The 129,644-nt window shown below is 44.9% G+C and overlaps 1 protein-coding gene and 1 pseudogene across 1 annotated transcript; one reads left to right on the top strand and one right to left on the bottom strand.

Annotated features, from left to right (window-relative positions):
- Positions 1 to 33,520: 33,520 nt before the first annotated feature.
- Positions 33,521 to 129,428, top strand: PIK3AP1 (phosphoinositide-3-kinase adaptor protein 1). Its single transcript, XM_008144120.3, has 17 exons — positions 33,521 to 33,644; positions 39,474 to 39,890; positions 83,854 to 83,990; positions 86,302 to 86,446; positions 88,641 to 88,783; positions 88,911 to 89,043; positions 91,271 to 91,467; positions 94,288 to 94,477; positions 104,073 to 104,168; positions 106,075 to 106,269; positions 108,897 to 108,962; positions 111,111 to 111,316; positions 112,682 to 112,754; positions 118,257 to 118,412; positions 121,366 to 121,436; positions 122,805 to 122,923; positions 127,904 to 129,428. Exons 1-17 carry the CDS (start codon positions 33,632 to 33,634, stop codon positions 127,959 to 127,961), a joined length of 2,415 nt encoding a protein of 804 aa, XP_008142342.2. The 5' UTR covers positions 33,521 to 33,631; the 3' UTR covers positions 127,962 to 129,428.
- On the bottom strand, positions 54,582 to 76,939 carry LOC103288624 (60S acidic ribosomal protein P1-like; annotated as a pseudogene).
- Positions 129,429 to 129,644: the final 216 nt, after the last annotated feature.

Here is a 129,644-nt window from a genome sequence, read left to right as displayed (position 1 = left end):
CTGACAGGGAGAAAGCTAGGCTCCGGAGAGCAGTGGCATCACCTGGTCTGCTTTTTCATGTTGTCCACCATCTAGTCACCTTCAAAATTAAGGATGGACATTTGGTCCAGATCAACATCTAGCTCCATAAGTCCTTGGTGACCACATGTGGCTGGAGGTCCAGGATGCCCTGAGTTGAGGCTAGGCTTCAGCTGTTAGAGGAGAGGGCAGCAGAACCTTCCAGTGGCTTTACATTCTCTACATTAGACAGATTGGACAACAGGCTGCTGAAGGACATACCAGCGCATTCAGTGACTTCAGAGACCTGGGAGTATGTGCCAAGTGATAGGATGCTCTCTGCGGCATCACAGTCTAGCTCACCTTTTTCCTCTAGGTCCTCCATCTACGTTTCCTGCTCCTGCCCAAAGAACCTCCTCTCCAAGAGTTGATTCTCTTGATGAAAAGACAACGTCCTCAGGGTGGTTTCAAGGTCTTGGGACCCAGGTATGCCTGGGATTCTGTGCTTCTTATTTTGGTCTTCATTGATCAAATGGGAAGACCTGTCTTCAGGATGCTACTGTTGTCAATGGCAGACAACATTGTCAATACCACTCCCATGCTGTTCTTAGTTACCTCATGCTGTTGGAGAGTTCATCTGGTGGAAGAATAAATTACATATGGACGGCATAAAACAATGGAAGGTGATGATACGGATCTACTGGACGTGATGCGATTCTCAGCTGAGGGCCATTGGAGCCTGGAAGGTTCTGGATGAAGGGGACAGGGCCTGCCACTTGATGACTTAGTTGATGTTTCTTACAAGCTCAAAGACGTGTCTGTGGTGGGTTATGTCTGGATTCTACTTCTTCCAAGTGCAGCTCCTTATTCTGCCGCTAAGTTGCTCATGAGCAACAGGTTCAGCAAGGGCTGAGGTGTTTGGGAGGTTTTCATTTTTTCTGGGGTCACTTGAAGAATCTCCATGTACTCTACACTGCACACGCTTGTCTCCCAGCTGCATAGTTCATAGCTCACCTGCCACTGGGCACCTTGAGAAGCCCTTAGAGGCTGGACAAACTTTACAGTAATAACTTAGGAAGGGACTAATTCCAGAAAATATTTAAAGTGGAGAACCCTCCCAATCCACAACCCCAAATTCTTCCCTTTATGATAAAGATGAGATGGCTCTCAAAACTGGCTGAGTTTCTGGATTTTGGAGAATTATGATTTTGCAGGCCTGTAAAGGATCTGTCCATAGAAACGAAAGCCCTTCAGCTGGGCAATTGTACTAGGAGAACTAGTCCAGCAGTGCACAGTGCCACCTAGTGGTTAGCCTGCATCAGAAAGGTCTTCCTTCTGAGAGGCCTGTGATAGCAGAGAGGGGGGCTGGACCACAAGCAGATAAAAACCCTTGCAGAATGATCTATAACAGTGATTTTCAACCTTTTCATCTCATGGCACATATAAACCAATTATTAGAATTCTGTAGCACACCAAAAATATATATTTTTGGCCAATCCAACAAAAAAAATAGGTATAATTTTGATTGGTTTACAAAATAATAATAACAATAATAACAGTAATTACCCTTTTTGCTCCAAAGTGACTTTTTAAAAAATCATGTGCCTGTATTTGTAGATAAGGATTTCTGGTACCAAGAGTTAACCAACCAGACACAACCTTATTAAGCGACGTGACCAATAAGAAGCAACTCTGTTATATGACCTACATATGGTTTAAGACAGAGCACTCACACCAGACACTACTGTATTAACTGCTGTCTTTGTTTTATTTGACAGCCTAAGGGAAAAGAGGTCAGTGCCCCTGACTAAATAGTCAGTGTTGCATATTTTAAAAATTCTTGAGGCACACCAGTGTGCCATGGCACACTGGTTGGAAATTGCTGATCTATATATACAAAAGCCAAGCGACCAGAATGCCAGAATGGCTGATTGCTATGACATGCACTGCGGCAGCCAACCAGCCCAATTGGGTCCCCTATCGGTACCCCCACAACCTCCCGTGGCCCCTCGCCCAGGCCATCCCCGCCCCCAATTGCCCCCCACCACCCCGATTGGGGGTGGGGCTGGCCAACCTACCAAGTCCCCTCCCTCCCGCCGGCCTGGCCTCATTGGCTCTCATTGGGGCAGGCCGGCTGGACCCCACCCGTGCATGAATTTGTGCACTGGGCCTCTAGTCCGATAAAATAAAAGGGTAATATGCAAATTGACTGAACGGTGGAATGACCAGTTGCTATGATGCGCACTGACCACCAGGGGCAGATGCTCAATGCAGGAGCTGCTCCCTGGTGGTCAGTGCACCCCCACAGGGGGAGAGCTGCTCAGCCAGAAGCCAGGCTCACAGGCTCATGGCTCACGGCTGGCAAGTGCAGCAGCAGTAGCAGGAGCCTCTCCCGCCTCCATCTCTGCAGCAGCGCTAAGGATGTCCAACTGACGGCTTAGGCGGGGAGTGGGCCTAAGCTCTCAGTTGGACATTCCCCAAGGGCTCCCAGACTGCGAGAGGGCGCAGGCCAGGCTGAGGGATCCTCCTCCCCTGAGTGCACAATTCTCGTGCACCGGGCCTCTAGTTTATAATAAAGGCCAGTGGCAACTGCTACACATTTACATCTTTTCTGTTTCTTGAGATCTTGCCTCTCCTAGCTTACAGTTTCCTCTTCTGAACAATAAGAGCAACCAGGTGAACCAGAGGTTCCCTTTCTGGAGTGTGTTTCTTTATGTGGATCAAAACCCCCTCCTACAGCTTCTGATACTTCCTCATTCTCTACCTGCAAGTAAAGAAGAAAATAAAACAAAAGGCTTTATTTGGAAATGAGAATTTTGTTCTTAGTTACCTCATGCTGTTGGAGAGTTCATTTGGTGGAAGAGTAAGTTACATATGGACTGCATAAAACAAGCAGTATGCTTAGGAAACAATAGAACATTAATTTTTTTCCTGCTAATATTCCTCCCGGAATTGTGAAAACCACATCACAGAATATTGGGAAAGTGGAAGGCAGAGCATCACTTCCGTCACCCAGCACGGTGAGCAGACTCCCACAGGCTACAGTTTCTGATTTGTGTCGTTTCACGCCTCATTCAGGTGTTATCCTCAGCAGCTGGTGATAAAATGTCACTTGCTTGGAAATACAGTCAATCAAGCAAAAGAAATAAGGTATGAAATAAATTTATTAACTTACTACTTTGTTAGAGTGACCAAGAATGCACGTTACTCAACAGCATTCGATTGTAGCAACATTTTACATTTTTGCCCATATCATGGGTAGTAATGATAACTAGTTGTTTAAGTGTGCATCTCTTTTTTTAAAATATATTTTTAAAATTTATTTCAGAGAGGAAAGGAGCAGGAGAGAGAGTGATAGAAACATCAATGATGAGAGAGAATCATTGATTGGCTGCCTCCTGCATGCCCACATTGGGGATCAAGCCTACAACCCAGGCATGTGCCCTGATGGGGAATCGAACTGTGACCTCCTGGTTCATGGGTCAACACTCAACCACTGAGCCACACTGGCTGAGCAAAACCTCTCTCTCTTTAATTGAGTTTCCCCCAGGGACAATATAATCTATACTCTTTTGATTAGAACAGTGTTATAGAAATTTTTTAGTATCTAGTATGTCTTCTTTCTACCCCAAAATTTTTTCATGAATTTCTTAACCATCCTCTCCCTCACTTCTCAGACTTGGATTCTTCCTTACAGATAGAAAAAGGGTAATGGATGCTGAGCTGGTTTCCTTGTTTGTTCCCCAGGTCTGTTCTCGGCCACCTGCCTGCTCCTGTGCCCTGGGAGCTTAGCCCGTGGATTGCACCACCTAGGATTCTTGCTAGTGGGCTTGCCCATCGACTTTGGCAAAAGGGAAGAACCAACAGGAAACTGGAGGGCTGACGGAAAGAAAGGTTGAGATGTTTCCATCTCAACAGCTCCCACAGGACAGTTTTTCTCCAGGGTTTAGTACTCACCAGGGACCACTAGGTCCCTATCTTGTCCCTTCAGCCCCGGGAGGCAGAAACAGCTTCCTGCTGTTTTGTCTCTGGCTGCCTCACCAGCTTCCCATATTCTATTTACTCCCTCAGTCCTGCCCCAGCTCTGGAAGTGGTGCCTTTATTACAGTCCCTTTATTTGAACCATCTGGGATGAATTCTGTTTCCTGCTGGGATCCTTATGGATACAGATATGAACCAGCAATACAAGAAGAGGAAAGCCAAATCTTCAAAAAAGATACCAATAACCTCAACCTCGCTTATACCCAGAGAAATCCAAATTTAAGTAACAATGAGGTAGAATTTCTCACCCATTCACGTGGGCAAAAAATAAGAGCATTAATGAACATATGAGAAAATGCTGGTGAATGTATAACATTATTATAGCCTTTTGGAAGAGTAATTTGGCAATATATATAAAAATTAAAAATGCATATATTCTTTGACTCATTTGGGCAATTCATCTAACAGAAACCAAAGCTCTAGGAAGCAAGAATCTATGAACAAGCATGTTTATTGAAGAAACTTTATGGGTATAGAAAGATGGACTTAACCAGAATATTTACCAATATAAGAATAGTTGAATGAATTATAACTGCACAGTGAGATATTAGACACATATTAAACCATATTGGATCTATATTTATTGACTCAGAGGAACATTATAAATAAGCAAATGACAAAGCACTGTGTATAGTCTGTGTGGCAGAGACTGCTAAATGTCCCCCAAGATTCATTCTCCCACTCCCCACCCCCCCCACCCAAGAACCTCCACATTTTAACCAGGCACATGACTGGCTAGCTAGAGACTATTTCCAAGCCTCCTTTGAAATTAGTTGTGTGTATGGTTCTAAATTATGACCAAGGGGGAAATGATTAGAAGTGATCTATGTACCTTTGAGATCCCCTTCTTAAAGCAAAGGAAGGCCTCCATGCCCTCATCCTTTCCCCTTCCTGTTGACTGGAGTATAGACATGGTGTGAACCACTGTGGAAAATGTGGTTGAGGCAACCCCAAGGATGGTGGAGCTCCAAGGTGACCTCAGAGAATAGATCCACCTTGCCTTGGATCACCTGCCTTAGGACTATTCTGCAATAGAGAAGTAAATTTCCAGCTTGTTTAAGCCTATTACAGGAGTAGAATCTTAATCCTAACTTAGAACAATTTAAGTTTTGCAAAAGAAATAGTAAAACCATTGCATATATGTGTATGTGGAGCTTAGACAAAGATATGGAAAGATAAAGACCAATCTGATAACCGTGGTTACCCAGTGGGCGGGTTGGAATGTAGTTGGGACTAATGAACTTTGTGTCCATTGGAGGGCATAATATTCTTTCAACTGTGTTCTAGGCAGGCCTTTTACCTGGTACATTGCAAGGAGACTCACTCAAGTAAAATCAAGGGGAATTGAGAAAAAGAGTACAGGGCGGTCACAGAGAATCTAAAATCAGGAACCCAAACACAGCTGGGTTCGAGGGAACTGGAAAGCAGTCAGGAATCACGTCAGGTTTCTCCTTCCCTCTGTGGTCTTCTCCATCCTTCTCTCTTCTGCACATATGCTGTTTGCCCAGAATCCAGAAATAGTTATACCTTGACAATGTCCTGATTGGTGATTCTCCAAGTGTGGTCCCTGAGCCAGTAGCATCAAAATGGTCCGGTTTGGCTCAGTGAATAGAGCATTGGCCTGTGTATTAAAGGGTCCTGGTTTGATTCCGGTCAAGGGCACATGCCTGGGTTGCAGGCTCAATCCCCAGTAGGGGGCAGCCGATCAATGATTCTCTCTCATCATTGATGTTTCTCTCTCTGTCTCTCTCTCTCTCTCCCTCTCCCTTCTTCTCTGAAATCAATAAAAATATTTAAAAAAATAAAACATGGTTCTTTAAAAAAAAAAAAAAAAAAGGTCTGGGAACTTGTTAGAAATGCAAATTCTTGGGTCCCATCCCAGACCTACCGAATCAGAAACTCTGGTGGGGCCCAGGAATATATATGATTTTAGAGAGAGAGGAAGGGAGAGGGAGAGGGAGAAGGGGAGAGAGAGAGAGAGAGAGAGAGAGAGAGAGAGAGAGAGAGAGAGAGAAAGAAACATCTATGTGAGAGCAGAACATTGATGGGCTGGCTGCCTCCTGCATACCCCCTACTGGGGAACAAGCCACAACCTAGACATGTGCCCTGACCCAGAATCAACCCAGCGACCTTTCAATGCATGGGATGATGCTCAACTAACTGAGTCACACCAGCCAGGGCACAATCTATATTTTAACAATCTGTATTTTAGGTGATTCGCATGCATATTAAAGTTAAAGAACTACTGGTTTAGTTGCTAGATGGTATTCCAGCTCTAATAGCTACACTCAATTGCCAATAGGTATTGCTTTGTTTAAGAGAGATTCTTAAGAGGCTCAGTTTATCTTTATTATTATTATTATTATTATTATTTTTAGCCAGGTCACACAAATGATATAGGTCCCTGGGAGGCTGATGGATTGGGTGAGGTGTCCATCCTTATTCTAGCCCAGTGGTTCTCAACCTTTCTAATGCCGCGACCCTTTAATACAGTAGTTCCTCATGTTGTGGCGACCCCCAACCATAAAATTATTTTCGTTGCTACTTCATAACTGTAATTTTGCTACTGTTAATGAATCGTAATGTAAATATCTGTGTTTTCTGATGGTCTTAGGTAACCCTGCTAGCGGTTCTCAAGCTAAACAATGACTGAGGGAATCCATGAGACACTGGTAGCTCCTAGATTAAAAAGTCCATTCAAGTATGCTTTATAGATCTATAACTTGTTTACTTAACAAAAGAAGAAGAAGACTTGGAGGCAGTGTGTTTTGATACATGTTTGCTAACATTTTCCCCCCAGAAAAGATATGGGGCATGAAGGTAGGGGGAAAGGAGAATAAGTGGAAGATAATTTTAACCTTGTGTAGCTCATGAGCATATTGATTTGAGCACTAATTTAGCTCCGCACAAGAGGGAGAAGGGGAAATAAGGTCTATTTGCTGAAGCAAGTTAAGGTCCAGAATCCAAGGCAACCATGTGATTAACATAGTAGTGCCGGCATTCAGAATGCAGTTGCTTTAATTTGCATAACTTTGATTACTAGCAATTATGAGATTTTATATGTCTGTTTATTATTCATTCCCCAGTGCAAATTGTCTGGTCATTTTCTTTACCTATTCACCAACTAGATTCTTCTTTTCTTTTCTTTTCATAGCTAGAATGAGATCTTCGTATTAATCCTTTGTCTTTTTAAAATAAATATTTTAATCTGATGGCATTTTATTTTAATTTTGTTTAATTGTCAAGGTGTACAAATGAAAAAAAAAGATTTTTGACTGTCTGGTTTGAGTGATACTTTTCTATTGTATTTAGAATGGAGAAAGTTACCAGTCCTCTGCAGATCTGATACTCTATTCTCATTTCCTTTTTATTATATTTAATGTGATTTTTATATTGAACACTTCAATCAATCTGAAGTATCTTTTTGCAATGTGTTGTAAGATATGGATCTGATTTAATTTCCTCCCCAAATTACTGTCTAATTATTCCAACACCATTCATCAAAGAAAGTGTCCTCACCCCAGAGTTTTAAAAAGCTTACAATATCATATAATGAGTTTATATTTAGCTGATTCTATTTCTGGATTCTCCATTTTGTTCACTGCTCACTATACATTGCTTTTCTTTCTTTCTTTCTTTTTTTTGTATTCCTTCCTGTTTTTGTTAGATCACTTACCCATGTATAGTAATTATCCAAGGGACCCAAGGCAAAGCCTTATTACAATAATTTTGGAATTTCAGTGGCAAATCGCTAATATATAATATGTATGGTAATGTATACATCTAACATACAAAATCACTAACTTTTATTAGCATAAAAGTAATACATGCTCTCTGTAAAGTTTATATTAACAATTTATTGAGATACAATTCACACAGTGTACAGTTGACCCATTTAAAACATACAGTTCGCTGGCTTTTACTGGCCTTTATCACCACCATCAATTCTCATTACTCCAAACAAACCTTGTATCCTTAGCTTTCACCCCCCTCACTCGCCTTATTCTCCCAACTCTGGGTAGCCACTAATCTACTTCCTGTCATAAATTTGTCTCTTCTGGACTTTTCATATAAATGGAATCATATAATATATGACTGGCTTCTTTCACTTAGCATAACATCTTCAAAGGTCATCTATGTTGTAGCACACGCCAGTATCTCATTTCCTTTTATTGCCAAAAAAATCCACCATATGGGTATACCACATTTTATTTATTCAGTTATCAGTTAATATAATAACTATTCTTAGTTACCTCATGCTAACTAAGGTAACTGGGTTATTTCTACTTTTGGGCTGTTATGAATAGTGCTGCTATGAACATTTGTGTACAGTTTTTGTGCGGACACATGATTTATTTCTCTTGGGTATATATCTAAGAGTAGAGTTGCTGGATCATATTGTAAAGTTTTTAAAATATAGAATCATGTAAAGGAAAAGTCACTTATAATGCCCCCAACCTTCTCCACATCCCAAGTGAGCCAAGTACCTTAATATTTGGTAGCATGTCCTTTTTTCTCTTTTTCTGAGCATGCCTATATGTAATTTTCTTCTTTGTTTACTATTATTCTTTCTTTAAAATTGTTTGGTTTTTTTTCTTCCTCTGTGTCTTTAACAAAATGGGAAAAATCTCAGAACAGTCATGGCCCAGGGGCAAAGCCTTCCCTGCTGACCATAATTATTGTGGTCTAGTCTCCTTTGCTGAGAGCTTTGACCTGGGGAACAGATGAGAGGGAGTAAGAGAGAGAATGTAAATCTTGTTCTCCTCTACTCACCAGCCCTTCTCTGTACCTGTGTAAGAAATGACCACCACAAGGAGTGAAATTATTACATAGAGCCAAAGAGACATTCATGGCAATGCTTGGTCCTCATCACCACCCTGCATCCCATCCCTGCTAGTGGGGTTAGGTTGGGGAGTGAGGCTTACAAAACAAAGTGGATATTTATCAAGAAAAATAAAACCATTGCATGCTTCATAACCATCAGTCAGACCTTTTACAGTTATCCTATAAATGCTACCATAGTAATCTGTTACCAATTCTAATGCATTTTAGTTGACTTTCTTGAGTTCTAAGAATAGAATTATACCTCTAACAATCAGCTTCTATTTTTTCTTTCCTCTATTTTCTTTCAATTACTTTGTTTGTTGCACTAGAGCAATGGTTCTCAATTCCATCTGATTTATTAGTATAACAAAAATTATGTAACAGCACCTTTAATAATCTGAAATGAAATTCATAGGTAAGATAAACTACTTAATATCATGATTTCTAACCATTAGTATGATGCCATAATGTAATGTAGGAAGAACTAAAGGAAAAGTATCTACACTAATAAAAGAGAAAGATGCAAATTGACCATACCTTCGCAACACCCACCAGCCAATCAGAAGTGAGTATGCAAATTAACCCAACAAAGATGGCAGGTTAGTTTGCATACTCAGGCACTGAGCGGCCGGGGGCGGGATGTTTGCCTCATCGGCATTCTGCATCCCCCTAACAGCTCCGGGCCTCTGGGCAGCGTGGGAAGGCAGAAAGTTGGCTCTAGGCTGGAGCGAAAGCGGTGCCAGCAGCCAGGAGAAGGAAGGCCCATTCTTGCACGAATCTTCATGCATCAGGCCTTTAGTTTTACTATAAGATAGCATTATTTCAATATGTAAATGTTTGGGACATAAATATACTAACAGCCATAATGAAGTTGTCAGACACTTCTATTTATGACCATTATCACGGGGAATGTGACAACTACAAATGTAGACTAATACAGGTGTGTTGTACAGGCTATTCAAGTATCTGCAGTGTTGCTACAGGTAAGATTTTTCTAAATAGTCAACAACTCCTGGTAAAGTTTGGGGGGAAAAACAAGTACATACAAATATTTCTTCAAATTATTTCATTGTTTAATTTCTGAAAAATTTTCCGCATGTATTACATTTTTGCAAAGAAAAATGCTTTGTGTTTACATATAAAATGGAGTAGGACATTAGAAAGTTGTGTGGGAAGTGGGGTCTTGGATTGCAAATATCTAGTATCTTTGGACCCTAATCAATGTTTGCTATAATTATACTCCTGATCATTATGATAACCAAATACACTCCCATATCCTTCCAGCACATTTTCTAGGATGTATGTATATATGTATCTCCTAGGATGCATGTATTTCCTTTGTTGAGTCCCAGTGATGACTCTAGAATGGGCCGCCAGAACAATGGCACTTGTAATTGAAACACTTGTTTCACCATTACATATTATGTTCACTATTGGTTTCCTTCTTTATTTCTTTATTTAATTTTTATTATTGAATTCAGAGAGGAAGAGAGAGGGACAGAGAGATAGAAACATCAATGATGAAAGAGAATCATTGATCAGCTGCCTTCTGCACTCCCCCTACTGGGGATCAAGTCTGCAACCCCGGCATGTACCCTGACCAGGAATTGAACCCTGACCCCCTGGTTCATAGGTCAACACTCAACCACTGAGTCATGCTGGCTGGGCTGTCGCATAGTTTTAATGTAAATTATAATAAGTTAAAATAGGTGAAAAGTTTAAACTTTGGTTTCACTTCCTTTTCACATTTTTCTTGAATATTCTTGCCTACATGTTTTATTTTTTATTCAACTTTTTTGGGGAAATATATTGCATATAATGAAATCCATTTATTTAAAGTATGTATTTCAATGAATTTTGATTAATTTATATACCCATGAAATCGCCACCATAATTTAGACACATAATATTTCCATCAGTCCTCTTATGCCCTTTATAGTCAATTCCCTCCTATCTTTTAGTCCAGGGAACTGTGGATCTGCTTTCTGTCACTATCGGCTAAAATGAATTTTCTAGAGCTTTATATAAATGGAATCAGACAGTATGCACTTTCAGTTTTATATAAATGGAATCATACAGTATGTACTTTCATTCAGCATATTTTTGAGATTCATATTTCATGTGTATCAATAGTTCATTCCTTCTTACTTCTCATTAGTGTTCCATGATAAGAACATATCACACTTTTTAATTGATGAACACTTGGGTTGTCTCCAGCTGCTATTATGAATAAGCTGCTATGAACAAGCATGTAGAAGTCATTGCATGAATAGGGGGTTTTTCATTTATCTAGTTAATGGAATGGCTGGCTCACATGGTATTTATTTAACTTTATAGGAGATTGACAAACTGTTTTTCAAAATGGTTTGAAATGGTACATTCTCACTGATAATATTAATTAAAACCCAATTCTTGTTTTTAAGTAGCTCTCCATCCCCAGGCTGGGGCCTGGCCTACCTCTTCCCAATCTACTACCTCTTGCCTTCCTTTGGATGTGTGGATGCCTAAGTTTGAGGGAGAAGGAAGAAAGGGAGGGCAAGGAAGGTGTGAGGCTACCATGTGAGTATGCCAAGTTACATAGTAGCCCCCTGTGGGGACATCTTCTGCACAGGCAGTGGCACCTGTCTTTTTAGACTATGGGGCAATGCTCCCAAATTCTCACCTTGGGGTTTGATTCAGCAAGTGCTGAACATAGAAAAATACTAAAAGACCATGGGAAGGGGAAGTGATAGAAAGGGCCCGTTGCCACGGTGTGAATGACCTTTGTGCTTATGTTTCATAGGAAGGGAATCCTCAGCCACTTTCTGTTTTCACTATTTGTCAGAGAAATGTGCTTTGGGGCTTATTGTGTCCTCTCCCTCAGCCCTTCACCATACAGCCCTGCCAAAGAGGAACCAGAAGTTCTGCAGTCAAAAGGGGAAGACAAGGTTATGGTGACTGTCCTCAGACAGCAAAAATTAATGTGAAACTAATTTAAAGTTAACACAGTCCCACACAGCCAGACTCACTCGGGCTAAAGGATTTGGGTCTTCCTTCTATTAGACAAGCAGGCCACGGCAGTTGGATACCGTTATTTCATTGGAGTTCTCATGTGGCATCTGTGGGCAGCTCTAGGCTCTGTCTTGCTGTCATCCCAATGTCACTGAGGTGGACCCCAGCATGTTCAGCTGCAGGGAGTGGTGTCTGGGAGTGCAGACAGTCTTCAGCTGTCATCTCCGTCAGCGATGGCCTCAGCAGCAGACAGCTTCCTTGTCCAGGGGCAGGCCCTTCCCCAGCTGGCCACTTAGAGCAGTGAGGGTGTAAAGGTCCAGGCCTTTGGGACCAACACGGTGCAAGGCAATTGGGAGGGTCCACGAAACTGGAGTTCTGATGGCGTTGGCCACGGCTATGCAAGCATCTTGACTTCTCCCTTGGCCCACTCCTGCTCCTGCCCTCTATTCCACAGAAGTTGCCCCCAAGAGCACTTCCTAGTAAGCATTCTGCATACGAAAGTCCATCTCCGAGCCTGCTTTTGGGGTAACACAGCTAGGACAATGATTTAGTGAGAAAAGCAGGCTGTGAGCTCGTATGAGACTGTTTGTGGAATGAATGAATATGTACTTCCAAATGCATAGAACATTTTGTGGAACCGTACAGAAGATACTGTTAACCATAGCTACCTCCAGGGACCAGGGCTGGGACTTTTGGAGAGCCAGGAGGTGTTACTTTATACTCTTTATCATAGTGTGAATTACTATTTCTTTTATAATTAAAAACAATCTATAATTTTAAGGAGAGATCAGATCACAATATAAATGGTTGTCATAGTTACCATTTGTGGACCAAGTCACACCAGTGCTTTAGCGTGCATTCTCTGGGCCTTCTGAACTGTGAAAAAAATGAATTTCTGTTGTTTTAAGCCACCACATTTGTGACCATTTGTCACAGCAGCCACAGGAAACTAATACAAGTGTCATGAAACAATTTTAGTGGCAACATTGAGAAAAGAATGAAAATAAATAACATCAAAAAAAGGCCCATTTGATAAAATATTTGGCATCAGGCACTAGAAATACAGATCTCATGTAGATGCGTGCTAACCTTCTGAAACAAAGTCACACAAAAGGGGAAGCAGGTTAGTAGAACCGATAGGAGTTACGGGTAGGAAACAAAAGAAGACGTGTTGCATGAAGTGAGAGACGATTGCCATTTCAGATCCTGCACCAATAATGGCAAAATGGATTTCTCCAATGCCGGAAAATTGGAACATGGAGAGGATGAGCATGTTTCTGTTAGAGTAACAACAAAATAAAAAATATAAAGGAGATGGTCAAGAGGTAGAAAGTAAATTCCTTTTTTAAATTGAATTTACTGGGTGACACTGGTTAACCAAAGTACACAGGGTTTAGATGCACAATTTACAACATTTAATCTGTACACTCTATTGTGTATTCACCACCCCAAGTCAAGTCTTGTCCATCACCATTTATGCCCCCTACACCTTCCTCCACCTCCCACCTCCCCATCTTCCTACTCCCTCTCCCCCTGGCAATCACACATTGTTGTCTGTGTCCATGAGTTTTTTTCTTTATTTTTTTTACTCTATCCATCCATGTGTTTCCCCTCCCACCCCCCGAAAGGACTTCCTTTCAAGGAGCCAAAGAATATTGATAATGTGCCATCCTCCCAGAGTCAAAGGCATGAGAGGGACAACTGACAGACCTCCACTGAATACCATGGAGGGATGAAACGCATCCAAAGGAGACGGTGTGAAAACAACCCAAAGGTCCAACACCCGAAGCCTGTCTGAGTGACAGCACAGTCACATAATAGGATGTAAGGCAGGTCCTAACGCTGTAGGTTAATATTCACTGAAATAGTCACTTGAAAGATACTCAAGACACATTAGCAGGTCCAGAAGCAAGCGATAAGACAGTGGGTACAATATAATCCCTTTCCTCATGTCTAAAACGGAGGTGAAGAGAAAAGTACCTACCTTGTGGGGTGTTAGGGGAATTAATTAATATATGCGAGGTGCTTAGCGATACCTATAGCATGGAGCTGCCACACAGCATCATCATTACTATCATCTTCACGCCTTTTAAGTTATTCAGGCCCACAGTTTTGACCCCTGGAGGTCGGACATGCTTTGGCATTCAGAACTTTTCAGACTTCACAAAGGTGTATAATTATGGAAATCCCTTAGGGTCTGAGGCAGCAATTCACAATCAAACCCATTAAAATGTATGCAGTGAAACATGACCAGAGACTTTATCGGTTTGGCTCAGGTTGTGCAGCTAAAGAAATTTGCTGCAAACTTAGAAAAACAAAAGCAAAAACACAACAACTTTGTGCTTCCGGGGCGTTTACTTTCTGGACTTGTGGATAGGGGCCTGTGGCCCTGCGTCCGCACAGGCCCGGGGGGAAGCCGAGAGCCTTGCACTGCGGCCGCGTGAGCGTGTTCTGTGGGGGCAGGCGATGAGACTGCAGCTCGTCTTTACTTCTGCCTTTTGAACTGATTATGTTTTAATTTTTCTGCAATGAGTATTCATTAATTTTTGTATCTAGGATTTCCTGAATTTTAATCAATTGGGATAAATTTAACATAGGGGGAATATTGCATTGCTCCATGGACCTCAAACGGGTCTTCTTACCATGGTCACACTTCTTATTTTTGCCCTAAAAAATACCTTTTTGGGGGGAAGATGGGAACCATTAAAACCTTTACTTTGTTTTTCTTAAGCCAGTTCCAGCCAACAGTCAATATCCAGGGAGACCAAGCGAGGGCTTACCCTACCTGCTCTTTCCTGATAAGTGTAAGTTTTATATTAAAAAGTAAAGCAACAATAACAACAACAAACTGGAAAAAAATAGTGAGAATGTAGGGGAAAGTGAGGGAAGCCTGTGTGGATGGCATCAATGGGATAAAGGAGAAAGGAACAGGTGAGGCAGAGTTTGCTTGACCCCGAGTGCCTGTCTGGTGAGGAAGGGAGAGGGAGGGGGCTCAGGGGCGAACAGGAGCAGCTAGAGGGACAGCAAGCCGAGAAGCAGAGCTGAGAAGCAGAGGAGAGCCAGGAAGGAGCCGTCCTTGAGCAAAGCTGTGGTCAAGGGAAGCTGTGAGAGGGGGCTGCTGAGCGTGACTTTGCAGGTCAGATCTGGGCTCCAGGGCCCCAAAGGGGAAGTGTCCATGTCGAAAGGTCTGCCGGCGCCTGCTGAGTTCTACAGGCAGTGAAACCAAGGGCCCTTTTCTGCTCAGCTCCTTGGGTGCTACAGGAAGAAATTTCAACATATGTATGTGTAATTTTCTAGGTGCTGAGAATTTCTTAAAATGAAAAACTAGTCATATTAAAAAGGATATATAGTATATAACACTAGAGGCCTGGTGCACAAAATTCATGCATGGTGGAGGGAGGTCCCCTCAGCCCAGCCTGTACTCTCTCCAATCTGGGACCCCTCAGGGGATGTCCAACTGCTGGTTTAGGCCCGATCCCTGGGATGCAGGGCATAAACCAGCAGTCGGACATCCCTCTCACAATCCTGGACCACTGGCTCCTAATCACTCACCTGCCTGCCTGCATGGTTGCCCCTAACTGGCCCCCCCTGCCAGCCTGATTGCCCCTTGCTGCCTCTGCGTGCCGGCCTGATCGCCCCTAACTGTTCCCCCTCCCCGCTGCTGGCCTGGTTGCCTCTTACTGCCCCCCTGTTGGCCTGGTCGCCCCCTAACTGCTCCCCCCTGCTGGCTTGATTGCCCCCTAACTGCTTGCCCCTACCGGCCTGATCGCCCCTAACTGCCTCTGCCTCGGCCCCTGCCACTGTGTCTTTGTCCAGAAGGATGTCCAGTCTAATTAGCATATTACCCTTTTATTAGTATAGATTATAATATTGGATTGGGTGGTTGTTAATGAAATTCTGCCAGAAGGTTGGCCAGACTTGGAAAAGACAGTGGGCCTACTACACCAATAGACATCACAGAAGAGGGGTGGCAAGGACCTGCAGAAAATCTAAGTAGAAATGAAGTTTTTAGTTGGCAAATTGTGGTGTGGCCTTGAAGGAAATTTAAAGGTAGAGTACCAGATGAGGAGGACATTGTGTACCCACAAAACTAATGACCCCAAGCTAGTTGACCTAAGCCAATGATGGGCAACCTTTTGAGCTTGGTGTGTCAAACTTCACAAAAAAACTGAGCATAACTCGGGTAGTGTGTCACTTTAAGGAAAAAACATTATTTCGCGATATTTATAGTTTAAATAACATAAATGTATAATTGTTATATATAATTGTATTTAATAAACCTCAGCGGTCGCGTGTCATCAGAAATGGCTACGCGTGTCAGTGCTGACACGCGTGTCATAGGTTCGCCATCACTGACCTAAAGCCCTGGTCTCAGGAGCCCCTATTCACCTGCTAGTAGGGGGAGGCGAAGAGGCGAGGGTCCCAGAGGAGGAACCCCCTCCCTCCAGAGAAAGCTCCAGGAGGCAACAGCCCCTTCATAGCTCAGAGGACACCCATCTTCCACCGCCCGAGCAGTCTGCAGACTGCCCAGGAGAGGAAGCTCAGATTTCTTACCCAGTTAGTGAGAACAGCATGGCTCACAGATGGCCAGCCCCTGGAGGCCTAGCACTGCTGGGGGGCAAGCCTGAGTAGAGAAGACCAGAGCAGCCCCAGTGAAAGGGCTGCTGAGCATGTTTGTGAGATGCAAGACAGGGCAGTGGTTCTTAAACTAGGCCGTGAGGAACCCTGGGGCTAGGTGGTCTACAGCTAAAAAAGAAGTCTTTTTTTTGCATTTGCAGATAGAATGAGCTGTCTTTTAAATAATGTTATTGCTCATGATAAAATTCATACTTTTTTGTTGTTAATATGGGAAAATATTTTTCTCTCCCATTGACTTTTAGAGAGAGTGGAAGGGAGGGGGAGAGACAGAGAACAGCATCAATGTGAGAGGGACACATCGATCAGATGCCTCCCACATGCACCCTGACTGGGGCCAGGGATAGATCCTATAACTGAGGTATGTGCCCTTGACCAGAATCAAACCTGTGACCCTTCAGTTTGCAGGCTGATGCTCTAACCACTGAGCAACCGGCTAGGGCCAATTCACACATTTTTTTTATCAGAAAAATTAAAAGAAGGAAAGTCATCTATAACCTCACTTCAACTCCATATATTTAGATATATTTCCTTCCAGACTCTTTTTCAGTGAATAGATTGATTGATAATGTATTTATAAATATAAATAGAAAAACAAATATAATTAAAAACATTTCTGAATAATAATATTCAATTATTAATAATAATTTAATAATATTATATTAAGAATAATAGTTAACTATAGGTTTACTTACTATGTCTGTATATTTATTTAGTATATCAATATTTCAGAGTGTTAAAAACACACACACCCTTTTACCCTGAAGCTTCCCCATGACTAAAAGCAAACAAACACTCACTTTCTCAAATTCTGTCTCTTCTGTCCCCCTCTGTTCCTGACCTTCAGGCATCTATTCATTTATTTGGCCAACATTTCCTGAGCATCTATGATGTACCAGGTAGTGGGGGTCCAATGGTGTACAAGGCACAGTCTGGGCCCTAGAGCTCTCTGTCTCCTGGGGGAGACAGGCAATAGAATCCACTAGAGTCATGCAAGCTGGAGTGGCAAGGAGTGGGGGAGGGGAAATGAGAGGGAGAGAAGATAAGCTGGGAAAGCTAACCAGAGGGAGGCTGTCTGACCTGAGGCCTGAGGAAGGGAGAGAGGGGGGACAGTCCCAACATAGAGGTATGAGGTGTGAAAGTGAAACAGCAAGGCACATTAACGGGAACTATAAATAAGTTTCAAGCAGAGCATGGTTGTTGAGGGGGAGGGAGGAGCAGAGGGAGAAGATGGTGAGGAAGAATAGGAAACAGCACAGGTTCTGTAGTTAGGGATTAAAACCTAGTTTGAAGATTCATTGAGAGGGTTTAAATAGGCAAAGGACATGCTGATTTGTGCTTTGGAAAGATTATTCTTGCGGAAAATAGATGGGAGGAACAAAGACTCTAGGCAGGAAGACCAGTGAGGGGGTTGATCCAGGGATCCAGAGAAGAAATGATGGAGCTTGAATTAGGACATGGGGCAGTGGGAGTGGAGAGAAGAGAATGCAATCAAAGCAGCAAAAAAAAAAAAAAAAAAAAAAATATATATATATATAAAAACATATATATATATATTGGACTTGGGAACTGGACCTGGGTGGTGAGGGAGAGGGAGAAAGAGAGGATGGCCCCGGCCTTTGGCTGAGGTAGGTGGGTGGTGGTGCGCTACAAGACGGAGACAATCAGCACTGGTTTATAGATTCTAGTTTTGGAAATGCTGAGGTTTAAAGGTCTAGTTACTAGTTAGAGATACATCTCTGGAACTTATGAGAGAAAAATTGAACTGTATGGCACATACAACTATATATAATGCATAATACTTGATAATGATGACACACTACTATGTTACTGGTTTATGCATTTACTATACTTTTTGTTATTCTTCTACTCATAGAAGACGAAAAATGTTTTCTATAAAACAGTATGCCGCATCTCTTGATTGCATTGTTTAATCTTATGCCTTAACCTCATGTTGTTTGGTACAGTAACATGCTGTACAGATTTGTAGCCTAGGAGTGATAGGCTATACCATATAGCCTAGGTATGTAGTGGGCTATACCATCTCGGTCTGTGTAAGCGCACTCTATAAAATTGCTTACCTAAGAACATAGTATACTTGCCGTTAAGCAGTGAATGACTCTAACATAAAAAGAACCTAATAAAGAGTCCAGAAGCAAATTTAAATGAGGACTTAATAGAAATAAAAATAACATTTCATTTAGAGGGGAAAGATAAATTACTTCATATATAATGCTGGCAGAACTGACTATCCATCTGGAAGAAAACATGTTTACACTTCTATCCCACATTGTATGCAAAAATAAATGCCAGATGGATTAAAAATCTAAATATGAGATATAAAAATATTAGATACAAGTGTATCTACTATTTTATAAAATTGTAAAGTAAAGAAGACCTTCTGAAGCAAAAGATTAAACCTAGATACCCTAATGGTCACCACCAAAACATAATAGTCATATGTCACCTCTTAAAAATGAACATATTTTTGTACAGCCAAAGATACTATAAGCAAAGTCAAAAGACAAATGATAGACTAACTACTTAAAATGTAGATGACAAAGGACAAATGTTGCTAATGTACCATAGCTCCTACAAACCAATTTTATAAAAGACTATCCAATTTGAATTTGGCCAAGCACATCAATAGACACTTCCAGAAAAAAAGTGTAAATCATCAACAATACGAAAAGATTCTCAACATCAATGGTATTCAAGAAAATACAAATTAAAACAATAAAGAGTATAGCATTTTGATCTATTAGATTGGCAAAAATAACAAAGGCTGGTGAGACTATCAAAATGGGTGTGGAATATGAATTTATACAGCCTCTCTGGGAAATATTCTAACATTATGTATTAAAACATGCATATATCCTTCAATCCAGCAATATTGCTTTTTGTATTCCAACTACAGAAAGAATAACAACAGTACATAAATAAATACATTTAAGGAAATGTATTGTACCATAGCTTTGCAGGGGCAAAAAGATACATCTCACCTGAAGAAAAATAATAACTTTTAATGTAAACTTCCATCAGTAGAGGAGACTTCATATATTATAGTACTGTGTAGTATTACACAACTTTTTAAAAGAATGAGTTAGATATATATGTGTTGACCTATAGGCATGTCTGGATCAATGGACTTTTTAGTTCTTTTTTTTTTTTTTTTTAATATATTTTATTGATTTTTTACAGAGAGGAAGGGAGAGGGATAGAGAGTTAGAAACATCGATGAGAGAGAAACATCGGTCAGCTGCCTCCTGCACACCCCCCACTGGGGATGTGCCCGCAACCAAGGTACATGCCCTTGACCGGAATCGAACCCGGGACCTTTCAGTCCACAGACCGACGCTCTATCCACTGAGCCAAACCGGTTTCGGCGACTTTTTAGTTCTTAAATGTCCACTTGAGAGATGGGTTTACTTAGGGAACAGAGGAAACAATTTGCATTTCATCTATTATATAAGGAGTAATCCATGGAAGCTTGAGTTAATTGGTGCCATATTTCTTTTCTTTTATCTTTATTTTTTATTGATATGAGAGAGAGAGGGGGAGAAACATCAATGTGAGAGAGAAACATCAACCCGTTGCCTCCTGTTATGTGCCCTGACTGGGGATTGAACCTACAACTTGGGTATGTGCCCTGACCAGGAATTGAACCCACCCCCTTTAGGTGTACAGGATGACAATCCAGCCAACTGAACCACACTGGCCAAGGCAATTGGCGCCATTTTTCTGATTTATTCCTGTGATGTATTAGCATTCCTTACAGAGTGGCACCTCAGGCAACTGTCCAGCTGATCTATCTCTTCATTGAGCTTGAGATGCTAGTGATTTTAGATTCCAACAATAGAGGAGTAGCTATTATAGGACCAACCCTTTCACAGGTAGCACCACAAACTCTGGACAAAACACACGGAAACAGCAAGTACCTAAAGCACTAGAGGGTAACGAAAGGCAGGCAGGCACCGGAGGGGAGTGAACAGCACTGGGTTTCTCAGTTTTATAGCTTTGTGCCAGGCAGCAGGCCCCAGCTCACGCCCTCGGAGGCAGCTAAAAGTCAGGTAGGTCAAACATTGTCCAACTGTCTTGAAGGATCAGAGGATACAGTGCCTGGAAAGTGAGGAGGGTCACCTCAGAAAGGAGAGAGCAAGAGAGTAAACTCTGCTCAAACATCTGCTGACTCTTTTTTTTAATGTAGCCAGTGGTCTTAATTGCTATGTAAGGACACCTCTGATTCCATGTTATAGCTGCTAAAATGATATTAGTTGGCTTAAGAGATGATTTTAGACAGTACATGGATATGTACCAGAAGTGGAATAGATATGAAAACGCAAATGATTATTTTCCCTTTTATTTCACTGAAAATAACATGTATTAAGACAACATTTGATGTAAAAATGATAACATTGTCTTGTGAATGTTAATATCATGAACATATAAGTACTAGAAGCCCGGTGCATGAAAATTTATGCACTCGGGGGGTCCCTCAGCCCAGCCTGTGCCCTCTAGCAGTCCGGGATGTCCACCTTCTAGCTTAGGCCCACTCCCTAGGAGATTGGGCCTAAGCTGGCAGTCAGACACCCCTCTGGCATCCCGGGAGCCCTCGGGGGATGTTTGACTGATGGGGAGCAGGCCTAAGCTGTCAGTCGGACATCCTTAGCGCTGCTGAGGAGGCGAGAGAGGCTCCCGCCACTGCCGCTGCGCTCGCAGCCACCGTCAGCCTGGCTTGTGGCTGAGCGGAGCACCCCCTGTGGGAGCGCACTGACCACCAGGGTGCAGCTCCTGCGTTGAGCGTCTGCCCCCTGGTGGTCAGTGCGCATCATAGCAACAGGTCGTTCCCAGTTGTTCTACCCTTAGGGTCAATTTGCATAGTAACCTTTTATTATATAGGATTATATGTACAACTGTAACACAAAGTAAGGGGTTGGGGAACTTGAACACCCTGCTGACTTCACTGGGTAGATCTTCCAGACAAAAAATTAACAAGGAAACAGTGACTCTAAAAGACACGTTGGACCAGATGGATTTAATTGATATTTATAGAACATTTCACCCCAAAGCTGCAAAATATACATTCTACTCAAGTGCACGTTGGTCATTCACAAAGATAGACCACATGTGAGGACACAAAACAATTCTCTACAAGTTCAAGAAGATTGAAATCATATCAAGCATCTTCTCAGATCACAGTGGAATGAATTAGAGATCAACAACAGTAAAAACACCCAAAAGCATTCAAACACATGGAGGCTGCCCTAGCCGGTTTAGCTCACTGAATAGAGCATTGGCTTTCGGACCAAAGGGTTCCAGGTTTGATTCCGGTCAAGGGCATGTACCTCGGTTGCAGGTCAGAGCTCGTGCAGGAGGCAACCAATTGACGTGTTTCTCTCACATAGATATTTCTCTCTGTCTTTCCCTCTCTCTTCCACTCTCTCTAAAAATCAATGGAAAAATGTCCGTGGGTGAGGATTAAAAAAACACAAAACAAACACATAGATGCTAAATAGCATATTATTAAAAAACGAATAGGTTACCAATGAGATCAAGAAAGAAATAAAAACTTCCTGGAAACAAATGAAAATAAACACACAACAACTCAAAATCTCTGGTACATCACAAAAGCAGTCCTGAGAGGGAAGGTCATAGCACGACAGGCCTACCTCAAAAACACAAGAAAAATCAGCAATAAACTACTTATCTCTACAACATAAAGAAATAGAAAGAGAATAAGAAAAGCCCAGAGTAAGCAGAAGGGAGGAAATAATAAAGATTAGAGCAGAAATAAAGAGCATAGAGACTAAAAAAACAATACAAAAAAAATCAATAAAACCAAGGGTTGATTCTTTGAAAAGATAAACAAGATCGATGAACCGTTAGTCACACTCATCACGAAACAAAGAGAAAAGACTCAAATAAATAAGATCAGAAACGAAAGTGGTGAAGTAACCACTGACACCACCGAAATACAAAGAATTGCCAAGAAAATACTATGAACAACTATATGCCAACAAGCTGGATGATGTGGATGAAATGGACAAATTCCTAGAAAAATACAATCTCCAAAAACTGAATCAGAAAACCTGAATAGGTCAATAACAACTGATAAAATAGAAGCAGCAATAAAAATATTCCCACCACTTGCCCTGGCCAGTTTGGCTCAGCGGATAGAGCGTCGGCCTGAGGGCTCAAGGGTCCCAGGTTCGATTCTGGTCAAGGGCATGTACCTTGGTTGCGGGCACATCCCCAGTAGGAGGTGTGCAGGAGGCAGCTGATCGATGATTCTCTCTCATCGATGTTTCTAACTCTCCCTCTCCCCTCCTCTCTGTAAAAAATCAATAAAATATATTGAAAACAAAACAAAACAAAAATATTCCCACCAAACAAAAGCCCGACTCCAGATGGCTTCACAGGGGAGTTTTACCAAACATTCAAAGAAGAACACCTATATCCTCAAACTACTCCAAAAAATCCAAGAGGAAGGAACACTTCCAAGCTCTCTCTATGAGGCCGGCATTATCCTAATTCCAAAACCCGATAAAGACACTACAAAGAAAGAGGATTACAATCCAATATCCCTAATGAACATAGATGTTAAAAGCCTCAATAAAATATTAGCAAATTGGATCTAGAAATATATGAAAAAGATCATACACCATGACCAAGTGGGATTTATTCTAGGGTTGCAAGACTGCTACAATATTTGCAAATCAATAAATGTGATACATCACATAAACAAATTGAGAGACAAAATCACACGATCATATCAATAGACACAGAAAAGGCATTTGACAAAATCCAATACCAGCTGAAACTGGTTTGGCTCAGTGGATAGAGCGTCGGCCTGCGGACTGAAGGGTCCCAGGTTCGATTCCGGTCAAGGGCATGTACCTTAGTTGTGGGCACATCCCCAGTAGGGGGTGTGCGAGAGGCAGCTGACCGATATTTCTAACTCTCTATCCCTCTCTCTTCCTCTCTGTAAAAAATCAATAAAATATATTTTAAAAAATCCAACACCATTTTTGATAAAAAAAAAACTCAGCAAAGTGGGAATAGAGGGAGCATATCTCAACATGATAAAGGCCATATATGACAAACCTACAGCCAACATCATACTCAATGGGCAAAAAAAAACTAAAATCATTTCCCCTAAGAACAGGAACAAGACAGGGATGTCCACTTTCACCACCTTATTCAACATAGTACTGCAAGTCCTAGCCAGAGCGATCAGACAAGAAGAAATAAAAGGCATCCAAATTGGAAAGGAGGAAATAAAACTCTCATTCTTCGCAGATTACATGATATTGTACTTGAAAACCCTGAAGACTCCACCATGAAATTACTAGATTTAATAAATAAATTTGACAATGTAGCAAGATACAAAATCAACACCCAGAAATCAATGGCTTTTTTATACACCAATAATGAATTCTCAGAAAGAGAAACTAAACAAGTGATTCCATTTACCATTGCAACAAAAAATTAAGATACGTAGGAATAAACTTAACAAAGGAGGCAAAAGACTTATACTTGGAAAACTACAGGATGTTGAAAAAAGAGACAGAGGAAGATATAAACAAGTGAAAGAATCTACCGTGTTCATGGACTGATAGAATTAACATCATTAAAATGTCCATACTACCCAAGGCAATCTACAGATCAATGCAATCCCTATTAAAATACCAACAGCATATTTCACAGATCTAGAACAAAAACTCCAAAAATTTATATGGAACCAAAAAAGACCCCAAATAGCTGCAGCAATCTTGAGAAAGAAGAACAAAGTTGGAGGAATCACAATACCAGATTGCAAGTTTTACTACAAAGCCACTGTAATCAAAACAGCCTGGTACTGGCACAAGAACAGGCATATACTAGTAGATCAATGGAACAGAACAGAGACCCCAGAAAATGATCATTATGCTCAATTAATATTTGACAAAGGAGGCAAGAACATACAATGGAGTCAAGAGAGTCTCTTCAATAAATGGTGTTGGGAAAATTGGACAGATACAAGCCAAAAAATGAAACTAGACCACCAACTTACACCATGCACAAGAATAAACTAAAAATGAATAAAAGACTTAAATGTAAGCCGGAAACCATAAAAATCCTGGAAGAAACCATAGACAGCAAAATCTCAGACATCTCTGGTAGCAATATGTTTATGGATACATCTCCTAGGGCAAAGGAAACTAAGGAGAAAGTAAACAAATGGGACTACATCAAAATGAAAAGCTTCTGCACAGCAAAAGAAACCATCAACAAAACAAAAAGGGAGCCCACTGTATGGGAGAACATATTTGGCAATGACACATCTGATAAAGGGATAATATCCAAAATATATAAGGAACTCATACAACTTAACAAAAGGATGACAAACAATCCAATAAAAAAATGGGCAAAGGACCTAAGTAGACACTTCTCCAAAGTGGACATATAGATGGCTAAGAGATATGAAAAAATGCTCAAAGTCACTGGTCATCAGAGAGATGCAAATTAAAATGTCAGTGAGGTATCACCTCACATCTGCCAGAATGGCTACTATCAACAAATAAGCAAATGACAAGTGCTGGCAATGATGTGGAGAAAAGGGAACCCTAGTGCACTGCTAGTGGGAATGCAGACTGGTGCAGCCATTATGGAAAACAGTATGGAGTTTCCTCAAAAAATTAAATATGGAACTGCCATTTGACCCAGTTATCCCACTTCTAGGAATATATCCTTAACCCCCCGAAATACCAATCAGAAAGAATGTATGCAGCCCAGCCAGCATGGCTCAGTGGTTGAGCATCGATCTATGAACCAGAAGTTCACAGTTTGATTCCTAGTCTGGGCATGTGCCCTGGTTGTGGGCTCAATCCCAGTGTGGGGCATGCAGGAGGCAGCTGATCAATGATTCTCTCTCATCATTGATGTTTCTCTCTCTCTCTCCCTCTCCCTTCCTCTCTCTGAAATCAATTAACAATATATTACAAAAAAAGAGAAAGTATGTATGCACCCCATGTTCATAGCAGCACAATTTACAATAGCTAAGATCTGGAAACAGCCCAAGTGCCCATCATTAGATGAGTGGATAAAAAAGCTGTGGCACATTTATACCATGTAATACTAGTATGTAGCAGTAAAAAAGAAGAATCTCTTACCCTTTGAGACAGCATGAAGGGACCTGGAGAGTACTAGGCTAAGCGAAATAAGCCAGTCAGAGAAAGACAAGTATCACATGATCTCACTCATATGTGGAATCTAATTAACAAAAAAAATGATGAACGGACTGGATCCAGAGACATGGAAGCATGGAACAGAATGCGGAATCTCCGAGGGAAAGCAGGGGGGGGGAGGGTAGGTGGGTGGGAGGTAATCAACCAAAGACCTTGTTATGCACATATGCATAACCCAAGGACACAGACAATAGGGAGGTGAAGGCCTGGGGCGGGAGGTGGGGGGTTGGGGCGAGCTGGATGGGGACCAGGGTGGGGGGAAGGGGACATATGTAATCCTTCAACAATAAAAAAACAAAGTAAACAGAAGGAAGGCAATAATAAAGAGCCCAAACCAACAAAGTAGAAAACAAACAATAGAGAAAAATTAACAAAACCAAAAGCAGTTTCTTTGGAGAGTTCAGTAAAATTGGCAAACATTTAGAGAGAAAGAAACAGACAGAGAGAGAAACTACCACTAACAGAAATAAAAGAGGGGCTATCATTACAGATCCTACACACTACAAGCATAATAAGAAATAGTATGAATGACTTCATATTAATAGAATTTTAAAACGGATGAAATGGACAGATTCTGCGAAGAATACAATTTGCCAATACTGGCACAAGATGAAATGCAAAATCTGAACAGCCTGAATATTGAGAAAATTAAAATTGTTTAATTTTAATAACAAAATTTTTATGCAAAGAAAAGTTTAGGTCTAGATCAGTTTCATGGCTAGTTCAATCAATCTTTTAAGACAGGCATGACTCCAATGAATCATGATTCCTATTACATGGTTCTGTAATAGGATATGGAGAAGGAAATACTTTCAAGCTTTTTAAAGGCCAGATTAAATCTCATACCAAAAACTAATAAACGACTTTTTTTGAATTTTTATAAGGTTTTATTTGAACCAAACTGAACTCATCAGAGACATTTAAAAAAAAAGAAAATTACAGACCAATATTCCCCATGAACACAGATAAAAAGATTCTTAACAAACTATTAGTAATTGACAGTATGTAAAAGAATGATAAATCATGCTAAATTGGGCTTATCCTACACATTTTTAAAGTTTGGTTTAAACTTCTGGGAAGATAAGTTGGTCTGTACTATTCTTTTTTGTAATGTGGCAGATCTATGGGAAAGAATTACAAAGTAAAGCATCAGATCAAGGCAAGAATTTTCTACATTTGCTGTTTTTTACTGGTAGGGAAAACAGTAGGTGGCCAAATATAGCTAAAAAAAACCACCAGAGTACATGAACACGCGTGAGAAGTCACGTGAGGAGGGAGGAGGGGCCACGTGAAGATTGAAGGGATGCGGCCAGGAGCCCCCAGAAGCTGACAGGCAGGAAGGACCCTGCGCTGGAGCCCTTGGAGGCAGCACAGCCCTAGACGCCCTGATTTCAGATTCTGGCACCCAGAATGAGGAGAGCACTTGTTCCTGTGGGTTTAGGCCAGTCTGTAGCCATCGGAGCAGCAGCCTCAGGAAATAGTCCCCTCCTTTTGGGGCTTTGTCCCTGTTCTGGGACAGCTGAGCCCTGTGCTCCGAGGCAGGAGAGACCCCCCCCCCCCCCCCCCGCCCCCTAGACCGCTCACTGCGGGGCTCACAGGGAGATCCGTCCTTGGGTCTGTGCCTGGGCCCTGTCCCCTGCTCCCTGGGGCTCCTCCGCAGTGACAGTGCAGTGGGCACAGCAGGCAGGCTGCTGGGTGGCAGGCTGCTGGGTGGGAAGTGCAGGCCACAGGGCTCAGGGACTCCCCACCGCCTTGCCGAGCCCCCAGCTGCAGGATGAGGCAGGGCACTCCCCAGGCCTCCCCTTACCTCCCGCCTCGGCCTGGGTTTCCTGGAGCACCTGGCTTGACCAGAGCCCACAACTGGGTTGCCGTGCCCATATTCTAGATGCCAAGACTGAGGCCCAGAGAGGGGGAGCAGAGGTCCCTACCCCTCAACTCAGCCCAGCTCATAGGTGGCTTCCTCAGCTGCCTCCTGGTTGCCATGGTGTCAGAGGAGGAAGAGGGGGAGGGGAAGGGGGAGGAGGCGGGGAAGGAGCAGGGGCAGATTTCTGAGAAGCAATCCCAAAACACGCACTAGCTGGCCCCTGATTCCTCAGTCCTTCTCTCCAATGTCAAAGCATCCATTTGTGCAGCTGGGCCGGGGCCTCTCCCTAGGCGGGAGCAAAGGAGGCCAAGGGAGGGTCCAGGGAGTGGGTTCCGGGACCCCCAAGCTCACCCAGCAGATTTCCTGGGCCTGGGCTCCATCGCCCTCCCACAGTTCCCAGACCAGGCGGGCTCTTTCCTGCCTCCCTGCCTTCGCACATGCAGTTCCCTCCATCTGGAATGCCCTTCCTCATCCTTCAAATCCCAGATCGGCTTTCACTCCTCTGGAGAATCTTCCCCGAGTCCCTCGGGGCTCCCCCTGCATCCTGCACCCACCCCAGTCACAGCTGTTTTCTGGATGATGCTCTCACGGGGCGGTGAGGTCTTGGGGATGCTGGCTTTGCCTTTGTACCCCAGCGCCTGGCTCAGTACAGACAGGGGCTCAGTAAATCCGAAAGGAAGGGAAGGAAGGAGGGAGGAAGGGAGTGGAGGGAGCAAAGAAACACCTCTCGTAAGATTGGAGACGATCTGGACCGTGAGCACCTGGCACAGGCCTGGGCACGGAGCAAAGCCCGCTCCCTTCCTGCCGCCTCCACCTGAGCCTGGGCTCCAGCACCTGCTGCCTCATCCCATTTGGAGCCGGCTCAGGGGTCCTCTCAGGCCTGTGTCTGTTGTCCCTTTGGAGGCAAGGTAATCGCCCCGGATGCAGGCAGGGCCCTTGACTTCATAAGGAGCTGGGTAGGTTTGGGAGCATTGGGAGAAAGGCCTCCATCCTCCCAAATCCAGGACCAGGCCTGCTTGCGAGAGCCTGAGGGCTGACCTTGAGCTGGGGACTTCAAAGGAGTCCTTTCTACAAACAATGCCTTACCTGATTTTACTTGAATTTCACAAAAGAAAGAGAAGTTGATGGAATTGCTGAATTCAAATAAATATTTCCTCTAGACAAGAGATATTTCCCCTAACATATCCCTTCAAGATAAAAAAAAAAAATGGCCATGACATAAAACAGATGGAAACTAAGCTGCTTGGGGCAAAGTGGTGCCGTGTTGAGGGCGCCTGGGAGAGGGCACCAGAGGCCCCTTTCCCCTGTGGCTCCGGGTCCCAGGGAGATGGGAGATGGCACAGCCAAGCCCACTCCCTTCCTGCCGCCTCCACTGGAGCCTGGGCTCCAGCACCAGCTGCCTCATCCCATTTGGAGCCGGCTCAGAGGCAGTCTCCATACCCGCGGGCCTGTGTCTTTGCCCATTTGGAGGCAAGGTGATTCTACCTTGCATCCAATCACACCAGGATGAAGACTTGCACTTGACTTCATAAGGAGCTAGTATTTTGGGGAGAAAGGCCTCCATTCTCGGAAATCCAGGACTGTGCAAACCTGCCAGGGCCTGAGGGCTGACCTTGAGCAGGGGTTTTCAATCAGTTTCCACACTGAATACTTTTTGCAAACAAAGCCTTACCTGAGGCCATTATGTAAAACAGATGGACGCTAAGCTGCTTGGGGCTGAAGTGGTGCATGCTGAAGGCACCTGGGCGACTGGACCAGAGTCCCCTTTCCCCTGTAGCTCTGGGTCCTGGGGAGATGGGGGTTGGGGTTGGGGTTGGCCCTGGCAGTGGGATGGGGCAGCCAGGAGAGAGGGAGAGCCCTGGGGAGAGTCCAGTGGCTGGTATCTACTAACTGGTACAGAAGGGCTTCAATCTTTTCAGAACTGCATGTTCATGCCAGTATGGCTGGGCCAACGAACTCATCTTTCACAGCAAGAAGTCAGTCTATACAAACAAAAATGAAAATATGTCCTTGGAAAAAATCATAATGACTTCAACCTTTAATGTTCTCACAGTTTCGTTTCTTTCTTTTTTTAATCCTGGTTGGATATTTTAGGGGAAGTATCTCTTGTCTAGAGGAAATATTTATTTTAATTCAGCAATTCCATCAACTTCTCTTTTTCTTTTGGAAATTCAAGTAAAATTAAATTTAAAATTGTGTCTGAAATATGATTAAGGTTTTATAAAAGTATCTCTATTCCCCCAAACAAGCAAGCAAGCAAGCAAGCAAGCAAACAAACAAACAGAAGACCAGAGTAGGAATCAGGATCAGGATTCTAATTCTGGTTCTGCCCCCAACTCGCCCTGCAGGGAGGGTTTGCTATAGCGCCCTCTTGTGGACTTTCTGAGAACAGCATCATAATAAGGGATTAGTTGCAATGGTGCCCTCTTGCGCCAGCCAGATGCAAGTGAGGTCTCGATAACCAGGCAAAAGGCTCTGGTCCCCAGGCATGAGAGATGATGCTATAACATTTGGAAGACATAAGAAGCAGGTATTTCTCCCTCTTCCTCACCCCTATGCTCCTTAGATGACAGGTGTTCATCTCTCTGGCCCTACATGTTTGCCAAGCCAACAAGACTGTTGGGCAGCAGCCAAGTCCAGGTTCTCCATACTGCCTAGAACCCATCTGTGGGCCACTCGGTACTGAAGGGACTGAGTGCAGAGCCTGCCCCAAGAGCCAGTGCACAGGGGCAGAGCAGGGCCCTTCGGGGGACAGCCTCACTCCCCTCCATGTTCTACAGGAACCATCAAATGGAGATGCAGAAACCGACACCACTTCCCCACACCGAACCCCAATTGCCCTACAAAGAAACCGGGTGGAATTGCCAGTGTCAGGGATTACTTATGTCATCTCCCCAAGGAGATGTTGGCCCCTGAGTCCCTTTCGTGGCCAAATTCCAGAGGTCAGTGCTGTGCAGCAGGGGGAGTGTTCAGAGTTTGGACAGGTGATTTAGCACTCACGACCTCATCCACAGCTATCACACACCCTCCAACAGTTGTAACAAGTATGTGCACACAACACGTGGAAGTATGCCTTTGTTTCAAAGATTCTCTTGGTTAGGAAGCAGAAAAGGGCCCTCACTCCCTAACATCTGGAGCTGAAAGGAAGACCATGCATTTGGATAGGGGGGTGGGGTATGTGTGATCAGAGGAGATGACCTCAAATAGATGACTATACCTTCAGTAGGAAAGACTCTGACAAGGCATGTAGACCAGCCAGGTCCTCGGGCTTGAGAAGAGAGTGAGGGAGGGTGCAGGAGAGGATAGAATCTAGAAGACCAGTGTTCAAGCAAGGTTCTCCAAATAGGGTATTGTACAGGGTAGAGCCCTATTATTCCTGAACTGGAATGACCTCTGTACACATGAGGAAACAGAGGATTTTGGGAGTTTACAGCTTGCCCAACATCCCAAAGTGGGCTTGGAGGGAATTTAAGGACTGAGGTAAGAATTTGGGACCCCTATCTTTCTGTTCAGATCTCTGATCCCGTCCCAGCTGCCTTCCTCATCGCCTACTCGCTCTCTTCATCGTTCAGCAGTCCAGGTTCTGCAGTTCCAGTTGTTCTCCCAGATGTTACTGGTGACCACAGCGACCTGTTATTTTTATGTCAAATCTTATTCTTCCCGACCCCTCACACTGATCAACCTTGCTTACAAGCTTCTCCTCAAAACCCTCCTTCCTTGGCTTCCTGGTTTTCCTGACCTGCCTCTTCTCCCACCTCTTCGGTTACTCTGCAATCCTTCGCAAACTTTTCTTTCTGCGGCCCCTCAGCATGGCCCCTCCCCATGGCTCTGCCCTTGAGGCCAGGTTCTTGCTTTCTATTCCTTATCCCCCACTCACTCACACAGTTTTAATTCCAAGGGTGACATCCCATCCAGGTTCTGAGCCCTCGCTCTCTCTTCTACAATGACATAGCCCCCAGGATATCCCAAACTCAACATTTCCAAACTTTAGTTCATCATTTTCCTTACTCTTATATTCCCCTCCTCCAAGCCTAAGGTTTCAAGATTTTCAGTACCTGAAAAGTCCCTTCTATCCTTCTGTACAAATTTAAGGATTTCCTGGTCATATTCATTCATTCATTCAAATACTTTTTGGGCATATTCTCTGTGTCAGGTTTGGCTCCAAGTGCTGGAAGTTCCATAGTGAAAAAGGCAGGCTTGGATCCTGCCTCTGATGGGCTTAGGGCTGAATGGAGGAGACACAAATTTAAATAAGTAATTGCACAAGAATATCTATGTAATTTTTACTAAAGAAGAGTACAGGTCTGTGACAGTGCATGATTGTGTGTGTGTGTGTGTGTGTGTGTGTGTGTGTGTGTGTGTGTCTGACCTGGTCTAGAGGGCGGAGAAGTCCTGAACATATGGAGTAGGTGTAAGATATAGCAGGTAGCAAGCTCATCTCCTCTTTTGGAATTCCAGGCCTGTGGAAGGCAGAGTAATGCCCTCCCCCCAACCTGGAGATGTCTATGTCCTAACCCCTAGACCCTGTGGGTATGTTATGCTACATAGCAAAAGAGAATTAAGGTTATAGAGGGTATTAAAGTTGCTAGTCAGCTGACCTTAGAATAGGGAGATTTTCCTGGACTCTCTGGGTGGGATCAATGTAATCATTAGAATCCTCAAAAGTGGCAGAGGGAGGCGGAGGAGAGAGTCAGAGAGAAATGTGATGTCCGGGGAAGCAGAGTCACAGAGGTGTTCTGCTGCTGGCTTCGAAGTGAAGGAGGCCGTGGAGCCAGAGTCTGTCCAATCTCTAGGAGCTGAAAAGACCAGGAAGTGGGTTCTCTCCTGGAGCCTCCTGCAAGGAATCCAACCTGCCGACCCTGGGTTTTAGCCCAGTGCCTCTCCTGTTGGACTTCCGCGATGCGGAGCAGTATGATAGCAAATGTACCATCTCTTAGGTCACGAGGTTTGCGGTAATTTGTTACGGCAGCAGGAGAAAACGAATGATGGGCCTCCACCTTGGCATCCCCATCCCGAAATCCATTTCGTTTATTTCTCCTTTGGCCTAACCCTACCGTTCCTTCATCTCCGCTCTCTGGACCCAGCCTCTGGACCCTGCATTGTTGAAGATCCAAGAGGACAGATCGATGACGGGGGCAGGCAAAGGGAGGGCCAGGACTTCAGAGAGAGCTCTGCCTCCGGACTCAGGCCCTTAGGGAACTCGGGGGCCCTTTCTCCCTGGCGGAGTCTGAGCAAGATGCAGTGTTTGGCTCATGTCTTCAGCTCTGCCATGAAGACAATGATGGGTGCTACCTCACATGCATTCAAGACAAAAAGATCATTGTATCATCACTCATCATATGACATGATTATTAATACTCATGTGCCGCCGGGAGACCAGGTCCAGGGAGTTACCGCAAGGTCACTGGAGGGTAACCAAGGGCAACGCCAAGCACCCGGGCCAGGTGCCAGGGAAGGTGCCTCTTCCTCCTCCTGCCCCCTCCCCTTTCCTGCCGGGGCAGCGGCTCAGGGGCCAAGCCCCAGGGGATGGGGAGATGTCTTGGCCAGCTGTGCCCATCACCCCCCACCTCCTCCCCACCCCGCTAGAGGTCACAGGGGTCCTGCAGGGAGCTCACCCTTCCTCCTCCCCTCTGCCCTCAGCACCCCTCCATCTCGGGCTGGCCTTTGGTAGAGAGAAGATCGGGCTGATGTCAAGGGGAGGGGGCGCACGTGGTAGGAAGCCCCCGGCCTCTTCCCTACCCGAGGGATGGGGGGGCGCGGAGGCCGTGCAAGGGAGCTGGCTGGCGGCCGGGCCGGGGATTCTCACTTCCCCTCCGCAACGGCCCGCCGGGGTGCAGGTGCCGGGCCGAGCCCCGCAGGCGCCGGCGGGCGGGCCCTGTGGACACGCCCTCGCGGGGAACCGCCGCTGCCCGGAGGGAGGAAGCGTCAGAGCCGCGGCCGGTGCAGCGCGCAGCCGGCAGCCCTCCGGCCCGCGTCCAGGGACGCCCCCGGCCGGCTCCGGGCCCCAGCCCCGCGCCCTCGGCGAGCCGGGCGTTAGAGCTGCGCCAGCGGCATGGCAGCCTCAGGTGCGTAGGCAGGGCGCCGGCCCTCGGTAGCCTCGGCGCCGGGGTGCCCCCCTCTCTCCCTCCTCGCGCTCTCTGGCCCCCCGCAGCCCTGCGAGCACCCCCGGCTCCCCACTCGGCGGGGCCTCTGTGGGGCAGGACCCGTGTTCTTTCTGTTCTTTCCCCCAGTTCCCTGCCGCAAACCGCCCACCCCGACTGTCCCCCGTCCCCCTTCCCAGCCTGCGGCGCGAATCTTTGCAGCCCCTGCCGGACCCTCCTCTGTCCCCATCTTCGAAGTCTGCGTTTCTCCCTCGTCACCAGGTCCCGGACCTTCTGAGGGTCGTTTCCCCTGTTCGTCCAACTCTGCGTGCGAACCCAGAGTCCGAGTTGGAAAGAAGGCAGAGAGCCGACTTGTCGGCGCCGGCGAAACGCTTCTCGGGCCGGCCGATAGGGGGCGCCCAGGCAGTCCCAGCTTGGCCCGGGAGATCTCAGGGGGCCCTGGGGCCACCAGCCCGCTTCCTCTACCCTAGGCTTTGTTTTTTTCGTCTGGAATTTCGATGGGAACCTAGGAACACCATTCCTTTAGCTTTACTTTTCCTATGTCCTTTGCAGGACTTTGAAGAAGGTGGACCAACTGGGTATCTATCCATCAAAAGGTGCCAGGAGGCTGATGAACCGTTGGGTTCCTCTTGGTTCATGGGGTGTGTTCACTTGGCAAGTCACGCACTCACTGCGATTTAGGATGAAGCATGTGATAACGATGAGAGCAGAGACCGCTAATGAGCACTTACAATGCACGTTGAGGGATAATATGCACCTAAATATCTTCTCCGATGGTGCCCAGGACACGCCTGGTCTCTGCTCCTGAGTTCATCGTCTTGTGGAGGAAAGCGTCAACAAACAAAGAATCACTAGATGAGAATATTACAGTTACCATGTTTGCAAGTGGGCTTACTCGTGTTTTCCTTGCTCATCGTATGATGTTCTAGTAGAGATAACCGGTGAACCCGGATGGTAAAAGCCTCTTGACAGATAAAATCTAGCTGGCCAGGAGAAGGCACTGCTCTTGGAGGATGTGGGCAGATGCTAGATCCCCTGAGATCTAGCCTTCCGGTGGCGCTCCGGCAGCAGCAGGGGCAGGAAAGGCCAGTGGTGACGGTTCTCTTAGCTTTGGCGGGACGGGCGTCCTATTTAAGGGCGGTGGGAAGGTAGCGGACCGCCTCCTGCCTCCCTAGCGAGGCTCTGAAGGTCAAGAAGCTGCGTTGTGAATAGGGAACCGCTGCTAACAGAAGGTTCATAGTCCACACACTCAGTTTGGAAGCTGAAGCAGAGTTATCTGGAGGGAATTCATTCATACAACACATACTGACTGCCTGCCTGCTGTTTCTAGGCACTGTTCTAGTTGTCAAGTATACATTCAGTAAACGAAACAGGCAGAAGCGATGTCCCCGTGCAGCTTGCGGAGTAGTGGGGGGAGGCAGACAATACACTTAAGAAGGAAAAGACATGATATGAGAAGTGCATGGGAAAACGATAGACTGGGGTTGGGGTTATCATTTTAAATGAGGCAGCTAGGTTAGTCTTCATAAACATTTGAGCAAAGAGCTGAAGTGTGTGTGTGTGTGTGTGTGTGGCGGGGGGGTGGTCGGGGGCATTGTGGGGAGAGTATTCCAGGTAGAAGAACAGTAAATGGGTGTATGTGGTGTATTGAAGGAGCAGTTTGCCAGAGTAGGAGGGTGACTGGGGAGAAGTAGGAGATGAGGTGAGTGAGGTGCCCATCTCCTTCTATGGCCGGGAACAGGCCCTGGGCTGTTAGGGCAGGCATGGGGGTTGGGCCGAGGAGGCTGCAGACGCCCTCCCTTAGTGTCCTCCCTGTGTGCATCATTCAAGTGAGTGTGGCTGAAGGGGCTAGAGGGCTGGAGGGCGTGCTCCCATTCTGATAGGAACTCAAAGCCAGTGGCCAACCCTGGGGTTTACGGGCCCTGTAGTGGCTTCCGTAGACGTCTATAATGGTCGGAAGCGTCAGCATCCTCTGTGGCCGAGGTGCTGCAAATAGGAGTTGGGTCTCTGGTGTCCTTGGGGCCCCCTGAGGTCTGGAGATACAGTGACCCATGGGGGCAGCTCACAGTGGTGAGAGTATCTCTTGCCAAGATGCTGTCATCCAGGCCACTCTTCCATGTTGTCTTCTTCCTCTCCCCCTTCTCCTCTTCCTCCTCCACCTTCTCCTGCTCCTCCTCTTTCTCCCCCTCCTTCTCCTTTTCCTTCTCATGTTAAACAGCTTTATTGAGATATAATTCACATACAATACAATCCACTCATTTAACGTGTACAATTCAGTGGTTCTTAGTATCTTTACACATATGCACAACCATCACCACAGTCCATTTCAGAACATTTTCATCACCTCAAAAAGAAACTTCGTCTGTTTCAGCTATCACCCACCCCCTGCTTCCCTCCTTCTCCCCATTCCCAAATTCTACTCTCTGTCTCCATAGATTTCCCTACTCCAGACTTTCATATAAATGGGATCATGTAATGTGGTGACTGGCTTCTTTCATGTAGCGTAATAATTTCTAGGTTCATCCAGGTTTAACATGCATCATCAGTACCGCATTCCTTTTCATGGCTGAATCATGTGGTTTCCTTAAATTTCCTTCTACTGACGGGTAATCATTAGTCTTTTGTTTTTGAAAGGCATATTTGCTTGTTGAAGTCAAGGAAAACCTTGGCTCCCTGCCCTTGGCATCTGATGGCATCTCTTGTATTTGCACATGAGAGAGAGGAGGAGGAGGCCATACATAACTTTCCTTAGTGGCCAAGTGTGGTTGATGAAGACTAGAATTGTTTTCTCCATGCGTCCTCTTCAGGCCTTTGAAGAAAGCTCTCCTACCTCTTGCTGCTTATCTTCTCTCCAGATCCTTCTGCCATCCTTGTACTTATAGGAAAACAGGGCTTGAAAGAACCTTTAATTTGTCCATCTGATCCTTGAGGCCCCTCAGTACTCCTAACACGTTTCTAAACTTGAGATCTTCCGAGCCTGAAAACTCCTCACCTGAACAATGTCCAGATCTCTCCCTATCCCGGTGACCTTCCCTCTGTCACCTCCCTTTTCAGTGCAGATTCACACATGGGGCTCCAGGACAGAAGCATCATGTGCCAGCGTCACCTACAGATTAAAGAAATGGGCTGGGCCGGGTAGTTTGAGAAGCACTTCCTCTTTGTTCTCTTCTCAGGTGGATTCTGAATCTTTTAAAGGAACCTCTCAGTCACTGTGTTTCTTACCACCACCCTCACTCCCTATTGCCACCAGCCAGCCTCTGCTCTTCTGCTTGCCTTCCTAGCTCCTTCTATAGCCAAACCTGTTCCTTAAGCTCGACAGAGACCTTTTCCAGTCTAGCGTTTATGACCCCTTGTTGGTTCAAGTATTTCATTTCTTTTAATGACAAAAAAAATGAGAGAATTGATTTAGCATATTTGAAGAAGTGACTTATGGTTAAAGGAAGGGAATTATTCTTGAAGAAAGGGGCGCCCCCTATAGGAGACAGAGTTGCTTACAAGGCATTTAGACCTTGGTCATTGCTCAGCATGTTATGGAGGGACTTTTAACTTTCACTCTGGACTTTTTTTTACAACTTCCCCAGCTTTCAATTTCAGCAGCAGAGCAAAATCCAGGACGGCGATAGAGTCCGTTGTCTTCATTTACATTGAGGCAAAATTTGCTTAGATTTAGTCTATTGGTCTGAAGTCACGCTACAAGTTGGTGGTGACCAAATAGGTTGTGATATTAACTGGTCTGAGGCAGTGACCACTTCCTTCTCAAGCACTTTTGCTCAAAGCGGGGGGGGGGGGGGGGGGGGGGGGGGGGAAGGGGGTCAAATTTAACACCAGAGCCCCTGGAATGAGACATTTTAAATATGTATATTTGTGTGAAGATACTAAAAACCTTGTTTCATTAGAAGAGGCTAATCTCACAAGTGCTTTTTATTTCAACTGTATATTTAAATTTTTAATTTAGATGTTTAGATGTTTTAGATTTTATAGAAAAACTGTGAAGCCAAAACCGGTTTGGCTCAGTGGATGGAACGTCGGCCTGCGGACTGAAAGGTCCCAGGTTCGATTCCGGTCAAGGGCATGTACCTTGGTTGCGGGCACATCCCCAGTAGGGGGTGTGCAGGAGGCAGCTGATCGATGATTCTCTCTCATCGATGTTTCTAACTCTCTATCCCTCTCTCTTCCTCTCTGTAAAATATCAATAAAATATATTAATATATATATATATATATATATATATATATATATATATATATATATAAAAGAAAAACTGTGAAGATAGTACAGAGTTCCTGGATACTCCACACTCAGTTCCTGCTGTTATTAACATTTAAACTTCCCTTGATGACAAGAGGTCTTCAATGAACCACAGGTTGTGTGATGTCTGTTAACAGAGAGGCAGGGAGTGGTGAGGCGGGATCCAGGGTGAACTGAGTACTTATTCCCTCAGTGGCCTAGAACCTGTCAATCTTAAACCTGTTGTTTTGCTTTTGGGTCACTGTCTCCTCGTAAAAGTGGCGTAAATGGCTCAGGGCCACGGGGTCAGGGCACCGTAGTCACTGGTTTCCTGCTCACCAATCAGTGCTCCACGAGCCACACTACCTTCTTTTTTTAAAATTTGAGTTGAGAGAGAAACATGGATCTGTTGTTCCACTTGCTTATGCCTTCATTGGTTGCTTCTTGTATGTGCCCTGATGGAGGACTGAACCTTTAACCTTGGCGTATAGCAATGATGCTCTAAGCCCACCCCTGTCTTCTTAAGGTAACTTATTTTTTAAAAAAATATATATTTTATTGATTTTTTACAGAGAGGAAGAGAGAGGGATAGAGAGTTAGAAACATCGATGAAAGAGAAACATCGATCAGCTGCCTCCTGCACAACCCCCACTGGGGATGTGCCCGCAGCCAAGGTACATGCCTTTGACCGGAATCGAACCTGGGACCCTTGAGTCTGCAGGCCGACGCTCTATCCACTGAGCCAAACCGGTTTCGGCTTAAGGTAACTTCCTATACCCTAGGAAATCTCTTCTTTACTCTTCTTCACTTCCTTGCCATCACTTGTCAACCCACTGGGACATTGCCAACGGCTTCTTCATCACTAATGTATGGGACCACCGCCTTTCTGAGATCTTATTCTCCTAACCCATTTAGTCTTGGCTCTGTGACTAATTACTGAGTGTGAATTTAACGAATTCCCTTCATCTTCACAGCTGAAGTGTTTTTTTTTTAATCTGTAAAAGAGGCATTTGGGCCAAGTGATCCCCAAAAGACACCCCCCCCCCACATGCACACACTACTTAAATCCTCACCTAAGGACATATTTTTTACTGATTTTTAAGTGAGGAAGGAAGAGAGAGAGAGAGAGAGAGAGAGAGAGAGAGAGAGAGAGAGAGAGGAGAGAGAAACATCAATCGGTTGCCTCTCATATGCGCCCCAACTGAGGACTGAACCCACAACCTAGGTATGTGCCCTTTTGGTGCATGGGATGATGCTCCAACCAACTGAGCCACCCTGGCCGGGTCCCCCAAAGCCCTTCTTAACTCAATCCTGTATTGTACCAGCCATGGGGGGAAGAGTATGCCAGCAGAAGCAATAGCTAATGCAAGCATCTGACGTGGCATTGTATGTTTGGGCAAAAACAGATATAGTTGTAACACCAACTGTAAGTAGGGAAGGAAGTCAAACAGGTCCACTGGAGGTAAACGGTGAAAGACTCTGGGTGCTCGGCTCTCCATCTGGATGGTATATCTTGCAGGTCATGGGAAGCAGGCGTGCTAACATAAGTGCCTTGTTCTTGCTCAGGGGTGTTCCGAAGGTGTGACATTCTCCTGGTCTATAGCCCGGATGCCGAGGAATGGTGCCAGTACCTCCAGGACCTTTTCCTGTCCAGTCGGCAGGTCCGTGGCCAGAAGACGCTGACTTACCGGCTGGGCCCCGACGCTTTCTTCTCAGCTGAGGACCTGACCTTCTTCCTCAGCACGCGCTGCATCGTGGTGCTGCTGTCGGCAGAGCTGGTGCAGCACTTCGGCCAGCCGGCCCAGCTGCCGCTGCTGCAGAGAGCCTTCCACCCGCCGCACCGCATGGTCCGGCTGCTCTGCGGGGTGCGGAACAGCAAGGAGTTCCTGGACTTCTTTCCAGAGTGGGCACACTGGCAGGAGCTCACCTGTGACGACGAGCCCGAGACCTATTTGGCAGCTGTGAAGAAGGCCATTTCTGAAGGTAAGGGTCTCTCTCCTCTGAAGTACAGATGAGCAAGCCCTAGAAAAATGACTAACCCTGCCCTGGCCGGGGCGCTCAGTTGGTTGGGGTGTTGTCCAGTACACCAAAAAGGTTGCAGGTTCAGTTCCTGGTCGGGGTGTGTACGGAGACAGTGATTGATGTTTCTCCCTGACACCCATGCTTCTCTCTTTCTCTGTCTCACTCTCTCTCTCTCTCTCTCTCTCTCTCTCTCTCTCTCTTTCTCTGTCTCTCTTCCTCCCTCCCTCCTCTCTCTATCCTTTCCTCTCTCTAAAATCAATAAAACATACCCTTGGGTGAGGATTTAAAAAAACACACGGTAACCCAGGCCCTAGGCATTGCAGGGGAGACACTGTCACGTCGACAGTCGTTTATATTACAAAATGAACCTGGGCCTCACTATGCCAAGAGCCCCAGTTGTACTTACTGGTGTAGAGCAGCCTATTCCTGGGATGGGATAATGGTAGGATAGGTCTTGGACCAAAGGTGAGGAAGGTGAAACTTCTGAGCTAGGACAAAAGCCTGTTAGAATGTCCTACACCTTGGAAGATGCAGGACACAGGTTCCAGCCTAGGAGAGGGCCGTGGGGGCGGGAGGATGAGACCTCGTTTGGTGGGAGTGTGAGGAACAAGACTGCCAACCTTCCTACTTGCAAGCCATTTCCATTTTACCATCACATGACGGTAGGATTTTTGTTGAAAAGGTATCACTTTTGGATAACATATTTATAGGGCAACAACCCTCCGTTTCCTGCCAGCCTAGCTTCTGTTTTTTGCCCTGTTTCTTCTTGTAAAGTGGGAAAATTCCCATCCTTTCTGCCAGGGCTAACGACTTGAGTGGCCCAGGAAGTATGACATACCCTCTGATAGCAGTAACGGAAGATACACTTTTGGATGCATACATGTCACAGCCTTTCTTCCTCATTTTGTTTTCCATTCTTGCCTCACCGAGGGCTATGAGCAGGCTATGTTCTCAGGCTTCTGTTCTCTTAAGATCTGGTGAACCTGATGCCAACAAAGAGGCCTGGAAAATTATGGAGTGATGTAACTATGTCCAATTATCCCTAGTGGGACTTGGGCATTAATTTAATTCATCCTCCCCTATCTCATTTAGTGAACCGAATTAAGAATTCACAAGTTTTTATTGACCGTAAAAAGTTAATACTGTAGCCTGGCTGGCGTGGCTCAGTGGTGGAATGTCGACCTATGAACCAGGAGTTCATGGTTCAATTCCTGGTCAGGGCACAGGCCCAGATTGCAGGCTCGATTCCTAGTGTGGGGCATGCAGGAGGCAGCCAATCAATAATTCTCTCTCATCACTGATTTTTCTATCTTCTCTCCCTCTACCTTCCTCTCTGAAATCAATTAAACTGTATTTAAATTTTAAAAAAGTTAATACTGTATAACTCCCTAGGATGCTTTTATATCAAGAATAGGTTGCTTTAAATCAATAAATACAAGCAGGTCATGGAACACAGTGGGACCCCAGCTCATTTTGTCACATAAATGACTAGTGTTAGCCTAAAGATCTCACCTGAGATGCTTGGGACCCGGATTAGCAATTTTTCCTGGGCTTGCTTATTTTTATTTCAGGAGGAAACGATGATAGAGAAAGCACACGATTCATACTTGCTTGGTCACACTTCATTGATTTGAGAGAGTTGTGATCTGCCTAAATTTACAAAGAACTGAGACACAACTGGTTATTTCTGAGGATTAGCTCATATCACTGCAATGGTTCATTATACTCTTGTGGGCTGGCCACTGGGACCCACCAACCAATCAATCAGAGCTCTCTGGATGAAATATCACTATTCCGGCACCTCACGCTCTATGCTCTAACTGATTTTTCTTTAAAACCTTACAGTGGTGTTATTTTAAAAAATTTGGATTTATAAAATATTGTTTGGATTGCTCACTTGGGCAGCATATATACTAAAATATTGTTTGGATGCATCCAATGTTTAGATGCCCAGATAAATTGATTGCCTGTATTTTACTTTTTATTAACTCTGGCTCAGTATGCTATGAGTGTTTAGTTTCAAGTGTTTCAGAAAGAATGAAGTGCTTCACAGTGGTGTTTCTGTTCTGAGAGCAAAGAAACTTTCATCAGAAAGTCGATTTTAACGGGAGAGGAAAATAAGCTGCTTAGCAGAAAATCTCTGCAGCTCAGAACCAATGGATACATAGGAACAAGTGGAATTCTAGGCAACAGAGGAGGAAGGATGGTTCATGACTTCAGTGTAACTTGTCGGTATTAGATTTGTGAATTTGGGGGTTTGAGGTCTCTGTATGTAGCAGGATGGCTTGGATTTGCTTTTGGGGTCTCCATAGCCATTGCCTTGGGTCAGACCAGTTATGTGCAATAGCTCTGATTTTTATGCTAGACAAGCTTTCTTTTTTTAAAAAAAATGTTTTGTTTTGTTTTTAAATTGATTTCAGAGAGGAAGGGAGAGAGAGAGAGAAACATCAATGAGGAGAGATGAACATTGATTGGCTGCCTCCTGCAGGCCCTCCCACTGGGGATCGAGCCTGAAACCTGGGCCTGTGCCCTGACCAGGGATCGAACCGTGACCTCCGGGTTCATAGGTCAATGCTCAACCACTGAGCCACGCCTGGCCGGGCCAGACAAGCTTTCTTAACAAACTTAAGACTCTGAGTCTGGCAGTGTAGCAAAGACCTTTGAACTGCGATAGAGGCACTCCATTGCCTGGCTCTGCTGCTAACGAGATGGCTAATACTGGGCAAGTCACTCAGCTCCTTTGGGTTTCACTTTCCTTCTCTGTAAGAGGCAGAATGAAACTTGACCTAAGGCATTTTCCAGGGCTAATAGTCCACAACTCTCCCAGGCCCGAGAGTCTCAGACATGTTTGAAGCATCACCTTCTTGCCCTATTTCACACCTGCTTTGATTCCCGGGAAGCTTCAGGCTAAAAGAATGATTAAGGATAGTATTATCCCCAACACTGGAAGTCTGGCATAATTATGTCCTTGGTTACATTCTCTATAAATTGTGATAGTTTATTTTAATACTCCTCTTGCACCTGTGAGGTTTTCCTAAGGTCTCCCAAAATAACAGCAAAAAATAAAAATTTCATATACCCCACTACTATAAGCTGCCCCAGGTCTATGAGAAATAAATACCTGAAACTTGTTTCTTTGACTTTGTGCATTAAAAAAAAAAATTCCCAGTGGGAAATATAATGAAAACTTGATAATGGGGATAAACTAGTGGTAGGGCCAATAATCATGGGGTTACTGATTGTAGGGTTATTGAAAGCTATGGGGAGACAAATTTCAGGAAAGCTTAGTATCAATTAGAGCATGCAAAGATGGTGAAGCTCCCAGAATATTTATATTTACATTGTTTCTTAACTTTGAGATATTTTGTGAAAAAAAACAACAAACAAACATGACTACTTAATAAGATATTCACTGAGAACATTTAAAATGTAGGCTAAATTTTAGACCATTTAAAATTTAAAATAAGGCTTAAAGATCAATAGCGTTAGCCTAACCGGCATGGCTCAGTGGTTGAGCATCAACCTATGAACCATGATATCATGGTTCGATCCCCAGTGTGGGCCTGCAGAAGGCAGCCAATCAATAATTCTCTGATCATTGATGTTTCTATCTCTTTCTCCCTTTCCCTTCCTCTCTGAAATCAATAAAAAAAATGTATTTTTAAAAAGCTTTAGGGAGTAGAGCTGGTAAAGGAGGTAATTATTCCAGAAACTTAGGTTAAATGCAGTTACAGGTCATCAATTATGCTTTTTCTTACTGCTGGGTTATGTAAATAAGTGTTTCTCAGGAGGTCCTGAGGATCTTGAACTATGCATATTTTGACTCTGTAGGTCTGGGTGGGGCCCAAGATCCTGCATTTCTAACAAGCAGCCAGGTGATGCTGATGCCGCTGGTCAGGGGTCCACATCGAGCAAGGTTCTAAGCCACCCTCCCTTTACCAGGTCAGTGGTCATGCACCTCTGTTATGCATGGACCATTTTCTCACTTTTCTGGAAATGGAGGCATCATCACGTCAGGGCGACTCCTGGATGCCCATCAATTTCATTATAAAAGTAGGCTAGTGTTGGTGCTTAGGCCAACAGATTTCAGTGTAGAGCTCCTAAATTCTCTTCCTATGCCCCTACTCACAGAGTCCATGAGCTAGCTCTGGCAGATTTTAATCTCTTAGTTTTCCAGATGTGAGTAAGTAGTCCTGCTATTGGAGTGGAGGTGTACTTTCATCAATATCCTTACGGCTTCTTCATTTAATAGGCCCGTTGTTCATAATTACTATTCCACTAAAAATGTTTTAGAGTTTTGTTTTCCACCCCCTCTTTCCAAATTTATCAGCTACCTCAAAATTGAGCAGATGTTTTAATTAGACACTTCAGTGTGTTGGAACAGCCAATTTATTTCTCAAGATCTTCATCTGCGAAATGATGGGTTGGACCAGATGATTTAGAAGGCTGCTTCCAGCCCCAGTGCCGTAATATATTATTATAAGTTTTCTAAGCAAATTACCTAGAACTTTTCACGGATGCAGTTTAGTTCCAAAATGTCTGCAGGGATACATATCCAGGGCATAAAAGACTGTATTGTTTTTCTGAAACTTTGGACTTGTTGGGTGATTATTTTAAAAGAAGGAAGTGAGAAAAACCCAGTTACAGCACAGAAATTATTTCCTCTTTACTGGAACTCTATTCTTTGCTGCAAATCTCACTGGAATACAAAAATAGATTCGTGAGCCTGTGTGGGAAAGGACTTGGTGGGCGATATTGAGTTTTATTTCAAAAGTTCTCATCATTGTGTGTGTTTGTCTGTGTGGAGGGGGAAGGGAAGCACTATACCTGATTCTCCTAATATGATTCAGAGATCTCATCTGCTTCTTTATATGATTTCGTTTCTCTTTGCCTCCTCCATCCTTCTCATACCCTTTGTGCGTCAGAAGTTCTGATGTTACCCCAAATCATGATTACTTTGCCCCACATCTGGCCTTGCTTTGTTGATATTAATGTTCTAAAATTCTAACTGGAATTTAAAAGAAAAACCATTGAGATATTTAAACATGCTTTCAGCTAATCCATGGATTCCAAAATCTTTCCCTACATTTGAAAAGGAAGATTTTTTTCCCCTGAAATGAAGTGATGTATGTTCATCATAATGTTAAAAAAAATACCTTTAGGTTATTTCCACTTTTTCCCTTTTAAGTAACGTTGCAGTAAAACTTCATGTAACTTTGTGCCTAAATCTTTGTGAATCCTGTTGATTTCCTCCCCACCATATCTTTGTAGTCTCCCAGAGACAGGTTTTCCCACTGCTCTGTGCATCTCCCCACACCCCCCATTTAACCTGAATCCATGGCTCCCCTTAACTACAGTTTTTTTGTTGTTGTTGCAGTTTATTTCGCCTTTTCTTTCCCTTTATGCCTAAGTCAATTATTCAAATTTATAGTGTCTCTTACAAAGATCCTCATAAGGAGAACAGCCCTGCACCCATCCTTCCCTTTGTGGAGAGAGCTCATAATCAGATAAATGCTTCTCTGACAGCCACTATGAGTCATGGACACAGCATATGCATTTATTCCCCCCACAGCCCTGAGTGGGTAGATGGCTTGACCACCATTCCACAGAAGAGGAAACTGAGGTTCAGAGAGGTTAAATGACTTGAGTAAGGACTGGGAACAGTTCACTTTGGAACCTCAGGCCTTCAGACTCTAGAATGCTCTCCACTCGGCCTTGCTTTCCTCTAAGTCTCCTCTTCCCACTCTCCTCTTCCTCATGGAGATAAGAAGGATGAAGAAACCTCATGGATCGAGAAAGGATTAGGAAAAATAATGTTTCTTTAGACCACAGGTTCCCACGTCAGGCTGGGCATTGGCCTTGCCCTGCACTTTGTTTAAAATTCAGGCGCCTCCCTGACCGGTTTGGCTCAGTAGATAGAGCGTCGGCCTGCGGATTGAGAGGTCCCGGGTTCGATTCCGGTCAAGGGCATGTCCCTTGGTTGCAGGCACATCCCCAGTAGGGGGTGTGCAGAAGGCAGCTGATCGATGTTTCTCTCTCATCGATGTTTCTAACTCTATTCCTCTCCTTTCCTCTCTGTAAAACATCAATAAAATATATTAAAAAAAAAAAAATTCAGGCGCCTGGGCCTCACTCTGGACCTACTGAACCAGAATACTGGGGGTTGGTCCCAGGAATATGAATTTCAGAGAGCCTCCACAGTTGGCTCTGCTGGGTAGTCGTATTCTTGGCTCTGCTCCGTGCCTGCTGTCCTGTCCTTGGTGTTCTGGTTGGACGAGTCAGCAGCAGCTCAGGCCCTGTGGGCTGTGGCAATGCAGGTCACGGGGCCCTGGTCCCAAGGTTTCAGAGCTTGGCCATGGCACAACTCCCTTCCACGTCACAGGCAGCAGCCCTTAAAGAGGGTCAGACCCTCACAGCAAAGGGGAAGTCATTGCACCCTCCTTGCTCTCCTAGGTGTGGTGGCCTTGCTGATGGTAAGTCATTGACTGCTGGGGCTTCTGCGGTGCCTTGCAGAGCCTGAGGGAAGAATCTGACCTGGGGCCGCTTGATATGGACTATTTTTGTTCTGCTGGTCTCCCGCCTCGGGGCTGTGGGTTGTTGGGTCTGCTTTTTCTCTGCGGTGGGTTCGTCTGCAGTGGGCTCCTCAAGATCCCCCCTGCTAAAGGATGCTTTCTTCATACAATCTTCCCTTTTGAAATGGTCTTTGATTTGGGGAAGAAGATGCCCGGCAGAGATGGTGAAATCCGTCCTGGTGTCACGAAAATGCTGCAGTCTGCCCAAGTGTCCTTCGGACTCCCCTCACCAGGTACCCTGATCGCCTTGTAAAATAAGATACCTCCCCCCTCCAGCTGTGCCCAAAACCGTCAACAAGGATGAATGCCCAGGATAGATTTTTGTGCCCATGGAACTTCTCCCTTGAGGCCTGAGAGTCCCCCAGGATTATAAACTTCCCACAAGGCCGTGAGCCCCAGGAGTCATAGTGAGATTGGCCGCTCTGCTGCTTGGTCAGCCACCCAGAGACAGCCTTCTCCTCTCCGTTTGTTGGTCTTTCTGTGGTCCCTCAAGGAAAGGATCTGCAAGTCCCTTTGTCAGCTGTGTTGGTGAGATGCAGTGAAAAGGGGTGATGAATGCTGAAGTTTCCACCAGTGTGAGAATCTCAAGTCTGCACCTGTCCTGACCTGAGTTTTCTAACATGTGCCGGAATCGAAATATCAGCGATAGGAATGTAATCGGTTAGTGTCATACCCTGTTGTTTCAGTATTTTCTGCAGCTGGCTTCTCCTGGGACTGTTGCTAGAAGAGAATACTGAAACTTTGGAGGGACCAGATATCTATTTTCCCATTTCAAAGCCCTTTATAGACATTATTTTGTTTGGTCCATGCAATTTTCCTAAAAGGCAAATATCATCTCCAATTTAAAGATGAGAAACCGGTTTGGCTCTGTGGATAGAGCATCGGGTCTGCGGACTGAAAGGTCCCAGGTTCGATTCCTGTCAAGGGCATGTACATTGGTTGCGGGCACATCCCCGGTGGGGGGCGTGCAGGAGGCAGCTGGTCGATGTTTCTCCCTCATTGATGTTTCTAGCTTTCTATCCCTCTCCTTTCCTCTCTGTAAAAAATCAATAAAATATATTTAAAAAAAAAAATAAAGATGAGGAAAACAAGGCCTAGCCATGTTCAATGACTTATCCAAGGTCACAGAACTACTTTTACATTAGAGCTAGGATCTGGGCCAAGGCCTCCTGCCTTGCAGTCTGAGGCCTAGTTATTGCCTTATCTTTCACCTGGTACATGTTTATTGGGCATTTACTATTCTCAGGGCCCTGTCCTAGGTGCTGGGATAGATCAGAGAAAGACAGATATAGTCACTGCTGTAATAGTCCAGACCAGGGCTATAAAAAAATGTATAATGTGAGCCACATATGCAACTTAAAGTTTTCTAGTAGCTGCAGTAAAAAAAGAAAGAAAAAGAAACAGGTGTATTAATTTTAAAAACATAGTTTCTTAACCCAATATATCTAAAATATTCTCATTTTAACATATAATCAATATAAGAATTATTAATGAGATATTTTACACCCTATAAAAAAAACGAAGTCTTTGAAATCTGGTGTGTATTTTACACTGAAAGAACACATTTCAAATATTTAATAGTCACACATGGCCTGTGGCTACCATACTAGACAGTGTAGATCAAGAAGGATGCTGCGTGTTTCTTCACTCTGATTTGGAAATTATTCCCAGAATCCACTAGTGTTAATAAACGGGGTCCCTCCCTTTCTCTAAAAAAAAAAGAAGAAGAAGAAGGATGCTTACTTTTTAGAGAATTGGGGCTATTTCATTTGATATATTAAATGTCATGTGTAAAAATATGCCTATCCCAGTTTCTTCATTCATTCGTTTATTTGGCCGTCAGTCATTCAGAAAGTACTGAATGAGCATCTGTCAGGTGCTGGTCTGTATCTTTATCTTTTTCTCTTTCTCTTTTTCTTTCCTTTTCTCACTAATTTCCTCTTTGCTACTTTCCATCCCTATACTTCCCCTTTCTTTGTCCCTTTGTCCAGAAATACAGTGTCAGTTAAGAGCAAATTAACTTTTATTAACAACAGTGTTTCTGTCCTTGAAGTGACCAGTTTATCATCTGAACTAGTGAGATTGAGCTCCTGGCAAGCAATGCGAAGACAGAATCAAACCAGGATGCTCATAATGCGCGCACACACACACACACACACACACACACACACACACACACGCACGCACACGAGCATATATATACATAACTTTTTAAAATATTGTGTGTGTGTGTGTGTGTGTGCGCGCGCGTGCGCGCGTATGTGTAACTTTCTCCTGAAAGAATACGCAAAAAATTGTTGATAGTGGTTGATTTTGGGTGAATGAAGGATATTTTGAACTTTTTGTTTTAGACATTTCTCCATTGGTTTAATTTTTCTACTGTGTTCATGTTTTACTTTCAGTTAGGGCTTTTAAAAGAGAAAAATGTTGGCGTCGTGGGGATTTTATGGATCTAGAGGAAGAAGTTGGGCTTGCACCCAGCTAATCCGCGTAGGTCAAGCTTCAGGTTAAGTTACGTTGTGTAAACTCCTGGGTCTTCTCGACTTCATTAGGCTGCTCTTCTGTGTAAGGGGAAGCGCCGTGGTGTTGGTGTGTGTTATTGCTGTAATATCTGTACTGTCACTGACTGGGTGTGGGTTAATGACTCAAAGAGGGGACAGCTACATATCTTTGAGACATGTTTACTCTTGTCAAATCAGATTTGAATTGATGTCTTCTTAGGTTACTACACTCTTTATGACAAATAGTAAGAGAATATGGGTGTATATTTCATGGACTCTGACGCTAACTGGTTTGCGACCTTGGGCAAGTCATTTGGCCACCCTGGATCAGTTCTTACCTTTTATACATGCTCGGAAGAGCACACGTTAACATCTCAAACCTTCACAGCCATGAAGCTCCATGATTTTAACTATGTGTGATTTTTACATGTCTTACCTTGTGTTGCTGGGTCTCAGTCTGATAGTTTTCAAAATCCCATGAAGATATAGTATATTATTTCAGCTAACAAGTTATCTTTCACAACAGAATTTTAAACAGGAGCTTAAATGACATAAAAACAGCTTTCTGTTTATGGACTTAGCCCAAGTTCAGTCTTATTATGTGTGTGAGAAGGAAAGAATTCATGTATTTAACGTTTTACACATACCGTTTGTTATGGTCTACGTGTAGATTTATGAATGTGGATTCATAGGAAGGTAATGGGGGCAGGGAAATGGGGGGCAAATATGCATGACAAAGTGGGTCTGTTAATTTCCCTACGATTACAGGAAGTTTTGACAGCTTTCAGTTTGTTTCCAGTGCCCTTCACATGACTGAGAGTATGTCTGAGATGGCCAAGGAAATAGGATGATTTATGCTGTGAATGACTTTTTAGCTGCCTGTTAATAGAAATCACTGAAACCACTGTTGGCTTGTCATATGGCCTTTTGAGCAGAAAACTTCCTAATTTAGCCAGTTTGGTAAAATTGACACACAAACACCCGTCAGTTGGTTTCCCAAGACATAGAAAATGTCTTTTCTGTGGGAAAAGAAAACATTTGGCAACTAGTTCATTTTCACCGTGTTTATGTTTTTCAAGGAAATGCTGGTCTTGCCCTGGACAGGTAGCTCAGTTGGTTAGAGCATCATCCCGATACACCAAGGTTGTGGGTTCGATCCCCAGTCAGGGCACATACAAGAATCAAACAGACAACGCTGGTCTCTACTCGCCTACCTAGTAAACGAGGGATGGGTGGATGACTAGATGGGTGGGTACATCCATGGATGGCTGTCCATCTTCCTTGCACTTGAGCCCATTTTGAATGTCCCAGTTGGAGAAAAAAAAAATTTCCCCATGAGCATCCTCCTTAGGGGCCTGCACTGCTGGTGCCATTTGGAGCGTCAGTTTCCATGTCTTGTGGTCACATAGTCAGGATGTGACTAAACAGAAACTCTCCAAGTTAATTCAGAGTGCGTCTTTTTTACTATCTCCATACTTAAAAATACCAGATAGGACCGTCTGTCCCACAAAAGAATCAGATATGCCGTTACAGAAGCTAGTTAACAATTGGACTTGTTAGCTCCATGGGGCCATGGGAGTCTGTTAGGAGCAGAGGTTAAACTGAGTGTGTCCTTTCTGAAGGAGAATATTGAACTGAAGAAATCCCTGGAGTTAGAGGAGACCTCTGCAATCGGCTTTGTTGGTTCAGGAATTCCTTGGTACCTTTTTTTCCCTCTGGGTTTATGCCTTCTGCTGGTGTGTATCTTCTCTGTGACTCTTACGAGGTTAGATCCATAGTAGGTTCTCATTTGAAAGAATGCTGGTTGAATGTGCATATTTTGTCTGCCAAATTGCCAGTTTCACAATCAGACCGCTGGCTCTCTCTCTATGACATCTGATAACACAGGAAATAGAGGGGAGGCTGATGATGAAATGAAAATGCTCTACTTTTAAATTGGGCTAACATAAGCTTCCTTTTATACATACAGCTAATGTTTGAGGCCGTGGCTAAAGTTAAAGCTTGCAGGTAGAAGAATATTAGCATTAACTGTTGACTCTTATTTATTTATTTATTTATTTATTTATTTATTTTTTACTTACTTATTTTTGAGCATGTGAAATGTGAGGAAACATTTCTGTGGCAGGATGTGGCATTTGGCATTCCAAATGAAGTTAACCTGTTACTCGTTCTGAAACTGAGCCCCCCTTTCATTTTATAAAACTTTCTGAGTATTATTTCTCAAAGCCTCCGACTGTGATTATGGATTTTTGTGTTATGTTTTTCAGGAAAAATGGAATGCCGAGATAACCATACAGTAATTTGGTGGCCTGAATGTTTATTTTGTAGTCACTTAGAATTCAGAGTCCCATAGGTTATAGAAATCCTTCAGCGTCCTGCCTTCCAGGGTGTACATGTGATTAAAACTTGCCTGTACTATGGAAACTATCTAGCTTTCGAGTCTCTGATTGGAAAACAGAGTCGGGAGCCACTAGCCAACAAGGAGGAAGTACAGAAAATAATATGGCTGCCAGAGCTGGAAGCTGCTAATGTGGGTTCAGAGCCCCAAACTTCATTCCATCAAGCAGAGCAGTGAGGGAATGAACATCCTGGCACATCCGTAACCTGATGCGTTTGGTAGACTAGTTGGGAAGCTTTGTCACTGATGATGGAATCCTAGTCAAAACAGTCTCAGCAGGCTGGAATACTCACCCCAATCCAACATACAACATTAAAGAAGGCTAAGTGTTTATTTGCAATTAGGACCCAAGCGTCACCCCTCAGCCCCCACAAACAAAACAAACCCAACCGTACAATTGTAGCATGGCAAAGGGAAAGCTATGGCTCCCATGGTTTACGTGAAAAAGAGCTGGGGGTTTGAGGGGACCACATGCTCAGTATGAATCAGCAAGGAAGCACGACTGCCTAAGATGGAGTCTTGAAATGCCCTTCTGAACAAGGGCCAGACTAAAGGAAGCGACAGCCCTTTTTTGTTTTTATTAATCCTCACTCGAAGATATTCTTTCCATTAATTTTAGATAGAGTAGAAGGAAGGGAGGGAGGGAGAAATGGAGAGAGAGAGAGAAATGGAGAGTTAGAGCATCGGTCCAAGCACCGAAGGGTCACGGATTCGATTCCCAGTCTAGGGCACATACCTGGGTCGCAGGTTCAATCCCCAGCCCCAGTCAGGGTGCCTGTGGGAGACTCATGGATTGGTTGCCTCCCACAGGCACCCTGACTGGGGCTGGGGATTGAACCTGCAACCCAGGTATGTGCCCTAGACTGGGAATCGAATCCGTGACCCTTCGGTGCTTGGACCGATGCTCTAACCATTGAGAACAATGACCAGGGTGCGACAGCCCTTTTTGTATTATACACGGACTCTAGTTTCCCATGTGAAATAGCTGTTGTCAGAAGATTGGGGGACTAGAGAGTTAGCTGAAAGGGTTGGGAAGGGGGACAGATAAACCAGAGCTATCTCCATTTGAGGCCTGCTTAGAAAGGCGAGTGTATTACTCTAGACTTGTTTGTTTGTAAGGAGAGAACCCCAGCTAGGGCAAAAGGGGAATTAACCAAATGATGGGAAGGGCAGGAGTGCAGTTGGTCCTCAGAGATTACCTGGAACCAAGGACTTGAACTTCACAAGATTGCCTCACCACCCCTCTTTTTTGTGTCTCTCTGCATGTAGGTGTCATTCTCTGGCAAGTCAGCTCCAAAAAGGAGAATTACGGCCCTTAGGAGCTGTCACCTCACTCGTTTCAATTCCAGCTCCAGAGAGGAATGAATAATTGTTCTCTCTGGTCTAATTAGTTAAACTTGGGTAAGGTGCCTAACTCTAGGCCAGTTAACTGTGGCCAGGGGATTGGCCCATGTTGGTAGCCTGGGGTGCGAGATGTCTAAAAACTTGGCATCTTCCATTCAAACCACTTGGTGTGAGTGAGAGATCAACAATTTCCCAATGGGGGACTGCTGTTCTGTTCTTGTCAAACAATGCAGAAGACAACCGCCACGATGAGGGGTCTGGAAACATGCCTGTGCCTGAGGATAGAAGAAATAAATAATAGAAGAAATAGTAGAATCATAGAATTTTGGGCCAAAGTGGAACTGAGGCTCAGCATTGTCAAGTGACCTGCCCAAAGATACCCAGCTGGTCATGACAAAAGCCCAGGCCTCTAACTCTGAACTCAGAGTTTCAGCCCTATACTTTACTGTCTTCATCAAGAAGAAAATACATACCAAGGAAAGCCATGGTAATTACCTTCAAACCTTTGAAGGACTCTTATGGAAATAAGAATGGTATGGTTAGATGATGCTCCAAAGGGCAGGTTAGGATTCATTGACAGTGATATCTGACAAGTGGAATTCTACTAGAAAAGAAGAAGTTAACCTCTGTGATGCCTTAACAATGGAAAGGCTGCCTCAGGAGGTAGTGGCCAGAGGCCTCAGTCATTGGAAGCCTTCAGGTTAAAGTTGGATAAACATCTGCCAATAATACTGTAGAGGGGATCCCTAAAGTCTCTTCCAACTGAGAAGCACTGCAAAATAAAAACCTGGACATGGTTGCTTTTCAGTTTTTCTTCCGCCAGTTATAGAATTGGTTTACAGTGCTAAATGTCGTGCTAACCATTTTATAATAATGATCTCATTTAATCTCAACCTATAAGATAAATACTGTTATTATCTCTACTAGAGGCCGGGTGCACGAAATTTGTGTCTAGATAGGGTCCCTAGGCCTGGCCAGCGATTAGGGCCCATTAGGTTCCCTGACTCCCTGACACCCCGCCTCCCTGCCTCCTCCTTTCCTCACTCCCTCAGTGCCCCACCGCTGCCGCTAGTCGCCCGCCATGTTCTGCACTGCCCCCTGGTGGTCAGTGCATGTCATAACAAGTGATCAAACTCTGGTCTCGCGGTTGAACTCCCGAGGGGACACTTTGCATATTATCCTTCCTTTTATATATATAGATTTTGCAGATGAGGCACAGAAACGGTAAGTTACTTTCCCAATGGCTTGTGGAAACTTCAGGTTTGCTCCCAAGCCTCTACTCTTTTTTTTTAAAAATATTTTATTGATTTTTCACAGAGAGGAAGGAAGAGGGATAGAGAGTTAGAAACATCGATGAGAGAGAGAGACATCGACCAGCTGCCTCCTGCACACCCCCCACCGGGGGATGTGCCCGCAACCAATGTACATGCCCTTGACCGGAATCGAACCTGGGACCTTCCAGTCCGCAGACCGACGCTCCATCCACTGAGCCAAACCGGCTTTGGCGCAAGCCTCTACTCTTAACCACTGCATTCAATGGCTTCTCAAAAAATATTTGTTTCTAGTCCCATTTGTACAATGTCTCTACCAGGTGTTCTCAAAATGTGATCCTCACAATACCTTCATCAGAACCATATGTTTTTTGTTTTGATGAAGAACCAAATATTTTGAACCTCATATTTTTGTAAATACTCATGTTTCTCATGAATAATTGAACACCACCTTTTTTTTTTTTTCCCAGTATTCATGCTCCTGGGCTCTCCCAGTTACTTAATGAACCAGACTGTCTGGTAGAACGGACTGGGTATATGTATTTTTGTTTTTTTCAACAGAGGTCAGCTTTTATTGACTGTGCTACAAAAGAGCTAGTTTAGTCAAGAAGACCAAAGCCCATGTCATCATCAGACTCCTCAGATTCTTCTTTCTTTGCTTCCACTTTCTTCTCCTCAACTGGGGCAGCAGCGGTGGAGAGGGCAGGTCCACCAGCCCCTACATTGCAGATGAGACTCCTCATGTTGACACTGACCAGAGCCTTTCCAAACAAGCCTGGCCAGAAAGGTTCACCATTTACACCAGCTGCTTTAACGAGGGCATTGATCTTACCCTCTGTCACCTCACTTCATTGTGGTTAAGGGCCGAGTAGATGCAGGCGAGCTCCGAGACGAGGCCATGGTGAGGGTGAGTGCTGGGTGAGCGCTGCCGGGAGCGGTGCTAGTCGCCGGATGAAGTGAGGGCTTCACCCCAACGCGGCCTTAGCTTCCTCGGAAGAATGAGCACCTTCCTGGCAGCTGGGGAAGGGGGTATATGTATTTCTTAACAAGCACCCTAGGTGATTCTAATGGGCACTAAAGTTTTAGAATTGGTCCATTGCTTTCCTGGGAAGGTTAGAGGGAAGATCAGATACTAAAAAGCCTCTTACTTATCTAAGCTGCTTAGACTGCTCTGAAGGCCATGGGGAGACATTGAAGGGCTGAAAGTCAGGGTTAACATGATCAGAATTGATTTTTTTTTTTTTACAGTAAGTTCAGTCTGGTGGCTAAGTGGGCAGGACTGGAGGCTATTTGTGTCTTCAAGGGTGATGTGGGCCTGACCTCAAACAGAGGCAGTGAGAATGGAGAGGAAGAGATACTTTGCAGAGATAAAAAGCAAGCAGAACCAGCAGGACTTGGTGCTAGATTGTAAGGTGGAGAAAGAGGACACAGCTTAGTGGGTGAGTTCAGTCCATAAGAATGAAAGATGCCTCCTATGGGACTGGCATGCATACAGAAGTCAGAAAAAAGCACTTCCAATGGGATGGTCAGTTGAAAACTTCATGGAGGAGATGGCACCGGAGTAGAGGGTTGGATTTCAGAGGCATTGGTGTGAATGGGAGGGAATGATGTCCCAGGATGAGGGAACACCCTGGGCAAGATAGAGGGGTAGGAAAGCACAGAATGTACTTTAATTGGAGCTAAGAAATGGTTGGGGAGGGAGAGTGGAGGGGAGGATTATAAAGATCAACTTGAGTCAGTGGGATAAGGACCTTCAGCGGAATAAAGAGCTTGTTCCCAATGAATACTAGACTTAGCAGAGTGCTCACTTCGTAAGTTACATAAATGCTTAATCACTATGTTGTACACCTGAAATGAGTATAATATTGTATGTTAATTATAATTGGAAAATTAATTTTTTTTTTAAAGAGCTTTGTCCCTCTTATCTCAGAGGGCTTTTTGTTGGTTGGGGCAACAATATGACCAAAATGGCTTTTGGAGAGACTGCTTCAGCCCAGTGACAGGGCTGACCCTAGTTTATTTTTATTTTTTTTAAATATTTTTTATTGATTTCAGAGAGGAAGGGAGAGAGATAGAAACATCAATGATGAGAGAGAATCATTGATCGGCACACCCCCTACTGGGGATTGAGCCCGCAACTCAGGCATGTGCCCTTGACCGGAATCGAATCTGGGACCCTTCAGTCTGCAGGCTGACGTTCTATCCACTGAGCCAAACCGGCTAGGGCTGATCCTAGTTTTTGAGGCAGCCTTTTCCCCGATGTCAGTTGGACTTAGAGCTGAATGCGTTTAGATCCTACTTATGTGAGAAAAGAGATTTTCTGATCCGATGTTATAGTAAACTAGTAGCCCGTTTGCACGAAGATTCCTGCAATAGACCTTCATTCACCTGGCTGCCTGCACCAGTTTTCTGCCGGCACCGGGGACCCAGGCCTTGGCTGTGGCCACCGCCTTCTGCCTTCTTTCAGGGGCGGGGCTTGGCCCGGCTGCACCCAGCGTCCCTGCTACCGATCGAAGGAGCCGACCCCCAGTGGTCTCCTGCGATCGGCGCAGGCTCCCCGCTGGCGCCCAAGGCCGGGCGGCTTTCCCGGCCTTGGGCTCCACCACACCCCAACGTCCCTGCAACGGTTTCCTGGTGGGCGTGGTTGATGGGCGTGGCTTGGTTGGTGGGTGTGGCTTGGGCGTAGCGAAGGTGTGGTCAATTTGCATATTTGTCTATTATAAGGTAAGATTTCCATAGGCTAGTGTATTTTGTTGAGATAGCATCAAATGCTAAGTTCCTCTGACATATCCTTGCCCTTTGATTCTTATCACAACCCCCCTTTATTATCAGTAGTTATTCACCCTACAGATCTTAGGCAGTGTGTTTGCACAGGCCTCGTCTCATCTGTGGTGTGGGTGGGGAATGATGGTCGGCTGGAATGACAAAGACTGATGCCAGTGTTGCCTGTTGAATAAACAGTGGAAATCCCAAGGGGTATATGTTGTGGGATTGTTTGTTCCTAAATCTGCAATAGCCTGTTGGCACAGAAATGGACGGAGTGGTGGTCAGGACATTGAATAGTTCTGGCCATGCAGCCATGCCATGCTGGGGGCGAATAGCCTGAAATCTATGGGTGCTTTTCTGGATGCTGTGAAATGCCGTTATGGTCTTAAGAAGCTGGGGAGAGCCCTGTCTCTTTTGTGTCTCTAGCCTTGACTCTACTGCCCCAGCCCCTCTTCTTTGGATTCTAGTATCCATGGTTTCTCCTCTCTCTGGAGTCTATGGAACTCATTTTGCTGGATATCCAGAGGAAACAGGCTTTTATCTGATCACTTTATGAATTTCGGGTTGGTTTCCCAGCCAGAGTGTAAATTCCTTAGGAAGAGGCCATGGATTATCCTTCTATAGGGTTCTCCATTTGTGCCTAGGGACAGTGTGGGCACACAGAGATTTTAGTAATGGCTTTTTGCTTGCTTGTCTGTTTGATTGAAGTCTTGGAGCAAAGATATTGTAGTTGCTTTCCTACCGAAGCAGCTTTAAAACAGAGTGATTACTCTCTCAGTAGGATCACAGCCATTATCTGTCACAATTGTGCATTGACTGCCTACATCCTGAGTTGTTGGGGGAAAAAAATGCTTTCAGAATCAAATGCAGTTTCCTATTTGCTTCAGGTGAGCCTGCTTCCCTCCCATTAATATATAGTCATTAAACACCCACTCAGTGAATTTAGTGAGGACTTGGTGCTATATTAGATGCTGCAGAGGCATTACGGATTCTGTAGAAAACATAGGCCCTCCAATCAAGAATCCACATGAGCTAAGCTGGCATGTGGGCACTGGTCGTTAATAGCTGGTTTCAGCATCTGGGACTTACCGCCCATTGGGAAGATGGGAGCATGTTTCAACCTTACCATTTTCTCCAGTGCTCCCTGTGCTGTTAGAACTAGCACCCTAGTTCCCTACTGCTGCATCAGGTCAGCATTTGAGCATGGAAAAGGAAGTTAAAAAGGCCCTGAATATGAAGGAAATCAGCTGGCTAAGGCAGAAAGTCTAAGATTTGGAGTCATGTGGGCCAAGGTTCTAGTCTGGCATTGGTAACCAGTTCTAGATTTGGGGGCAAGGCTCTCCAAGACTCCATTTCATCATCTGTAAAACGAAGTGAAAATGCCCACCTCCTGGGGCTATCTGGAAATGTAACTGACTCCAGGCTCACCCAGGCTGGTCTCTGCTCTTTTGTCAGCATCTGTCTGCCCAGCTTGTTCTCCCCTCTCTCTTTTCATGGCTATGTAAGCCCCGATCATTTCTTGTCACAGAAACAGTCTCTTTTATTTTTTAAGTTTTAGAAGTCTCTTAAAATTATAAAAGTAATACATTCTTGTTATAAAAATTTTTCTAACCATCAGAAGTCTGTAGAGGAAAGAGTAAAAATATTCATTTTACTTCCCCAAATCTTCATTCTATCCCATAAAGGTTAACTACCATAAACAGTTGGGTGTGTATCTTTCCAGACCATTTTAATGAATTTATATAACATTCACAGAGGCACTTTTTCACTATTAATAGAGTCATTGTGTACATATTGTTCTGCAACTTATTTTTTTTCAATGAATTGATCCTTTTCTAACACCTACACATGTGGATCTATATAATTTTTATAGATCTTCGTGTTTATTATGTAGCTTGCTTTTTATCTTAGCTCATCAACAACTGTCTTCTAATTGGCTTCTTGTTTCCATCTCATACCTCTCCAGCCCTTCCTCCACCAGAATGAGTTCTCTAAAATTCAAATGGGGAATCAATGACCATAGGATAGTTCAACGCTCTCTACCATCTGGGCCCTGCTGACTTCTGCAATTTTATAGGAGTACTTCTTAGATTTTTTTTTTCTTTTAGCAGCAGAAGCTTCTTGTCCTCTGAACAAAACCCATGTACACCCCCAATGTATTGAACACGGAGCTCCTGGGGTTCCCGTGTACGTATGTCAGGTCGTCTAGACCTCAGCTGGCTTGGGCACCCTCCCCTGTCACCCAAGCCCCATTCTCCATCCTGTTACATTTTCTGTCTTGGGGCATGTTGGTCCTTCTTGAGATTAGCCTCAAAAAGACCAATACAACAAACCTTCTCAAATTCTCTTTATTCATTATGGTCCTGCAACCCAATACTTAAAAAAAAAAAAAAAAAGCCATTGGAAGCTTTCTGTTAACCTTCTTTCCTGAAGTAAAATGAATTTCAGATTTTTGTTGACATGTCCTGAATGATTCTAAGATGTCCTCTCTCAGACATGGAGATTCGGAGAGCTCATGTTGTCACTTTTCTGTCCTTTTTCATGGTGAACACATGAAGCATTCTCCTGTTGAGCCTTTCTCTTTGTTCTGGAGTTATTATGTTTAGATCCCATGACCCAAAGACAGTGAGGTCCTTGAGAAATGAAGCGAGAAGACCAGTTAGAGGACAGCTGTCCATGAGCTAAAATAGGAAGCAAGCTGCAAAACAGAATATATCCAGCGGGGTCGGCCGTGTATCTAGCTCACTGCCTGGAATGTAGTAAATACTCAACAAACTTTTCATCCCTGGAGTGCATGTCAGGTATGGCAATTCCCTCTGCCATGAGGGTGAGGAGATGCGTTATTTCCATTGCAGGAGCTACGAGGCCCATCATTTGTTGTCAATCTAGTTTTAGAAGTGGCACCAGGGACCAGAGGGAGTTGAGGATGGTCAGCAGCCTTTCTTGCTGAACTCCAGTCTGGCTGCCTCTACTCCAACCTTCATGGACCTGAAGAGAGTTGGGGAGACTTGGAGGTGCTCTCTCTTTGCTAAATTCACACCAGTGACAGGTTTGTACATTGTAAGTTTGATGACCACTGGAATGACCACCCCAAAACCACACTGGGGTCATTGTAGATTCTATATTGCTCATCTAAGAAAAAAAATAGACATAAATAACTTGCAAGCTGAACTTTGTGGCTTTTGTGGATATATTTATTTATATTTTTCAAAAGAAGTTAAGTCTCCTGCCCTCAGATACTAAAAATGACATTCTTTGCTCCCTTTGACCACAAAAGCCACACATCTGCATCATTACCAGGAGGCTGTGTTGGGGAGTGCAATCTTCCTACTGATCTCTAACAAAGCAAAAACACACGAAAAGCCAAGAACTCCAGCGTTGGTTGCCTGTATTTACTGCTGAGACCCTTCATCTCTTATAAAGGACTTGAATCTCATCCTTGGTTTATCTTGTTAATTTGCAACATGATATACTGTCAGAGGGTGTCACCTCAAATGCTCCGATCTATGATTTCTGTGATCATATTTAAGTTTTCTACGTTTTATACTTCTTGGCACATCTCCCCCCTTAATATGGATTGTGTTTAGTTGGCTCTTATCTTTTTCAGACATTGGAAGTTACCCATTCTGCCTTAAATTTTGCCAGTTGTGCCTCAAAAGTTTTTCTTTTTCTTTTTAAAAAAAAAAATATTTTATTGATTTTTTACAGAGAGGAAGGGAGAGGGAGAGTGAGTTAGAAACATCGATGAGAGAGAAACATCAATCAGTTGCCTCCTGCACACCCCCTACTGGGGATGTGCCCGCAACCAAGGTACATGCCCTTGATCGGAATCGAACCTGGGACCCTTGAGTCTGCAGGCCGACGCTCTATCCACTGAGCCAAACTGGTTAGGGCTCAAAAGTTTTTCTCAAGATTGGTGACACATGTTAATTGGTTTTGAATTCATTGGATTTTCTTTTTGACTATTGCTACACACTCTCCCAGGTAACACAGAGCATGCATTTTCCCATTCCCCCTCCAGCACTGCCTGGGCTCCCCCTCCCATGGTCTGGAATAGTGGGACATATGGTAAAGTGCAGCTTGCCTGCTCCCAGGTCAGACTTCGTTGATGAACCAAGACATCTGTTCTCATTGAGTGGGGATTTGGCCTCCGCAGTGGTCTCACTCGGGATTCTAGGTATGCACCCCATTCTACTGATGTTGACACTTGAGAGAAAACCAGCATCCCTTGTCTGGCCTAGCACTTTCCCCACAAATGTTATTTCACTTAGTATGTAATATTTCTCACTTCTAGGCATATCAGATATCTTGGCAACTATTTGGAAATGGCCCTTTGTCCACCACCCTCCCCTCTTCTCCCTGCCCCTTCCTTTCCAGTAGCTGTCAGTGGTCTTGGATGGAAAAGAATGACTGGAAACCTTAAAGAGCTGTCTTTCATTGCTTTTTACAACTCCTGATTGGTAGGAGCGTTTGGGGGAGCCCTCTTTATCATTTGGGGTGAAATTCAGCTGTAAGTCCTAAGTGGCAGAATTGCATTGGGAGCAAGTCAGCTTCCAGGAATCTCAAAGTGAGTGTCCTCTGGTGAGGTGTACCAGTTCTTAGTGATAAAAGTGAACTATTAGCTATCAGTCTAGTTTCTGGTGTTGAGACCGGGATGGGCTTCATTCATTTCCTATATATATAGACACAACCTCGAGTGTTCATTCAGAGAAAATGCATTGAGAGTTTTCTGACATTTTGGTATAGGATAGTGGTCAGCAAACTGCGGCTCGGCTTGCAAGCCGAGGTTTGCCACTCTGTTGACTAATGAGTTTGCCAACCACTGACCTAGACTCTTGATTCCAGTAATTACAGGCTGTTGTTGTTCCTTGTGATTAAGCCCCTATCCCAGTGGTCAGCAAACTCATTAGTCAACAGAGCGGCAAACCGTGGCTCGAGAGCCGCGGTTTGCCGACCACTGGTTTAGGACATCTGCTATACCAAGGAATTAGAGAAGTAAAGATCTTGAGGTGTATAGGAGTAAAGAGATGAGTTCAAATGTCCTTTTGAAATTAGAATGTTCTGCCTTAGCTTGGGGTTGTTATCCTGGGCATCTTGCAAGAGATGGTTGTCGGACTTAGGAGGGAAGCCTTGTCTTTATTTTAACCATTTCCAACACAGGATCCGATCCTTGAGACTTCAGCAACATATGGCCACCAGCGGAGGGAGAAAGTATATGGTGTTGTCTAGAAACCACTTCAAATGTCTATTTTTAGAACATTTTTACATTCGGTTTGAATGTCGTTTTTCAAAATAGATTTTTAATGGTTATCTTCTGAATAGCTTGGATTTTCAACTAAAGAGAAAAACAGCTTTTTTCAAAAAAAGTAGATAATGTCAGAGGGGAAGAAGTATCTAATTCTGTGTGATGGTTGCTATGGTGATGATTGAATGTAAATTTCAGTTTATATAAAACCCTGTGAAGGGTTTGATTAGAGGCCAGAGGCAAGGCTTGGTGTCAGTTGGTAAGTGGCTAAAAAGCATCTATTAATGAGGCCCCCCCCCCAAAAAAAAAAGATGGGATGACACAGCTCTCTCTCCACCCAGGTGTCATGTCATCACAGACTAATTTTATAATGGTGACCAAGGCAATACAAATTAGAGCAGGGAATGAAAAATGATGCTTCTCTTCTCCCTTGACAAGTTTTTCTTTGAGGAAATGGAAGATGAGAGAGCTTCCTCCAGAGGAGGCAGGTCTTGCCAAGGTGAACTCCCATGTGCCAGTATCATTGGCTTTAAGTAGGCATTTGGTAGGGAAAGGAGATTCAAGCATCTGATATAGGAGCTGGGCTGAGTGACCTTTACAGACACTCCAACCACGATTTCCCATCTTTTGAGTGCTTGCTCAAACCAGCAAGAAGAAAAACTGAACAAACAAACAAACAGCCCTAGCCAGTTTGGCTCAGTAGTTAGAGCACTGGCCTGCAGACTGAAGGATCGGGGGTTTGCTTCCGGGTCAAGGGCACATTCCTCTGTTGCAGGCTGGATCCCTGGCTCAGGTCAGCGCGAGTGTAGGAGTCAACCCCTCCTCCCTCCCTTCCACTCTCTCTAAAAATCAATGGGAAAATATCCTTGGGTTAGTATTAAAAACAAACAAAAAAAACAAGCAAACAAACCCTGGCAGAGGGGTTAATAACATCATGTTACCCTAAAGCTTCAGGCATTAGAATTCTAAATGCACCTGGAGAGCAGACTTTTGCAATTTAATCTAAAAAGGAACAGTTAAGGATCAGTGAGTAACTGAGCTAACTAGAACAGGTGTTTGTTTATGTAAATCCTACTCTTCAGTGCCACCTACTTAATTCTTTAGTATTTATGTGTAGTTGCTCTAATAGTACCCCCCCCTATATTTATTTATTATTTATATTTGTGTGTGTATATTTTTAAAAGAGAAGATTGAGAAAGCATACCAATTGCTTTCCATTCATCATGTCTATAGAAATATGGCTCTTCAAGTCCAGGCAAAATGCCAAGTCATCACTGCCCACCTGGCTAATTGCAGACCAAAGCAATGAAGACAGGCTTAGTCAATCTATGCTCTGAACATTCAGGATAATTATCAGTGTCTCAGTTTCAGTTGCCCCTACGCATGTCCTAAGTGAAATTGGGAAGTAATTGAATTTGATCACTTTCTAGCTCTTTTTCCTTCAACCTTTTCCATTATAATTCACTGCTCAGCAGCCTCATGATTCATCGTCTTTATGTCCAAAGTCACCCACTCTGCCTGTGGAAACACCTTGATAGAGCCCTCTTTTTGCTCAACTAGAAATACTCCAGTTCCAGAATGATCTTTCTCTTCAACACTCTCCCAAACTTAGTTAAAAATCCCCTCTCCAGAGAGGCTGACCTGAGCATAACACAAGAAGGTAATTGGGTTAATGGTTATCCCTTAATGATTATCCTTAAAGGATTGTCTAGTGGAGTGCAGAGACTGTGGTCTCAGATTCCCTGCCCAGTTTCTCTCTGCCTTTGAGGCAAATACAAAAGTCAGATTTCAAATTTGTTTGGGCTGAATTATGTCCACCCCACCCCCACCCCCAATTCATATGTTGAAATCCTAATCATTAGTACCTCAGAATATGACTGTATTTGGAGATAAGGTCTTTTAAGAGGTCACTAAGGCGAAGGTGAACTCATTAGGGTAAACCCTAGTCCAATATGACTGATGCCCTTATAAGAAGAGATTAGGACCTAGATGTGTGTGCTCAGAGGAAAGACCATTTGAAGACACAGCAAGAAGGCAGCCAGCCATCTGCAAGCCAAGGAAAGAGGTCTCAGAAGAAACCAAACCTGCCAACATCTTAATCTTGGACTTCTAGCCTCCAGCACTATGATAAAATAAGTTTCTTATATTTAAGCCATCGCATCCGTATTGTTTTGTTATGGCAGCCCTTGCAAACTAATACAGATTTATAAATGGATAACATTTGTAGGTGGCTAGGTAGTTATTACACTGAGTGGCAGAATTCAGAATTATCAGAACAACCTGATTAGAAGAATTATTCAGAATTATCTTGATCTAGTTCAATGTGGATGATCCTAAGTTCTGCTCCTAGGTCCATAAAAGCAGTTCAACTGACACAGCATGGCAGAAATCCCCCGTGGCATTAACTGTGAAAATGAACTGCAGGTTATAGATGACTACTTGATTGATAAGGAACCAACAGTATGATGTTGCCACTGAAAACTATGACTACATTAAGCTACATTAATAAAAATATAGCTCCCCAATCTTGGAATATTGTAATTTCGCTGCATTCTACGATGTATGGTGTTTCATTCTGGGTGCTACCTTTTTACATATGACTTATGTATTTATGGTTTAAGACAGGGCATTCACACCAGACAGCTATTGTGTTGGCTACTGTCATTTTTTTATTCGACAATTTAAGGGAAAAGAGTTCAGTGCCCCTGACTAAATAGTCAGGCATTGCATATTTAAAAATTCTTGCAGCACACCAGTTGAAAATTTCGGTAAATAGAGAAGTGGAAAGAACCTGGGGCCTTGATGATGTCATTGGGCCCTTATATTAGCTAACCCCCAAATCTACCCAACGGCTGTACTTTCTGGTCTGAGAGATAAATGTCCTTATTGTTGAAGGCGTTTTAAGTTGGGATTTCCTTTACTGCAGGAGAACCATTTTAACAGATTCTACAGGGTTGGCCAAACATAAAAATGAGCTTTCACAGATAATTCCAAACGCCCATCAGTGGAGTAGACCCTTTTAAGAAGGGAGCTTTTGTTACAAAAAGTGTTCAAATAGAAGTTGATGATGATTTTTAAAAATCCTTTATTGCGTGGAATTTTGCTCTAACTTATTCTTAAGTATCTTTTAAGCCCTGGTGATCTAATACCCTATATAATAAAAGCCTAATATGCTAAGTGTCCGACCGTTTGACCGGTCGCTATGATGGGCACTGACCACCAGGGGGAAGATGCTCCGATGGGTAGGTTAGCTTGCTGCTGGGGTCCGGCCAATCAGGACTGGGCGACACAGGCTGGACACACCCTGGAGCCCTCCCGAGGTCCCTCCTAAGCCGATAGTGTACCGGTGGAGTCCCTCGGCCTGGCCTGTGCTCTCTTGAAATCCGGGACCCCTAAGGGGATGTCAAGAGCCAGTTTCAGCCTGATCCCCGCAGGCCAGGCCGAGGGACCCCACCGGTGCACAAATCCGAGCACCAGGCCTCTAGTTCAAAAATAATTCCTTCTAAGGTGTGACCATGAAGCTGAATCTTTCCCCAGGGCATTTGCATTATCCCCTGTGTAGTAACTCCACTGAAGCTTTTATTAGTAAAATGTGGAGGTGGGGGAGGTTTCTGTGCAACAGAGCCTTCCAGGTGCTCTCTGCCCACTTCATACCAGCAAGCCACTCTCCTCTCCCCCTACAGGGGCTGTCTGGCACGCCCACCTTTGGAAGGTTGCTGAACCTTGACCAAAGGGGAAATCAACCATATTGTGACTGCTGGATTTGCAAAACACCACATACAAAGGGACTCAAAATCCCGGAGAGGAAGAGTGCCCGTGAACAGGGTCCTGTGGATTATGGGTATTAGTGGGAGGGGCACAGGTGCCGAGGAGAGTGGCAGACAGATAGACAAAAGGTTGCAAGGATGACAGGGGAACAATTTTCAACCTGCCTGAACTCAGGCGCCCTTTTGACAAATGTCCCCTTCCATGGTTCATATTATAAAAATAATAGTTTTAAAAAGTTTAAATACAAAATTACATCAGAATATTGACTAAGCTTTAAGAGCTACACAATTTCTCCACTCTAATTCATTACTCTGGCAGGACATTTACAAACATTCCCACCTCCCCTGTGAGAAGATGGGAATCACTAGAATAGATTTTTCTTGATTCTGATCCCAATGTTGATCAGATTTCTAGCGGTTCCTGTAATCAATGTAAAATAACAGTGAAGACGGTATTTTGCGCTCATGCTCTGGACTCAACCACAAAGTGTGCTCTCATGCTGCGGTCTCATACCATGCCTAACCAAACCAGGCTTGTGGGGGAGAAATGTTTGCAGAAGATCGAAGGACTGCACTTTGTGTTTAGTGGGGTGTCATGCACAGAGTGGCAGGACTGGCCAGGGCCTCCAAAGTCAAATTGTATTGTCCACTCTGTGTAAACACGGAGGAGAACAACTGAGAACAGGGAAGTGACTCATCTGGGGTTAAGCAGTTGATGGATCGTTGAGAAGTAGGAAGGAGTGTGAGAACCTTAGGTTTTACCTCAGGGTATAATTTTCCTAAGAATTTGGATATGCAAGGAAACAGCATCTGATTAATTTTTTAAAAAATTACTAAGAGGACCCTCGCTGGTTTGGCTCAGTGGATAGAGCGTTGGCCTGCAGACAGAAGGGTCCCAGGTTTGATTCCGGTCAAGGGCACATTCCCGGGTTGTGGGCTTGATCCCAGGAGGAGGCGTGCAGGAGGCAGCTGATCAGTGATTCTCTCTCACCATTGGTGTTTTTATCTCTCTCTCTCTCCTTCTCCCTTCCTCTCTAAAATCAATAAAAATATGTTTTTAAAAATTACTGAGAGGGATTAATGTAAAGAAGAGGCAAAGGTGGTGTCAAGAGGCTGATGACTTGTCAATATTTTTTGTGTGTAAATGGGGCGAAAGGTGACCCAACCATGGTTTGTCTCTGGTGATGGGAATTCTCTGTCCCAGACACTGGGCGTGCCTGGTGTCAGGTGGCCCAGTGCTTCTCTAGCTCTGGCTGGGGGGGCCCATGGGGAAAAGCCACGTTCAGAGATGGGCTTAGTTAGTGTTCATGTTGGAGGCTGACTGAGCAAGTGGCCGGCCTGTTTCTGTTTCGTGGCTTTACTTCCACTTCAGAGAGTGACCTTCTGGTCCCTCAGATGGGAAGGCCCAGTTCAGCTTTGTTGGGAGGGTTCAACTAGTTCCTGTATTTTCTGCCTTCTGCTTCCCAGCCTCAGGCTGAAACAAAGCAGTTCCAGGGTTGGACTCCTGTGCCAACACAGAAACTTAAAATTCCCCAGTAAAGTTCCTGTTAAAGTGGAGACTACTATTCTAGAAGTACAGCTTGATCAGCTTTCTTAAGCCGTTAATTATTAAACAAAATCAATACTTTTTAGTTCAAGTTTTACTCTTTTTGATTAGAAAAACTGAAAGTCATTTATTCAAAGACAAAAACCAAACCAACCGCCTCTAACCTCCCTCTCCTCCCCCCCCCCCCCACCCCCCCCAGCTGAAATCCCCAATGTGTGTTTTTGGTGACTCTCTGGGAAGGGAGGGATTGCAGAAATGGCCTCTGAGGTGATGGAGGAAGAGGTAACAGTGTGGTTTCCAGTTTGTCTGGGGGCTCCTTTCCTTTCCTTGTAAGTTCTTAGTTACTGCCACCAAGGCACGAGGGTCAGCAAGGCTGGGAGAGGCCTGAGCCAGCTGACCTGAGGCAATTACAGCTTTCATGGCCTCAGGTCATAGCCAGGCTAAGAAGCTGATAACTCTGTGACTCCAATCAGATATACCAGTCAGAAGCCAGCAGTAGCCAGGCGATGGCCAATACCAGAATGTTGGCCAAGGCTTAAAAAATATTAAGGTCACAGAGACAAAAGCAAGCAGAATTCCAAAACAGGTGCAGCATAGCAAGGAGCCCAGCAATGGCCCTCTTCTTGGGGGAGGGTTGCCTGGCCACGCTTTCCTTGGAGGACTGACAGCTGCCAGGGGACAGCTGAGGACCCTGCAGACAGACAGCGGCTCACGGCAGAAAGGAGAGGGGTTTGTGGCTGTAGATGGATTCTGACACAATACAACCCACCTTGACCTTCCCTCCAGGAAATAGCCCAACTAGGAAAGCCCCTGTGACCTTTAATTTGTAGACAAACTGGTTTGGTTGTTTGAATTGTGATATTGCCAAACCATGGTTCCAGGCTTATGTTCCATGTCCTTGGGGTAGACATAAAACTAAAACACACGTGTGCAACAGTGGGGGCTGCTCTCATGTCCTAATTGCTAATAGAAGTCCTTCATTATTAATAATAATAATGGTCGGGGATATGGCGACTGCCTTTCATGGAGCACTTACTGTGGGTTAGAGTGTTTGACAACAATTCGGAGAGGCTGGAATTATAATTTCCATTTCTCAAATAAGGAAAACGAGGCTTTGAGAGGTTGAGTAACTTGCCTAAGGTAACCAGCAGGTAAGAACTGAGATCAAGTCTACATTGTCTGTGCCCCAAATTCCATGTGTTAAGGATGACCCTGTATGCACCTGGCAGACCCCTAGCTGCTGGGGGTGGAATTGACCAAGGGCCCCAGGGCTGTGCTGTGAAACCATCACAGCATTTGACCAAGGCCGCACTTCCCACAGGCGGCTCCCATCCGATGACTGAGCTCAGCAGGGACACTATAGCAGGTCGGCTCCTGGAAGACACGGGTCTCCAGTGGTCAGCTTCAGCTTGAGGATCCCTGACAGATTTGCAGAACTTTCCTTAGACAGCTCAGTGGTCTAGGACCCTTCCACCCATCCTGCCTCCCCCCTCTTCTTCATTTGGACCCGGATCATCTGATAGGTCTCCCAGCCCTCCTCCCATTTTCTGTCTCAGGCATTTTCCCTAATAAAATCTTTGCATTTTAATCCCACTTTACTGTTTGCTTCTCAGAAAACCTGGACTAACACAGTGCACCATGGCGAATTTTCAGGGCAGCTGAGTTCAGCCTGCTAGCATGAATTGGGAAGTTACTTTCCTGTGCCCTCCAGATTCCACACTAAAAGCCACAAGGTGTGAAGCCTTGCTGGGGTCCTTCCTGTGTTGTCCTTTCTCTCTTGTTAGTCACTTAGGTGGTTGGTCTCATCTCATCCATTGATCCAGCTATTCATGCAAGAAGCATTTATTGACTTCCCACTGTGTCTTAGGCTCTGGGGATCCAAAGATGAATGTCAGGGACTCTGCCCTAAGGGGAATCACAGTCTGGTGGAAGAACAATTTGGCCAACAGATAAACAACAGTAATTGCTAATGACTCTGAGTTTCTTCTCTGCCTGGTGCTCTTTTAAGTGTTTTATAAGAACCAACTTATTCTGTACTTACAACTATTATATGAGGTAGGTGGTGTTTTTATCTCCATTTGCAGCTGAAGAAACTGAGGCACTGGTGGGTGGCAGTTAGAAAGTGGCAGATGTGGGGTTTGAACGCAGGCAGAGCCCTTGAACTGATTGCTGTGCCACGCTGCCCCTTGCCCTGCTGCCTTGTTCTAAGAGAGTGTGACCGTGTCTGGGGAGTGCAAGCTTCTACTACAGCAATAACTCTGAGCCCAAAGCAGCTTGGTTCCCACTTTAAAATCCTCATTGGCTGACACAGTGAGAACGATCTTGCTGGGTTATCCAGTGGAGGCAGAACGCCGATTATGTTGTAGAGAATCACGACTCACTGCTCCTACAAGGAGGTGGCTGCATCTCAGCTGTGTCCTGTCTCCTTGGCTCTCTGGAGCATCCCTAGGCTGCCTGATACTCACTTCCTGGGCCCATTTGATTGTCCAGCTCTGGACTATGGGAAGCAGAGGTGCCCACCTGTCCCTTTCTACATGGAGCATCATTTCGTAGGAACTCTCCATTTGGTAAATGAACAATAACAAAAATAGCAAATACTTAACGTTACCTAATTCTTTTCAGTTTTCAAAGGGCTTCTGTGTGTTTGTCATTTCGTCCCAACAAGCTTGTCGCAGGCCAGACAGGTATAAATATTCTCATTTTAAGGAAGAGAAAACTGAAGCTTAGGAAAGTCCTGATTACCCTGGTAAATGGTAGAGTTGGGACTTTAGTGCAGGCCTTCTGTGGCCTCGCTGACTGCACCGTCCCAGAACCCCTCAGTAGCTGCATATCTGTTGCTAGGAAATATTCTACTAAGTCTTTTGAGCCTTGCCTTTAGTAGCTCAGGTTTTAATTACTGGGTCCAATCAGCAGCCCAGGGTTAAAGAGTTTTCATTTTGGCCCGTAATTGTTTAAGTCAAATTTGGAGGGCCATCTTACTGTTTCGTATCTCTTTAAGCGATCACCCAGGAGGCTCACGTCCCCACCCCAACTTGACCATAATGTGAAGCCAAGTACTCCTTTCATGGTGAGGAGTGAGAGAAAGTTACCCTTCCTAGAAATGGAAAATGAAACTGACCAGTCCGATTTCATAGTCTCAGCTGGTTAGAGTGCTAAGGGTCAGCAAAAGCGGGGGCAAGAAAACACCCTCTCAGCCTTTCCTGGAAGTTTGAAGGTTGAGTGGTAGAGAGACAAAGGAAGGGGATTTTCTTCACAATTTCCTAAGCTCACTTCTATTCTCAAGAGTTGCCTTTGACCTCACAGTTCTTGGTTGAGTGAAAAGGAACCGCATTTTTGTGGCCTTCCACAAATGAAGCCCATTTGTCTGTCCTGACACGAGTAAAGCCAGGCATCAGTGTCTGTTTAGATTGGAATTGATTCCTGAACCAGGAAACTAAAAAGAGGCTGTTTAAAGACTAAGTTATTAATGGCCTCATCACAAGCCTGGGCCAGGCCTTTTGAACAAAATTTACATAGAGAGAGGAAGCACATTTATAAGTGTCGGAAAGAGATGAAGAAAGAGGAAGCCTTCACCGGGGCTGTGGTATCTACAGCTTTATTAGCAACACTGGGGTTTCCTGAGCGACGAAACAGGGGCCTGCAGGCCCCCAGTCCTGAGAGTCCTAGTGGAGCACTTCCTCCCCAGGGGTGGCCTTCGGAATGCAGGTATGAACAGTGCTCCTTAAGGACCTTGGCAGACTTGGCCAATGAAGCTGTGCTTGGCTAGAGCAGTCCCAGAGATGCTGGGTCCAGGAAAGAGGTGGGTTTCTGTGGAACCCATTTCCCATGGCGAGGCAGCAGAGTTTTCCGCAATCCTTCCCAGATTTATCCCAGAGACTAGTTGAGGGAACTTCCATCTGTGGCCAGGAAGCTGCCCACCCAGGAGAATTATTTCTCCATTGGGGTCATGTTTCCTGAGATCAGCTTTTCCTTCAGTCTGGGAACTGGTTAGAAGATGGGAACCTTAAGTTCTAAATGTGGTTCTATCATTAGACCAGCAGCTAATGACGTGGGACTCATCAGTTTCCGTCCTGACCCCCCAGTTTTTCCTGGAAAATGGAGGTTGTCACATCTGTCACATGTGCCTGGGGACCGTGAAAGGAGCAAATGAGAACAAGTTAAAAAGTTCTGAGACACTGGGTGGTGTCAGAATTCCCAGTAACCCTTGGCTTCTTGGATGAGAATGGAGTAAACTGGATCTAGTTATCAGGGAAATTTCCTGAAGGTTGAAGTTGGGAGAAGGTTAGAGGGCCCCAGCCCTCTGGGAGGGTGGGGGGTGTGCAGACAGATTTTTGTCATTGGTGGACAACACAAGTTGGTTGTCATGACAGTCTCAATGTGGGGCTATTTTTATTCAAGCTGAAGAGCAGGGTGGGTGAGTTGGGGAGGGGAAGGAAGAACCGTCATCCTTTGCTTTACAACAAAACAAAACTAACACTTTAACTAGTTCATTTAGAGCAACTAGGTGGGGGCTGGATAAAGGTCTTAGAAGCCTGAGGTCTGCTCTCCTCCTTTCTGCCTTGCTCCCTTATCCTGAACTTTAAGTGTCTTGAGGGACGATCACGGGGATTACCTGGTGAATAAAAAGAGAATAGCTCCTTGTGTACATGCGCTGGAAAAGACTGGGGAAGATTCCTGATCCAGAATCCTCTACCCAGCGCTGCAAACCCACCGATGTGTAGTGCAGCTGGGCAACCTCAGGAATCTGCAGCTGGCACCAAACATCTGGATGGCAAAGCAGGTTGGATATGACAGGTGAGCCAGCCTGTGTTGGGAAAGGAAGTCAGCATGGCCTTGTGGGAGGAGTATATTCAGTTCTTCCTCCCTTCTATTCCTCTCTTCTTGTTTCCAGGGAGACAGAGTGGCACCATGAGTTTATCTAAAGCCTGAATTTGATATGTGTCTACAGGACTCTGCCTTACCTTTCTGGCAAATGATGGTGATGATGATAATGAAGGTGACAAGGACAATTATTCATGTCACTTTAATGAGCTCACTCTAATGCCACTAAATAATCACCTCCTCCGTCCCTGGCTTTAGTGCCTGTAAGAATGTGGAGGGAAGGGTTCCGGTATTCTACTGACCCTCAACTTCATTCTGATTGATAACTGTATGTGCATTTGGGGGTAGCTGGTTACTTGTGGGTTGGGTATACTTGTCACTGTATTGGAACCTTTTTGAATGAAAGGGGTTAGTTGGATGGGAAATTCAATACCCATTAACCAAGGTGGGTAAACAAGGGCGAAGAAAGACCCAGGGTGATGACTAAAATGAAAATGAAAAAGCAGTTTTGATGTTTGCCAGGAAGCTGGGGGGAGAAGGGGGATATTGAAACTCAAGATCTGAGCCCCACCATTGCCAGCCTTTCACCTCCCCCCTCGGTACCACATGCCTTGACAGTGGAGCAAAAGCTCCTTCATTTGGCTCCTTCATTTGCAGTTTGGGGACAAGGCCAGGTCTGAGGTCTCCCTCGTGCTTTCTAAGGACACAATAGACATGGCATTGATTTTCTTAGCTACTAGCTGGTGCAAACAAGATACACAGTAGGAGAAATGCTTGATATACTTAAGAATCATTATTCTAAGCATTTTGTGAACCATGCTTGTGGTACACTTGCGGACATCAGGTTCATTATAGCATCTTATTTGCTCCTGAAAGCGGATAGAGCAAGATGTTGGCTTGGTAACACTTTGTTAGCCACCAGCTTGCTCGGAGTGTGATGTATGATCAGCCACTCCCCTTCTCAGTTCTGACCCAGATTAACAAAAGAGCTGATATATCCTGTTTGTGTGTCTGGAATTATAACAAAAACAAGCAAATAAAATTCTTCAGCCTTTAAAAAAATAAAACTACGTTTTCTATATCTATTTTTTAAAAATACGTTTTTATTGATTTTAGAGAAAGAGGAAGGGAGAAGGAGAGAGCAAGAAAAAATATCGATGAGAGAGAGAAACATTGAGCAGTTGCCTCCCATATACCCCTACCTGGGCTCAAACCCAAAACCTGGGTAGGTGCCCTGATTTGGGATCGAACCATCAACTTTTCAATGCATAGGTTGACTGACACTGAACCACCTGAGCCACACTGGCCAGGGCTAACTATCTATATTTTTAATCTTCATCCGAGGATATGTTTTTATTGATTTTAGAGGAAAAGGAAGGGGGAGAGAGAGAGTAACATCGATATGAGAGAAAAATATCAATTGATTGCCTCTCATACATGCCCTGACCGGGAACCAAACCCACAACCTAGATATGTGCCCTGAATGGGAATTGAACTGCAGCCGTTTGGAGAACGGGATGGTGCTCTAACCAACTGAGCCATCTAGCCAAGGTCAATCTATATTTTATAGAATTTCTTTTTCTCATGAATACTCTTTGCAGGCACATCTTTGACATACAGTCCAACTCCTTGACTGGTATTCGGGGTCCTGTCTGACACTGAGGCTCCCCTTCCTTTCTCATCCCTCACCCCAATCTAGAAGATGCCCCCGCTTTGCTTCCCGTAGCCCAAGCATACCATTTGCTCTCGGGCCTCTGTGTCCTTAATCATACCTTTACCGCTGCGAGCAAAGTCTTTCTGACCCCACTGCAGCCTTCTCTGTGCCTTTCGAGATTCTACTTGCCACTTCTTTGGGGATGTCCTTCCTTCTTTGTTTTTTCTCGTGGCCATAAACTGCGTTTTATAATTCCCTGCTTATTTCCCATAATGTTTTATTTTAAAGTTATTCTTGTTCTTATTTGTTTCTGGAAGTGGGAAATAATCTATTTCTCTCTTCTTTGGTCCCCCAAAATTAGTGAGGACAGAAATGTTTTTTAGGCAAGGCTTTGAATATTTGTTATTCATTGATAGGCAATACATATTTGTTGAAGGAATAAATAAATGGATTATGAGTTATTTTATTATTTTAAATAGAAAATATACCTTTTTCACAGAAGGGTAACCTCAGTACCCAAAAGCTATTTGACCTAATTGAAGTAAGTTAACTTATCTTCTTTATCCTTCAGGAAGTCTTTCTCAATTTCACAAAACTTCTATCTCAGCGCTTTCTAAACACTTAGAAACATAACTCGTTTCATCAATAGTGATATTTATGGTCTCATCACACAGGTTAGTGCTTGCGGGGAGGGCATCACACAGTTCTCAGTTTCTTTACGTGGAGCGTCGTCTTCCCAGTTCAGCTGTAAGCTCCGTAAGGCCCAGGCTATAGAGAACACGCTCTTGGGATCCCCCATGGGACCCATGTCATACACGTTCAGTAGACACTTGCTAGGTGATGAGGAAGCTCAGGTTTCAGCACATTTTATGTTGGGCTTTGAGAGAGTTGTTTTATGACTTCATCCTTGTGGCTTAGTTAGATGGATGAGAATTATAATAGATGAGAAATTTTATTCCGAGTGGAGCAGCCTTCAGAGGTTTCTCAGACTTCAGGCTCTCTATATTCCTGCCCCATCTGTGCAATGTTAAATTTGGGTCCCGGACCCGGGATGCAAATGAAGAGGGAACATGGCCCCTTTCATTTGTGGACCCCTTTACCTAGGTTGCTTGTCAATTCATTTCTTCCTTCTTCCAAGAAATCTTGAATTTTCTCCACTTTCTCTTGTATCAGCCACACTAGAAATTCTGGACATAAATTGGTGATCTCCTACTTAATTTCAGCCCAGAGACACACATTTCCCTGTCTGGCCCCAATGACCATTTCTGTTTTATTCCATTTTTGGCTAGATTGGTGAAAAAGTCTTAATTCCCAGTTGAAATGTAATCTCCTTAATTTTCTTCTCTGTTCACTTTCTTTTTCCTTGGCATCCAAAACTCAGAGAAAATAAATCAGTATGTTTATGCTACAGGCTGTCTTTCCCCTCTTCCCACCTTCACTTTACCTTATTTTAAAAGTCACTAATAAACTTTGCTTATCAAAATGGAGCAGTATAGCATAATTCCGCTTTTCTCAAACTTCAGTCATATGAGAATCATCAACATGGTTTTCAGTTTATTTGTAACAGCTTTATTGAAATATTTATGTGCCATGCAATTCACCCATTTATTTGCTTATTTTGAAATATGCTTTTATTGATTTTTAGAGAGGAAGGGAGAGGGATGGAAGCATTGATGTGAGAGAAACATCATCACCCAGCTGCCTCCTGCAGGCCCTGTACTGGGGATTGAGCCCACAACCTGGGCATATGCCCTGACTGGGAATTGATCCGGTGACTTTTTGCTTCCTGGATCGACGCTCAATCACTGAGCCACACTGCCTGGGCCAATACACCCACTTAAAGTAGTCAATGAATTGGGGGGGGGGTGTATTACATTATCAATTTTTAAAGATTGTGGCAAAATATATATAACATGTTTGCCATTTTAACCAATTTCAAGTCTACAACTCAGTGGCATTAATTACATTCACAATGTTGTACGACCATCAGCACTAACTATTTCTGGAACTTTTCCATTGTACTATTTACAGTATTTTATTTGTCAATTTATTTTAAAAGGAAACGTTGTCACTATAAATGAAAAACCAGTCTCTTGATATAAAAAGGTAACTATAAAAATAAAACAGTGAAAAGTAATGTATTCAATTCTACTAGATAATCATGCCAACAGAAGCCTGTGGGCTTATGGCCTGTTCTGTGATGCAAAGAGGATATGCATGTTAAAGAGGAATTAAAGGCCCCCTCTTGCCCAATGGAACCTTTCTTCTTGATATAAGTGGGATTAAAAGAAGTGAAACAGGACCACCTTCTCACACTGCTTTCTCAGTATCCCCGAATGTTTGCCGTACACTTTATTTATTTATTTAAATTTCTTTATTGATTAAGGTATCACATATTTGTCCTCATCCCCCCATTCCCATCCCAAACCCCTCCCCATGCATGCCCCCACCCCCCTGTTGTCCGTGACCACTGGTTAGGCTGATATGCATGCACACAAGTCCTTTGGTTGATCTCTGCGCCTTATCCCCACCCTCCCCTACCTTCCCTCTGAGGTCCGACAGTCTGATCGATGCTTCCCTGTCTCCGGGTCTGTTCTTGTTCATCAGTCTATGTTGTTCATCATTTCCCCTAGATGAGTGAGATCATGTGCTACTAGAAATACACTTATAAGAACCGAAAATGAGACACTGCTGTACACTTTAGAATCATGTCCTGTACCATCAGGGTGTGTGGCTCACACTGTGGGAAATGCTGTCAGAGTGCGTGAGAGCATGGATTTGGGGGTGAAATTTCCATACAGCATATACTGTATGACTTGGACAACTGACTTAAATTTCTGTGCCATAGATTTCTCATCTGTAAAATGGGCAGAATGACCAGTTCCTTAGTTGTGATAAAATAGGATCCCATATGTCAAGGATTTTGTATGGGATATAGTAAATGCTCAACAAATAGCCACTGTGGTCGTTTTAAAGAACAATCTTTATTTATACTTTTCCCCAAAGTGTAGCATTACCTTAGAAGAGAAGTTAGCTTGTGTACTCGGAAAACACCTCTCCAGAATCAGCACATGCCATTCTCTTGTCCTCCTTACCCTATCCTCCCACAGGCTGCCAGGAACCATGGTTCCAGCTGAGTGCCATCAGCATGCAGGACAGAGGCGGTACACGCTGGCACTGTGGTCTGAAAGTCAATTGGAAAGTAGGAGAGCGCAGCCTTGGGTCAGAGGCCCCTCGAGCACACAGGACTCTAGCTGGACCAGTTGGCTTTTGGTGCCTCTTGACTTAAACCCCATTGGTGAAATGTGCCTGTTGGCCCTGGTGGCGCGCCACGGTATACCTAACTAAGGCGGCCCCACCAGGCATTGGTAAGTGGAAACCCACATCAAGTCTCCTGAGCTGCCGTCACAACCCAGACCAGAAATAGTAAGTGACGCTGCTTCCTGCCCTGGACCACATTAACCAAGGAGGCAGTGCAGACACCTGGGGCAAGTGCCTGCTCTGCCGCTTGCTCGCTCGCTCGCTCGCTGCGTGACTTAGTCAGGTCACTTCAATCCTTCAGGCACAGTGTTTCCATCTATAAAATGGGAATGGGATAGTGATTTCTACCTCACAGGGTCATTGTGAGGATTAAGACTATTAAATAGTCATCACCATATTCAGTAAATGGTAACTTTTATTGTTATCATTATTAGTAATAATATGCTGCTTCATGTGGCTGGTTGTGAATCCAAGTGCATACATATCGTTTTATTTAAAATTCATAGTTGTTGGTTTTTTTTAGATCCAAATAATATATAGACTCCCTTGTGGAGGGGAAGAATTATGAACCTTTAGTTGTTGACAGATTATTATGATGCCATTTAATATGTAAAAACATATTCAACTTCTTATGCTTACTGCTCTTTCCCAACTCCGAAAGCAAAACAAATGAACAAGGTACAAATAGAGGTATAAAGTAAAAGGCAAACTGACCACATTCATGTCATAGACGATGCTGGATTATTGGAGCAGCATCATGAACGGTGCATGAGGCTGTTGTGCTCACAGATTCTGCCGGGTGGGGGGTTGTATTTGGGGACTTGGCTCTCCCCCCACATTTCTCCATGTGTAGTAGTGTGCGGGAAACAAATGCCTCATCTACATATCATCTTGCCCCGCTCTTCTTTCCTCATTAGTCCCTGACATTCAGCGTAGCATGACCTTAGCTGCAAAAGGATTGCAAACACACACATGGGCCCCACAGTCCTGTGGCAGGACCCAGTTATCACGTGGCCATCCAGATAATCTGGAATATCTTTGCATTTGCATCCCACTTTAAAGGCATTATTATTATCGAAGTGAAAAGCCCAAGCACAGATTCTCATAGGGACTGTATCTGAGGACTTCTGGCCAGTTTGAGAAATATTAATTCACATCCTGCCAAATCTCCAAAGTATTTGAAGCACGCTTCAATATTAAACACAATATGAAGAAGAAGGGCCCCGGCCGGTTTGGCTCAGTGGATGGAGCGTCGGCCTGCGCACTGGAGGGTCCCAGGTTCAATTCCGGTCGGGGACATGTACCTTGGTTGCGGGCACATCCCAGTATGTTGCAAGAGGCAGCTGATTGATGTTTCTCTCTCATCGATGTTTCTAACTCTCTGTCCCTCTCCCTTCCTCTCTATAAAAAAATCAATAAAATATATTTAAAAATATGAAGAAGAAGAGAAATAGGCAAGACCAAAGACCTTGGTCTTGAGAACATAGTAGCCGTTAAAGACCAAAATTGTCACTTGGCAGCAAGGGCAAAAGGTGAAACACACCGTCCTGTTAGCTTGTTCTTACTGTCGAAGAGAAAGCAGGCAAGCTCTCTGAAGGGATAAACTTTTCCTGCCACTGGATTCTAAGAGTGTTTGCCACGTGGGTCCTTTATTCAGCCTTTGGGGAGCTGAATGCACAAAGAAAGTCTTTTTCTATAATATCTCCACAGTATCTCTAGATCTCATTAAAGCCAGGGTACGTTGTTAAATTTTAAAGCGTGAGGATACTATTGGTATCTTAATGATATTTGATATTGGGGAGTATCCTTGGGGTTTTCAGAATGTTTTCACTCAAACATGTAAATTTTGAGTTTCAGGACAGCAAAGGTGGTATTGTCTTCAAGGTGGTGAGGGGTTGAGAGGGGTCTACATCCTATATAATAAAAGGCTGATATGCAAATTGTCCCTTCAACTGGGAGTTCGACTGGGAGTTTGACCAGGGGGTGGAGCTGGCTGGCCAACCGCCCATAGCCCCTCCCCCTGGCCGCCCCGCCCCTGATTGCTCCCCCCCGCCATGGGAAAATAATATTTTTTCATCAGTTAGGTTATTTTCTGATTTTCACTGACGGTAAGAATGGTTTAGCAGAGGTCTTGGCTCATTATCTTTCTCTACATTTTGAACACTCATTTTCCTCCGCAAGAGAGATTTTTGGAAGTAGAATTATGTGGCCAAAGGTGTGGACATTTAAAAGACTTTCCCTTTCTTGGTATATGGACACATGGCTTTCCAGAAAGATCATAGCCGTTTATGCTTTTGTTAGCATCAAATGAGAGTATCTGTCCTACCTCACCTTCAAACATTTCCTTATTTGAAAAGGTAAAATAGCAGTATGTTATTTGTATTTATTTGTAACTCCATGGTGATTAGTGGTAATGAATGATGTGTGTGTGTGTGTGTGTGTGTGTGTGTGTGTGTGTGTGTGTAGAGAGAGAGGTAATTTGTATTTCTTTCTTTGTGAATTATCTACTTATTGGGCCTTGGGTGTTTTTAAAAAGATTTCTATGATACTTAATATATATGTAAAGGAGATTTGTTCCTTGGCATATTTATTTCAAAGTTTAACCAGTTTGTGATTTGCCCTGGGATTTTTTGGTAACAGCTTTATTGAGACATAATTTACATAACACAACTTACCCATTTTAAAGTGTACAATTCAATGATTTTTCAAAATGTATATTTATTGTTGAAGGTATTGCAGATGTTTCCCCTTTTCCCCCATTGACCCTCTCCACCTCACTCCCGCAACCCCCAGGCCTTCACTGCACTATTGTCTGTGTCCGTGGGTCATGCATATATGCGTATGTTCTTGGGTTAATCTCTTCCCGCCAATATATATATTTTTTTGTATAGTCACAGGCTTGTGCAACTATTGCCACAACTAACTCTAGAATATTTTCATCACCTCAGAAAGAAACCCCATATCCTTTAGCTATCATTTCCTGAACTCGCCCCACCCAATCCAAGCTCCTCAGTCCTCAGCAGCCACTAATCTACTTTCTGTCTCTATAGGTTTGCCTGTTCTAGACATAGCATATATTGGAATCATATGATATGTGTGGGTTTTTTTGTGGCTGGCTTATTTCACTCAGCATAGAGTTTACAATGTTCATCTATATTGTAGCATGTATTTATATTTTATTCCTTCTCTATGTCTGAATAATACAATTCAACAGTTGATGGACACTTGGTTTTCCCCACCTTTTGGCTATTATGACTAATGCTTTTATAAACATTACTAGAGGCCCAGTGCATGAAATTCGAACACGGGTAGGGTCCCTAGGCCTGGCCAGCAATCAGGGTTGATCTGTGGGGTGACTGGCGGGGCGATTGGGGGGACCTCCACTGGCACCCGCATAAGCCGGCTTAGCGCTGTCCGCTCGCTGGCCTTGCCCCCCGCCGCTGCCACCGGTCACCTCCCTGGTGACCAGCAGGGCAATTGGGGGGTGGCACCCCCCACCGCCACCTGCTCACTGGCTGGCCCTGCCCCCACTGCTGCCACTGGTCGCCTCCCTCTGTGGGGCAACTGGTGGGGCAATGGGGGGGCCCCCTCCCCACTGGCACCTGCCTTGGCTGGGGGCAGCTCCTACATTGAGTGTCTGTCCCCTGGTGGTCAGTGCGCATCATAGCGACCGGTCGTTCTGCCGTTCTGTCAATTTGCATATTAGGCTTTTATTATGTAGGGTGATTGAGTTTTTATGTTTTTACATTTTTGTTTAATGAAGTTTTAAATTCATGTTATCAACTCTATTGCTTGTTTGGATTGTATTTCTTCATGTGTTTAAGATGAACAGATCTTTCCCCAAACCAGTGATAAAGCTTTCAACCACATTTTCATCCTTTTAAGTTTTAAAACTTGTTTTATTTGATTTTTTATTTCAATCTGTAATTCATCTAAATTTAATTTTGGAATTTATGAGAACTAGGAAGACTCTAAATAGTCCCTCTGCCCCTCCACACCCATCCCAAATAACTGAATTTCTCTAGCGCCATCTGCTGAGCCATTTTTCTCACCAACTATTTCCTTTATTCTAAACTGGTTTTTAATGCTTTATCACATATTATGTTTTCATGAGAATGAAGCTTGGTTTGTGGGCTATCTATTATATTTAATCAGTCTTTTTAAATTTTTATGACTTTAATGTAAAATAAGACTACCCTTGATTGTTTTTTTAAACTTTAGTAGGATACATATTGTGTATATATATAATTTTCTTACATAGGAAAATAAATGTTATAAAGGAGAACATCATTGCAACAACAATTTAAAAAACAATGCAAAAAGTGGTGTGTGGCTTTATTTGAAACCAAGGACTTTTTTTCCCCATGATTATTGATTTAGTCAGGTTTTCTACGTGTTTTGAGACAATTTATATTTTTCTATAAAAATTATATTGAAATTTTCAAAATTCTTAGCATAGAGTTATCACATCAATGTGTTTCTAAAAATTCTTCATATCTGCTATTATCTTTTTCTCATTTGGCTTATTTATATTTTATTTATTCTTTTGTTAACTATAATTACCAGAACTTTGACTCTTTGGCTAGACAAATGGGTCAGCAATTTGGAAGAAATAAAGAGGTTTTTCTTTTTTTTTGAAGCAATGGTAGATTGTACAGTTGGTCTATCCCAAGGAGATTATGCCTGTATAGTAAATTAGAATAGGTAATTGGCAAGAGAGTATCTAAACAATTCTGGACTAGTAAGTAGTTCTGGGTAGTGTTTTGCAGTTTTAAGTAACTGATTGAATGTTTTAAGTCAGGAGGGTTATTTTCTCATCCAGGAAGAACCTCAGAAATGAAAAATTGGGATATTCAGTCATCTAATAATAAAAATGGAAGCTTGATATGATAGCATCTAATTATTAAGAAGAGTAATACTCATTATTCCTGATCTTTTGGACTCTCTCATTCATAGGCTCCATGGTCGATGGGAGTTGCTTGGGTGGCGTGTGCAGCTCTGTCCATGGGGATGGGCCCGAGATGTTTTAAAAGCAGCTGATCAAGGAGAGAAGGGTGTGGGAAAGGGCAGATCCAGCAGAGAGAATGGCGGCCTTCAGTTAATTTGGCTCGGAGAGCAGGGAGGTGGAAGATGACCGTAGAGGGATATTAGCACTGAGCGAGCGGTGTCAGTAGGAATGGAAAAGAAAGGAGAGATGTAGGAGTATGATAGCGCTGATGCTTAGTGAAAAACAATATTACCCTCCTTGGAACTCCCAGGGTCCTTTGCCCCAACTCTTAGCACTATATTCTGCCTGGTTTTCTGTTGCACAAATAAGATCAGCAATCTGGACTTACTCAGCCAGGCCTTCTGGAATAATGCATCTTGGGAGAAAACATGGAGAGGGAGGAGCAGTAGGGTTGTGTGCCTCAATGCCCATCACACTCTGGGGGAGTGAGTAGACATCTGTCAACACAGATATCAGGCTCTAGCCCCTCCCCCAGCCTGAGCATGTCTTGTGGGTCCTTGCCTAGGACCTTATCCCTAGCTCTGCTCCCCCACCTCAGCCTTCAAGATTGTGGGAGCACAGCCTCTCTGCTGGCATGAACTGGGGTCTAGCGTGCACGCCTGTGGTTACAGCTTTCTGAGGGGACATGTCCACCAGTCACCTCTGCTTTCTACCAGCACTGATTACCACAAGCTCTGCAGGAAGCCAACTCCTTCCCCGGGAGGCCATCCTCTAAGGATTAGCCAAGCTAACCCTGACCTCTCATCCAGCCACCCTTTTAGATTGTGGGCTCTATGAAGGCAGGATCGATGTCTGGTCCATCCTAATGTCCGCTCAGTGCCTTACATACTTGGCTGGCTCTGTAAGTGGTTTTGGAATGCAGACAGCAAGCCCAAGAAAAAGATGGTGAACCTTCCCTCTCCTCTTAACCATTCTTTACCATTTGTCTCTCTTTGAGGATCTGATTAAATCTTGGAACTGTCTCCAGAAAAGTATGGGCAAACACACACACATGCACATACAGAACCTTGCACACAAGTATCCTATCAATGGATGCACCCTGGCTTACAGCCCCTGCCTTGGAGTTCTGGCAGATTCCATTCACACCATCTCAACGCCGTCTCGTGTGTGCCATCACCCACACATCTGCACACCCCTGCTCACCTGCTCTGAATCTGTGCATGCTCTCGTAGAGGTGTTAGCTGTGGTACTGATCTGAAACGTGGTTACACTGATCTAAGATTTGTTGAAAATGATTGCTTTTCACTGTGGCTCTGGAGAGGGTACACTGGCTAGTCATGAGGATCGAGCCTGCAACCTGGGCACATGCCCTGACCAGGAATCAAACTGTGATCTCCTGGTTCATAGGTTGACACTCATCCACTGAGCCATGCTGGCCGAGCATGGACAGTCCATTCTTGACCCAACTTGAGAAGAAGGAGCCTCCTTTCCTCACAACCACCAAAGGCAGCCCTGCAATAAGTCCCGAGGTAAAGCTTCTGGAAGCCTATTGGCTGAGACTGGACTTGCCAGCCGCAGACAGCGGTCTGCCTCAGACTTTCCTCTCCACCTCAGCCCCTCGCTGTCACCCTACCCTGTGGCCTACGTGGTGGTTGACTTTTCATAATTAGGTTCTCTTTCCTGATTTCCTGAGTCACTCCCTTCAGCTTGCATTTGTTTAACATTCAGAACCATTTCCTATTTGGTAATGTTTGGGGCTTTCATGGTGTGGAACATGCCCATCAGTTCTCCTTCCTTCTGTCCCATTCAACATTGTTCTCTGTTCTGTAGATTCTGGCTGTGACTCAGTCACCGACACTGAAACTGAGGACGAGAAGGTCCTGCCCTACTCGAAGCAGCAGAGCCTGCCGCTGGAGACTTCACCTGGGAACCTGATGGTGGTGCAGCCAGACCGCATTCGCTGTGGGGTAGGCCCTTCTGGGGCGGGTGGACTGATGTCAGAACATGGGCTTTCAGGCTTTTCAGTAGATGCATTTATTGGAGTAAAGGGGGTCGGGTTCACCTGTTGCACCTTAGCGTAATCCCAGCCTTCCTGTGGGGTTCCCGGTATAGTAGCTGTCCCGGGAACCCCAGTACCTGGGCCTTGGGCACAACTCACTCTTTGAAGTGAAAGAGAGACAAGTCCAGGAATGTATCTGCCATCCATCTAAGACTTTTAGTTCATGGACCCAAAGCTTAGAACAGGTGGGAGACGAGCAGACATGAGCATTACAGGACACTTGGGCCACCCGCGGAGTTAGAGGCCCAGATCTGTTCCTGCCGCATCAGTGTAGTGCTGGGAGGAAGGGATGAGAGGCATTTTGAGAGCTGCCTTCTTCACTTACTGGCCACTGGCATGGCCCATGTGAGTGCCATGGAGCTTGATGGCTTACATGTGCTGGCACATATTGCTTGCTAAAGGGATAAGATTGGTGCCTAAGCATAATGTATCATTTTCAGGGGTGGGACATAAGTCAGCAGGTGACTTGTGAAGGCCACTGTCATTTGAAGTCTACTGTAGTATTGAGAGTTTCTCATGATCTTTCCTTTCCTGATGAGCAATGTTATCATATTAGTTCAGAGCAGCAACATGCTTCCCTGTGGATACAAGCCCTTTGCTGAGTTTGCCGCTGTGAGCTCCTTGGGACGAGGGCAGGACAGCTGTGGCAATGGGAAGTACCAGTGTCTTTGGCCGTGCGAGTGGTTTTCCGTGCTGCCTGAGGTCACAAGGCAAGGCCTCTCTCTACATGAGGGTTGCAAACTGCTGCTTGGGCTGGATGGAACCCAGACATGTTTGTTTTGGACGGCTGAGTGTTTTGAAAGTTAGGCGTGAAAAATCTGTGTTTCCAGCTTTCTTGGAATCCGAATCTGGTGACACCAGGCCTGAGATCACAGGCAGGGCCAAGCAGCCATTGAAATGGAGCATGCTTCTCGCAGCTCGCTCTGCACTCCTTCCTGCTACTCATCCTGAGACCGGGCTGGTGGGTGCCAGTCAGGGCCGGGTTTGGAACTAAAGAACGATGCCCTTCGCATGCCTCCCTGATCCTCCCGGCGTTTGTTCCTTCTCCCATCTAGGCTCTCACTAACCCAGGATATGTGCTCCTTGTTGCCTACTCCAGATCTCTGGGTCCTGAGGCAGCTGGGCTGGGGTTGGGTCCTGACTGTCAATAGAACAGACACACTCATTCTGTCTGGCTCCCTGGCTGGGCCTGCGGCAGGAGTCAGGTTCAACCACAGCACATTCACACTCAGCCTCCGCAGCCCCCAGGAGCCGGGACCACGCCCCATCCTCATCTGTAGTGAAATCGCAGCCTTTGTCATGAGGGGACTGTGAGGACTTTATAGCAGAATCTTAGGATAAACATTTGGGGATTCGCTTTGGCCAGAAATATCTCCTTTGCACGTTTATCTTTTGGGGAGGGGGTGAAAGTGAGGGGAGGGGCTATTCTTACCAGTTCACTGTCTTGGAGGACCATTCCCCAGCCCAGTGAAACAAGGTAATTGTCTTTGGCAGGCTCAGCAAGAGATCTTAAAGCAAAGCAAAATAGCTATTCAGTTTGCTCAGTGCCTTTGGAAAATTAATCCCCCAGTAAGTTATTTTTGTCCTTCCACGAACAGCATTCAGTTGCAGAACAAAAGCGCTTCTCTAGGCAGGTGCCTCTCCCACGATAAGGTGCCTGCGTCCCCCGAGGTCTTGGTAAAATGCAGACTCTGGTTCAGTGGGTCCAGGCAGGGCCTGAGCATCTGCATTTCTAACCAGCTTCCCGGGGAAGCCGCTGCTTCTGGTCCCTTGACCCCACTTTGGGTAGCAAGACTCGTCTAGAACAGTGCTTCCCCAGCTGTCTGTGGTGAAGAACTTTTTGAAATTTTGCTTCTGAATTTCCAGTTCTGCCAGGGACCGATGCTTTTACCAAATACAATATAAAAGAAAAGCTATGAAAATGAAATCATAAGGCATATGAAATCTAAGCCTCGGGTTTTTAAATTATTCCTGTTAGGTTCACCATGCAAAGGATTACTCCATCAAACTGCTATCAAGGTTTATAAATGTTTACTCTTGGTTTTGGAACTTGTGTCATTGGGACCTGAAGCAAACAGTGGACTGCAGACCTACCCTGTTCTAGAACAGCCTCTCTAGATGAGGCTGGGGCTCTGGGAGTGGGAGACCCGCTGGCTGGGCACCCTAGTAGGGGACCCGGGAGGGAAAGGGGCTGATGACTGACTGGTGTCCCCTTTCAGGCAGAAACCACCATCTACGTCATTGTGAGATGTAAGCTGGATGAGAGAGTGACGACAGAAGCAGAATTCTCTCCAGAGGATTCTCCCTCCATTAGGGTGGAGGGCAAGCTGGAGAATGAGTACACGGTTTCCGTGAAGGCCCCCGGTAAGTCGCCCCGGTACCTCCGGGGATTGGGCATCGTGCCAGGGAAGAGGCCCCCGCTTGCTTTCTTTTACTTGTCTGTCTTTATTCAGCAGCTGAGCAAAGTGTCAGCCTAGATTTGGATTTGGTTGTCATGTTCTGCTTAAAGGGAAAGGAAGGGCAGAAACATCTATGTGTGATGGGGGGACAATGGTTATATTAAAATTTTTATCATTAGAAAGTTAACATATTAAACTTTTTGGGAATTAGAGAAAAGTCGGGAAAAAAAGTCATCAGACCACCATTCAGTCTTTTGGGCCTTTTTCACAATTTTTAAAAGCATAGTTGTTTCAGTAGTATCTATTACCTGATATTCTGTTCTTTTTATGTAATCTTATATTTATTCTCTCCCCATCCCTCTTCCCTCCCCCAGCTATTACATGGACTTTGTAACTTTCCATTTTATTTTATTTTATTTTATTTTATTTTATTTTATTTTATTTTATTTTATTTTTTATATTTTTATTGATTTCAGAGAGGAAGGGAGAGGGAGAGAGAGATAGAAATATCAGTGATGAGAGAGAATTATTGATCTGCTGCCTCCTGCATGCTCCCAACTGGGAATCAAGCTGGCAACCCAGGCATGTGCCCTTGACTAGAATCAAACCTGAGACCCTTCAGTCTGCGAGCCCATGCTCTATCCACTGAACAAAACCAGCTAGGGCATAACTTTCCATTTTGTAACACATTTATTTTCTGTTACAAAATTAATGTGTGTTCAATACAGAAAACATGAAGAATAAAGTAATCATAAAGGAAAGCATGTAGAAAATTACCCATATGCCCGCCCCAAAGGAAATCACTGGTTTCTGTATTTTTCCACATCTATGTACATGGCTTCATACTGTCTCATAGCCCACTTTCATTATCCACATTAATAAATACTCTTTTACAACATGATGCTTACTGGTTGCAAGGTAAGCCATTGTTTAGATGCACTATAATTTATAAAGCCAGTTCCTAATGTTGGACTTGTATCTTATAACCATACTTTTTAAAAAATATATTTTTATTATTGATTTCAGAGAGGAAGGGAGAGGGAGAGAGAGATAGAAACATCAATGATGAGAGAGAATCATTGATCAGCTGCCTCCTGAACGCCACCCAGTGGGGATCGAGCCCGCAACTCTGGCATGTGCCCTGACTGGGAATTGAACCATGACCTCCGGGTTCATAGGTTGATGCTCAACCACTGAGCCATGCCAACCAGGCGAACCATAATTTTTAAAGCTGCATGATACTCAGTTGAAAATAAGTCTTATCTTTTGATTTTTCATTTCCTCATTGTTGCATATTTATGTAATTTCTGATTTCTTATTGTATTAAATTATGATAAATATTGAGCATCCTTAGCTTGCAGATGTGTTATTTTTTTTTCTTCTCTTTTGTATTTAAGATTATTTCCTCCAGATGGAATCTCTGAAATAATGGGTATTTTTAAGGATCCTGGAAAATAATGCTTTCTGAAATATTGCTACTGTCAAGTTTATTTTGCTATACCATCACAATTATCATTAAATATTTTTGCTAATTTGATATGTTTTTTAAAGTAGCCCATTGTTTTAATTTGCATTTCTTTGATTATTAGTGAGGTTGAATATTTTTCCATGTTCTCTACTTGTCGCATTTCCTCTTTTATGACTTGAATCTTTGTGGTTGGGGTATTTTTAATGTTTTCTTTTCCCCTCAAAACCCCTTCCTGTTGTGCAGAAGAGAGCACGCAGGGAGAGCTCATAGTAATGACAGCAGCGCAGTGAATCAGTTCTACTGGCCAGATGTGGCCAAAGTGTGGAGTTTCTACCAGGATCCCTCCCACCTTCTGGCAACCACTGGCCTTCATATAAATTGCTTTAAATTCAACTCTTCTTCCTGTTTATTGCAGCATTGGACCTATAGTACTGAACAAACATGAAAATCATTCAAAAATTAAATTTCAGACCCAGTGAGAATAGTTCCTCTGACTCTGAGCCCTGTCATATGCTAGTCTGCTCTTCATCTGCTTCTGTCCTTTCCCTCACTTCCCCACCCCCAGCTCACCTCCAAGATCTTTCTTCCAGCCCCCAATTAATTTCTTCACCATTAAGATGAATCCATAAACACTTTTTCCCGGACACTTGTTCTTCCTGGGCACTTTTATAGTATCTTTTCTTCTGTTCAGCCCTTTCTTCTGGGAATGTTTCTCTGAAGATATATTCCGGGGACTTGGTGGTGTGCGAAGCCATTATCAGCTATTACACTGACATGGAAGAAATCGGGAATTTATTGTCCAATGCTGCGAATCCTGTGGAATTCATGTGTCAGGTAAAGATGTTGAAGGGAAACCTGAATCTTCTGGACATGTAATTTCAGCTCATGGTGTATCAGCCTTGGATCTGCTGGGTGGGAATAGCTTGATTTAAAACCTGACTGTCTTCACTTTTGTATTCAGGCCTTTAAAATTGTGCCCTACAACACAGAGACGCTCGATAAGCTGCTCACGGAGTCCCTGAAGAACAACATCCCCGCAAGTGGACTGCACCTCTTTGGGATCAACCAGCTGGAAGAAGAAGATATGATGACAAGTAAGCCAACAATGAAACCTCAAGAAGCCATCCCTGGGTGATTCCAGTTTGCTGGTTCAGCACAGAGTCAACCCATACATCTGACGGCTTCCTGCTCTACAGCCCTTCCTTTGAGAAGCATTCATGCCTCACTGGCTAGTCAGAGATTCTTCCACATTAGACATCTGAATACCACACCCCCTTCCTAAAAACCCTTTGTTCACATGTCCAAATTCCTTAGCTTGCTTGCAAAATTCTTCTTTTCAACCAAGGGCTCCTGCTGCATTTCTGCTCTCATTTCTCTCTTCTACTCTCTCCCTTAGCTTCTGCGCTCTGCTCTACAGAAGGTATGAACTCCTTTCACCTAATGAAAATTCTGCCCTGCCTCTTGCCACCTTGACTCCGGAATACAGTTCTTCCGGTTCTTTTTGGTTGCCTTTTGCCTGGCTAAATTCTCTTCGTCTCCCCGTAGCAGCTTAGGTTGTGCTTTCCCAGGAAGACTTCTGGAACCTTCAGTAGGTTTCATCTACGTGCTGGGGGCTTTCCTAGCATGTTGGGTATCCACTGTCCTAGTGCTCTTCAGCTGTGTCTGTCTTCCTCACTAGCTCAGCGAGGGCTGGGACTGTGCTTGGTGGCTCATTGTAGGCTCAAAACAAATCCTTGTTTGATGAGGAAGGAGCAGTCTTGGGTGCATGTGTGACATGGCTGGAGCTGGGAGAACCACTTGCATGGGGAGGGTGCCTGGCACGCCGGACAGGAGGTCCCTTATGGTGCTTCTGTGGACACCACTCTTCCTTCATGCCGTAGTTGCACTGCACAATGGGACCCGCATCCTGGCTACCCTCTGCCTGTGTTCCATCCTTCCATAGCCTAAGAGAACCACAGGATGAGGTTAGATTGCCTTCAAGTCCTTCTCCTGGGAGCAATCTCCCGTTGCCTCTCCCCGTTGTCCTGCTATGGAGTGTTCTTGCATCACTTCCAGTGCGTGTTAATATTCTCTATTCTTAAACTTGGGGCTCAGGAAGGACTATGCCATAGCCTGACGATGTGGGATCCTGGGGGCATTTTCAGTCCCTTCATCCCAAGGATCATATCCTGGTGAACAGGAAGCTAGGTTTGTCTTATTTAAAAACATATATATCTATTTATATGTACAGAAACATATATGTGTATTTATAGATACATATATCATCTATCTATCTATCTGTCTGTCTAAATATTACTGTTGGGTTTAGAAGTCAACTTTTATGAAAACAAGAACAAAAAAAAGGTTTTTCATGTCTGTTTCGTGGTCGAATTTAACTTGCTGTATTCAGTTATTTCTAGGTAGAGGGAGTCATGGGGATCCAGTGACTCTCAGCAGTACTTTGTTTCTCACCAATCAGAGGTTCACATACACCCTAGGGTTCACATTGCATTAATATGAACATTCAAAACCTGTTTTAAACAAGGACCTTACTGAATACCATCCCATTAATCTTTCTAGTTCCCTTTAAGATTGTCTGGAAATACTTTCTGGTTCAAAACTAAGGCCCAGGGGAAAGACTAAGCAACATACTCAGGATTACTTGACATACTTTATGAAATTGGGAATAAGAGCTATGAAGATGGACTTCATATATACAGATATATATATTTCAGAGAGGAAAGGAGAGGGAGAGAGGGATAGAGACATCAGTGATGAGAGAGAATCATTGATCGACTGCCTCCTGCACTTCCCCTACTGGGGATCGAGCCTGCAACCTGGGCATGTGCCCTGACCAGGAATCAAACCACAACCACCTGGTTCATAGGTCAACCACTCAACCACTGAACCATACCAGCCAGGCTTCTTCTTCTTCTTCTTTTTTAAAAAGCACAAAACAGTTGCTTTAAAGTACCCTGAAATTTGCAGAGGAGGTCAAAACATGGTTCCTGTTGTACTTTGTGGCCGCTATTTAAGCCTTTAGAAAGTCACATTTTGCATTAGTATTATTTCTCAGGATCCTCTGATCCTTTTAGAGAAAGAAGGTAGGATATTATTAGATTTGCTAATTAATTAAAGTATCATTTCTTCTGTCATCTGAGGGCATAATCTTCAGTGATGCCCTGAAGGAAGTTGTCAGATGTTAAGTCAATCAACCAAGAAGTAACGACTGAGTGCCTGCTAGATGCCATGTGAGGCATGCCAGCTTCGAATCCCAGAACAAGGGTGCCCTCTGCCTTCAATGTTATCTGCCCATTAAGTTTCCTTGACATTTTTTTTCAGATCAGAGGGATGAAGAGCTGCCCACCTTGTTGCATTTTGCTGCGAAGTACGGACTGAAGAACCTCACTGCTTTGTTGCTCACCTGCCCGGGAGCCCTACAAGCATACAGTGTGGCCAACAAACACGGCCACTACCCCAACACCATTGCCGAGAAACATGGCTTCAGGGACCTGCGGCAGTTCATCGATGAATATGTGGTAAGGTCAAGGCGGGAGAGGCCCCAGGATTGGAAATGCACTGTGTTGTCCTAGGGCTGCCTTTTCAGCAGAGACATGGTCAGATTTCATCTCTAGCATGTCCTCATGTGGTTCTTCTGGCGGCGCCAGTATGTGTGGCCTTAAGAAATGAGCCCTGGAGCCCTGGCAGGTGTGGCTGGGTGGGTTGGAGTGTCATCCCGTACACTGAGAAGTTGTGGGTTCTATTCCCAGTTGGGGCACATACCTAGGTTTCAGGTTCAACCTCTGGCCCGGTGGGGGCATATGCAGAGGCAACTGATCAATGTTTCTCTCTTACATCAACATTTCTCTCACACACTCTCTCTTCCCACTTCTCTAAAAAAAAAAAAAAAAAATCAATGAATATGTCATTGGATGAGAATTTTTAAAAAAAAGAGCCCTGGAGTCACATGGACCTGAGTCCAAGTTCCCATATTAACACTTGTCAGCCACATGATTTTGGGCAAATCGTCTCTCTCTCTCTCTCTCTCTCTCTCTCTCTCTCTCTCTCTCTCTCTCTCTCTCTTTCTCTCTCTCTCTCTCCATTTCCTAGTATGCAGAAGGAAGATAATCATAGCTCTACCCATATGTTATTTTGAGGAAAAAGGAGACAAGATAGGTAAAGTACCGAGGCCCACCTTTAAAGAATTTAAAGAGATGTTTGTGGAATGAATCCACTGAAGGTTTGATGCTGATTCCTCTTCCCCAATCACCTCCCCACCCACTTCCAAGGCACCTTGGTGGGATGCTCCCAGCTGCCTCGCCCACCATCAGGCTCAGGTGAACTGTGTTAGGACTGGTTCCTTTCTTAGCAGAAAACACTATAAAACTCTGCACCTGAGGTTTCAGGGAGTCCAACGTGAAGTCCCACCTTCTGCTGACAGCTCGTCTCTTTCTGAGCCTCTGCCCGTCTTAAGGTGGATGTGCCCAGTTTATCTGCTCATCTGGTTTTGGACCCTCAGGTCCTACTTCATCACGACTTCTGGTCCTTCTTTGAGGGTAATCTCACCCCGTGGCCAGACTTTATTCCATACCCCAGTCTTGCTCCCATTGTCTTGGAGGCAGCTGCCCTTCCCCCTGACTCTACCCTTTTTTTGTTTCCCTCCATCTTCAGGACTTAGGAATACCTCGGCCTCTGGAATGGGGTTGTGACCTCAAAAGAAACAATAAACACAATCCTGTCCGGCTCTCTAGCTCCAGATAGGAGTGAGCCCGACACCGCCCCAGAAACTGAACTCTGCTCTGTATTTGACAGTCTGCAAGACAATGACTCGCCGTGGCACATAGAGGGGTCTTCCCAAAGTCTGGGGGTGACGAAGTATGTTGAGTGAATAGACTAACCTGAATGCCTGTTTGGGGCATCATTGACATAAATGAGGCTAAAGGTGCTCACAGGCTGGGAGTGTTTACTCAGCTTTACTTTGAAGTCACAAATGTATAAAATGCAGTGTTTCATTTCCGTGCCAGGAGTTTTTATTAAGGACAATACTCTGTTCATAGTAATCACTGCTACCTATTGAATTTATTTGATTGGAAAATGCATGATCTCTTTTAATCCTCACCACAATCCTTTGAAGTTGATAATATTGTCCTCTCCCTCTAATAATCAAGAAAAGGGCTTAGAAAGATGGAGTAACTATGCCTTGTGTCACATACTAGTAAGGGTGGAGATCGGATTTGAACCTGGTTTTCTGCCAAAGCCGGGGCTTGTTGTCCTACTTACTGTATGTCACAGGGAGGTTGGAAGATGCATGTCCAGCTTGCACTGAAGTTAGTCTGGCTCACACTTCTCATATCACCCTTGTTCTCTGGCTGTGATTCCCTTCCACCAATGCACCTGTAGCATTGTACCAAAAGGTTGTCCCTACGTGTTGTTTATGCCCTCTAAGAACTGTCCCATTTCCTCTTTCCACCAAATCAAAACCAAACGCCAGACCTTGAGTCCCCACCACTCACAGCTGCCAGCTGGTCCACTCCTTGGGTCTCATTAGGAAATCAACACGGAGTGTCGCTAGCAGATTAGCTCTCTTGGGGCAGCGATGATGAAAATGAGTATCTCTGTGGGTTGATGCTGAAATAAGGATTGTGAAACACCGAAGTTTCTTACCACGAAAAGTTGTGCAGAGGTTTCAGAGAAGCCAGCTCTCTGGCTTCACAATCACCTAGAGACCAAACGGGAGAGGGCAGCCGGCCCGACCATCTCTCCTCCTGGGCACGGGGTATAAAGCCGAGGAGGCGCTTTGGAGAAGGGCTCCGGAGCAGTCTGCTGGCAGGAACGGGGACTAGTGAGTGAGGTTCCTGAGGGACTCTGACTACACAGAAGTGCAAGCGCACCTTAGCTGCAGCCCATTTATCCCATTTGAATCTCCATGTGTCTAGTCAATAAGGGTTACACCCTGGCATGCCATTTGTTCCCTTTTGAGGAACCACTAGGGAGTAGTGGGAAGGTCAGCAGCCAGGATTGCAGGCCCTATGTAAGGAAAGGCAGTAGACTCTCCTGAGCTTTGGTTTTCTCATCTGTGAACTGGGGAATATCGCATCTCTCTCAAGCCGCAGTAGAAAGAATGACATATAATGTCTAGTCAAATACCTAGCATCGGACCTGGCCCATAACAGGTGCTCATGAGAAGGTTGTACATTTGTGTCGTCCGGTCTTTGGACATGAACGAGCGTCTCCTGGGTGTGTGAGTCTGTGCTTAGTGCTGGGGGCCAAAGCCCTGACCCCTGGGAGCCTTCGCTTTGCCAGTCACAAGCCCTCTCGGGGTGCCTCATTGTGCCTGTGGGTCCCCTGTTCTCTTTCAGGAAACTGTGGACATGCTGAAGAGTCACATCAAAGAGGAACTGATGCAAGGGGAGGAGGCCGACGACGTGTATGAGTCCATGGCCCACCTCTCCACAGACCTGCTCATGAAATGCTCCCTCAACCCGGGCTGTGACGAGGAGCTGTACGAGTCCATGGCTGCCTTCGTCCCCGACGCCACTGAGGACCTCTGTAAGTAGCACAGCCCAGCTCTGCTTCCATGTTTCCGCTGACAAGAGGCTTTCTTCACTCTGGTGGACGGGGGAAGTCCCTGCTGACTGCCACCTCACCCCGGAGAGACGAGGATCCTGTTTTATGCAAAGTTAGAGCTGCCTTCGTGTGTTGAGACCAGCAGAATCCTTCTCCAAACGCCCTCTGCTGTGGCTGTTGCGTGACTGGATGTTGCAGCAAGGTCCTGGAAGCCAGAGCTGAGAAAGGCGTTGTCTCGTGTTCCGAGATGCTAAATCAGCGGCTTTCAACCCTGTCAGTCCCCATGGGCCCTATTTACAGTAAACTTTTTTCCACGAATGCCCCCTTTACTACCCTGATGTGAGTTTCATACATAATGTAACCTAGAAATCAAATATACACCCTAAGTAAAATAGGAACGAGAACTATAAATATAAAATAGAGCTGATATATATATAAAAAAGAGGAAATTCTCAGGCATGCCTGCACAGGAGGACATGATGGGATAGTTGGATACAGATACCTGTGCTCAGACTCACTGCCAATGTCCGGCCGCATGTGCTGACCGACACGTAACTATTGTATCGGAGACTCAGATACTGCCAACAGTGTTGGCATCAGAACATGAATTTTCCTAAATGGTGAAAATTCAGTGCACACTAAAACCATACAAAAATACAAGTTGTATTTATATACAAAGAAGTTTGCTCTTAGGGCTCAGAAAATGATAAGCAGGCTTTTTTTAATGGTAGCCTAATTTTATTGAATTGATATATAATAAACTTATTTTCAAAATATATCTCCAGAACATGCATTTTTTTTTTGTAAATTGCTCAACAGATTTTGCCCATTTTTGGTTACACTAATTGGTGTTTTTTTTTTTTTCCATTGTAAAAGTAATACGTTTTTACAAAAACTTGAAACAAAATAGAAATATGTAACTGAGTTGTTTTTAAAAGTCCATATAACTCTACCCACCAAACCATTATAGCACTGGTAATAGTTTGGTGGGTATATTTACCGATATTTTTCCTTGTGCCTTCTAATAATAAATAAAAATATATGCGCACATACATATACACAGGTATATACAGACACACGCATATGTATAAATGTGTATCATAGGCAGATTTTTAGCCTATCTGCATGTCTGGGGAAATATTTAAAAACCATTAGGGACATGAAACACTTCCCATGCAGGGCTGTCCCACACATTGTGGGTGTCCGGTAGCTTTCCGCCTTGTTCTGCTAAACACCAATAGTGTCCCTCCATCATGGTGACAACCCAGAACACTCACATTGATTTTCCAAACGCCCTCTAGAGGGCAGTGCCGTTCCCCTTGAGAGCCACTGGTCTAAGGAATGTTGGTTCCAGTGCACTCACCAGGGTTGAAGCAGGAGCACCTGCTGCCAGCCCTCTCAGAGCCTTCTTGGTATGTCCCCACCTTTTGCTACCCAATGCTAAGTACTCAAGACACTGCCTAAGACTTAGCGCTCCTTCCCTCTGGTCTAATGAATAGATTTAAGAGAGATGAGACACAATACCCATCAATGTACCAGCTTTATCGGTGGAGGGTTTTCTGGAATGGGCTAGATTGAGCATTGCCAACTTGCAACCTCAGAAGAAGACAGCAGGGCCCTGGCCCCCAGGGAGGTGGGCCTGGTTTTCCCATCCATGAATAGACAAGCAGGCGCCAAGAGGATGCCTGGCAACAGGAGGAGTGGGCGCGTAAGGGAGCCAGAGGCAGACTCTGATGCTAGCAGCACCCTTGACCCTGCAAACCCAGCACCTGGAAGGTGTGGTCCAGTGGTTGATAGGTGCTTGCTGGTGAGATTGGCTGCTCCTCTGAGGGAGGCGGGGGAGGGGGGTGGGGAAGAGGGGAAGAGTGGTAGAAGCTCCCTTTCAGCACCTAACTGGGAGGACTGGAAGGACTGGTGGGTGCTCTTTCCGAAAGAGCGGTGACCGGGCAGGGAGGTGAGGAGAGAGGGTGTCATCCCCACCATCCAGATCCTCTATCTCACCAAATCCTTAAAGCAACTGTCCAAGAATGCGTTTATTAACCTGCATTTTATGCACGAGGAAACTGGTGCACAGAGAGGTTACACAACTTTCCCAAAGTCTAACAATTGTTGGAGCCCAGATTTGAATCCAGGTCTCGCTGCCTCTAGGACCATATTCTTTATTCTGTGCCAGAAATTTCCATCTAACACCATGAAGTTTAGTCCTGGTTTCTTTAGAAAAACCATTTAGTGGCTGTAGCCCTGCTTGCTCTTTCTTTTTTTTTTCTTTTTAAAAAATCTTTGTTGTTGAAAGTATTACATATGTCCCCCTTTTCCCCACATTGACCCCTGCCTCCTGTCCCCCGCCCCAGGCCTTCACCACCACTATTGTCTGTGTCCATGGGTTATGCATATATACATACAATTTTTTGGTTGATCACTTCCCCCCTTCTCTCCCTCTGAGATTCCGCAGTCTGTCCTATGCTTCTATGTCTCTGGATCTATTTTGTTCATTAGATTCCATATATGAGTGAGATCATGTGATACTTGTCTTTCTCTGACTGGCTTATTTCACTTCCTGCTTGCTCTTTCTACGGCCCAGACATGGGCTCCCGTAGCCTCTGGTGCCCCCTTCCCTTGCACATCCACACATCTCCACGTACCCAATAAGCATTTCTGGAGCATCCACTGCGTTTCAGCTACTCGCTTCTCCTGGTGTTGGGAAGACAAGGGGGACCAAGACACAGTCCTTTCCAATCCGGGACAGAGACCCCTTCACAAAAGAACACTTGGAGAACAAGTGTTGCCCAGTTGGGAAGCCAGAGACCATGCATTATCACTTCTGCCCTGCAAATAACGTATGAAGGAAGATAGTGTTCATTCATTCATTCATTCATTCACTTGCTCTCAGGACCAACATAGAGTGCAGGCTTTAGGTCAGCTCCTTACCACTGCTTTGGAGGTCACTTAACTGTGTTGGACAAAGCTGCCTCTTCTGACTTGCGTTTTGGGAAAGGGAGAGAAGTGAGGCCCTCTTCTCCAAAGGGAGTCTAAAACAAACACTAAGTAGGAAGGTTGTCAGGGAAACTCACCATGTTGAGTGGAGGGGGTCTGGGGAGCAAGGTTGGGTTCTGACCCTGTTTTTTATTCTACTCCAATCTCTCCTTCCCCTGAATTTGCGTGGGTGAGCGTGCACACACACACACACACACACACACACACACACACACCCTCACATTCAGGATCTTTAGTTTAGATATGCTGCCACCAGGTGGCAATTACATTTCTATGTTATCAAACCTTCAACTTTGCTTCCAATTCTCTTGAGAATTTTTTGTTCAAGATTCCACAGATTTAAACCATCAACACCCTCACCTTACTATATAAGAAATAAATGTCTTCATGGAGGTCAGGCTTATGCAAACACTAAATGAAAATCAAGACACACCTCCCTTTGGGTGTTTTCACTATCTCCTGATCTTTTGCCCCTGTCCTTGCCTCAGAGAATGATACGGTGGTCCTGGTGGCCCTCTGACTTAGGTGATACACTTTGTTTGGAAAGGTTCCCTGAGGCTCTGGGCACTAAGGCCTCGGGAACCACTTCTGGGAGGCCCTTGTTCAACTGCTTCCAAGGTAATATGCTTGTGGATTTAGCTTTCCTTAAATATCTCAGAGGCTTGTCTTTCTGCAAAAGGGGAAAGGGGCAAAAGGGGAAATGTGTACTATCTCCCTACTAGAAACTAAACTCAACAGCAGTCACTCTAATCCATCCCAGAGGCTGTTCTGCTTCATGTGGCTCCTGTCTTCAACCTTTCTTTTGCACCCCTGCTCCCTCCGCCCCGTTCTGCAGCTCAAGTTTGTGTGTGGCAGAGAGCTGACTTAGCCCTTAGCAACCCCCTTGGTAACTGGCGTCTTTGTAACAGATCATCTCCAGTTTTTCTTTACCGGAGCTCTCTGATTACAGCCCCTCTCTGCAAGCGAGGTCCCCTCCAAGCTGAGGGCACAGTGAAGGGCCTTGCAGCCCAGCCATGTCAGGTCTGAGCTCAGCTGAAGGAGGCGCCTTTGTGAGCAAAATTGTTATTATTGATTTGGAACATGCCGCCTTCCCTGTCTGCACTCTCAGGAGTCTTCTTTCCTGCAGCCGCTGAGGCTCTGCCATCCTCCTGCTTCCCATCTCGGGAAGACGCTGGCTGCTGGAGCCAATAAATGCTTTAGGGGCAGTGGGTCTGGGGGCAAGGCATGAGGTCTTACCAGCAAGGAACTCATTCTGTTCCTGCCCTGTCCAGGGCTGAAACTGACCCAGCAGGGCAAAGGGAGGCTCAGGGCACTTCCGATGTCTGTTGCTTTTTGATCCTCCAAATGTACAGAGAATTGTGTTGGGGACATAGGTACATAGTGAAAGCTACTGGATTGAATGTTTTAAAGTTAATACGATAGCCCTAGCCGGTTTGGCTCAGTGGATAGAGCGTCAGCCTGCAAACTGAAAGGTCCCAGGTTTGATTCTGGTCAAGGGCACATGCCCGGGTTGTGGGCTTGATCCCCAGTGGGGGACTTGCAGGAGGCAGCCGATCCAAGATTCTCTCTCATCATGGATGTTTCTATCTCTCTCTCCCTCTTCCTTCCTCTCTGAAATAAATAAAAATATTTTTAAAAAATAAAGTTAATACGATAAAATCCTCACCACCATCATTTAACTCGCTCCCTCGTGCTTTCCTCAGGCACTGCATGCAGACTACTGTGCGCTGTGCTTCTGTGCATGCTTCTCTGGTTATCTGCTCCTCCCTCAGCTAGGAAGCATGCGTTCGCCACAGTGCTGTACACAGTAGGTGCTCAACTGTTTCTTGACTTCGAGAGTACCAGAAAACAAGAAGCAGTCCTAGACTTTGTGGGGTGGAATAGTTTGTTGGCATTCCAGTGCAGAGACTTCCCTTTCCTGAGAGGCGGTAGTGAGACATCTGCTAGATGTCCTGAGTGTGGGACACCTGAGGGTGGTGCTAACTCCTCAGCCGCCCCAGGTGGACTTGTCGTTCATGTCTCTGTACATTCTCCTGTGCTATTCCTGCTGCCGGAGCTGCCCTTCTCTTTCCTCAGCTTGGGAGATGCCCAGATTCCTTCACAAAGCCCAAGTCCCTCCACGCATTCATTCGTGTGCTCCTCATTAGCGTGTGCATTCACACGCCCACGCATTCAGCAGTGTTTATCGCACCCCTCGTGTGTTACGTCGCTGGGCCAGGTGACGGGAGTCAGTACAAAAGCCACCTGACCCCTGCCTTCCAGAGCTTCCCTTGCAGCAGGAGAGCTGGACACTACACAAAAGGACCACATAATGAAATATGTAACTACAAACCGTGACAGGGCCATGAAGGAAAAGGATACGGTACCCCGAGAGGGCAGCTATGGAGGTGAATGGTGGGGCGACTTCGCAAGTCATGGTGCTCACTGCACCCCACCGTGCACTCCCTCCTGCACGGCAGAGAGTCTGTGCTTTCCAGAGTACTGCATGGAAGCCCTTGTCTGCATCAGAATCCATAGAACTTAACTGGGTTGCCTCTCCTAACCCCTTCATTCTTAGCCCCTACTTTTTCATTGCTAACCATTCCTTAGCCGCTCTGATTTCAGACTGCCCTCCTCTCTCTGTCTCTCTGCCCCTGTTTCTGTCTATCTGTCTATCTCTCTGTCTCTGTTCCTCCCCTACTGCAACTCCCTCCCCTCCCCCACCCCATCTCTCTTTTTGTTTCTTTCTGTATATATGTGACTCTCCCCCTCTCTGTCTTCTGTCTCCTTCCCATTACATCTCCACTGGGGTCTGGGAAGGTTGGACTTTCTCATTGACATGGTCGATCAAAGCATCCATTCCACCTAGAAACCAATCAGGTTTCAGGTTATCTTCAAAGGGGCAGTCACGCCGCTCCTGCCTCTGAGGCTCTTTTTCGGCCATAAAAACACGGGAAAAACATTCAGTTGGCCTGCTTTCAGGGGTTGAGAGCCTTTCCAGAAGAATAGTCTCTCAGTACCTGACATTTTACTGTATTATGTACCCAGATTAGGTTTGATATTAAATTAACAACACGTAATCTGAATGGAGTTTCTACTGCAGCTAAGTAATCTAGATTTATGTCCCATGAGGAGTATCACATGGTCTTCTTTGCATATTCATTCTTGCTCTGGACTGATTCCCGAAGTAAGCGCCTGCCAGGCTTTCTCTCACCTGTTCATGCTTCTTTCTTCCCGGGAAGGGGTTCTTTCTGATTGACTCCCTCAGTCAAGTACAGGCTAACTCTGCAGCTGCCTCTTCCCGGAGGAGACTGTGGCCCCGGAGTCTCCTTGTGTTTTTATTTTTTTCCTCTCCACTGAAATGAAAGAACTTCACCCTTTCTCCTTAGACCAGCAGGTTTCGGCACATTTCAGTTTATTTTTAACTGGCGGGGGATGAAGGTTAAGCACTTGGAATCTGAAGTACCAAACCCCAAGCATCCAGGAATGCAGGGATTTATTGTCCTGCTTTCCTTTACAAAATGTCCTATGTCCCTGCACCTCCAGAATTTTCTGTGTTTCCGTCACTCGTGTGTCGCTCACTGTGTGCCTGGGTTGTGTGTACACTTGGGTTGTCAAATTCAGAGTTTGAGAGAATCTTATCGCTCATGAACTCCTTCAGCGAGGTACTTTTTCTCTTCTTTATTGTTATAAAAGTAGTTTCTACTACTACTAGGATTTACTGCCTATGGTAATAGTGTCTTAAAAATAATTTCAACTGCCAATGTCAGTTAGCTGGTATTGAGTGGCTGGGGAGCTGTGTTGAGAAGGATTCTGAGGCCAGGAACAATGCTATGATGGATCAGTAATGTTTGCCTTAAGTGTAGAATAGGGACATGGAGGCCAATGTATGTATTTGCTGTTCCTGGTCTAATTCAAAGATTTTCAACTCAGTTTAAAAAGAACCATTTTATTTAAAATATAAATGGCAATAAGATCAATTTCAGGTAACTTCATTGGAGGCAGTGCACATCCAGAGACTCAACAGAGACCAGTGCCTGTATCAGGCCAGGGCTGCTGAGTCCTCTGTGGACATGATGGTCTTGCTTGAATTGAGTGTGTGTCCTACTCCCAGGCTGACGGTACTGATAATTTGGTCCCATCTGTGGTAAGCAGAATAATGTCCCTGAATCTGTGAATATGCTAGATTACACGGCAAAGAAGAATTACAGTTGCAGGTGGAATTATCAGCTGGCCTTAAGATAAAGGGAATATACTGGATTATCGGGGTGGGTCCAGTGTAATCACAGAGTCCTTACAAATGGAAGAAGAAATCAGAGATGGCACCATGAGGAGGACTTTGTTCCGCTGAGCTTTCTGCCCAACATTGCTGGCTTTGAAGCTGGAGGAAGCGGGCCTGGTGCCAAGGAAGGAAGGCAGCCTCTGGAAGCTGGAAAGGTCAAGGAGACAGATGCTCCCCTCGAGCTCCTGGGAAGGGATGTAGTCCTGCCCAAACCTCGAGATTATCCTAGGGAGAGCCATTTCAGACTTCTGAACTGCCGAACTGTACGATCGTATGTTATGTTCTTGTTTTACGCCACTAAGCTTGTGGCAATTTGTTACAACAGCAAGAAACCAATACGCTGTCTAGGTTGCCTCAATATAATGATAACGATGGCCACTAATATCTAGTGCCTGGCACTGTTGATAAGCATTTTATAAGCATTGTCTCAATTGGCACCTACAGTCTTCCTATGAGGTGGAGACTGTTATTTATCCCCACTTTACAGATGGAGATAAAGAAGCTCAGTGATAGCAAGTAACTTGCCTAAGGATGCAGAGCTAATAAGTGTCAGAACCAGGGCTTGAACCTAGGTCCCCAGGATACCAAAGACCATGTCTCATTCACAACCCTCAGGCCCTTTCCTGAACCACAGGACTCAAAAGGCATTCACGTTGAAAAATATTCTTTCAAATGCAAATTTTAAAATATGTAACCATGGCATTGTTTATAACAGCAAAAAAAAAAAAAAATGGAATCATGGATAACGAAGAGTAGATCAATTGTGGTTTATTTAAAAACTAGTGGCCCGGTGCATAAAATTCATGCATGGGGGGACATGTCCCTCAGCCCAGCCTGCACCCTCTCCAATCTGGGACCCCTCAGCAGTCAGACACCCCCCTCACAATCTGGGACTGCTGGCTTCTAACCTGCCTGCCTGTTTGCCCCTAACCACTTCTGCCTGCCAACCTGATCGCCCCCTAACCGCTCCCCTGCCAGCCTGATTGATGCCTAACTACTCCCCTGCCGGCCTGATAACCCCCAGCTACCCTCCCCTGCAGGCCTGATTGTCCCCAAGGCTTTTATTAGTATAGATGGAACATTACGCAACAATTGGAAAAAATGTATGTGTTAGAGCCACTTCTATCAACATAGTACCACCTTAAAATCATAATAATACCATCTCAAAAACAAAACAAGAACTTGGTTTTTAGGTCACCCATGTAATTGGTACGTTATAAGGAGGAAACACATTGACCTTTGGCTTTCACGATTAAGCATAAACCCATGGAGACGAAAACTGTGTGAAAACCATTCAGTTACCACAGTAAATCCACTTAAACCCAAGCAACCAAGAGTACAGTACTTTATGACTCTGAAATATGTGCTTTTGAAGTAAAAGTTCAGACTTGTGTTTAAAGTAGAGCTTTGATATTATCAAGAGGTTGTACTCACTATGTCATATTACACAATTACTGAGGAAAATATGTAGTTTGAAGTTGAATAGTATACTTTCAGAAAAAATGGTTTGAATTTCATTATTATACACACATATACTGTTTCCTTACTACTTTGATCTTTGGAGACCAGTTAAAGACAATATGGTGAATTTGTATGAGGAATTCTTTGCAATTCCTTATATCACACTTCCAAAGAATACAAATTCACCAGATTGTACACTCTTTAACTTTAAACTATATTCATACCTTTTGAGCCCTGTGGTCCAGGAAAGGGCCTGAGGATTGTGAATGTTGCTCTTCTTTATACTCCACATGTACTCCGTGTTCTTATTGAGTAATTGGATGGATGGATGGATGGATGGATGGATGAATCCTATATAATAAAAGTGTAATATGTTAAGTGTCTGATCAATAAGTCGACTTGACCGCTCAACCAGTCGCTATGATGTGCACTGACCACCAGGGGACAGATGCTTGGACTGGTAGGTTAGCTTGCTGCTGGGGTCTGGCCGATCAGGACTGGGTGAGAGGGTTGGACATGCCCTGAAGCGCTCCTGCAGTCCCTTCCTGGCCGGCCAACCTTCTGTGGTCTCTACCCAGTCAGCTGGCCCCCACCGCCCCGATTGGGACTGGACAAGATGGCCCCAATTGGTCCCAATCAATGGCCAGGCCGAGGGATCCCACCCATGCATGAATTTGTGCACTGGGCCTCTAGTGGATAGATAAGTATGATAGATAGATGAGTAGATGAATAGATTAATGAATTCTTGAATCTCTTGGTTCAAGATCTCTTGATTTGTTAAAATTTCTATATTCATCTGAAAAACCTCCTTGCTTGTGTGGAAGAACAACTTATTACCTCTTAATCTCCTTTTCCTTCTAGATGTCGAAATGCTTCAGGCCAGTACATCTAGCCCAATCGCTGGAGAAAGTTTCTCCCGGACCACTAAGGACTCTATGATCCGCAAGTTTTTAGAAGGTAAGTTGTAGCTATGAGCAGGGAAGCAAAAGGGAGAAAGAAAAACACATGTAAGACATTGCCTGGTTACATCTGAAAGTTGCTCCACTCAAGGAATGGGTTTCCATGTACATGGCATATGGGTGATTGAAGGCATTCTACCCCACTGGCTCTCCCATCAGCCTGTTACAAGGAGGCCAGAAGTTGCCACCACTGCAGCAACTCATCTGGATTAACAAGTTGCCTTCAGCAAGACGTTTTTTTAAAAATGCACATGTTTCTTTTTATTTAATCAAAATTGATTGAGTACTTACTATGAGCAAATCACTATTGTGGATGTTGGGCTGGGGACACAAAGGAAAATAAGATTTGACTTACTTCCTCTCTGATGCAGGAGAATATAGGAGCATATGCACCACTGTTATTAAGTTGAGGCTGAATTGCAGAGTGGCTAAGAGCACAGCCTCAATTCCTCCTCGGTTAGCAGGGAAAACTTGGGCAAGTTACTCAGCTCCTTTGTATCTCAGTTTCCCCAGTTGTAAAGTCAGATGAATGTTGTGAGAATTAAATGAGTTATTGTACATTAGGCCTCAGAGCAGGGCCAGAAATAGAACAGGTAGTCAAGGTGTATTATTGTTGGTATTCTTTTCTTATCATTATTGAAGGTGTCAAAGGTGGAAGGTGTTAAGTTATATGAGTAATCCCTTAACTCTTTTCAATCATTTATAATTTATAATGGGGTCTATTGATCAAATAGGTGTAGAAGGCAGGGTGCTAAGAACATAGGATGGGGAAAAATAGTTTTGACAGTGAAGCGCAAAGAAAAGTTGTATTAGTAGACAAATCACAGGGAAGTCAAGAGCAGCCTCCCCACTGCTCAGAAAATGCAATGAAAAATCCCTAATAAATACTAGATTAGAAATCCCATAGGAAGGAGACCCAAGCTTCATTCATCCCTGTATCTCAATCAGGCATTTAATACAGATTTGTTGGCTGAGTGGTGCTAGAGAGAAGAAGGAAGGGAGAGGAAAGCCCCTACTATGCGTATACACTGAGCTGGGTGCTTGCCTTTTATTATCTCATTTTTGTCCTCACAGTATTCCCGTGAGTAGGTCTCAGAGGGAAATCAGGCTCAGAGAACATGTTACATAACATGTTCAAGGTCACACAGCTCTCATGTATGAGGTGCGGCTGGCATACAGGTCGGCTGAGATTCCCGAAGACAAGAGGCCCTTGTGTTCGGGTCTGAGCACAGAGCATTTCAGCCCGTTACCAGGAAGGAGGCAGAGAAAATCTGAGGGACAGAGGGTGGGAGGCAAGCTTCAGTCCTAAGTCTTTTGGTCACTGGGGAGCAGAGTGGCGGCAGAGGTTGCAAGAGAGGCAGTAGAGCTTGCTGGTTAGGAGCACAAGCTCTGGAACCAGTGTTCCTGGGCCCCAATCTGACTCTGAGCAAGTTATTTAAATCCCCAAGGCCCCAGCTTCTTTATCTGCAAAATGAGAATAATGGTTATAGTTACTCCACCGTGTTGTTCTACAATCAAAGGAAATAATGTGGGTAATACCCTTGGAGCAGTGCTGGGCACAGAGGAAGTCCTTGGGAGGGGTTTGCTATAGTCATTTTGATGCTGAAGGTGAGGGTGCTGGAGCTGTTGGTGGGGAGGCCTCCGAGCCACCCTCACAGTGCTGCCCAGACCCAGGGGTTGGTTCCAAGTGTCCTTGGGCTTTAGGGCTGTACTCCCCTTTCCTTAGTTCTAATGGGACGAATAACTGAGTCTCGGCAGTAAAATTAAGATGATAGAGCCTAGAGCTCACTTCCTTTTGCTGCATTGATGGGGTCAAATGAAGGTGACATCAGTGTTTTCTCAGTTGCTTTGCATGGGGTTGGTTCTCAACCACTGCTTTCAGTCCCCTTTTACTGTGTTTCTAGGCAATAATGTGGGCATCCCCACTCTGGAGAAGGAGCCGTTCCATCATGATCCGGAAGATGTTTATCACACAGTGGAAGACGATGAGGCCTTTTCCCTGGACCTGGCCAGCAGGCCCCCCGTCCCAGTGCCCAGGCCAGAGGCCAGTGCTTCTGGTGCTCACCAGGTGCCCGACAATGAACCGTACATTTCTAAAGGCAAGTGTGGCAGGGAATGATGCCTAGGGGGGTGTTCAGAGCTTCTCAGCAGGAAGGCCCTAGATCCTCTAGCTTCTGAACCAGCATCACTCCGATGGTCTGAGGGTCTCCAGCCAGCCCCAAGGGGCAGTGTCAGAGCGTGGGGCAGATTCCAGAACTAGACTAGGGGCAATGATCAGATCCAGTTCTGGCCTCCCTGAAAGCATTCGTACACAGTGTGAAGACAGAGGTACACAAGTTTCCTGGGAGTCCACAAAGACAAGAATCCTGCTAAATTTTTATCTCTTGAAACTCTTATTATTATTATTAATTTTTAATAGCTAGCATTTATTGAAACACACCAAGAGTCCTCTATCCAGAGCATGTCATTTAACCTTTACAATAATCTATTAGGTACGGACCATTATCATCCCCATTTTACAGATGAGGAAAATGGAGGCTTACAGAAGTCGGTTGATTACCATATAGCAGAGCCAGGATTTGAACTCAGGGAGGCTATCTTCACAGACTTTCAGCCATTAAGCTAGGCTGTATGCTTACCTACATTAATAAAAAGTGTTGATAATTAGGTTTTGACTTCGTAATGGTCCCTGTGACATCAGATGCTGATAGCATTGTCAGTTTCACTGTCTTTTAGGACTTGATTGCATTAATATGATTACAAGTACAGTAAGAGTAAAAGAATTGCCAGATCTATGCACCTTACCTTCATTCCATTTTTAATAGTATAAGCAGGTTGTGGAAGATGTGGCAAAAGGATATCATCAATTCGGGGAGGTAGCCTTCAACCAGAGTCCCAGGTGGTTGGTGTTTGTAGTGGACACTATTGTGCCCTTCCCACATCCTCTGAGCTCTTTACATTTCTGCCCACTGGCTGGACCCGGCCTGCCAGGACCTGTGTCTCTTAGCCTGATGGCTTTCATTGGCAGCCAGAGCCTCCTCTGAACCCTTGCAAGACAGACTGGAAGAGTTAGGGGGCGGGGAGTAATACTCCTGGACACAGCCCTCAACCAGTGACTGATGGTGGTTGGAGGATGAGTACCCCAACATACTTGCTCCTCTCCTGGGAGAACTCAGAAGTGTGTCCTCAACATTGTTTTCCAGAAATCCCCAGCTTGCCCACCATGCTAACTTACTGGATAACCCAGCAATTACTGCTTTGTCTACTTTTCTGCCTCACCTCCATTACCTCCCACATAGACTACTTGGCTTGGATCCTTGTCTCAGGTCTGCTTGTAAGGGGACCAATGAAGAGGCATGCAAATAGGCCTAAATGGCAGAGGGTGAAAGACGGAAGTATTACAGATGTCCCTCTTTTCCCCCCTTCCACCCGACCGCACCTTCCTCCCCCGGCATGCCGCACTACTGTCTGTGTCCATGGGTGAAGGATAAGGTGTTGATGGCACAGCTCATTTTGGGGAGGCAGTTAGAACAGGGGCATGGGTGATTCCTAAAGAGCACTAACAGACTTGCTAAGAAACGGTGGGTAAGCAAAGGAAAGGAGAGAGGTAGGAGAAGACAAGAAGGGCAGTGGTTTGGAAACCTGAAAACCTGGGTTCATGCCTGAGCCCTTACAGTTACCAGCTGTACAGTATGGGACATTGGGTAAGTCATTGCACTCTCTTTAGCTTCCTCATCTACAAAATGGGTATCATAATAATATATGCATGCACTGATGAATATATCATATTAATTCATAATAATACTCTCTATAGCCTTATTGTAAGAGAAAAATGAAATAATACCTGGGGAACTACTTTATAAACTCTAAAGCGCTGTAGTGACATAAGTTGTGTTAAGTAGCATGCCTAGGTACTACTGTCCTATTGGCATCAATTTCAAGGTTTAGATGTGAATAATGAGAATCAAAGCTACAATTGAGAGCTTACATGTGCCAGGCACTTGTCTAAGTACCTGCCATGTATTAACTCATGTAATCCCCACAGCAACCCAACAAGGAAGATACTATTCTCATTCTCATTCTACAGACAGCAAAACTGAGGCCAGGAGAGATCGAGCCTCTTGCTGAAGATCATGTGGCTCCTAAGTGCAAGCCAGCATTTGAATCCAGGGACTCTTGTGCAGAGCCAGGGAGTCTTAACCACTGCGCAGGCCACTAGGTGGACATTGGTCACTTTAGTTTTCCCTATTAGCCTCTATGGGTCTGCCACTCATGAGTGACTTCATCTAAATTCCTTTGGAGCTGTGACATTGCTCCTGTTCCACCGCTCCGCGTTCTGTCTTATGCCACTCGTGGACATGTTAAGTGGCACTTCCTTTTATTTGCAAGCGTCAAGGTGTTCCACGGCTAGCTTCAGGCATCCGGGGATCCAGTACACGTCGTTTCCATCACCCTTCTCTGTAATGATCTGGCTTTGTCTTTCTGGGTTTGAGACCTTGTCTGCTTGGTTTGTCCTCAGCTCCGAATCCCTGCAACTTCTGCTCATTAGTTGCTCCTCTGAGAGTGTTGATTTACAGAACTGCATACACGGTCCAAGGTGTGAGGTCATTATGAGTATTAATTTTGTACAAGGTCTTGGTAATTTTTGCAAATGTATAAGACATTTTAAAGCCCTTTAGAAAGAGATCTGATTTGGCTTTTACCGAGAATACTGTTTATCTCACAGTTTTTGCAGAAAAAAGTCAGGAGCGGCCTGGGAATTTCTATGTTTCCTCAGAGAGCATCAGGAAAGGTAAGCCAGTTGTCCTCAGCTCCCTTCTGTCCGACCTGAACTTCCAGGGGGGAGAAGTGTTAATGTTTCAGTGTCACGGCAAATCCTTAGTTGGCGTTGATAAGTAGGGAGGCCCTGGAGATACCGTGGGTGGAGCTGCCTGAGAATCCTGTGCTGATGGGAAAGGGAAGGGAGAAGAGATTGGGGTGCCCACAAACATTGTACAAAGTGATCACACTAGGGATAGTAACATTCTAGAAAGTGTCTGTAACAGCAGACAAAAGTATAATCTGAACATTGAGTTCAATCTCAACAGGTTGAAAGTGGGTGGCCCAGCACTCAGTCTTGACCCGATGATACAGTCCCACCATGTTACTTACTTACCCTATCTATCCTAGCTAAACTATATATTAATGCAACTATTTTTAAAAATTTATCGTTATTGTTGAAAGTATTACAGATGTCCCCCTTTGCCCCCCCTTCCACCTGACCACACCCTCCCCCCCAGCCCCCCCCCTGCCCCCCCCCCCCCCCCTCCCCCAGCTTACCGCACTATTTTCTGTGTCCATGGGTTATGCATTCATGCATATAAGCTCTTTGGTTAATCTCTTCCCAAGTCCTTCACCCCCTTCCTTCTGAGATTCGTCAGTCTGTTCCATGCTTCCATGTCTCTGGATCTATTTTGCTCGTCAGTTCATTTTGTTCATAAGATTACACATATATGTGAGTTCATGTGATACTTGTCTTTCTCTGGCTTATTTAAGAGACATTTGCTTGCCATTGAGTAGCATCTTTCTTTTTTTAGAAGACTTTTTTAAGGAAGCTTGAGGAGATAGGTGCTCTTTTCTTCTTGATTATTTTCCTTGTGCTAAACAGGGGCATTCCATATTATCCCATTGGTGATTCTTTAGAAAAGGAGCGACAACACCCTCTAAGCATTGGAAGGCATCCCTAGGGCTGTAGATTGGAATTGGTTGGCTTATACATTTTGTTTTCTCCCCACACTTTATCTCGCGATACACTTCAGGAGGGCAAACCCGGGAGAAAGGCATGTGAGTGTGTGTAGACAGATGAGCGAATAATTGGGAAGGCTGATAGATAAACTCCTCTGAGGCTTTTTTGAATACCCACTGGGGAAGCCACCTCTCTTTTTCCTTCTTGCCATCTCCCTGAATCACAGTGCCCAAATCGGGTCCTGCTAGAGAAATGTAGAATCGAGGACAGCTCCACGTGAGCTGAGCAGTCAAATGTCAAGTTGTCTTCCCATGTTCCAGGGGCCTCATCACCTCTGCAAGTAGCTCATTCCCCACAGAACTTGGTGGAGTGACAGCCTGCGGGAGAGAGAGAGGTTCACTTCATATTTCCCTCGGATCTCCAAAGCAGAGGACTATGAATTTGTAATGTGGAGGAGAGGTTGGCACAACCCAAGGAGAGCCTGCGGGGGGACCCAGCACCTAATTTACACCTGGTGACGTTGGCCCTGGGTCATGATTCCATTGGCATTCCAGTCTCTTCAGGCATCTCATGCCCATAGGTCCACCATCCTTGTGCTCCATGCTGCTCAGAGGCAGGGAGGATGGGGAGAGCTGGGAGTGTGGGAGAGCATCCTGGCTAGACTTCCCTGTAAGTCCCCTTCTGGGAGTGGATTCTAGTCTAAAGCAGTGGTTCTCACCTGGGGGTGCTTTTTCCTCCCCCACCCACCCAGAACAGTTGGCAATGTCTGGGACATTTTTGGTTGTCACAACTGAGGAAGGGGGTGTTATTGGCATCTAGTGAGTAGAGGCCAGGGTTGATGCTAAACATCCTGCAGTGCACAAGACAGTCTCCCAATGACAAAGAATTCGTCCAGAATGTCCCTAGTGCCTAGGCTGAGAGATGCTGGTTTAAAGGCCTCTCAGTAATCCAGGTTTGAGGGATTTCATCTACTCATCAGCAGATTTCAGACCTCCCTAAAATGTTGTGGCCTTTTCTACTTTCGTGTAATAGGCTTTGACGTTATTAGCTGCTTCCCTCTCTCTGATTCCATATCATCTGCGCCCCTTCTTGGTTTCACATGCAATTGTTCTTTCGAGACACGTCCTCTTGAGCCCAGGGCCAGCCTTGTTAACCCACTCATCCCTGACGCCCCAGTGGGGGAGCTGTCAAGCTGAGTTTTGCCTTCCTTTCCAGAGCCTCCCGTCAGACCGTGGAGAGACAGGCCCCCGTCAAGTATATATGATCCTTTTGCTGGGATGAAAACGCCGGGCCAGCGGCAGCTCATCACCCTCCAGGAGCAGGTGAAGCTGGGCATCGTCAACGTGGACGAAGCTGTGCTCCACTTCAAAGAGTGGCAGCTCAACCAGAAGAAGCGGTCGGAATCCTTTCGCTTCCAGCAGGTAGCTGGCTCCGGAAGGAACTGGTTTCGTGTCTGTTTCTCCTCCACAGGAGTGGAGGGCCGGGCCCACAGATGTCTTTTGTGTGGCTGCAACTCAGCCCCTGAGGTGGGGCCTTTGAGTGTTATTGTGAGTCAGTGCGTGTGTGGATCTGTCACCTGTAACCACCACGGTTCCCTGGCTGAGAGATGGACGGCTTTTCTGGTTGTCGCCAGGCTAGAGATCAGGAACAAAGACTCAACTGTAAACCCCAAATCTGTGGCTGTGGCTTCCCTCCGCATGGGGCCTTTTGCTTTTACTTTCCAGCCTTTTCTTTTCAGAGTCTCTGTCTCTACTCCTAGTGGCAAGACTCCTACAGAACTATCACACTTTAGAACTCAAAGATAACTTGGAAAGCTCCCAAGAAATACGATAAAATAAGCCATAGATATAAAACCACCCAAGTTAAGACACACACACACACACACACACACACACACACACACACACACACAACTTCCGGTGCTTCCCTACTGCTCTGTGGGCCAAGCTTAGTCTCTCAGTCACAGTCACAACCCAACCCACCTTGCAGTCTGGCCTCTCACATGTGAACCTTCTGCATGTCTGGATGTTAGTCTGGGGGCATTTTCCCTAGAATGCACAGACTCTTCACTTCCAGTGGTTGCTGTTTATTGACTAAAATAACAACCAATTTCCACCCTCACATGTCTATTTAACATTTATTGAATAACTACAATAGACCTGACGGCAGAATTACAGAAAGATGCAGGACCTGGTCTCGCCCTTTAAGAGTTCACAGTATCTCTGAAGAAAAAAAAAAACACACACACACACACACACACACACACATGCATGCACATGCAGCATAGCCCAGTGCCAGATGGCATTGGCAGTCACAAAGGACCGGAGCAGAGCAGGGAGGCTTTAGGGAGAAGGGGAGCCTTGACCTAGGCCTGCAACAGAATTATGGAAAGCAATCGATGTCCTTCAAGGTCAGGCGAATCAGAACACAATTTCTGAGGCAGGAATGTGCGTGGAGTGTTTGTGAGCAGGTAACAAACCAGCTTGGCTAGGGGCATACAAGGAGGATGGCAGTGGCTTAAAAGGCTGGGAAGGAGCTGGGAAACAGGGGGAGGGGAGACACTTTATTGTGGACAAGGTGTCTCTCTCTTCTCTTCAGGCACAGCTTCTAAGAGTACTTGGATTTCTCTGGGGCAGATTGCAAATTCACTCAGCCTCATTTGCATGTTGGAGATATTATTGCAATGTGATGTATCTTACAAATAGCATAAAATCAGAAAGAAACTCTAATGCCTAGAGGGTATAACTCTGATGCATACTTTAAAAACAAACTGATTTTTTCCCCAGGAAAATCTTAAACGGCTAAGAGATAGCATCACCCGAAGACAGAGAGAGAAGCAAAAAACAGGAAAGCAGACAGGTATGTGGCTTCTGGGGGTGAGGGAGTTTGCTGCTTGCCCAGCACCTGTCACCCTGGTTAGGTATCTGGGTCCCCCGCTAGACTGTGACGTCCTTTTGGGCAATGGCTTCGCCTTGTTAATTCTCTGTGTCTAGTACCTGGGACATAAGACATGCCAGTCAGCAAGTGAATGAATGGATGGCTTGAACTCTGCATCCCTCTACCCTCTCACTCCAAGAGGGTGATTTCTCCCCAGGCACCAACTCTCCCCTGGGCATCCAGGAAGATACGGTTTTTGTGCAGAGAAAGGAGAAAATCCCACTTGCACGGTACCAGTTTTGATTCAAGCAGGGAATTGTGTCATCGGTGTCCACACCACACACTGCGTCAGAAGCCCAGGGCCCACGCCTAGCAGGGCTCCTGCCATGTGTCATGGCCATGAATCCCAGTGTGCACACTGAGGACCAGGCCCCTCTGTTCCCCTTGACTCATCCTCCACGTGGCACCAACACCCTGCAAGGAGTGGGCATCTGCTCACACTGCATATTCCCACTGAGAACCTGTGGCAGGTGGTTTCTGTATGGTTTGCTCTAGCCAGCCTTACACCTAGAGAAGCTGGAAAAAAAAAAAAAAAGGCTCCCAGGGGCTCTCAGATCTTGAATGGAGCCTCATTATATAAAGAGATAAGTCTTTCTCCAGCTGCCACCAACAGCCTAGTGAGTATTAATGATTTTTAGTATTTTGGAGAAGAAGGGTATAAACAGGTTTTACCCATGGCAGAAGGTCAGAGAGGTCATCCTGATGACCTCTTGATGTCTTCTTGAGTGACTGGATTTTAAAAGTATGCTGCCACTAGTCCACACGTGTCTGCCCTGCTGGTGAGAGGGGGAGAAAAGGCAGAAAATCTGGTTTTTAAGATCTGCAAGTCATCCTTAGATTGGACAGTAGGGCTCTAGGTAGTAAAGGGACTGAGGTGCTTCTTATTTTTATTTTTTAGTAATCTTCACCCAAGGTTATTTTTCCATTGGTTTTTTTTTTTTTTTTTTTTAAGAGAGAGAGTAGAAGGGAAGGGGAGAGACACACAGAGAGAAACATCGATGTGACACATCAGTTGGTTGCCTCCTGCACATGCCCCAACCAGGGTTGGGATGGAGCCTGCAACCAAGGTGTGTGCCCTTGACCGGAATCAAACCCAGGACCCTTCAGTCCAATGGCCGACTCTCTATCCAGTGAGCCAAACCGGCTAGGGCAGCGGTGCTTTTTAAAACTAGAACGCGCCGAAACCGGTTTGGCTCAGTGGATAGAGCGTCGGTCTGCGGACTGGAAGGTCCCAGGTTCGATTCCGGTCAAGGGCATGTACATTAGTTGCAGGCACATCCCCAGTAGGGGGTGTGCAGGAGGCAGCTGGTCGATGTCTCTCTCTCATCGATGTTTCTAGCTCTCTATCCCTCTCCCTTCCTCTCTGTGAAAAATCAATAAAATATATTTTAATAAAACTAGAACGCATGAACTCAACAACAGAAGCCTTGATTAAATGAAGCGTTCAAGCTTTTAAATATAGGCAGCACCAAGAAAGCTGCGATTTGGTGATGCGTGTGGCGATGCACGAGGGGGATGAGAGCCAGGGCATTCAGACACCAGCTCCCACGTCTTTGGTTGAGGCCTGCTGGGGTGGGGATGGGGGGCCCTTGCAATCTGGCTACCAGAGGAAGCCTCGGCAGGTGGGAGTCGGACCCTGCACTGGATGGCGTGGCTCAAGGGCCTCAGAGCACCTGCCAAAGGGAAGGCATTATTTGTGGTTGAGTAAATATGATCTATTAGTTATCTCCATAAAACTCGACTACATATATAGTTAGTAACATACTAACTGGTAATTGCCTATTCTAGGGATTTTTCACACTGTGTGCACACTTGTGGGGATGGGAGGTTGGGGTTGGGGGTGGGGTGGGTGATGGGGGAGGAGATTAGGATTGGAACAGAATTTGAGGCTACTTACTCTGCTTCAACCATCACAGCTCCTTTAAGAAATTTGTTTTCTACACCGAGCTTCCATTTTCACTAGAGGAAAGAATTCTGCTTCACAAAAACCAAAAACCATTTGAAAACCATTGGCACAGAATAACATTGATCTATAGGAAAATGAGGGTTGACGGATGGCATTTCTGGTTAAAGGACATTTTCCAGAAATGGAGCCCACTCTAGACACAAAGACTGCCTCTCTTCATTTAGAAACTTCATTCGCCTTAGAAAAGAAAAACAATGATCCTTTTTCCTTTCATTTGGGTTAGCGCAGCACGGATAATTAAAAAGTAAGAATTTGTTCATAACTTGCCAGTCTTTCTCCAGCCCTACGGAGCTATTTTGCTCTTACTGGGATGGTGCAGAGCGTTGATGGTGTAGGAAAGCAGAAGAGGGCTGGCGTGGCTCCTGACTTGTTGAACACCCGGCCCCACAGAGAAGACAATCAATATTTGTGTTCTGGGTGTGTCTGTGGCCGGTCCGGGGCAGGACCAAGAGCAGCAGGCTGGGTCCCAGGAAACCTGAGTTCTGATCCCCACGTGGTCACGGAATCATTTTATAACCCAGGACAATTCCTTGGACCCCTCTGTGCCTCAGAGTCCTCATCCATGGTTACACCTGACTTACTTCCTTAATGGCGAAGTGGTGACGTTCACAGGAGGTATAATAACACATGTGAACGCACTTTGGGGAAAGTCCTACGCAATCTAGTAATGATAACTAGCATTCCTGGCATTGTTCCTTTGTTCAAAGACTGTCAGGATTTTGTAGACATTTAGACTGGCTCTACTTGATTTTTTTTAACTTTAGACTCCCTTCCACCCCCCGCCACCATGTATTCTACTTTTCTTCCTCCTAGAATTGGTTGAGAGTGGAATGTTGCCTCATTGAAGTGAGTGAAACAAACAGGAACCTCCCTTTAAAAAATTGTTGTTTAAAAAAACCATGCCAGGACCCAACCAGTGTAGCTCAGTGGTTGAGTGTCCACCTGTGAACCAGGAGGTCCAGTTCAATTCCTGGTCGGGGCGCATGCCCCGGTTGCCGGCTCCATCCAACAGGGGGAGTACAAGAGGCAGCTGATCAATGATTCTCTCCCTCTCCCTTCCTCTCTGAGATCAAGAAAAAATATATAAACAACAGCAACATAACATGCTAGGTCAAAGTTGAGAGAGACAAAAAAGTAAGACAGTTATTTGGACCCTAAAAACCCATAGGCTCACACCCACATGCGGGTACACCCTGCTAGTCTCTGTTCATGTAGTTCCAAGCGTGGGTGGGTGCTTCCACCGTTCAGTTGTAACCAAGAGAGCCCGAGGAGGTGAAGATGTGTGCTACGCAGAGACCTGGAAAGCTGGTTTAATACTAAGACCATACACGGCACTTGGAACTGGAGTCTCTAGAATGAGGAGAGCTTGTGCCTTCGCAAACCAACAATGCACCTTTTTTTTTTTAATCCTCACCTGAGGATATGATTTTATTGATTTTTAAAGAGTGTGGAAGGGAGAAAGATAGATAGATAGGTAGATAGATAGATAGATAGATAGATAGATAGATAGATAGATAGATAGAAAGATAGAAATATCGATCAATTGCTCCCACTGGGGATCGAACCTGCAACCTAGGTATGTGCCCTGACCAGGAACTGAGCCTGCAACCTTTTGGTGTACAGGACGACACTCCAACCAACTGAGCCACCCAGCCAGGGCCAACAATGCACCTTTTTAATATTCTCCGTGCAGAACATTTATCATACACTTGGTCTATCCTGTCTTCACACCAGCTCTTTCATGCTGTTCTAGCTTATCCATGTGCCCTTATTGGCAGACTTCTGGCTTTGGCAAACAGAGCCACCTCTACCCTTGGACTCCCTGAACTTCCTGCTATGCCTATCCCATAGAAGAGTGGGGTGGAGGAGGAAGTGGTACCTGGAAGATAAGGTGGCATGTACACCTGAGCTTGCACCTCTCCCCAGAGGTCCTGCCTCATGGCAGCTAGGGGGGCTCACCTGGCTTTTACACTTCCCTGGGGAGGAAGCTAGTGTGCCACCTATAGATGTTTTATTCTGCTCAGAGAGCACGAGTTGTTTTCTGGGCATAGAACCCAGGGGTGGAAATCTAGGGAGAAATAAAGATCAACCACTGGGCAGGGCGAAGCCAATAAAAAGATCAGGTCAGCCCTGGCTGGTATTCTCAGTGGTTAGAGCCGTGGCCTACACACGGAAGGGTCTTGGGTTTGATTCCCTGTCAAAAGGCACATATCTGGTTTGCAGGTTTGATCCCTAGCCCCGATCTGGGAGCTTGAAGGAGGTAGCCAATCAGTGTGTCTCTCACATAAATGCATTTTTTTTTCTTTCTCCCCCTCTCTACCTCCTTTCCACTCTCTCTGAAAAGCAATGGAAAACATATCCTTGGGTGAGGATTTAAAAAACAAAAGAGAGAGAGAGAGAGATCGATCAGGTCAATGCTTTGCAGGACAAAGAAATAATCTATCTTTCTGAATCTGTGGGGTCAAACCATCATCAGTCTTGCAAGTGTGAAAATCTTTCTCAGGCCATTGGGCCTCCTTTCACAACTCTCTGTTGTCAGTTGTGAGCCACCCACCCATCACCCATCATTCATTACGGGACTGAGAGGCAGTGTGAGCAGGGCCGAAGAGCCTGAACTTTGGAGCCTGCTTCGAAGCCCAGCTGTCCCACTTACCAGCTGTACATTGGGAGCGTGCTGCCTCACTTGCCTGTGCCTTAGTTTCTGTTGGGAATGATGACAATAGCGTTTATTTCATGGTGCTGGGAGGTTTCAAGGAGCTAAAAATATGGCTGCTCTTAGAATTCTACCTAATGTTGCCCGGCCGGAGTGACTCAGCTGTTGGGCATCAACCTATGAACCAGGAGGTCATGGTTTGGTTCCTAATCGGGGCACATGTCCGGGTTGTGGGCTAGATCGCCAGTGTGGGGCATGCGGGAGAAGGGGGACAGCCAATCAGTGATTCTCTCTCATCATTGATGTTTCTATCTCTCCCTCCCTCTCCTTCTCCCTCCCTCTTTGAAATTCATAATAATAAAAAAAAGAATTCTACCTAACGCACAGGATAACATATTATTAGGACCAATGATGTTTACACCCCCTCCTCAAAAAGGGAACTAATTCAGAGAGGTCAACTGAATGACCCCCGTTCCATAGCTGGAGCCCCAAACCTTTCCCTAATCAAATATTCTTTCCACTACCCGGGAAGGAAGCACTTCCCTGCTCTTTCTCACATCCTCCATCTCTCTCTTGGCTCCCCAACAGTGGTCACACAGGATTCTGTGGAGTTTCAGTGCTGAATTGGGCAGAAGCCCATCTGTTCTCCTTCCTCTTCCTCTCCTCTTTTCTCTCTCCTCTCCGCTCTCCTCCAGACACCGTCCAGGCTCAGGTGAGGGCGGCAGATGGAGGTGGGAACAGCCAAGCAGTTTGGTAAATGGCAGTCGAGTGCCTTGAAGCTTATCCCGTTTTCCTCTCATTCCAGCCTTGGAGATCACCGTCCCGATTAGGCACTCACAGCTGCTGCCCAGCAAGGTGGAGATTGGAGTATACGAGAGTGGCCCCAGGAAAAGCGTCTTCCCCCCAAGGACGGAGCTGAGACGAGGAGACTGGAAGACAGACAGCACCTCCAGCACAGCGAGTGAGCAGGCTGGGCCTGGTGGGGTGGGGTGCGGGAGAAGGTGCTTTCACAGCTGACTCCAGCTGGCTGGTGCCTTTGGGCCTCGGACACAAGCTCTGTGATGAGCCCCACACATCTCAGTAGGAGCCTGCTTTGGGTTTGGGAGGTGTAAGAAATGGGGGGCCTTTAACCTGTGAGTTTCACCTTTTTTCAGGGACCAAAGATCCATTACACAAATACTCCCTAAAGCCAGGTTGCATGATAATTGCGACCCTGTCCCTTTTATAAATAGAAAAATCTAGTATAATACTAGTTAACATTGAGCATTTACTACATGCTAAGTCTCTTCCATAGCTTCTTTCATTTAATTATCATCATGACTGCATGGGAGGAGACTGGAGGCTAAGTGCCTTGCCCTCCGTTCAATAGCTGGTTAAGTGGTGGAGCTGAGATTTGAACTCGGGTAGACTGGTCCAGGGCCAAGACTTGAACCATTATTCTTTTTGCTTCCTCAACTGTGTTAAGGATAGGGAAAGGGCACAAAGTCAAAAACATTAGAAAACAATGGACTCAAATTTGAGAATTCCAACAATATGGGTGAGGATTTAATTGGGAAATGTCTTCCTTTTGGCTTGAAAGCTTGAATAGGAGCCTGATTGCAGCAGACAATAGGCGATGATGTGCAGGCAGGAGCTGGGGACTTTGTTTCCGCATCCAGGGCGGTGTTAGCTGACTTCACCACCCGAGTAGATGAGTTTCCTTTCTTGCATGCATTTTAGTGTTATCAAAACAGCTAGGAATGCCATGAAAGAGCCAGAGACAAGCTGAATTTCAGGACTCCTGTCTCCTTAAATGTCAGGCATTGGCATTGGATGTTGGAACAGGAATGTCAGGCAATAGAGGTATAATGGGGGCGTGCAGACACACACACACACACACACACACACACACACACACATCCTGCCCCCCCCCTCCCCCCCCCACACACTTCTGCTCACTTTTAGGTCAAGAACCTCTGAACTAGTCTCCCTCCTTACTTTATAGATAGAGTATTTGTAATCCAGAAAAGGAAAGAGTTTTGCCCAAGGTCACACAGCCAGTGAGTGGCAAAATGGGAGTGGAATCCAGCTCCTCTCAGGTTAGCATTCCTGCCACTATTACCTGTCAGAACAGACCCAAAGCATATCACCTGACTGAAAGATGAGACAGAGGGCCGAAAACCAGGACTACAGGCTTTAGTAGAGGAGAAGGACCCCTGCCGGGCTGTCTCGCAAGGGGAGAGTAGCAGCCCTTGCAGAGGTGAACACGCCTTTTGAGGGGAGGAATGGGAAGGGATGGGGATTAGGGTACGCGGCACGCGCTGATTGGTGGTTTCATATAAGGCACATGATTAGGCACTTAGGTACTTAGGAATCGAGGGCTTAGGGTATTTGGCAGGTGCTGATTGGTGGTTCAATGTACAGTCCATATAAGGTGCCTGGTTAGGTGCTCAGGAATGTCCAGGCCGCAGGTGCAGGTTACGTCATACTCCGTCCATCAGTTGGGGGAAGGGAGGCTCAATCAATGACCACATGGGAAGTCTAGACTGGACAGAGAGAACTTCCCCTTAACATTATGGGGGTGATAATGCGTATCTAAAATTCCCTTAAGGCAATTTAGAGAATTCTGACAAGTTCAGAAATGAGAGAGATTTTTCCAGTGACCACAGGTGATGGAGGAAGCAAGGGGCACGTGGCCCATTCCTCAGATGTTTCCTGGAGGACGGAAGTGGTACAAACCCTCTCCGGGTGAGGGCAGTCCATTGTAGGGGAGGGGGAGGGGAAGTTTAACAAGACAAAGGCAAAGTCCTCGGTTCAGGTACAGATTAATTTTAAAGACTTTATGCATGTGTTTTACTTTGAGTTAGTGTGGGGTAGGAACGGAATGGAAAACATAAACGGTGCTTCTTACCTTGTGCGGCGGTTTATAGCCTAGGGATGGCTAGCTCATCTGGCTAGAAAATGTTAGTAAATGACACGGATGGATTTTACCCTACCCTGTGGCTATAGACTGCATGCGGTCCCCGTTAGACCTATTGCTATGTAACACACCGCCCCAAACACAGTGGCTTGAAACGAACATTCATCTGTGAAGGAGGCTGAGGCCCTCACCCTCTGCAGGCTGATGACTTGCTTGCCCACATGCCCCCTGGATTGGACAGTTGTGACACATGCCCATGTTTGACATAATTTCTAAGTAGAAAACTTCAGCAACAAAATGTGTTTGCAGCTTTCAGAAGTAGCCCGAACAAGTGAGAAATAGAGCATCTCCGCTTCCCTGTCTGTCAAATCAGAGCGCTAGTACCACTAGCATTTTCATAGGGGTTAAGCGATCATGTTTTGATAGCACACTAGAGGCCTGGTGCACGAAACTTGTGCACTTGGGGGGTTCCCTCAGCCTGGGAGGTGCCCTCTTGCTGTGCAGGGGCCCTTGGGGGATATCTGACTGACATCCTTAGCGCTGCCGCACAGGTACAGGTGGGAGAGGCTCCCGCCACTGTCGCTGCACTTGCCAGCCGTGAGCCCGGCTTCTGGCTGAGCGGTGCTCCCCCTGTGGGAACGCACTGACCACCAGGGGCAGCTCCTGCATTGAGCATCTACCCCCTAATGGTCAGTGCACATCATAGCAACCGGTTGTTTCACTGTTTGGTCGATTTGCATATTAGCCTTTTATTATATAAGATAATGTGTGGGAAGCCCTCCGAAAATAGTAGTTGTAAAGCAAAATATGTAATAAAAAGGTGACCCATTTTGTTTTATACTGAAAGAAAAACTGACCTCTAGTAAAATGGTATAAGATGGCAACATTTGAAGACTCGTATATTCGCAGCTTATGTATTTTTGCTATCGGTAAAAACAAGTAAGTGCTAGAGTTGTGCATTGTATTTTAGTCTGAGAGAATGTAAGGTCCTGCTGATTTTGTTTGTACCTTTCAGGTAGCATGAGTAACCGATCCAGCACTCGAAGCCTCCTCAGTGTGAGCAGCGGGATGGAGGGGGACAATGAGGTGAGTGAGAGCCGAGACCCCCATCTGTCTTGTCCTAGGGGTCATTTCATTGCAAGAAATAGAAATCCAGGTGAAAGAAGCCAGACACAAAGGGTCACATATTGTGGGATTCCATTTATATGAACTGTCTTGAATGGGTAGGTCCATGGAGACAGAATGCAAATTGGTGGTTGCCAGAGGTTGGGGGGAGGGGGAAATGAGCAGAACCGACTCAAAGGGTACAGTGTTTCCTTTAGGGGTGATGAAGATGATTTGGGACTAGATAGAGGTAGTTAGTGGTTGCACAATATTGTGAATGTACTAAATGCCACTGTGAGCTGCTGGCTTTATAATGGTTTAGTTTATGTTTAGAATTTCATCTCAATAAAAAGAGGAAAGAAGGAAGAAAGGAAAGAAGGGAGGGAAGGAGTGAGGGAGGGAGGGAAGAAATCCACTCAGGCTAGTTAAGCCCAAGGGGCATCTATGAGAAGGAGCTGGATGAGTCTCAGGGAATCAGGCACAGTGATTGCAGTTTGGGGCCTAGATCAGGAGTGGCGAGATGCTAGAGCCAATGCCACTGGTCTGTTTCTCAGGGCCACAAGCTCTGTCATCTCTACTTCTCTGTGCATATCTGCTCTCTTTTCTCAAAGCTCCCTGGTCTTTTCTGCCTCCACAGGTATAGTGGCAAATAGTCCCTTGAGAGCCACAAGACCTCCTAGCAGGGAGCAGCTAGGTGACTTAGGCTTATGGTTCTGACTCAGGGATCAGGGGCTGGGACAAGTGGTAGGGGTCACATGGGAAAGGTTCACCCAGGAGACTCCCTGAGAAAGGGTCCTAGGAGTGGGCCACCCCTTCAGTGCACAGCTTGTTTTACCCTGTGACGGTTCTGTTATCCCCCAAAGGGACTTTTGTTTAAAAATAAAAATTCTCCAGCTCTATCTGGTTATATAGAGCAGTGCTTCTCAAACTTTAATATGCATAAGAGTTGCCTAAGATCTGGTTAAAATGCAAGTTCTGATTGAGCAGGTCCAAGGAGCAACCTGAGATCCTGTCATTTCTCACAAGCGTCCAGGTGATGCTGACCTTGATGGCCCAGAGACTGTGCTTTGAATAGCAAGGACCATTAATGATCATGTGGGCCTGATTGTCTCCTGAGCGGCTCCAGGAGTCAATGGAAAGCTGCCCTGGTTTTGCTGGGTTGATGTTAAGTTTGTGAATAACCTTCAGCCAAAGCCTGAGGAGGCGGAGGGGCTTTGGGGATAGTGGTATCTGTCCATCTGCCTTCCCTGTTCTTGAAATATGCTGGGAACTTACCACATGCTGGTTGCGTGATGTAATTTTCACCATTCCTTCTTGTGTGTGCTTTTTTTTTTTTTTTTTTTGCTGTAGGATAATGAAGTCCCTGAGGTTACCAGGAGTCGGAGTCCAGGCCCCCTACAAGTGGACGGAACACCCGCCCTGCCCCTTGATAGGCCGCCCAGGGTGCCTCCCCGAGCTGCCTCACAGAGGTAACATTGAAGCTGATAGGAAAGCCTTTCCCTCACTTTCTGAATCTTGTTTAAGTTGTTAATTTAAGTTGCTCATCAGAATGGAATTTAGAGATGGTTGGTTTGTAGACCCATCCCAGTTGCAGAGCAGGGCATCAGAGAGAAGGGGGGCCAGGAGGGAAGCATGATGCTCTTCGTGGTGGAAGATAAGTCCCAGGGGAGAGGAGGAGTTGGGGACATCTAAGATGACCTAAGAATGAGTGCCTGCTTTTATCATATTTCAGTGTGGACGCTTCATTAATTTAAGTGATGCTTTAGTCAGTTGCACACACTTTTAATAGCAAATGAAATATTTCATCGATGAAATACATTGGCAAACATCAACTTTTTGAATAATTTGTATCTATTTTGTTAGAATTTAGCTCCCTACTAACTAATTCCCTTGGCTGTATTGAGGAGACAGTGCCTTTTGGGAACCAGGAGGCAAGATGGAATTGGGAATGAAAATTAAGGGGAGAGGCAGCATGGTATGGTGGCGAGGAACATGGCTCTAGTACCATGCTACCTGGAGACGGGTCTCCTCTGGCTGTCACTGGTGAACTTGGCTGAATTAATTAACATTCATGTGCCTCAACTTATAGAATTTAATTCCATTCCTGCCTCCCTCGCAACTCCCACATCCAGCATGTCTCCAGGCCCTGTCCATTCTGCTGCCCTTTCAGCTCTCAGAGGCACCCTCTCCTCTCCATCTGCCAGCACCTAAGTGCATCCACAGAGGCCCATAGTTACCTCTCTGCCTCCAGTCAGTCCCTCCTCCACACTGCAACCAGAGTGCACTTTCTAGAACAGAAATAGCTGATGATGTCACTTCCTGGCATATAGGCTTTCACATTTAATTCTGTATTTGTTAGCAAGCTCTAGTCTCCCTCTAGCCTTGAGTCCCACCCCGCTGCTGTATTCACCAAGGCTCCACCCCTTAAAAATTCCCAGGGAGCTGTGCCAGTTGGTAACATGTCTTTGTTCAATCTGCTCCTTTTGCCTGAAATGCTGTCTTCAGTCTCTGCTTAGAAAATTCTGACACATCTTTTAAGACTCAGTCCAAGTATCACCTCCTCTCTGAAGCCTTCCCTGATGCTCTTGGGTGAACTTTCTTGCGATTCCCCAAACACCTCTATGATACTTCCTTCCACATGGTGGCCCATGTTTACATACCCGTCTCCTCAAGTCGATGGTGAACCTCGAGAGAATAGGAACTGTTTTTGATTAAAAAAATTTTTTTTCTACTCTCTCCATGCTTACCATCGTAACCAGAACATACTAGAAATTGAACAAATATTTATATTTACCATGTAAATGAATGAGTGGATGGGTGGATGGACTGGTACTGTTTAGTTTGGATTAAACAGTTAGCCTCAAGTCATCTACCACAGGTGGACTATAGATTAGTGCCGTGGTCGGCAAACTGCGGCTCGAGAGCCACATGCGGCTCTTTGGCCCCTTGAGTGTGGCTCTTCCACAACATACCACACGGCCTGGGCGAGTCTATTTTGAAGAAGTGGCGTTAGAAGAAGTTTAAGTTTAAAAAATTTGGCTCTCAAAAGAAATTTCAATCGTTGTACTGTTGATATTTGGCTCTGTTTACTAATGAGTTTGCCGACCGCTGGATTCGTGAAAGCGGCTTCACACTCCCACCTGTTGTAAGTTCCCAGCATATTTCAAGATCAGGGAAGGCAGATGTGACAAGAGCAGGAACAGATAGATGCACTTCATCTTTGCATGGCTCCTCAGTCCCTATAGGGTGGGTACCTGGCAATGCCTTCCTCTTCTTAGGTAAGGTCCTGCCAGATGAGAAAAAAAAAAAAAAATTCTTGCTGAGCCATTGCCCCTTTGTTTTTGAACTTATTTTGCCATTTGCTAGTGATTTGCCAGTCACTAACAATCTATGAAGTCCCCTTTAAGGCATAGCCTACGTACCACCTAATCCGAACACACGTCTGGGGGCTCGTGCAGTACCGGGTTAACCCTAAAGCTGGGCTTGTAAGGAGGCCTGTGGAGTCTCCAGGAGGGACTGACGTGGTCAGGGAGTGAGGGGACTTGAGACCAAAGCTATTTACTCATTAACAGAGAGACTTAAAAAAATATTTTTTAACAATGCTATGACCATACAGAGTCATACCAGCAAGACAGCAGTGCTGCTTTAAAAGAATGTTAACCAATATCAGATTGCTGGGTTCTTGAACTAAACTTGTCTTTGAGACCTCAACCCTCAACAGGGAGGAGAAAGCAACCCGTGCCCAGTATCTCTGAACCGTGGTGTCTCCGGCTCTGGCTTCCCAGGGTCCTGCAGAGGCTGTCTGGTTCAAAACTTCTTTTCTCCCATGGTTCTGAGATGTTTAAAATCACAAATCCATTTCCCTGAGATGGGACTTCCAAACCTTCGCTGGGGTTGTTCATCAGAATGAAATTTAGAGATGGTTGGTTTGCCGGCCCACCCCAGTTGCAGAGTGGGGCCAGGAGGGAATCATGGTGATCTTCATGGTGGAAGATAAAAGTAAGGCTCATAGAGCATACATAGGAAAAAGATCTAAGAATAGGTCTTTAGTTATATTGATAAATTATTAGCTTTACTTCTTGAGTGCCTACTCTAAGCCAGAAACTGTGTTACCCTCTTTGCAATAGTTATGTCCAATCCTCACAAAATATTCCAATGGAGGTGTCATTACCTGTGTTTGGTAGGTTCAGAGAACTTGAACTTGTCCTTCAGACATGTGCATAAGTGTCTCTGCTATATGACTTCCCTGGTCATAACACTCAGTAGAGTACTGACTTTCCTTATTGTCATTCTCATCTATGACATTCTCAGCACCGTGAGTATGGAATCTATGCCCATTTTACTTGCTGTTATTTCATCCCATATCCAGGAGTAGATGGATAATAGATATTTATCTATTATAGAAAGGAAAGAAGGAAGGGAGGAAGGAAGGAAGGAAGGAAGGAAGGAAGGAAGGAAGGAAGGAAAGAAAGAAGGAAGGAAGGAGGGAGAAAGGAAAGAAGAAGTGGTATCATCTGATTGTCCCTGGCTTTCTCCTATAAGCCCACAGTTCATAGGGATAGACTGGGAAGATGGAAGGGAATTTGCCCATTTGTTTTCTCTGGATAAAGAGACAACCACATAAAACCAGCTACTCCCAGGGGCCACAGCAGGACCTCCTGAGGATATCTATGGTTATTTTTTCCTACTTCTGCCTCTCTCTGTCATTCCTGAGAGAGCCTTTCTTTTCCCATTCTTGTCATTTCCTTGACCTATACAAAACGTGCATTCAAAAGACATTTAATAAATATTTACTCATTGATTCATTTAATCCTCAAGTACGCAACTCCAGGGTAGCACAGTTCAATTGCAGCACCTAACAAAGCTTTCTTTCTTGACTTATTGACTTGCTTCCAAGAGAATTGATATTGGGTCTAGAGCACACTTGTGGAAATACCATCTGCAATCGTTGCACCTGTTCGTAAAACGACTTACCCAAGTCTATCTGGAGTGTCATTTAGGACTATTCAAAATACATCCAGAATAACAGGGAGGGGGCTTTAGGAAAGCAAATGTGGCGTTGGGATAACACACCTAGTGATCCCATGAGGAAGTCGTTGTGAGAAGCAGACCGGAAATTCTCACTTCTTCTCTCAAGGGACCTTCCTGCTATATGTGTCTCCTGCCTGGCTGCATATTTCGATTCCTGGTGTTTTACAATAAAGGTTTTGTCATTCTTCAGGTATGGCAAGACAACAGATCAGGGATGACTGCTGTTGAAAAGACAGTTTGTTATACTCACAGATCCCAGGCGGGGGGGGGGGCACTGGATTTAGTCAGGAGAATGGGAGGGGGAAATGTAGGTGAGAAGAGCTTTTGTTGTGGTTTCCACAGGAAGGAACAGTGAGATGGTTAGCAGATTTAGAATTGACTAGACGGAGTAATTTCAGTAGGCCTGGAGCAAAGGGGTTGCCTCTAGTGTCAGGCACCTGGCCCTGAGGTGGTTAGGGCAGGTGGATAGTCCCCCCTCCAGTTCTGTGTACTACGAAAGGTGTGCTACCTGGGAGCATATGAAAGGTGTGCTCCCGGGTACATTGTTTGCTATCTCTAGGAATTAGTTTACCCTCCGAGGGGCAGCCTCTTCAGGCCCAGATCAGCAAGGCTCCAGGTGTTAAAGCATCAGAAAACAAAAGGCTTGGTTAATACAACTGGTTGGGGGAGAGATACTATTAAAATGTTCTGATGCTTGAGCCCAGTCCTCTAGAGATTACGATGGAGTGGGTCTGGGATAGAGCCTGGGGACTGGTATTGTTCAAAGCTCGACTGGTGATTCTAATGTGCAGTGAGGATGGAGAGCCACAGCTAGCATGTATGTCACTCGGAGGTCCCTAAGTGTGGCAGTTTCATTAATTAAGGAACATGTCCTCTGTATAACAGACCAAATTTGCAGCAAATCATGGATGCATAAAAACTACTTAGTCAAATTCATTTTTAAATAGTTGCTTTATCTTTCTTAAAAAATTATTATGCAGTAATTACAAAGGTTAAAGACTCTTCCATCTCAAATAAAAATACCCATTATAATTATACACATAGCATAGTACCTTATAAGACTGATTGCAATAAATATCACGGTGCATTTTCTTTTTTATTTTTATTGAATTTATTGGGGTGACACTGGTTAATGAAACAATACAGGTTTCAGATGCACAATTCTACAATACATCATCTGTATAATGTATTGTGTGTGTTCACCACCCAAAGTCAAGTCTCCTTTCATCACCATTTATCCCCTCTTTCCCTTTTCTTCCTCTCCCCAGCCCCCTTCCCCTCTGGAAATCACTAAAACAGTTACGGTGCATTTTCAACCTGGAGAGACAAATATGTTCTCATTTGCAGTGTTTGACGTAGGAAATCCTGTTCACATCATGATATGCAAGGTCATGCTTTTGCTTTATCTTTCATTCCAGGCCTCCAGCCAGGGAGATCTTCCATCCTCCTCCACCTGTTCCACGCAGAGGTCGTTGAGTCCACCTCCTGAAAGCTGCCTTCTCCAGGACTTTGAAACGAGCAGTTTCCAACCTGCTAATGATGTCTTCATGTTGCGTTTTTATGGCGTGACTGCTGACCTTGAGACCCACTCTCATTACTGATATTGTTGTGGCCCTGCTGGTTTGGGCTTTCCTTAAAGAAGATACTATAGAGGCATGAAGGAGGGAAAAACTAAGGGCTTTCGTCACCATTGCCAAGTATATTGACCCATACCCTTGTTTGCCAAAAGGATGAAGACTTAGTTGGGATACTTACCTCTAATTTGACATGTCGGAAGCCTGAAAGATTGGTTAGAAATGTACATTACACATGATTTTACTGAAATGCATTTATATTAGGCCTTACTTATTTGTTAGTCCAGACTAATTTCTACAAGTGGTTATGGTTTAGTACTTACAATATTCAAGTAAGAAGACATATCCCGATTTTTAAATGATTCTTCAACTTTTCTGTTGAACAGGCCAGCACTGTTCCTTCATCTTGTATGAAAACCTGTGAGCAGATACCCAACTCTGTAAATAACAAAGTATGAAGACCGAGAGACTGTGAACAGGAGGCTGGTGTTGCAGTCAAACGCAGGAGGGTGTGTAAATGCCAGGGCTGGTCACAGACAACAATCTGAAAAGGCCTTTAGAGAGGGATTAGTCCCAGCTTCCCTGATCTAGAAGTCAAATCCAAGGTTCCACAGATGCCTGGATCTGAGAGTATTCGGCTGGCTAGAGGAAGAGGCAGTTCAGAATCTGGGCCTGCGAATTCCAGGTGACCACACTTTCCATCTCCAAATAGCCAAGCCCGTTCCCTCAGGCAGTGCCCAGATGTAGACATTCAGTCAGTGACTGACTCTTGTCCTCTGGAAGTCTCTTCCATGATTTCCCAGGTATGGAACTGCCATGTATTTTTCCCCCAAACTTGGGCATTAATACTTCAGTGTGCTTTCAAAAAAGTGATGCTGCCAAGGAACATCTATTAGTGGTTGGAACCAGAAGCTTGGGATGCCAGGGACCCCATTTATTGCTCTGCCGTCTTTATAGGTCTTAGTTCTGGCCATAAAGAGAGAGGAGGGCCCTTGGCATTTTCTCTGCTAAGGGGGTAGAGGGGAAGGAAGAACCTAAAGTAGAAATAGTTATTTTCTTATACACCTATTATTACCACTGGGCTTGGGAAATCTGTTTGTGCAGAGAATATAGAGCCTAAAGTATGTCATTAATTTTGAGTCCCTGCCACATCAATCTACCTTCAAAACACAGGTCTTTCATTTGATATTTATACATATAATAAAATTAGTATTGGACCTATTTATTTAAAAAATGTCAGAAATCTTGTAGTTTTCCAGGAAATTATTCTCTGTTCTATACAGGTGTATAAAAGCCACACTATTAAAGATCATTTAGTACCATTTTATTGGGTTCTTTTTTAATAATTAAAGGTTCTTTTTCGATCTCATTCCTCAGTCCAACGAACAAGGACTATTGAAGTTAATAGCTTCTGAGATCTTGGTTGTTGTTTTTTTCTGACATAAAATACACTATTGGCCATGACCATCAAGAGAGTGTTTGTGCACCTGGCTGGGTGACTCGGTTGTTTGGGGCATCGTTCGATACACCAAAAGGTTGCAGGTTCGGTTCCAGATCAGGGAACATACATAGGTTGTGGGTTCGA

The sequence above is a fragment of the Eptesicus fuscus genome, chromosome 17, assembly GCF_027574615.1.
Source record: "Eptesicus fuscus isolate TK198812 chromosome 17, DD_ASM_mEF_20220401, whole genome shotgun sequence".
In the NCBI taxonomy this organism is placed as follows: domain Eukaryota; kingdom Metazoa; phylum Chordata; class Mammalia; order Chiroptera; family Vespertilionidae; genus Eptesicus; species Eptesicus fuscus.
The sequence above is the reverse complement of the archived record's forward strand: the minus strand, read 5'-3'. Positions and strand labels throughout refer to the sequence as shown.

Excerpts from the sequence above, each read along its gene's own strand:
- PIK3AP1 (XM_008144120.3), top strand. Across the intron at positions 86,447-88,640 it reads GGTTTCCGTGAAGGCCCCCG|CCCTTTCTTCTGGGAATGTT; the intron begins GTAAGTCGCCCC and ends TCTTCTGTTCAG. Across the intron at positions 104,169-106,074 it reads GATCCGCAAGTTTTTAGAAG|GCAATAATGTGGGCATCCCC; the intron begins GTAAGTTGTAGC and ends CTGTGTTTCTAG.